Below are 125528 nucleotides of genomic sequence, written 5' to 3'. Positions count from 1 at the left end.
TTTCTATAAACTTTCTTGTTTTTTTCTGCTTCTTTTAAAAGCCTCAGAAGGATCTTCTCAAAGAGTCGGAAGACATTTTTCAACAGGCTCGAAAGCCTTCTTTTAAAACGCTCGGAACCACACTCCCTTAAAGCGGTTTGGACTTCTTCTTTCAAGAGGCTTGGAAGTGTCAATTTAAGATACTCCGAAGACTCTTTTAAATGGCGTGGAAGCCTTCTTTTAAACACTCAGAAGACTCCTTAACAGCACAAATCTTACTACTTTGGTTGCAGCAGCCTCTTTTCCATAAGCTTGGAAGCCTTCTTTTAAAATACTCGGAACTCTTTTTAAAAGTCTCGGAAGTCTCCTTTCAAGAGGCTCGGAAGCCCCCTTTCGAGTGGTTCGGAAGCCTCCTTTCAAAAGGCTTGGCCTCCCGTTAGGAGGCTCGGATGTATTCCTTCAAGAGGCTTGGAAGCGTCCATTCAAAATTCTCCTTCTTTTAAGTGGCTAAAAAGCCGCCATTCAATAGGCTCGGAAGACTCTTTTCACGAGGCTTGGAAGCCTCCTTTCAAGAGCTTGAAAACCTCCTATCAAGATTCTCAAATTCTTTTTAATAGGGTTGGTATTTTCAAAAGGGCTCGGAAGTGTCCTTTCAAGATACTCAGAATCCTCCATTCAAGATACTCAGAAGCCTTCTTCCAAGTGACCTTTCGGAGGCTTTCCATTAAATGGATCGTAAGGTCTTTCAAGAGGCTCGGAAGCCTCCCTCGAGATGTTCAAAAACATTCTTTCAAGAGATTTGGAATACTTTCAAGCAGCTCATAGGCGTCCTTTCCAGATGCTCGGAAGCCTCCTCTAAAGAGGCTCGAAAACTGCCTTTCAAGAAACTCAGAAGCCTTTCTTCAAGAGGCTCGGAAGAGGCGCGGAATCCAACTTTCAAGAGGCTCGGAAGCCTCTTTTCAATGCGCTCGGATGCCTTCATTAGAAGGGGGCTCGATGTATGAACTTAATTTGAATTGAGGAATTTCAAAAAAAAAATGAAAATTTCAGATATTGTTTATGGAGAGCCATATATTCCGTTAGTTTTCGGGTCAATTTTTCTTATATCTTAAGAGTTACGATTATTTTCAGTTACAACGAAAAACATAGGGGGTACCTCAATTAATGTTCAAGTTCGAAGGGGTACCTCTCAAGAAAAAGGTTGAGAACCGCTGCACTAGAACATACGATTTTAAACGGTCAGCAGGACGCGAAAGCTTCGATGAGGAAACGGATGGTATGGAATGTCTCATGATATTGGCAGTTAAAAAAAATAATAAACCGTGTATGATTACCGCCAAGATAAAAAAAAATCGCCCTCAAGCATGGGGCAGCCGACGCAATAATGCAAGAGGATCCACCATCATCAGCCTAGCCAGCGAAATTTATTTAACTGTGCTGAACGATGGTCCTTCAATATTTTCCCGCGATCAATCCGACACGGCAATCGATGTCTCCCTGTGCCCGGCCCCTGTCACTAACCGTCTACTCTGGGAAGTCTATAGACCACACGGGAAGCGATCACACACCTATAGTGCTGGAGCTCGCAAATATAGTTGCACCGAAAACTAGCCGTCGCCCTCGGTGGCTGTATAATTAAGCCAACTGAACAAACGTTCGAGAGGAGTTGGACAAAAAACTGGAACATGGACCATCCATCCGCATAGAGGACTTCTCGAGCTTGATCCACCACGCAGCCGCTGCCACAATTCCAAGAACTACACCAAACTCGGACCATCCAGCCTTGTACTGGTGGAGCGACCGAACACGAATAGCGGTAGAAGCCCGAAGAAAAGCGCTTAGGGCTCATAAAAGAGCAAAAAAGAACTTCTCAAAAGAACATCCGGAGAGGATACGTGCAATGGAAGGAATTTTTGCAACAATTGTTGAAGGTAACTATTTTTTTGGATCATAAGGGCATAAACTTTTTTTTAAGTTAGAGACTTTTAGTTATGCGTATTATAGACCTTAAGTCGGAACATTTGCGAAAGGCAAAAAGGGCACAAAACCATTCTTAAGAGAAAAAAAAATCTTTTACTTATCCTTGTTGACTTTAAAAGACAAAGATTTTTTTTCCCTATTGGTATCAATTATTTTGAATTTCATGTCTTAGATTATGGCGTGTTTATCGTGAAAAATGCTTTGCCTTTCTTGTAAACCGTGGTGCATCGTAAATTTAAGCGCTTCATGGAACATGTAAATCAAATGGGAGGACCATTGTACGTATATGAACAAACTCGACATTGCGTATTATGGACCCGGAGATGGCCATAATAGGCATTCTAGCAACATCATTTTAAAATGCTTGCTTTAATAGTTGAAATGAATATTTTGGCTAGTTTTATGTCCGAAACACATTGTTGATACCTGTTGCTTGTCATCTGGTGCAGCAGAACTACAATTTATCAAAAAGCTCGCTCTAGCGGAGCGACTGAAGTAAATTTCAGTCGTTGAGGGGTCCATTACTAGCACTCACTCTACTTGGGATAAACTGGAATGGAACAATTGTTGAAGGCATATGTTCTTCTTCTTCTCCTTATTATTATTATTATTATTGGCATTACATCCCCACACTGGGATACAGCCGCAGCTTATTGTTCATTAAGCACTTCCACAGTTATTAACTGCGAGGTTTCTAAGCCAAGTTACCATTTTTACATTCGTATATTATGAGGCTAACACGATGATACCGTCGTGCGGGGCTTCTTTTGACGAATCGGGGGCTTCTTTGGACATTTTGAAACACGAATTATTACGTAAATTATTGTCAAATTGCCATTATCACCATTTGGGTGTCTTGTTGATAGTTGGATGGCAACTTTCTGTTACAAATTTGGTATGTTTTTCGTAAATATTTTTTTAGGAAATCAAAAATACAAAGTAGCCCCCGGAATCAAAAGAAGCCCCGCACGACGGTACGTTTATGCCCAGGGAAGTCGAGACAATCCGAAAATTGTCTAGACCGGCACCGGGAATCGAATCCAGCCACCCTCAGCATGGTCTTGCTTTGTAGCCGCGCGTGTTACCGCACGGCTAAGGAGGGAAGGCATATGTTAAAGAATCAAAATAAGTGCTTAGTTCTTTGGGTTTCCAAGAGATCTCTCTTATAGGTGAACTTTTCGATGTCATGCGGCGTAAAAAGAGACCGAAGAACGAAGTGACGTAATAAAGAAGTAGGTACCGAAAAAGAGGGTTGAGTGTAGTTACAGTCTTTGCATCGACTATTCTCGCAACATGTAACGAATACCGATAGGTATTTAATTTGCATTAATGGACATTTTCAGATTCAATTAACATCTTACCCATCTTTTAGTATGGAAATAAAAATATTTTATTTGTCACAAAATACCAATCTTATATGTACTGCAAATAAATTCATATCAGTCCCATGTTTGCTTGATTTCCTATCTAAATGGGACTGTTATACATTTATGGGCGGTGTAGTAAATAAACTTTCATCGAATCGTGTACCCCGTCAGAAGGTACCCGCTGTTGCCGGACATGACAACATCCGGATGCGTTCGGTTGGGTAAAATTTGCAGATTTCGCAACCAGTTGGACGTGATCCGCAAGTAGGTTACATTTGTGCTTGCCTTCAGATCCATGTAGCACTCCTGCAATATTTCCTTCGCCGTATTGAATACTACAACAGGGCGACTTGGCTTTACAAATGGAATCAACGCTTTTATGATGTTGAACGGATGTTCCTTGGCAATGACGACCAATGCATCGAATTTTTCCTTCATCAGTTCAACTGCGACCGCATTCTCAAGCTCCCAAGGTTGTTTCTTGACTTCTCCGTTTTCTTTTTCCAATTTAAATTGCTTAAGTTCAGGACCATCATTTTCTTCGTCATTTTTACGTTTCTGGCCTGGGACTTCATGCTGAGTAGTATTCTTGTCATTTCCTTCTTCTTCCTCCAACTTTGGCTCCGTAGTTTCCGCACAAGAATTGCTTTCTGTTTCTTTACCGTCTTGGTAGAAATGCCTCAACACGGAGTACAAATTAACCGAAAGACATCTGCTTAGCTGTTCCGGCATAAAATTCATCGCTTGGATTGCTTGCTTCTGAGCCACATTTCCCGGGTGCATGTGCACCAACTTCGCATCAGTCCCAGCTCCGATTGAATTGATGAAAGCCGCCGGTAGCAAACCATTTGTTCCCGATTCATATAACAGGAAACGTCCGACCCCACAAACGCCACTATACGAAATGATCTGCGATAGTGTATCGGAACGGACACCCATCACTTTGTCGGCGTCCAATCGCCAATAGATGTCTGCTATCAGCCTTATCGATGGACGTCTAATCTCAACGTACTCGAAATATTTTTTCTCCTTGCGTTTCAAATACTTCTCTTGGGAGTACTCGGTCTTGGCGGCAAAACTCTTCGAGTTCTCCACCAACTTTCCAATCACCTCTGACGAAGATTCACAATCTTCTCGTAACTTCAGAATCTCCTCCGTCGAGAGCCCCTGGGTGCTACCATCATCCACGATATTCCTATTGTCGGCGCCACTTTCCTTGATCAGCAATTGCTTAAGGTTTCTGATCTCAGATACGGTTTGCACCGGATCTAACGTGAATAGACGTTTGTTCCGGCCTTCCTTGGGAACCAGTTGAAACGTGGTGTGGTAGGATTGATTTTCGGCAAAGCGAAGTTCTATTTGATCTTTACCCAGGTGTACCACGGTGTCTAGGTTGGTGAATTTTTGTAATTTGGTGTATTTTTGGCGCTTTACCACGAGATAATCACCAACATTGATTTTATCCGACATGTTCACCAATTAAGCGATGTCCCTGAAATGTGTTTTTGATAATATTAGATCACAAAGAAAATAAGGGCATTATAATAAAAGCGAATGTTATTTAGCAAATAATTTGAATCAGATATCATAGGTACAGCAAAAATCGGAAGGGTTAGGTACAAGATACGGCCGCCCAACGTAAACTACGTAAATCAGGTGCATTGAGGAATTTAGTCATCATTTTTATTTCATTTATTTAGTTAACATCTAAACAGATAACACTGAATCAACAATTTGACGCCACAATACAAGGTTCGAGGCCGCATCTCTCCATCCTCGAATGCGCCCCACGCTCACCAAACCAACTCGTTTTGCACCTGGTCTGCCTACCTCGCTCGCTGTGCTCCACGCCGTCTCGTAGGTACCTGCCGGATCGGAAGCGAACATCATCTTTGCAGGGTTGCTATCCGGCATTCTTTCAACATGCCCTGCCCATCGTACCCTTCCGGCTTTAGCTATCTTATGGATATTTGGTTCGCTGTAGAGCTGAGCGAGCTCGTGGTTCATTCATCGCCGCCAGACTCCGTCGTCTTGTACACCGCCAAAGATGGTCCTGAGCACCAGTCTCTCGAATACTCCGAGTGCTTGCTAGTCCTCCTCAAGCATTGTTCATGTTTGATGTCCGTAGAGAACTACCTTTCTTATCAGCGTCATGACACATTTGGTGCGGTGGTGAATCTTTTTTGACCGTAGTTTCTTCTGGAGTCCGTAGTAGGCCCGACTTCCACAGATGATGCGCCTTGTTATTTCACGACTAACATTTTTATCAGCCGTTAGTAAGGATCCTAGGTAGACAAATTCCTCGACCACCTCGAAGGTATCTCCGTCTATCGTAACACTACTTCCCAGACGAGCCCTGTCGCGTTCGGTTCCGCCCATGTACTTTGTCTTCGATGCATTCACCACCAGTCCAACTTTTGTTGCCGACGATGTCCATGTCATCCATGACCGTCATCATCATGCATGAATACTTGAAGATAATTTATTCAACTACCTACTTATGTCAATGGTTTAAAATAAAATTTACGTAACTTAAAATATGAAAATTGTTGGATACCGTCGTCGGGGGTGACAATGGTTCAGCGACCCATTGTCTCCCGCGACGACGGGACGGTAATTTTTTTTTTAATTAATTGCATATTATTCGGCAACTCGCCCGTACGAAAATCAACGGTTGGGCAAATCAAACATCCGGGTAAATCAAACATGGCTTTTCCGCAAACGTGACCTTTAAGTGGTCTTGTTGTGTAGGGGTTTTCACGCCTATCTAAAGAGTAGAATGTTAAGGGTTCGAGTCCCTCCAAGATACGTGGATTCTTTTTCGCAAATTTCATATCAATTTGTCCATTTCGAAACATGTGCTGTGCATATGCACATAAAGGGTGTGTGTGTGTGTTATGTGCACTGCTCCTTTGCTTCCACTGGACACTCATCACCCATCGCTTGAAATTTCAATTCCAGTCGTAACCTAACAATGAATCGTTACATGTACCGCCGAATGTCTAATTAAACTTTCGTAAAATTGATTTCACGGCATTGCTGATTTTTTTACTGGACGCAAAGTCTCTCATCAAATAATGTGGACGAAATGGCGGAGAGGTTTTGTGCAGAAATCGTGTCGTGGCTGCATTCTAATGTGCCGCATAAACGACCTGCAGCGTCACCTGCTTGGAGCACCCGTGAAAACTGAAACGCACACGTATGCACAGCAACGTGAGCTTCGTAACTTACGTACCCCGGAGACAGTACCTTGCTTTCATCGAGCTAATCCTTGAATTTAACTCTGCTTCTGAAAACGAAGTAGGCGGCGACTTGTTTAAATCGATCGCCTCGCTATGTGATAGTTTTGATTTGAAATCGCAGTAGGCGACATTTGACATTTGCCAAAAAGTCCGTGGCGAGTCAGACTCTCTTGCGCAAGCAGCTGGCCAGATTAAGGATGAAGGAAGGCACGCCGATGAGAAGCCATTTTGTGGTGTTCGACGAGCTGGTGCGACAGCTTAAGTCTGCGGGTGCAAAACTGGAGGAAAACGATTTAGTTTCCCAGTTGTTCCTAACGCTACCAGACAGTTACGATCCCCTTGTAACTGCTCTGGAGAATATCGACGAGGCTGAGCTCAACATGGACATTGTTAAGCAACGATTGTTAGGAGAGGAGTCAAAACGTGCAGATCGAGCGGACTGCTTGATGGAAGAAAAATCATCAGCTTTTTTTGGGGGTCGTGGCAAGAAGCAGAAAAAGTTCAACGGAAAATGTCACCGTTGTGGAAAAACGGGTCAAATGAAGAAGGATTGTCGGGTCAAGAAAGTGAAAGCCGACGCAAACACTGTTGTGGGAGGTAAAGATGTTACCTTCATGGTCAATCAAGCTAATGCGGCGGAGAAAAAGCACAGCGCTGTTTTCATTATCGATTCCGGATGCAGCGATCACCTAGTGAATAACAGGAGCTTTTTACAGGACGTGCGCAAGCTGAAACAGTTATTTGTTGTCGACGTTGCCAAAGACGGAGTTTCACTAATCGGTGAGTACGAAGGCGTTGTGAGGGAGTGGTACCCCTGGTAGAAGGTGTTGCGGAACGCTTCAATCGAACATTGATTGAAAAGGTGCGAACGATGCTGATTGACTCCAACATGCCAAAAAGCTTGTGGTCAGAGGCAGCATTGATGGGGACGTATCTGATGAATCGCAGTTCAACTACAGCTCTAGAAGCACGTGTTACTCCCGCCGAATGTTGGCTGAAAGCAAAACCAGATTTCGATAAGCTTCGCATCTTTGATTGCAAAGCTTTTGCATGGGTACCTGCTCAAAAACGGAAGAAGTTGGACAGAAAAAGCCGAGAAGGTGTGATGATTGGGTACGCCCCGAATGGCTACCGCCTATGGGATCGGGATATCAGGAGGGTTTTCATAGCACGTGACGTAAAATTTGATGAGAACAGCTTTCCGTTCCGCGAAATCGAGACAAACGTCGAGAGCAATGTTCCTTTGGTTATTCCCTTACGTTATCAGCAAGAGGGGGAGCCTGAAAGTTGCGATGCTGTGAACGTGCTGGAATCCGAATCCAGTGATGAAGAGTTCCATGGAATTGATGATGCAAGCGACAATGAGTTCGATTATGCACCACCCGGTGCACACACTCCTGGCGCGCTCCCTTCGCAATCAAAAAGTGGAGACTGTGAGGAGTCAGCCACGAAGCAAAGCGAACGGGAGCGCAATCTTCCAGGTAAGTTTATGGATTTCTTTACTGGATTCAGTTTCAGAGCAACGTCTGCTGGTAATATTTCCCCTTTAACAGAACCACCATGCACGTATAGCGAGATTTCTGGTCGAGACGATCGTGATTCCTGGTTACAAGCGGTCGAGGATGAATTGGTATCCTTGAAAACCAACAATGTGTAGCAGTTGGTAAAGCGTCCACCGTCATCAAAGCCACTCAGATCCAAGTGAGTTTTCCGTGCGAAGGAGGACGAAAATGGCAACGCTGTCAAATGCAAGGCACGGCTTGTCGTGAAGGGCTATCTGCAAAAGCCTGGTATGGACTACCAGGAAACATACGCTCCGGTGGCAAAGTTGACAACTATACGTACTGTGTTGGCCATCGGCGTACAACGAAATTGCTTTTTCCACCAGATGGACGTCAAAACGGCATTTCTTCATGGCGAGCTTCGTGAGGAAATTTATATGGAAATTCCCGATGGAGTACACGCTCCTCCTGGAATGGTGTGCCGTTTACGAAAGTCGTTATATGGGCTTAAGCAGTCACCCCGCTGCTGGAACGACAAATTCAATGATGTGTTGCTGAAACTTGGGTTTGTGCGTTCGACCCACGACTATTGCCTTTACGTATGGTTCAGCGAAGACGGTAAAGATGCGGTGTTCCTCGTGCTGTACGTTGATGATTTATTAATTGTTGGCACAAATCTCAAAACAATTCAAGCGTTGAAAAAGAGGTTGGCTCAAGCTTTCAAAATGAAATTAGAAACAGTCGGAAAAGAGCCTTTTTCGGGGCCCTACCGTGAACTTCTAGGAAGTCTCATGTATGTCATGATGTCCACTCGTCCGGATATCTGCTACCCGGTTGGCTATCTTGGCCGATTCCAACAGCAACCCGATCAGCATCACTGGATCGCACTGAAGCGAGTAGTGCGGTACCTGCGAGGCTCGAAGGATTTGGTACTGGAACTGAAGAGAAACGAACAAGCAAAACCACTTGTCGGCTATGCAGATGCGGATTGGGCAACTGACACCACCGATCGAAAATCGGTTAGTGGTTATATGTTCCAGGTGTACGGATGTACAGTTTCGTGGTCCAGTAAAAAGCAGACAACGGTGGCCACCTCTTCCAGCGAAGCGGAATACGTGGCATTGAGTGCTGCAGCTGCTGAAGCAATTTGGCTTGCAGGACTTATGCGTGACCTCGAGTGCAAGCGAGTCAAGCATATCGATATTAGATACCATTTTGTGCGAGATCACGTTGCTGCAGGAAGGCTAGTAGTAGAGCCAATTTCAACATTCGATCAACCGGCGGACATTTTCACCAAAGCATTGGAAGGCGGTAGATTCGTAACACTAAGGAAAATGTTAGGAGTAGACGATCGAGAGGGGGTGAAAACGAAGTAGACGGCGACTTGTTTAAATCGATCGCCTCGCTATGTGATAGTTTTGAATTTGAAATCGCAGTAGGCGACGACTTTCATTGAACGCCTGAAACACGTGTTGAGAAAAACTTTAGTATTAAGCAACTGCTTGACGTGAACGGTCACCTTGTTAACAACTAGTTAAATACAGTCAACTTTCGCTCGTTGGGCTAAACTCGTAGCCCATCTAATGAAAGACTTTCGTTAGTTGGGCTGAGATTTCAGCTGTCAAATCAGCCAATACAATAGAAATTCAGAGCTGCCAACTGCGAAAAAGAAAAAAAACTGCCGTTTATGTCATAATTTGACGTCCACCTTCGTTTTATGTGGGCTACAGCCCAACTAACGGGCGCCCAACTAAATCGTAGCCCATCTAAAGATAGCCCAACGAGTGAAATTTGACTGTAAATCAAAGTTTAGTTTAGCTCCGTGACCATTTTCAAGTTCCGGCTGAAAGAAATCTTTCAGCTTCATTGTCATCAATGGGACCCACTGTTGGCCTGTACATAAATGGATTTCTTTTAGACCACTTTCATCCTGTGTTGAACTTAATTTTGAATTAAAAAAATGTTTTTGAGTAATTCCACTCTTTACAAAAGATGAGTCAGACTTCCGTGAGAAAAAAAGAGACGAATAAAATTTCAGTCATTCTCTGAGTGGTTTGAACCGTGCTTACAGGTCCAAATTGAAATTCCCTGACTTTCCAGTTTTTTTCAGGTAGTCGACACCCTGTGAATAAACGAACACTATAAGCTGCGAGGCGGCAATGTCCCAGGGGGATGTAATGTCAATAAGAAAAAGAAGAAATCAAGACTATGCTGAGAAGGTCTAAGAAACTTTTCTGTATCTCCAACGAATAAAAAGGCTTCACACTTGAAACTTCAAAATCAAACTCCTCACCAGAACTCGGTAGCAACTGAATTTCAAAAACTTGGGAAATCTGCAAACAAGTGGATTCCAGCATTAAACCTCATCAGAGGTTTACAGCGGCGTAGCTTCCATAAAGAAAAAAAATAGGTACAGTAACCATTCGCTAACTGGGCTAGAACATCAGTCCAGTTAACGAGCGCCGCTTTTCAACTGGGCTGACGAGGGGATTTACGATGTATTGTTATGATCGGTATTTTACTTGGAAAGAGAATAATTTACCATTTCGACTCCCCTCGCAGCCTAGTCTTTGTTTTTGTTTTTTGACGGATAACCGCTTTTTAACTGGGCTTTGGCCCAGTTAGCGGACGCCCAGTTAAAAAGCAGTCCAGTTAAAAAGCGCCCAGTTAGCGAACTGTTGCTGTAGTTATTAATGTTGTCCAGAGTGTATGTAATTTAGAGTGGCGACACTGTCAAAATTGGAACAAAATTCGTCTGTCATTCCCATACTAAATCGTGTTCCAAACGAGCAGGAGACCTGTCAAATGCGGCACATGTCGCCACTCTTAATTACATACACTCTGATGTTGTCCAATGATCAGCTCGAAGTTATTCCCATTTTAAGGCCAATGTTGTTTTTAGAAATGATTCATTGAAAACTCTTTCAACACGGCAGACTACGGTGGGCTGGTCACGTTGTTCGTATGCCGGAAGAACGTCAAGCGAAGATAATATTTAGTAAGGAACCCGGAATAGGCTGCAGGCTTCGTGGAATGCCGCGTACACGATGGCTTTTTGCAGTTGAAGTGGACCTGAGGGCGCTCAATGTTCAGGGCGACTGGAAGCGATTGGCCCAGGATCGAGGCAAGTGGAGAAGGATACTCCATTCGGCGTAAGTTCATCGAAGAGCTGTAGCCCATCAAGTATCATTGAAAACTAATAGAAATCGATCAAAGTCTAACCTGGTATGGCAGTAGAGGAAATTCGCCCAAAAGATTTCGTTTTTTATGTCTTTGTTAGAGAGGTTCACAACCCTGGGCTTAAAATATTATTCGTGTCGGCTCCTTTAATTTCGAGCGGAGGAGGGGAGCGCAGAACCCGCCGCAAAGCTCTATTGTTTACAGGAAGCTTATTAGATCAAAAAACTTGCTATAGGCTAGGCGAGATGAGTCAATCTTGGATTCAGCCTGCCATAAGGAGGATATTCGGAAGGGAAGCCTGCTACCTATGTATCAGAACGTTGGATCCCCACGTGTTACAGGGAACTGAGATGTATTTAAAGCTGAGCAGTATTTTTCTGGTTTGATTTTGTCTGATTTTAACTTACCATCCTAAACTTATATAAAACACACTTACCCGAAATAAGTTCTTATGTTCTTTTAAGTCACTATAGAACGTTAAAGATCACAAATTTAAAAGGCAGGATAAACAATTACTGCAAAATTTGATTTTGTTGTGAGAGTTGAAATTCTCACATTCGAAAATACGAAGTGCGGGCCAAGATTCTTTTATGTACAGGTTATCCGACTTCGTCAGTAGATCCAGTAGATGGGAATAACCAGCGCGGGGGGGAAACATACATTTTCAGTGCAAAAAGTAAACAAACGAGCATAAATTCCATACACAGAGAAACGAAACAACTCAAATTTGAGTCTTTTTCACTCAACTTGACAGCAAAGTGCAACTACTCAAAATTGAGTTATTCGCTAAGTACTCAATTTTCAGTAATCTTTGAGTACATTGCTTTGAGTTAAATCAAACTGTTTAGTTAAAAGTCGTCTTTGGGTTAAAATTACTTAAATTAAGGTGTCCCGCTATAGAAAATTTTGGAGAAAATATTTTTTTTTTTGGGTTTTCGATATTTAAAATGTTCAGTGTGGAATAGTTTTTGGGGTTTTATTTACTCATATAATTCAGTAATTTTAATTACAGTTTTCTTGAAAGGTAAACAAAATAATTCTGAACAAAAAGTTTTGCTCATTGAGAGTAATTAATCGCATCGAATCGCACTCATAAATTCCTTTAAACGTAGAGTCAGCTGCGATACTTTGGTGCTAGTGGAACATTGTTTGATTTCCCAAAGGTTTATGGCAATCAGGTCATACAGCTTTTTGAGCAGGACCGGCACGTCGATTCCCAGAACTGGAAAAAGCTTCATCAAAACGTCAATGGCCACGTCACCTGAGTTACCACAAGGGATAATGTGATCCGCAAAAACAACAGAATCGTCGCCTGTTTTGAAGGTTCCAGCGCAGAACACAATGTGAGGAGGCAAATCAGGATGAGTATGCACATGATTACGTGTAGCGATCAGGTTCGTTGTGTTTTCAACCTGAAAGCAAACAAAATAGACGTGTAAGTAAATTCAAATAAACTTTTACAATTTACTACTTTCAGACCAACTAAACAACAAAAAGGAAAATCAAATACTCACTTTCACCCACCGAATCAGCGGTGTGGCTAAGAATTCTTCGATGGTCATATCTTCTTCCATTTTCCGCTTGATGCCACAATGTGTCAACTTCTTCAAAAATCGAAGGGCACCTCGGATGTTAAGGCCAGTATCGACTTAAAAAGTAGAGAGGTTACGGAATTTTGTTCAATATTACCGAGAGGAATTTTGACAACTGATCTGCATGGAGCAAATTGTCACTTTTACTTACGGAATAATCGAGCAGAATATTTTTCCGAAAGTAAAGTGACAGCTCCCATTGCTTTGCGTGGGAACCTTACAAATGCCAATTTTATTTTTTTGTTCTTTTAAAGTGGATACTGTTGTGAGAATTTTGTTTTGATTCTTTACTTTTCCGATTCAGTGAACGGAATTTAACATGTGATTGAGATAGAAAAAGAAATTTCTTTTGAACACGATACCAACCTTTAACTGGAAATAACAGACAAAATATTAACAGACAACATGGACTCAAAAATATGAAACATACCGTCTTCTACCACGTTCCATTCGTTTTTTTCCATAAGAATTCCAAGCTGCATAAATGAATCCATACTACAATCACAGACAAACAGACGTAACACTAAAGAAATTTTCATCGACCATGACTTCAACGATCAATTTGAATTTGATCGATTGCGCGTTTCACAACTAGAGGCGCTAGCGTCGTAATCCTTCGAGTTTGACATTTCACTCCAGCGCCTTCTGGTGACAATGTCATACGAAACATTGTTTTGTGCAACATGCTCGCAAGATGGTGGTAGAGGAGATGGGCGATGGATTTTTCTGAAAAATGTTCAAACTGTTACGTCTGTTTGTCTGTGCTACAATCCTTGATTGCATTTGGATGAAGCCGTTCGAAGGCTTGTTGGACCTGGAAAGTAATATTTTCGTTATTAGAGGAAGTCAACATACATTTTGAGAACAGTGAACTTACCATGAGTCCATTATATGCAAGAAAGTGTGGAAAGGTTTTTATCAAGGAGTTAGTGACATCTGTTTCTCTAAGTAGCCATTGGTGCAAGATCGTGCATTGTGACATTTTTTCAGATATCTCCCTGACGTTCTGCAAAGACGGAGTCAATGTTGCCACGTAGGATGCAAGCTCCTGAATTCCGTCCGGCAACACTATGATCGTTTGCTTTGGCCTTTGGAAAAGTCGTTCTTCCGAGGGTAAATCTTTACGCATATTGCTCACGCGTGTTTCAATGATTCCGGAATGTGGCCCTTTTCCAAGGCCTTTGTTTCGCCAGAAGAAATACGACTAAAAAGCAATATTGGTTTAAACATAAGCACTGGGAATATGTATGGAAATTTACCTCTCTTGGAGCATTAGCACTCACTCGTGTTTTTTCCAGCTGTGGAAAGGCTTCGATAATCTTGATTGCCAATTCTTGCTTCTCACCCCATGACGGATATCTAGAACATAATATAATCAATATTAATATGAAACGAATGACTTTAATATTAAAAATATTACCTTTTCTCTTCCAGAATCATCCGCTCGAAATAGAATTTTGTGAGAACTCTATTCATTTTCAACAGCTCGTTAGTGGCAGGAATGGAACCAGCGGTGAGAAGCTTTAGCATTCTTTGGAGTTTTGGTTCGTCGGCCAGAATAGATTGTATGGTCTGCAAAAAAATGTTACATGCAGTTTTTATTATTGAAATAATAAATTATTATTCACAAGGAACTTGAAACAGTGCATTTCAAAAGATAATTTACCTTTTCATGTTCCGAATTTTCGTTCTCTTTTGGGATCTCACGCTCTTGTTGTGCTGTTATTTTAGAAATAACATTGAGGATGATCTTACGAGGGCCCATCTCCAATATGCCTAATTCTGTCAAGTCACCGCCATCAAGGTATTTAAGAATTTCATCCGTGATAAGGTTAGCTGTGAATGTAAATAGTATAAATGTAAATAGAACAGTGACAGAATTCTGCGAGGAGTTTTGATTTTAATATTTAAAATGATTGGAAACGAGACTACTTGTGTTCTTTAAGAGTTTACTTTAAAATCAAAGGGAATGATTGAGAAAAAGATACTTACTTGAAATATCGTTATAATATAAATTTGAAAGTTATGAGGAAAAAGATTGGTTTTATTCAATGATGATTTTTACAAATCCTTTTTTTATTCATCAAAAATTTACGTAAATCTAATCGTCGTAATATTTCAAGCTCAAGCAAGTCATTATCGTTATCTTTCAGTTTCCACATGTTATAACATTTGCGCGATAACAATTTATCTTTATTTACTCTGATAAGGTTCTGAGATAGCCTAACTTTAAAAGCAAATAGTGTAAGATCAAACTGAATTATGTCCAGTTCCTGAATAATTGTAATGATATCATTTCCGTGGCAAACCATCAATAGAATAATCCCATAAAAGCTACCAGTACCCTTAAGATATTTGACCACATAACCCGGTCGGAAATCGATTCTATTTATCTGCATATGTTGAATTACATCTATTTCTTGTGAAAGATCGAAAAGTAAGCCTGATGAGTCTATTGTGTTTTTATCGATTAAAGTTGATGAAATTATGGATGGATGATTTGTGACATATGTATGATTTAAAATTGAACAGGTTTGCTTGAACGCCAGTCTTTTGGTTAAACTTAAAGTCAGATTTATGAAATTTCCGCAAGTTTTTCCCTGGCCTTTTGACTCTTTGAATTTGGCCTCGAATAACAAACAGCTAGCATGGTAGAGAGGCCCGTTTTCAATACATGACTGTGCATAATGGGAAATATGATGGATTTTGTTTATAGCAATTGATGATGGAAAACATTCAAGGAACATTTTATGGAATTCTAGAGTAGCGTTCTGAAGGTCGTTGATCATTTCTTTAGTTAATCTGTGAGAAAAACAATTATAGCCAATAAGAAGCAATGACGAAATAAGTTGTCCTAATTTAGGATTTTGCTCAAGTACTTCATTGAAAATAAAAGGAAATGCACGCATGAGCAGCCATGTCTGTGACGCAGTTTGGCTCAAGGTATTGGTTTTTGAATGCAATATTTGGTATGTGAAATTTGGGATCGGTTTGACTGAGTCCTCGCATTCTCCAAAGTCGAATGTGTTGATGAGATGATTGATTTTTTGATCTGTAATGATTTTTGACTCCACAGCTTGTTTTAAGATTAGCTTAATTATCATGGGAAAAATCCCTTCGAGGAGATCGTGCATGGGATCAAAGCACATCGTATTAGGCCATCTAAAAAACGCAGTTTATGTAAAGAACAATCAGCGCGTATTCCACATTCCTTTGAAGTTTTTTCCTGATTCAAAATAGCAGCTACATTCTGTTGAACATTTTCTACCGTTCGATGAGTAAACGAATCACCTAGTACACCAGATTTCAAATCTTTTCGTGAAATATAGCATGATCTACAAAATAGATTGGCCGAGGGTCCAAGAAGCCCATAGATTTCGTGAATGGCCAATGTGTCACCCAAAATATTTACAAGTGCAGCGCGTAATACCCAGCTTTCTGATGAAGTGTTAATGGTGATACCCTGAGGCGATTCAAGTACAAGAAGGTCGTTGATCATGTCTTTTAGAACGACTTCGAAGCCATAGTTTTTCAGCACACTTGTTTTGACCATAAGGGCCACATAAATCCTATCCAAAGATGAATTTACCCGTGAATCGAAATTTTGGATCTTGAATGAAAAAGACGGTCAATTTATTTTTCCCTTTACGTGACCCGAGAGGATTTGAATATTCGACATCATCGACGTGAAGTGATAATCGCAATGCATGAGGATGGTCTTGGAAAAATGGGTGGTTTGCATATTGTTTGCTGTCCTTGTACGATACTATTGAACCATCGGTACTTGCTTCCTCTGCATTAAGCATGGTTCGAGCTTCAGGATTTGTCAAAACAAGGCGTAATGTGTCAATAATGGAAATATAGTGAACCACGTCTTTCTTCATTTTTATCGATGGTGTGACATTTGGGCACCTGATTCTTTTCTGAAATTTTTTCCTCTAGCTCTCCCTAACAAAGTTGAGGTTTTGACTTTGGTTTTCCTAACACTTTTTCGACCGGCTCAGGAATCGTACAATCGGCTTTCGATATCAAAAGTTTATATTGTTTTGAGGTGTTGAAACGTTTGAAGTTATGTCCGGGATGAACAAAGAATTTATCAAACTGATTGAAGATTCACGTTCAAGTGAATTTTCACTGTTCATGTATCTTTTTACATGAGTCATAGCATGTCGTTGACACCAAGAAATAATCCTTGAAAATCCGGAAAGAAATTGCTGTATCTACTTTCTTTTCAGGAAGAGAAATATCGCACCGCAATTCCGTAACCATCTCTGTGAATTCCGTCGTGATTTCTTGCAACGAAACATCGTTGTCGTAGTAGAATGGATTTCTAATTAAGGGTGTTGGTGATTTCAACTCATGCTCAGGGATCGGTATTGGGGGAGGCAAGGGAACTTCCGGCATGGCAGTGTCCTCTTCAACATCTTCTGACGAGTGACATGACTGAAAATGCTTTTGAAAACTCACGAAAAAGCTGAAAAGCGAGGCACATAGTGGGCATCTCAGTGGGATTGCTGACTTTTTACTGGTGGTCACTTTATGCACCATTGAAAGGTGCTTCTTAACATTCTCCAGGTCACCCGTGATAAAATCGTTGCAACCGGCAATGCAGCATTTCATCCCTCAAAATTCAAATACAAATTTTCAAACGGAGGATTTTTAAATATTAAGCAGATAGCACTTACCAGTGAGCTTACGGTAACTTTTGTCGTCAAGTTTAGCTTTTAGTTGGTCCATTTTAATTTTCTCACAATTTCCGCTTTCTTATTCAGAGACTGATGTTTAAACACTCACTGTCGTGGCAACATAAGACTACAAATGAATGACGTGAATTGTTTTTTCATCCAAAATACAGTACAGCTAAAGTACTTGGCTTTGGGTACTTTCAAAGAAAGAAAAGGAGAACAACTCAAAATCAAGATAAATCGTCATCCAAAACAAAAACATTCATTGAACTCAAAATGAAGTTTTTTCACTTAACCGCAAATTTGTGTTAAATAAACCTACCGACAAGTACAAGATTGTATCCAAATCAGAAGTGTCGAGCAAGTACTTAATTTTGAGTTCTTTTTATCTTGATTTTGAGTTGTTTCGTTTCTCCGTGTACAAAAATCCAAGATGGCTGAGTTGGGGATATTGACAAGTCGGATAACCTGTATACATAAAAAAAATCTTGGTGCGGGCGATAAAAGTAAACAAATTCACTTTAATTGGGAAATCCCCCAAAGCTAGTGTAAAAAGAAGTAAATTTTCATACAATTTTTTACCCTTCTTCAATAAGCGTGATGAGAATAGAAAACATCAGCAAACGTCACTTTTCCAGCGTTATCAACACTGTAAACCTGGCATTACTCATTAAAGAGTAAAAAACATTCATTATTTAACAACATATGAAACTGTCAAAATAATGGGTATTTTATTTTTTCTGATAATGAGTGTTTTGTGCCCATTTCTATGTTCCGAGAGACTTATTCCTTAGTCTGCCACTATCAAATTTGAAAAATCTTAAGATCTAGCTTTCTTCTGAGATGAAAATTGCAAGAAAATTGGTTAAATAAAAGTATCGCGTAAGTATTTTTCTTTTGAAATCTTTTAAAATACCTTCTGACAGTTCTTTTTTTTTAGTCAACAGCTATTGCTAATGAAGTCGGAAGCTGGAAGTGGCTTTGTTTGGCGATCCTAGCTATTTGCTCCAAGCTGACCGGCATTTACGCAGAACATTCTGATTCTTGGTGGAAACAATGAGGTGCCGCCGGAACTCAAATTAATGACCCCTACCTCTGCTGCATGTCGACACACACGAAAGAAGATTTCTGTGGTAAGAACATCTCCTTGGTCCACTTGCGTAACAATGTTAAAATCTTGTACTTCCGTCTTTCACTAACTATAGAAAGCCATTTCGCGGTGTGCACTTTGCAGCGCTGCATATGAGAACAAAAATTGGCATCTCGCAAGGTCAAGCCATTCCGGGACAGGTCAACTGCGAATCGATAATATTCTCCAAATGGTTCTCCTGGCGTTAGACATGTAAATATGATGCCCATACGGAGTGGTTTAAGTAGGGAGTGGTGGATCCTCAACAGCTGCTGTAGGAAAATAGGAGAAACTTTGAAAGCGAGCACCGAGACGAGAACATTGAATTTGAGGCTCATATATGGATAATGCTTCCAAAGAGAGAATAAACAAATTCAATCTATATGTGTCCACCTTATATGTGTATATAATAAAGATTATATAGATGATTTTTTTGTGTTTAGTATGTAACTGCATGCTTATAGAATAAATTTCAAAATTACAAATTATTTCTTAAAGTAATAAAGTGTAAAATTCACCCATCACTGAAAAAAAAAATTTTGAATAATGAGTAAAAACTACACTTCAAACTGACGTACAGCTCGTTTACCCATTAATGAGTAAACGGTGTTTACTCTTTTAATGAGTTGAACTAGTTAACTTCATAATGGGTACTTTTTCACCCATTAAAGAGTACTTTGGTGGCGCAGTGAACGTTATTCTTCGATTTATGGCCAAGATTTTTTTTATGTATACAGGTTATCCGACTTGTCAATATCCCCAACTCAGCCATCTTGGATTTTTGTATGGAATTTATGCTCGTTTGTTTACTTTTTGCACTGAAAATGTATGTTTCCCCCCCGCGCTGGTTATTCCCATCTACTGACGAAGTCGGATAACCTGTACATAAAAGAATCTTGTTTATGGCTTCGTTTGAGATGTAAATCAAGATTCTTTTATGTACAGGTTATCCGACTTCGTCAGTAGATGGGAATAACCAGCGCGGGGGGGAAACATACATTTCAAGCATAATTTTTCATAACGACGTATGTAACAAATATGAGGATTCGAGAAATCCTTTGCTGAAAGTTGGCAAAACTTTTTCTAAAACTGTTTTAAAACTAAATCTTTTTTCAATACTTTTTTCCGCTGGCATGCATCATTACAAGACACGTAATAAGCGTGCTTCACAGTAAAGCTCAGTTCATTCAAATTCATTGTGAAAAACGATAAAATTATACATACACCGGTATGCTACACGTACGTCGGTGTACATTGGTCGGTTTTCCATAGTGCACGATTGACGCAACTGCAGTTTTGTTTTGTTTTGATTTTTTTGTTACATAGGTCGCTCTTAGTTCCCATATGTTAAAGCGACGTATGTAACAGTGAGACTTCAAAATAGAAATTTTACATACGTCGATTCGCAAAAGACTGAATTAAAGAATTTTAAGATCTGAAATCAGTAAAATCGATGCGTATTATATAAAGCCGCGTGTGATTGTCACGTTGTATTAAAAACCCCGTTTTGTTTACTTTTGTTACATACGTCGTTATGAAAAATTATGCTTGATTTTCAGTGCAAAAAGTAAACAAACGAGCATAAATTCCATACAAAAATCCAAGATGGCTGAGTTGGGGATATTGACAAGTCGGATAACCTGTATACATAAAAAAAATCTTGATGTAAATACCAAGATTCTTTTATGTACAGGTTATCCGACTTCGTCAGTAGATGGGAATAACCAGCGCGGGGGGGAAACATACATTTTCAGTGCAAAAAGTAAACAAACGAGCATAAATTCCATACAAAAATCCAAGATGGCTGAGTTGGGGATATTGACAAGTCGGATAACCTGTATACATAAAAAAATCTTGGTAAATACCAGGGGTCTGATGTTTTGGTTGTGTTTTCGTAGTGTAGATGCAGTCTCGTTTCTTCTGTTTGTCGTTTATGGAACTGTCAGGGTGGAACGCACCTATCTCTTTTTTTCCCATGATTCTTCTTATGGCTGTCAGCAAGATTCTTTTATGTACAGGTTATCCGACTTCGTCAGTAGATGGGAATAACCAGCGCGGGGGGAAACATACATTTTCAGTGCAAAAAGTAAACAAACGAGCATAAATTCCATACAAAAATCCAAGATGGCTGAGTTGGGGATATTGACAAGTCGGATAACCTGTATACATAAAAAAAATCTTGGCTGTCAGTGCGGAATTTTCTATGTTGGCTACGAAATGAACTGTGGTGGAGGTATACAAGTGTCAGTCCCGTGGTAAATATAAACAAAAATCATCTGGTGCAGCTCGTCCTCTATGTATGTAGTACCTATATTTATACTTGTATATACGGATTATACCCTCGATGCTCATTGGTAGACGTCTCAACTCAATGAATCAGGATTGTTTTGTGTCGAAAGTTCTGAAGAGGTTGAATATTATTTTGCGTAAGCGCGCACAACGCGGATGCATTTTATTCCGTTTCCTGTTTGCTTTTGATTGTTATAAATGAATCGTTATCTAATTAATCTATCCTACATTGGTACTCACTTCAGGTAGGATGTGAAAGTTTCGATGGGATGTATTTATTTATTGCTGACTGTTTCATACTTGCAGAGGTATTCAGAAGAACCTTTTGAAAGATTCGGGCCATGTGGAAGATCCGCATTCGGTTGAAGGAGTACTAGAAATTGCGCTAAAAAAGTTTGCCCCAGTTAACGAATTTAAAATTAAGGTATCTAGTCGGTAAGTATCTTAAATAGGTATTTAGTATTTGGAACATTCAAGGAACCAACTTTTCAAACAAAATTTAGGTATTATTTTTTTTAAGTCAGCAGGTTTGAAATATTTACATTATATGGGATGGGTCCATTAAATCCTCGTCCTATATAATCTAGAATTGATCACAACTCTCACTTTACGAATTCTAAAGTATTTTTGAAATCTTATTTGTCTTTCAACTTGGTTATTGAATCAACTGAAGGTGACAATCACTATGATGTGCCAATGACCCAAGAATGAAAAAAATCTCGGTCAAATCGATCTATAACAGCATCCTCTTATTTGCAAGGTTAACTTTGTAACTTATAATAAAATCTTAATATAAATAATATCTATTATATCGTTTCACTTCCCAGGACCGATGCCGGTGTACATGCTCTACACAACACCGTTCATGTGGACCTGGAAAGACCATATGGGGGACCATACAAAACACACAAGCTGACCCAACGGCTGAATAGGGCGTTTGGAGCTCAAGGTTTACCGTTGAGGATACTCGACACAAAACTGGTGCCGATGACTTGCCACGCGCGGCTTTGTGCCAAATCTCGCACATATATGTACCGTTTGGGTGTGTTGAGGCCTCAGTTTTGTGTGAATCCTAATATGCACCCCTTTAGTCGGTTCGTGCCAATTGATGAACACGATCGGTGCTATTTTATAGCGTAAGAACTCGTTTTGTAAAGTACGAAAACATTCCTTAAGATGAACTTTTCATTTCAGTCATGAAAAATTTGATATAGAACGACTGAAGCGGGTTGCCAGTATGTTTCAAGGATATCACGATTTTCGGACGTTCATGTCAGTTGCTCGTGGCAATAATCGACAAGAGGACCCGACTTATACGCTTAGAAATATTGACTATATTTCAATAGACAGAGGCATTTCGATGGCGTCGGCATTCAACAGAGACATAGCTGAGAAATATTACGAGTACTGGGACATTCGGATAAAGGCTAGGTCGTTCCTCTACAAGCAGGTATCAATAAGGATTTAGGAATTTTAATCCAAATTTCATTCAAATCTTAAATAGGTTAATGTAGAGACTTCCTGCGCATATCAGTCCTATCTTTATTGGATTTTCTATCCATATGGAATAAACATGTGATTATGGGCAGTATACCAAAAAGGGCCTTACATATAAGAAAGATAATATCAAAAATAATCATAATACATAAATATCTGACATAACAGCAAACCCTAATTTTGAAATTTAAAAGGGTTGTGGCTTCTATGTCATATTTTTGACTATTTTGATATCCAATCCACTCAGCGATGAAGGTGCGATTTGAATCAAAGCTAGCGGGTTAAGAACCATTTTCCCCATTATTCCATTAAAAAAACAAGTATTACTGTTCTTCGACGTTCCGGAACTATAGTTTAATTTATTCATCTCTTTCATCTGTTTGTTTATAAACTTTTGTCATTGATTATTTTGAGAATTATTACTTACATATTCTAATAATGTTATTATTTAATTATTGAGAAATCATCCATCCATGTATAGTTTTACTTACTTTAATCAATTATGACTTATTCGATAAAACAAATAACTCAGATAATCATCCTACAGGTACGACGCATGGTAGGAGCCTGGATCGCTGCCGCAGAAAACCGTATTAGCGAGCGTGACATCTACCGCATGTTGACAGTGCCCTCGCAGCGCTCGTGGTGCAATCAAGTAACCGTGGCTCCAGCCTACGGGCTATACCTGTGCCAAGTCGAGTACGATCCCGAAGATTTGCAGTTCCCTCAAGATGAGTTTTCTGGACCAGCTGAGGAAAAGCAAACAATCGTTGCAGCCAACTGAAACGACGGTTACCTATATGGATGGCAGTAGGAAGATTTTTCGTGGTGAGATGGAACGCAATGCTCCAGCTCGTTTAGGATTCATAGTGGACACCAGCCCTGATCAAGTGCCGGCGTGTATTCTTAGTAATTTTCTTTATCTAGGCTCCCAAGATTGTGTGAGAAAGGAAGTGCTGGAAAAATATAAAATAACTCATGTGCTAAGTGCAGGCATCGAAACCCCATCTTTCGAGCAATGTAATCACAACGTTAAGACCATCTTTGTCGAATGTCTTGACTTACCGGAAACCGATCTGCGAGACATTCTAAAACAGACTAATGAATTCATAGAAAGATGTCGCTTTGACGAGGGCAAAGTCTTAGTCCACTGTAACGCCGGAGTGTCGCGATCTACATCAGTTGTAATCGGATATTTGATAACCCATTGTAATTTTACGTTCCTACAAGCTTTGGGATTAGTCAAGAGTAAAAGACCTTGTGTGCAACCAAATGTAGGCTTCATGAACCAGTTGAAAAAGCTACAATAAACACAATTAGAAAATAATAAAATAAATGTAAACATATGTACTAACATACTTGCAAAAATAAAATCAATCAAAAAATAAAAACAGCTGATTTTATGGCAATATTGAATATTTCGTCATCAGGCTTGTCATTCGTTGGGACATAGGTGATGATCAGGCGGTAGTTTAAGAATTTACCCTCCATTCTCAACACGTAAATGCTGTCGCTTATCGGCTTCCACCAGATAACACGCTTCATCTGCTTCCTGATCACCATGAATCCAACTCCACGTTCTGCTCTGTCACCGCCGCTATAGTAGGTGTGGTACTTGAATGAAGTGTTTTCGATGCGATCTACCGGAATCCACGTTCTTCAGTTTTAGCTAACCGTATTTCTTGGATTGCTGCCATGCTCACGCCAACCTGCTTCTCCGACTTTCCAATCGTTGTCCTTAATTCGTTGCCGGGTCTGTTGCTGTTGAATCCATCCGTTTGCTCTGCTTTGGCTCGCTTGGTAACTGTAAAAGCACAGACAAACAGACGTAACACTTCTCATTTCAACATCGTTCACGTGTTCAACAGTTGATTTGAAATACATCTGTGCTACGCGATTGTGCCAAGAGGGGCGCTAGTGTTCAATCGCTTTGACATTTGATTAGTGTATATGCTGCTGAATGTTTTCTGTGTTGATGACGATGATGATGATGATTGATATAGATGTATGCGTTAGGAGCAAACGTCAAATGGGAAATAATCATTAGGGTCTCGCCGACATTTCTCACCAACACGAACGCAGGTTCGTGGTTGCAAACAATCCCATTTGATTTTGCCGTGACAGCTGCTCGTGGTTGCAAACAAACCGAGTAAAAGTGTGAGTGAAACGTGCGTGTACGTACACGATCGCTGAAAGCCTAATGGTCGACTGTGTTTCTCGCGATTCTGATAACAGATGGCAGTAGTGTTTTCTGAAAAGCGAATGACGATAATTTTTCGAACAGTTTGTATGAAGAGTTACGTCTGTTTGTCTGTGTTCTAGCCTTTGGCTGTATAATATTTGAATAAAAGCAGCCAATGCTGAATAAAAGAAAAGCCTCCGCAAATAATCCATTAAACTTCAACTCGACTATTACCCAAATATCTATCAGCTAGTCAGTTTGTACCGAATATATTTCATTTTATTATTTATTCAGACTAAGGCCGAAGTGGCCTGTGCGGTATATAAGAGTCTTCTCCATTCGGCTCGGTCCATGGCTACACGTCGCCAACCACGCAGTCTACGGAGGGTCCGCAAGTCATCTTCCACCTGATCGATCCACCTTGCCCGCTGCGCACCTCGCCTTCTTGTGCCCGTCGGATCGTTGTCGAGAACCATTTTCACCGGGTTACTGTCCGACATTCTGGCTACGTGCCCGGCCCATCGCAGTCGTCCGATTTTCGCGGTGTGAACGATGGATGGTTCTCCCAACAGCTGATGCAATTCGTGGTTCATTCGCCTCCTCCACGTACCGTCCGCCATCTGCACCCCACCATAGATGGTTGTTACACCCTATCATTATAATCACCTTGATCTCTTCATTAATAACCTCTAGAATGAGCCTTTTCTATTCTCCGTGTAAAAACGTCAGAAAGTAAAAAGTTACCGAACGAACGTAAGAAAAAACATGTCCGCGGTCGCGTGCTTGAACGAATGTATATTTAGTGAATAAAGATAATTTGTTAGTTAGCTGTTGTGTGTTAATTTCTCTCGGCCGTCACAACAGTTCTGGCGACGAGGATGTCGGGTTCGGATGGAGAAAATGGTGCTTCTAGTCGTGCTCAGACTGGGCGCGTTGCTGCTACTAATCGTACCCGTGCTGGACGTGCTGCTGCTGGTGCTGGCGTTCCGCCACCAAGCTTTGCGATAGACCCCTTTGATCGGCGGAAGCTCAAATGGGGGCGGTGGGTGGAAAGACTGGAAAATGCGTTCACTATTTATGCAGTCGTCGACGAAGAAATGCGGAAAAGTTTGCTACTTCATCATATGGGTCCGGATTGTTACGACATTATTTGTGACAAAATCGCACCGGAACTTCCCCGTGCGAAAACATATCAACAGATTGTTGACACCCTGGAAATGTTTTTCAATCCCCGTCCACTGGAAATAAGTGAAAATTTCCGGTTTAAGTGCCGTCGCCAAGGCGACAAAGATGCAGCATCGCCGGAGGAGTCCATCGATGAATATTTGGTTGCACTTCGGCGGATTGCAATCACTTGCAACTTCGGTCAGTACTTGGACACTGCACTGTGTTTGGCATCAAGAGGAACGACATCCGTAGTCGGCTGCTGGAAAAAAGTCAGCTCACATTGCAGGACGCTCGTGATATCGCTGTGAGTATGGAGTTGTCCAAAAAGGGTGGAGCTGAAATCGAAGGCAGTCAAGGAAAGCAGGAGGTAAACAAACTGCAACATCAACCAGGTAAGCGGAACCATTCGAAGTTTCAAATAAACGAAGGGGAAAAGCGTTTCACACAAAAAGCAAACAGTGGGGGTGGCATTAGTTGCTACCGTTGTGGTGAGAAGTCTCACCTTGCAAATGCTTGTAAGCACAAGCAAACGGAATGCCGGTTCTGCGGGATGAAAGGGCACCTGGAAAGAGTGTGCATGAAGAAATCCGGCTCAAAGCCAAGTGGTGCGCGATCGGGCGGCAAGCAAAACAAGGTGCAAACAAATTTCGTAGACAATTCCGATAATAACGATAATGCTTGCTACGATGTTCGTGAAGTGTGTTCGGTAAATAACATTTCGGACAATGACAAGTTTTGGATGAAAGTGCGGGTAGACGGAGTGGAGCTCCGGTTCGAAATAGATACGGGATCACCGGTAACTATCATGAGTGCGAACTGCTGGAAGAAACTTTTGCCGGGCGCGATCTTGCGGAAATGCGATACCAATCTCGTGAGCTATTGCAACACAAACATTGAAGTGCTCGGGATAACTGACACCTGTGTCGAATACGATGGACAAAGCACTCGTTTACCGTTGTACGTCGTGAAATCGGAAAAGCATCCACTAATCGGGCGCGAGTGGTTGAATCGTATGTCGGTCGATTGGAATGCGCTGCTGCGGAACAGAAGTGCGGTCAATGTAATACAAAACGGTATTTCGCGATCGGATCGAGCTAGTATGAACGATACGGGTACTTCTACTGCTGCGTTGAAGGAATTGCTGCAAATGTTTCCGAAGGTTTTCGATGAATCTATTGGAAAAATCTCGCTGGTACAAGCTCACCTGCCATTGAAGGACGGTGCCCGTCCTGTCTTCCTGAAGGCACGCAAAATTCCGTTCAATATGCAGAGTGTGGTTGAAGCAGAGCTTGACAAACTCGAGGCGGAAGGAGTTTTGACAAAGGTCAATCATAGTGATTGGGCGACACCGATAGTGCCTGTTAAGAAGTCCCACAATCGTGTGCGTATCTGCGGGGATTACAAGCAAACTGTCAACCCGAATCTCGTCGTGGATAAGCATCCGCTTCCAACGGTGGATGAGTTATTCGCCTCTCTTGCTGGTGGGAAGAAGTTTAGTAAAATTGACCTGGTACAAGCGTACTTGCAAATGGAGGTCGCTCCGGAAGACCGCGAAGTTCTCACCCTGAGCACTCATCGAGGTCTGTATCGTCCGAATCGTCTTATGTACGGGATAGCATCTGCACCGGCTATCTGGCAACGTCAAATGGAGGCGCTGCTCCAAGGCATCGAGGGTGTCAGTGTATTTTTGGACGACATCAAAGTTACAGGACCCGACGACGAGACTCATTTACGCCGATTGGAAGAAGTATTGCGTCGTCTGGAAGAGCACAATATACGAGTCAACAAAAGCAAGTGCGAATTTTTCGTCGACGAGATAGACTACTGCGGCTATCAAATTGATAGCGAAGGGATTCATAAAATCCAAGATAAGGTGGAAGCCATCCAAGAAATGCGGAGGCCAGCCAACAAAGATGAGGTGCGTTCCTTTGTGGGGCTGATAAACTACTACGGTAGATTTTTTCGAGATCTAAGCACGGTACTGTATCCTCTAAACAATCTTTTGAAGAACGATGTGCCGTTCAAGTGGAGCGAACAATGCGAGAAGTCATTTCGGGCGGTGAAGGAGCAGATGCAAGCGGAGACCTGCTTGGTCCACTATTCACCGGAGCTGCCTCTTTTGTTGGCTACCGATGCTTCACCATACGGAGTTGGCGCTGTGCTGAGCCACATTTTTCCTGACGGATCGGAGCGACCAATTCAGTTTGCGTCGCAAACGCTGAATCGTACCCAACAAGCATACCTGCACGTGGACAAAGAGGCGTACGCGATTATTTTCGGCGTCAAGAAATTCTTTCAATACTTGTACGGCCGAAGATTTGTTTTGGTTACGGACAACCAAGCGGTGACTAAAATATTTGGGGAACACAAAGGATTACCAGTTATGTCCGCTCTGAGGATGCAGCATTACGCAACGTATTTGCAGTCGTTCGATTACGAAATAAGGTTCCGGAAGTCAGCGGACAATGCCAATGCCGATGCTTTCTCTCGAATACCCCTTAAAACAAGTGATGCAGAAAATGTGATCGAAGAGTCAGACTTAGTGGAAGTGCACCAGATCGAAACACTCCCGCTCACAGTTGCGGAGCTGGCACAAGCAACTGCTGAGGATACAACCGTGAAGAATCTGATCCAAGGAGTTAAATACGGCGTCCAGGTCGAAGGCAAAGATCGTTTTGGAATTGACCAGAGTGAGTTTGCAATGCAAAAAGGGTGTCTGCTGCGAGGAATACGAGTGTATATACCACCCTCCCTACGGCAGCGAGTTCTGGCAGAGCTACATTCTACGCACTTCGGCACAACAAGGACGAAATCACTGGCAAGAGGATATTGCTGGTGGAACGGTTTGGACAAAGCAATAGAGGAGATGATCGCGAACTGTGTGGATTGCCAGTCGGTGAGACCAGAGCCGGCGAAGATGTCATTACATTGCTGGGAGACCCTACTGCACCGTTTCAAAGGGTCCATGTGGATTTTGCGGGACCTTTCATGGATACATATTTCTTTATTTTGGTCGATGCGTATACAAAATGGATGGAGGTACGAGTGTGTAGTTCTATCACTGCTGACAGTACAATTCGGATGTGTCGTGAGATTTTTAGTACTTTTGGGATTCCGTCTGTACTTGTCAGTGACCATGGTGTACAGTTTACTGCTGAACAATTTCAGCAGTTCTTTCGAATGAATGGAGTGGTACACAAAATGGGTGCACCATACCACCCCGCCACTAACGGCCAAGCAGAACGGTATGTGCAAACGATCAAGCAGAAACTCAAGGCGATGAAGTGTACGAAGGCACAGCTGAACGTGGAACTCTGCAACATTTTGTTGACGTACCGCAAAATGATACATCCTGCGACTGGACAGTCTCCTGCGATGATGATGTTCGGCCGGCAGATAAGATCGAGGATTGATCTGATGCTACCTAAGAACGAAGTCGTTGATACGAAGTTCCATGTAGTGCGAGAATTCAAAACCGGTGATCGTGTACGTGTTCGAGATTTTCTATCTGCTGATAAATGGAAGTTCGGGAAAATAGCTGAGAAGGTTGGAAAGCTTCGGTATGCTGTCCGCTTGGATGACGGGCGGTGTTGGGAGCGTCACATTGACCACATTGTTAATGTAGGCGCTGAACTTCCGAACACTTCAACCAACATTGTAAGAGCGGAAGACCTGGAACACTACACACAAGGTATGGCTGCGTCTACATCGGGAGCGGTGACTCCGGTACGTGCTAAGGTGCCATCAACGAGTACAGTTGTTCATACTCCGAAGATACGAAGTGATCAACTACCAGTTCAGCCAGATCCTGATCCTGAATCATCGACAGTTCCTTCCGTGATTAGAACTGTACCAGCTTCTACGACAGAAACTGAACAACCTTTGAGGCGTTCTACTAGGGCAGTGAAAGCTCCAATTAGATTGGACTTATGATTTTTTTTGCAAAATACTCAAAGAACTTTCGTTTTACAAAGGGGAGAGATGTTACACCCTATCATTATAATCACCTTGATCTCTTTATTAATAACCTCTAGAATGAGCCTTTTCTATTCTCCGTGTAAAAACGTCAGAAAGTAAAAAGTTACCGAACGAACGTAAGGAAAAAACATGTCCGCGGTCGCGTGCTTGAACGAATGTATATTTAGTGAATAAAGATAATTTGTTAGTTAGCTGTTGTGTGTTAATTTCTCTCGGCCGTCACAACAATGGTACGCAGCACTTTCCTTTCGAAAACTCCAAGTGCGCGTTGGTCCTCCACGAGCATCGTCCAGGTCTCTGTAGTGGCAAGCGTAGATTACGCTATTCGGTAAAATAGCAGAACCCACCTTGAGGTTCTCTGAGCATACAGATATGTTTCAATAAACAGTTGTTACCAGATTGACCACGAACTCAGACGTTTTATTTTAAAACTAAAGAAGACTCTTTTCGATAGCAGTAAGCTATTACAGTGCGGCGACGAGGAGATAATTTTACCATTTTACCGTTTTTCACAGCCGCCGGTGAGATTTGTGAGCATTTTTGGCGTGATTTTTCGGCGTGAGTTGGTTTTTATAAAAGTGTGGCGATATTGATAATTTTATCGTCATTGTGAAAAAACGCGTGGAGTCGTCTCGTAGTCTGAAAGTGGTGTTGAATTGTGTATTTTCTTCCATTTTGTCGTTCAGAGTTGCGTGATAAAGAATCGCTTTTGCCTGTATGTTGCTGAACATTATTTGGATGATTGGTGTACTTTTTTTCTTGTAGTGCATTATTTCTTAAGAACAAACAATTGTAAAGCCTTTTGTTGGCTTTTATTCCAAACCATTTAGTTTCTTTTGAGTTTGGTATTGTTCTCATATTTTATTTTCTTTGTCATCGACAGCACAATAAAGAGGCCCGATACCAGCAGCAACACCAGCAATTTTGATGAATTTTCCGGAAGTGCCGGTCAAAGTAGGAAACGTAAAAGAAGTGAAGATGAGAGCGAAGACCTGATTCGGACTTTTATGGCTTCGCGGCCGAATCTCTTTTGTTCGATGAGGAAGAGCTCGCCGGTACGACTTCCGTTCCTGCCTCAAATGTGGTCGAAGTCGATTGCCGCAGTATCGATGAGAGGCGAGCATCAAGTCGGATTGACGAAATGGAAAATATTCCGGAAGAGAATGTTCGAATATTCCGCGAAGAAGAACGGCCTCGACGTAGCAAAAGACAGACAGAAAAAAGAAGAAAAAGAGACTATGTATATTATTGAAATAAGTGATATGATCGAATTCTGTTTTAGTTTTGAAATTACGGTAGTTTAAAATGAAGACTCGAATATGCAAACACAGAATGAAAAGTTTGCTTTCTGAATTGTTACACTTAAGTTTTTTTCAAGTAAAAAAAAAATCTGAATTATAGTTTTAAGCATTGCTATCCTCTACTAGACTATTAACTTAAGGGGAAAAGAGTTGTAGTGGCAAGCGTAGATTACGCTATTCGGTAAAATAGCAGAACCCACCTTGAGGTTCTCTGAGCATACAGATATGTTTCAATAAACAGTTGTTACCAGATTGACCACGAACTCAGACGTTTTATTTTAAAACTAAAGAAGACTCTTTTCGATAGCAGTAAGCTATTACAGTCTCGTGTCCGTAGAGGACTACCGGTCTAATGAGCGTTTTGTAGATTGTCAGTTTGGTACGGCGATGAAATCTATTCGATCGGGGCGCTTGCGGAGTCCAAAGTACGTACGATTTCCAGCCACTATGCGTCTCCGAATTTCTCTGCTGGTGTCATTTTCGGCAGTCACCAGTGAGCCCAAGTACACAAATTCTTCTACCACCTCGATTTCGTCACCACCGATGCAAACTCGCTGTGGGTGGCTCACATTGTCTTCTCTTGAACCTCTTCCTATCATGTACTTCGTCTTCGACGTGTTGATGACTAGTCCAATCCGCATAGCTTCAGTCTAATGTGGGCTTCCTCCATCCTCTCAAAGCTACGTGCCATAATATCTATGTCGTCGGCGAAACCAAATAGCTGGACGGTTGTAACGGTCATATCAAATGTACATCACAAGCACCAGTGTATACTCCCTCGGATGGCGTGATCATACCCACGCATGTGTGCGTTCGTACACATGGCTTATTGGTGCATGGTGCATTGGGTCAGTTGAGTTATAGACATCACGCAAGGCAGACGTGTTCAAGCAAGCGGCTGCACGAAGGACGCGACTATTCGGCTGGTCATTCGGCGGGTCTTTACAATGGCGACGAGGAGAAAGATTCGATTTGATTTTATTTTTTTAGATGAGAGATGAAAGAGTTCGAGAAATTTGGTTTGTCGTTGAAGAAGAAAGAATGCACAGCAGAAGAAGGGACCGCAAAATGGAGTAATGTGAATTTTGTGTTTGAATTTATATTGTTTTGCTGAGTTTTAATTCGTTTAGCGAAGCACCATTATTGTATTTATGTCTGGATGAACGTATATGTTTCGACGCTGATGTTTCAAGTTCCGCAGTAGATGACACTAAATAATCATGACGAAATGTAGAATACATGTGTTTACTTTAGATTGTGTGTACTATCGGTTGTTGCTTCGTGCATTATAGAATTGCTTCGTAAAATTAGAAAATGTCTTGCGCTGTGTTGGAAAAGATGTACGAAATATAGATGCTTTGTGCATTGTAGCTGAACACTTTATGAGAGGTTCAAATACTTTAGAGCGGTATCAAAAGGCTTTGTGCAAGAAGGAGATGCTTCGTGCTTGAGATATTAGAGATGCTTCGTGCAATAAAGAGAGGCTTGATGCAGTTATGATAAGCTTTGCACAATAAATAGCGAGCTTCGTGCAATGAGGAGATGCTTTGGAAAAAACAGAAATGCTTCGTACTATTATGAAAGGTGATTGATGAAATTTAGGATGCTTCGTGCAATGAGAGGATCTTTGTGCAATAGGAGGATGTATTGTGCAATGGAGAGGTGCCTCATGCAATGATAAGAAGCTTCGTGCTATTTTAAGAAAAGATTTATAAAATTTTAGATGCTTCGTGCGTCCAGGTCGAAGGCAAAGATCGTTTTGGAATTGACCAGAGTGAGTTTGCAATGCAAAAAGGGTGTCTGCTGCGAGGAATACGAGTGTATATACCACCCTCCCTATGGCAGCGAGTTCTGGCGGAGCTGCATTCTACGCACTTCGGCACAACAAGGACGAAATCACTGGCAAGAGGATATTGCTGGTGGAACGGTTTGGACAGAGCAATAGAGGAGATGATCGCGAACTGTATGGATTGCCAGTCGGTGAGACCAGAGCCGGAGATGATGTCATTACATTGCTGGGAAACCCCTACTGCACCGTTTCAAAGGGTCCATGTGGATTTTGCGGGATCTTTCATGGATACATATTTCTTTATTTTAGTCGATGCGTATACAAAATGGATGGAGGTACGAGTAGGGTAAGTGTAGTTCTATCACTGCTGACAGTACAATTCGGATGTCGTAAGATTTTTAGTACTTTTGGGATTCCGTCTGTACTTGGCAGTAACCATGATGTACGGTTTACTGCTGAACAATTTCAGCAGTTCTTTCGAATGAATGGAGTGGTACACAAAATGGGTGCACCATACCACCCCGCCACTAACGGCCAAGCAGAACGGTATGTGCAAACGATCAAGCAGAAACTCAAGGCGATGAAGTGTACGAAGGCACAGCTGAACGTGGAACTCTGCAACATTTTGTTGACGTACCGCAAAATGATACATCCTGCGACTGGACAGTCTCCTGCGATGATGATGTTCGGCCGGCAGATAAGATCGAGGATTGATCTGATGCTACCTAAGAACGAAGTCGTTGATACGAAGTTCCATGTAGTGCGAGAATTCAAAACCGGTGATCGTGTACGTGTTCGAGATTTTCTATCTGCTGATAAATGGAAGTTCGGGAAAATAGCTGAGAAGGTTGGAAAGCTTCGGTATGCTGTCCGCTTGGATGACGGGCGGTGTTGGGAGCGTCACATTGACCACATTGTTAATGTAGGCGCTGAACTTCCGAACACTTCAACCAACATTGTAAGAGCGGAAGACCTGGAACACTACACACAAGGTATGGCTGCGTCTACATCGGGAGCGGTGACTCCGGTACGTGATAAGGTGCCATCAACGAGTACAGTTGTTCATACTCCGAAGATACGAAGTGATCAACTACCAGTTCAGCCAGATCCTGATCCTGAATCATCGACAGTTCCTTCCGTGATTAGAACTGTACCAGCTTCTACGACAGAAGCTGAACAACCTTTGAGGCGTTCTACTAGGGCAGTGAAAGCTCCAATTAGATTGGACTTATGATTTTTTTTGCAAAATACTCAAAGAACTTTCGTTTTACAAAGGGGAGAGATGTTACACCCTATCATTATAATCACCTTGATCTCTTTATTAATAACCTCTAGAATGAGCCTTTTCTATTCTCCGTGTAAAAACGTCAGAAAGTAAAAAGTTACCGAACGAACGTAAGGAAAAAACATGTCCGCGGTCGCGTGCTTGAACGAATGTATATTTAGTGAATAAAGATAATTTGTTAGTTAGCTGTTGTGTGTTAATTTCTCTCGGCCGTCACAACAATGGTACGCAGCACTTTCCTTTCGAAAACTCCAAGTGCGCGTTGGTCCTCCACGAGCATCGTCCAGGTCTCTGTAGTGGCAAGCGTAGATTACGCTATTCGGTAAAATAGCAGAACCCACCTTGAGGTTCTCTGAGCATACAGATATGTTTCAATAAACAGTTGTTACCAGATTGACCACGAACTCAGACGTTTTATTTTAAAACTAAAGAAGACTCTTTTCGATAGCAGTAAGCTATTACAGCGGCGACGAGGAGATAATTTTACCATTTTACCGTTTTTCACAGCCGCCGGTGAGATTTGTGAGCATTTTTGGCGTGATTTTTCGGCGTGAGTTGGTTTTTATAAAAGTGTGGCGATATTGATAATTTTATCGTCATTGTGAAAAAACGCGTGGAGTCGTCTCGTAGTCTGAAAGTGGTGTTGAATTGTGTATTTTCTTCCATTTTGTCGTTCAGAGTTGCGTGATAAAGAATCGCTTTTGCCTGTATGTTGCTGAACATTATTTGGATGATTGGTGTACTTTTTTTCTTGTAGTGCATTATTTCTTAAGAACAAACAATTGTAAAGCCTTTTGTTGGCTTTTATTCCAAACCATTTAGTTTCTTTTGAGTTTGGTATTGTTCTCATATTTTATTTTCTTTGTCATCGACAGCACAATAAAGAGGCCCGATACCAGCAGCAACACCAGCAATTTTGATGAATTTTCCGGAAGTGCCGGTCAAAGTAGGAAACGTAAAAGAAGTGAAGATGAGAGCGAAGACTCCGATTCGGACTTTTATGGCTTCGCGGCCGAATCTCTTTTGTTCGATGAGGAAGAGCTCGCCGGTACGACTTCCGTTCCTGCCTCAAATGTGGTCGAAGTCGATTGCCGCAGTATCGATGAGAGGCGAGCATCAAGTCGGATTGACGAAATGGAAAATATTCCGGAAGAGAATGTTCGAATATTCCGCGAAGAAGAACGGCCTCGACGTAGCAAAAGACAGACAGAAAAAAGAAGAAAAAGAGACTATGTATATTATTGAAATAAGTGATATGATCGAATTCTGTTTTAGTTTTGAAATTACGGTAGTTTAAAATGAAGACTCGAATATGCAAACACAGAATGAAAAGTTTGCTTTCTGAATTGTTACACTTGAGTTTTTTTCAAGTAAAAAAAAAATCTGAATTATAGTTTTAAGCATTGCTATCCTCTACTAGACTATTAACTTAAGGGGAAAAGAGTTGTAGTGGCAAGCGTAGATTACGCTATTCGGTAAAATAGCAGAACCCACCTTGAGGTTCTCTGAGCATACAGATATGTTTCAATAAACAGTTGTTACCAGATTGACCACGAACTCAGACGTTTTATTTTAAAACTAAAGAAGACTCTTTTCGATAGCAGTAAGCTATTACAGTCTCGTGTCCGTAGAGGACTACCGGTCTAATGAGCGTTTTGTAGATTGTCAGTTTGGTACGGCGATGAAATCTATTCGATCGGGGCGCTTGCGGAGTCCAAAGTACGTACGATTTCCAGCCACTATGCGTCTCCGAATTTCTCTGCTGGTGTCATTTTCGGCAGTCACCAGTGAGCCCAAGTACACAAATTCTTCTACCACCTCGATTTCGTCACCACCGATGCAAACTCGCTGTGGGTGGCTCACATTGTCTTCTCTTGAACCTCTTCCTATCATGTACTTCGTCTTCGACGTGTTGATGACTAGTCCAATCCGCTTAGCTTCCCTCTTCAGTCTGATGCAGGCTTCCTCCATCTTCTCAAAGTTACGTGCCATAATATCTATGTCGTCGGCGAAACCAAATAGCTGGACGGATGTAACGGTCATATCAAATGTACATCACAAGCACCAGTGTGTACTCCCTCGGATGGCGTGATCATACCCACGCATGTGTGCGTTCGTACACATGGCTTATTGGTGCATGGTGCATTGGGTCAGTTGAGTTATAGACATCACGCAAGGCAGACGTGTTCAAGCAAGCGGCTGCACGAAGGACGCGACTATTCGGCTGGTCATTCGGCGGGTCTTTACAATGGCGACGAGGAGAAAGATTCGATTTGATTTTATTTTTTTAGATGAGAGATGAAAGAGTTCGAGAAATTTGGTTTGTCGTTGAAGAAGAAAGAATGCACAGCAGAAGAAGGGACCGCAAAATGGAGTAATGTGAATTTTGTGTTTGAATTTATATTGTTTTGCTGAGTTTTAATTCGTTTAGCGAAGCACCATTATTGTATTTATGTCTGGATGAACGTATATGTTTCGACGCTGATGTTTCAAGTTCCGCAGTAGATGACACTAAATAATCATGACGAAATGTAGAATACATGTGTTTACTTTAGATTATGTGTACTATCGGTTGTTGCTTCGTGCATTATAGCATTGCTTCGTATAATTAGAAAATGTCTTGCGCTGTGTTGGAAAAGATGTACGAAATATAGATGCTTTGTGCATTGTAGCTTAACACTTTATGAGAGGTTCAAATACTTTAGAGCGGTATCAAAAGGCTTTGTGCAAGAAGGAGATGCTTCGTGCTTGAGATATTAGAGATGCTTCGTGCAATAAAGAGAGGCTTGATGCAGTAATGATAAGCTTTGCACAATAAATAGCGAGCTTCGTGCAATGAGGAGATGCTTTGGAAAAAAACAGAAATGCTTCGTACTATTATGAAAGGTGATTGATGAAATTTAGTATGCTTCGTGCAATGAGAGGATCTTTGTGCAATAGGAGGATGTATTGTGCAATGGAGAGGTGCCTCATGCAATGATAAGACGCTTCGTGCTATTTTAGGAAAAGATTTATAAAATTTTAGATGCTTCGTGCAATGAGCGGATCTTTATGTAGTGCGACGTTTCATGCAGTAGAGCGATGCATCATGGAATGAGAAGATGCTTCGTGCAATAAGAGGGTGATGCGTGGAACAGTCAGAGGCTCCGTATGTAAATGGATGTTTCTAGTAATGAGGAGATTCTTCGTGCAATTTTGATGAATGATTGGTAAAAATTGAGATATTTCGTGCGATGTACAGGTATAATTTTGAAAAAAGATGTGCAGAAGATGTGCATTTTGAAAAAAGATGTGCTTTACGAAATTTTAATAAATGAATCGTAGAAGTGGAAATGCTTCATGTAGTATTGAGAGGCTTAGGGTAAGGCAGAGACATGCGTGCATAATGTGTACACTTCGTTAATTTGGGATGCTTTGTGGAACATGAATGATGTCTCGAGCAATTTGAGAGGTTTTATGGAAAGTAGTAGTGCAATTCGCGTGCAGACTAGTCTACGTAGGTTGACGAAGTGGATAAATAACAGCGAGAATATGGATGTGTTCCGTGTTTCCACAGTGATGTGAGTATGCTTCGTTAGTACTGGGATATTGCAGAAGATTTGGATTGATCGCGTGCAGTACTGCTTCGCGCAGTGTTTGTGATTTGTTTCAAAGGTAATCTTTCCTTTGTGAGGATGTAATAGTATTTTCCAAATTGTAGGAGTGACAATGAGAAGAGTTCAATTCAGTGTTGATTTATGCGTATTAGAAGTTATGTGAAAATCGGGAGTACTTGCATTTTGTGTGGTATACCACGGGAGTCCTTCCACAAACATGCAACATGATTCAATACGTTGTGTTTTGTGAAATTATGGTACTATAGATGTTGATGTTTCGTTTAGGAGTTGATGGTTCAACATTTTGGATCGTTGAGCGGATGATTTGATCTTCATTGTTTGGATTCCGGGATTGTGATTGGCTGCTGTTGTAATGGGTGTTTTGCTCAGGCGGGAAGGGAAATTACCCTTCATAGTTGAGCCAATGTTTGGCGTTCGCAAGTTTGATTATAAATCGTGTCTGGCTTGGGAATCGGTTTTTGTGCGCAGTTGTGGCACGGTTCAGTTGCGGCCGGGAACAGGCTCAATGAGTGTATGTGTGGATTTGACTGAATTTGTGTACTGCTGAGCTCTGCTGGGCGTCGTGGGGGAAAAGTTGTGACATCGCTGAGAGAATGGTGGATGCCAGGGGAAGTGTGGTTGATCGTATGGTGAGAGTAACATCGGTATAACTTGTTTTATGATTGTGATTTATGATGTTTGGAGTTTTTGTAGGATTGATTCCATAGGCCTCGATAGGCTCGTCCACGGTTTGTTTGCCAAGTGCATGCTTCTTGTGAAATTAGCTGTTAAACTGTTTGTTAAAGGGATCTACCCACGAACAAGGTGTTAGAGAGTTATTTTCTGAATGATGAGTCATTTTTATTTTGAGAGGGTTTTGAATTGTTCTAGTGTTCCATTATGAAGTGTATTTGATTTCATCAGCTATGAGTTGTGCTGTTTCCTAATCCCCACTCAGGAATTGAACATGGTTTAAATGTATGAGTGGCCAACTATAGGAGTTGGGCGGCAGGGAATGGTTGATCCTAGGGATGGTTATGTTTGGCATGGGTGGGAGGCTGGCTGGAACAACCTATTGTGTCCATGTTGTTAGAGAACCGGACTTGGTCTGGGCAACAAATCACTATAGAATGTGTTAGATTGAACGATACTCGTTTGATATGGTGGGGTGTTATACACAGACCTTTTGGGTGGTCAGTTCATCATATAAGAATCATCGGTTAATCTGTCAGCAATGGCGAAATATATCTAATCCGGAAAGATCAACTTCATATTTCGATCCGGCCATGGATATTGTGGGTTTATTCAATGACAGGTAAACGAGGCAAAATAAATTTAAGCGAATTCCGTGATGAACTTATACCCTAAATTAAAAATCACGAAAATAAAGTTGAAAAAATATAAGTAAATCACATCTGAATGGAATTATAATCATCGCGTCTTAGTTCTATATGACAACTTCGTCGTTAGGTATCCTGCTGAAGTTATTCGTTTTCTTTTGGTGTTTAAGCCTTCTTTAGCCTGTGCGGCTTCAAAGCAAGATCATGTTAAAGATGACTTTGTTCGTTGCCTGGTGCTTGTTGAGGAAATTCTTGGATGGGACACTTTGTTGAACTCCTCAGATACGGAATACCATGGCGCTAGCCACGTGATACACAAATGCAAACAAATAGTTCCAGTGGGGGATGCAGTTGCAAAGAGAGAAGAAGACCTGAAGTATTTGATACAGGGTGATAGTTGCAGGATGAACCAGGACTTGAAGGGAATGATATTGAATATCGAGTAGTACAGTGGATTACAATGTACCTGTAGCAGTAACTTTGCATTAGAGGGTTTATGCTGGTACCGTTTGAGAATCAGAAGTGTTATCTGGGTTACCTCAAATAATGGTGAAGGATAGATCAGGAAACCTGAGGAGAATCGATGCCTACTATGTCGATGATTTGGAACCATTGAGTTGTTGGAGGAAATAAGTGTATACATGTTCAGCGCTTATGAACAGTGTTCAACTGCTCTTTGGAGTTCTTTAAATAAAAAGAATTGCACGTGGTGCTGATGCGTTTCTCTTGTAGTGCTATTTCATTTGGTTATTTGTTATGTGTTGTACAATGAGTTGGCAAAAAATAATTGTGCATCTAATAAACTAAATTAAGATATATTTGTGTAAGATTGTTGTTAGGCACTTTTTACGAATCATTCGGTGTGAAATCGAATTGTCGTGTGTATTGTATATTCTGATTGGGTATGTGACTGGATGCTTTGAATGACGAAAAACATTGATGGCCGAGGAAGGAAAGCTGAGCAAAGAAAAAGTGTTCGAATTTACCCATGCAGATTACATGTTTAGTAGAAAGACTTTCGCGAGGTTCTTTATATGACTGTGAACATTTGGTGAGTCACCTGATATATGTATGCATCGCAATTGTCACAACACATTCTGAGATGTTATGTGGTGATTTAAGGTTTTGTATGATATGTGTATTATGTATTTTGAACTATAGACATAAGGATCCATGTAATGTACATGTAATTGTACAATGGCACAAGGTTCTAAAAAAAGGGAGAGATGTAACGGTCATATCAAATGTACATCACAAGCACCAGTGTATACTCCCTCGGATGGCGTGATCATACCCACGCATGTGTGCGTTCGTACACATGGCTTATTGGTGCATGGTGCATCGGGTCAGTTGAGTTATAGACATCACGCAAGGCAGACGTGTTCAAGCAAGCGGCTGCACGAAGGACGCGACTATTCGGCTGGTCATTCGGCGGGTCTTTACAACGGACTTATTGAAAATTGTACCACTCGTGTTAATCCCTGCTCTTCGTATTACCCCTTCCAAAGCGATGTTGAATAGCAAACACGAAAGACCATCACCTTGCCGTAACCCTCTGCGCGTTTCGAAGGGACTCGAGAATGCCCCTGAAACTCGAACTACGCACATCACCCGATCCATCGTCGCTTTGATCAACCGTGTCAGTTTATCCGGAAAACCGTGTTCGTGCATTAGCTGCCATAGCTGGTCCCGATCGATTGTATCATATGCGGCTTTGAAGTCGATGAATAGATGATGTGTGGGCACGTTGTATTCGCGGCATTTCTGCAGTACTTGGCGAATGGCGAACACCTGGTCCGCGGTGGAGCGTTCGCCCATAAAACCCGCCTGGTACTGCCCCACGAACTCCCTTGCAGTTGGTGCTAGTCGACGGCATAAAATTTGGGAGAGTACCTTGTAGGCGGCGTTCAGCAATGTGATTGCGCGGTAGTTGCTACAATCCAGCTTATCGCCCTTTTTGTAGATGGGACACACGACACCTTCCATCCACTCCTGCGGCAAAACTTCCTCCTCCCAAATCTTGGTAATGACCCAGTGCAGCGCTCTAGCCAGTGCCTCACCACCGTGTTTAAATAGCTCTCCTGGTAGTTGGTCAACCCCAGGGGCTTTGTTGTTCTGCAGCCGGCCAATCTCCTCCTAAATTTCCTGGAGATCCGGAGCCGGTAGAATTATGTCCTGTGCGCGTTCTCCCAGGTCCATCACCATACCGCCATCTTCGTCTGCCATAGCGCCATTCAGGTGTTCTTCGTAGTGCTGCCGCCACCTTTGGATCACCTCACGCTCGTTCGTAAGAAGGTTCCCGTTTATGTCCTTACACATATCAGGCTGTGGCACGTGGCCCTTACGTGAACGGTTTAACTTCTCATAGAACTTTCGTGTGTTATTAGCGCGGTACAGATGCTCCGTCTCTTCACGGTCTCGATCTTCCTGCTGGCGCTTTTTCCTCCGGAAAATCGAGTTTTGTCTGTTCCGCGCCTGTTTATATCGTGCCTCGTTCGCCCTCGTGCGGTGTTGCAGCAATGCTGCATTCTTCTCTTCCACTAACTGCTCACATTCGCCGTCATACCAGTCGTTTCTCTGATCCGGGGGCACCGTGGCAAGTGCAGCGGTTGCGGTGCTACCAATGGCGGATCGAATATCTCTCCAGCCATCTTCAAGAGACGCTGCGCCTAGCTGCTCTTCCGTTGGAAGTGCCACTTCCAGCTGCTGCGCGTATTCTTGGGCTAGTCTACCATCTTGTAGCCGCCCAATGTTAAGCCGCGGCGTCCGACTTCGACGCGTGTTGTACACCGTCGAGAGTTTTGAGCGCAGGCATACTGCAACGAGGTAGTGGTCGGATTCAATATTCGCACTGCGGTAAGTGCGGACGTTCGTGATGTCGGAGAAGAATTTACCGTCGATTAGAACGTGGTCGATTTGGTTTTCCGTTTCTTGGTTAGGTGATCTCCATGTGGCCTTGTGGATATTTTTGCGGGGAAAGAAGGTGCTTCGGACTACCATTCCGCGGGAGGCTGCGAAGTTTATGCATCGTTGGCCGTTGTCATTCGATACGGTGTGCAGACTATCCGGTCCGATGACCGGTCTATACATTTCCTCCCTTCCTACCTGTGCGTTCATGTCACCGATGACGATTTTAACGTCCCGCAGTGGGCATCCATCGTATGTCTGCTCCAGCTGTGCGTAGAACGCTTCTTTCTCGTCGTCGGGTCTCCCTTCGTGTGGGCAGTGCACGTTGATGATGCTATAGTTGAAGAAACGGCCTTTAATCCTCAGCTTGCACATCCTTGCGTTGATTGGCTGCCACCCAATCACGCGTTGGCGCATCTTACCCAGCACTATGAAGCCGGTTCCCAGCTCGTTGGTGGTGCCACAGCTTTGGTAGAAGGTAGCCGCTCGATGCCCGCTTTTCCACACTTTCTGTCCTGTCCAGCAAATCTCCTGCAGTGCCACGACGTCGAAGTTGAGGGGATGTAATTCATCGTAGATCATCCTGTCGCAACCTGCGAAACCTAGCGACTTGCAATTCCATGTTCCAAGCTTCCAATCGTGATCCTGTATTCGTCGCCTAGGTCTTTGCCGATTATATCGAGTCGCATTATCTCTTATATTGTTCGTAATGATTGGTTTTCTAGGCGGCTTATTGGGCCTGCGCAAACCTCCTGTCTCGTTGGAGGGCCGTCGTGTCAGGGCTGTTTAGCGTCCCACCTAACACCAGGACTTGGGCTTGTGCGCTTTGAGCGGCACACGGTCGCTTTGGTGGGGCCTACTTGCGGATACATGCAGCTTTTTATAGAGGTTTAACAGGGCCCACTGTCAAACCCCACCACATCCTAGGCAAGCCCCACAACTCGCAGATGGCCTGGGGAGGGATCGTCAAGCCCTTGGACATAGTCCCTGCTGCCCCATATATATTTCATCTTATATCGTTTATGCAGCTTTCATATATTCATAAAACAGCTCTGTCTGAATTAGCAACAAAGCTCATCGGTTAAGAGCTCATGTATGTAATTGAGTTGCTTGTTAGCAACTTCCCATATTACGGTGAGTAGCATTCACAATGAAAACATTTTCGCTGTTGTTATAGCACTAACAATATAGCGTAATGGCGCTACAAATGAACTAACGAAGCTTTTAGGCAACTTCTGTATTTTGAAGATTACACAACGTTTAAGTAAACCTTATACTGCTTCTTTTAATAGCTTATCAGTATGGAACGTCAAAACCGCAATGTTTACATTTGATTTTTGTTGCCGGAGCTGTGTATGAGCTATTGATTTTTGTAATGCAGCTACAAAGGTTTTCACCTGCTTTTATAGCAACTGACAAAGCGCTGTAATTAATACTAGCAGATAGTGTAAGAAAACAAGCCATTTAGAAGCGATATTTCTGTTGACGGCTGCAGCAGAGTAGCATCTATATATAGATAGTAGAATCTATAGATGAGCGAAAGCACGGCTATATTCCACTATCTATACATCTATACAGATCGAGAAAATGTTGCCTAAAAACAATTTCAACGATTGATGATGCATTAAAGTTACCCAAAAGAACATGCTGATAAAGGTTTGAATCCAGCTTTCCACTTTCGCCATTATGGCGGCTGCCATAAATAATCTGACAGTAACTGCTTCCGACGCTGAACTACTTTCGACGCTTCCGACGGTGGTCGTATCATAGCAACTATTTTCACATTGTTTACGTGAACATAGCATGGCATAGCATGAAAAAATGGTGTATATTCAATTCACGTAACAAACTTCCAACAATTAGAAAAATAATGTATTGATATGACGAATATATATTTATCTTTTTATATTTTAGGTGGAAGAAGGACTTGGCATTCAAATGCAAAATTTATTCAACGCAACATTCTTTTTATTGAGCTTGCAACGCCACCAGATTGAGCTTAGAACACGGATCCAAGTTCTTCCAAGGGGATTTTATTGAAGATACGTGGACATATGCACCCGACTTAATGCTCTGGACTCTACGAAACTAATTTTGTGACATTCTATCCTCGATGCAAGTAAAGGATGGAGTAAAATATGGAGTATGCTCAAGAATAAAATCGCTTGCACTTAACACGGAAACGCAGTGTCTCCATGTCTGCATAGATCAATAGCATTCCGTTATATTAGATGCATTCACTTAACGGCGTATAAAGCCAATGAACTGATCAGATAAGCAAATGATTACGTCGTTCAGTGATAAAAAAACAATTATTCTGTTATGTCAAAAGGTAAGGGTAACGTAATTCAATCGCGTCACTCCACTTGCCAGATTTGGTTCCATTTGTTTGATTAGTTCTAGAGTTATGAAGAAATTTGTGTTTCATTTGTATGTGACGCCTTCTTTCCAAAGGGTGGAGGGGTCTCGCACCATCTTAAGAACTTCTCCCGGCCCAAAAAACCTCTTCATACAAATTTTCACGCCGATGGGCTCAGTAGTTTCCCAGTCTATAAGGGTCAGACAGACAGAAAATCATTTTTATGTATATAGTTATCCACAGCCCAAGACTTCGATCATAGGTAGGAATAAAATATACGGTGCTAAGCATTCTGCTCGTACTAGTTTTATTTTGCGTTATGATAAAAGGTTGATATTATAAAGACAAGATCATCATCTTGGACCAGAGGTCGACCGCACAGACTGAACAGTTAACATCTAGCATCAGTTCTACAGAGAAGTATGAATTTCTTTAACACGGTCCAGTGCACTCAACTGCACATTCTGGCTTTTGCGAGCATGAATTAGGGTAAAACGTCCTATCGTTGTGGTATGCCCTAATGTTGCGGTAGTGTTAAAGTAGTCCATTCTGGATATAATATCATTGAAAACAATTGTGAGTACGCTAAAACTCTTCGGATTAACGACTAGAACAGCTTTTGTTTGACAAAATTCCGTTCAAAATGATGAAAAACCAACATTTTTCGTTAAAAATTTGAATCCTTTGAGCCTATTATTGCGGTAGTGCAAAGGTCCTTTTGTTGCGGTATCGCTCCCCATAAGAATTACATGCAATACCGCAACAATAGGACTGACCTTCAAAAAATATCGCAATGATAGGCAACTGCGTCCTATTATTGCGGTAGCTTGTTTTTATTGTGATAAAAACAAAACAACATAAGTACAGCACAATTGACGTAATATTTACGAAACTATAGTTAACGAGCATCCTATTCAAATACTACAATATGGAAATCGACCAACAGGTAATTTTTGAAGAATTTTTGTAATCAATTCTGTTTTGACACGGTGCTTAACCCCTCCATAATAGGTCGTTTTACCCTAGGTATTTAATAAAATACTTCGCATTCGTTTTCACTCATCAACTAAGTGCAGTGCAGTTGCATGGAAAACAGATCGCCAGGATATTCGTCACGTAGAAGCCAGAACATTAAGTCACGTTCCCTTTATCAGACCTCCTAGGAAAAACTTGGATCCGAGTGCTAAAACTAAACTAAAATTAGTTATGTTGCAAACTAAAACAGAACTGGTACTTTGTATGAATGTAGCACTTGAATGCCAATTTGCTCTTCTTCCACCTAAAATACAAAAAAAGATGAATATATATTTGTCAAACGAATAATTTGTTTATAATTGTTGTAATCTTGTTACGAGAATTGAAAATCCTCCAGTTTTTTCCATGTTGTGCCTGCTAACGTGAAAATAAATAAACAGTGTAAAAATAGTTGCTATGAAACGACCACCGGTGGAAGCGTCGAAAATAATTTAGCGGCGTCGGAAGCAGCTACTGTCAAATTTATTTATGGCAGCCGCCATTATGGCGAACGTGGAAAGCTGGATAATGGTTGAAATAATGCTGAAAACATAATTTTTAAGCTTATGTGCTAAAAGCAGCATGTAGACCTCTTTCCAACGTTTATACAGCATGAATCCAAAAATAGCGTTAGCAAAATAACCTATAGAATATGCGAAGAAGCACATCCATAATTTTCTTTGTTATTTACATATGTCAAAGTGACGGTGATGACAGAGCAGCGGCCATTGAATCAGGAGATCAGGAGTTCGAATCTAGGTAGCAACAAAATTGATATTGCAGTTTTCACAAAAAATAAAACATTAAATAAACTCCGAAATTTACTTTCCTCTCAAATAATATTTAATCAAATTGAATTCAGTGGCTGTATAAAACTTATTTCAAGGATGTTAACGATCATTCAGTAATTTGCGTTCGATCATTTAGTAGTTTGTCAATAACACATTCCAGAAGCTGAATTTCAAAATGTGTTGTATGGTGGACTTCTAGTGCGAAGGTTTTTCTACAACTTTGCCTAATGGTTCGTTATTAGAATTCAACTAATAAAGGAGTTAGAGCGCTAGTTGCAGTAACTCAAACTAAATGATTGGAATTTTGTTATCATTTAGTCTAAGTTACTGAAACTATAGCTATAACTCCGTTACTAGTAGAATTCAAACAACGAACCATTAGGCAGAGTTGTAGAAAAACCTTCGCACTAGAAGTCCACCATACAACACATTTTGAAATTCAGCTTCTGGAATGTGTTATTGACAAACTACTAAATGATCGAACGCAAATTACTGAATGATCGTTAACATCCTTGTTTAACAGATTCAAAAAATCTGAATAAGCGCAAGTGAAGCGAATTATATTACTAAATGGTTTAGTAAAGATTGAGAAAAAATTGTGTAACATGCTGTAAAGTAGTTGTGCCGGCCCTTCAAAAATAGCTGAATAGATTCGCCAGATTTGCTGGTAAAGGAATTGAATAGACGAATCCAAGTAAAAATAAGAAGAAGACACACGACGGTGTTAACTTTGACAGATCCTACAGCACAGCATAGGAAGATCATTTTAAAATGCTTATAATAAATTCTAGACAAATTGTAATTTAAAACTGATTAATGTAGGGTACGGAAAAAGTTCTGAATTACATATTCGGAAGCTTATCTCAATTTTTTGAATATTTTCTATATCATACAGTTCGGAACTTTTTCCGTATCATACTTCAATCAGATTTTAATTACATTTTGTCTAGAATTTATTATAAGCATTTTAAAATGATCTTCCTATGCTGTGCTGTAGGATCTGTCAAAGTTAACACCGTCGTGTGTCTTCTTCTTATTTTTACTTGGATTCGTCTATAGAAGTTATTGATCATATGTATAGCACACATATTCAGCTTGAAGCCGTATAAACGAGTTGAAATAACATTTACATTGACATTAAATGTTAGTTGGGTAACTACACGAAGTTGACCCACTTTGGAAGTCATTATGCGAATAATTTAAAAAATGCTAAACATTAATTCAATTCCCTCTACTTTTAAATATAGTTTTCGCTCATATAATAGCCCAACATTCTACGTCAGTTCGGTAGGCAAGTCCTATCGCCATAGGAAGGAATAAGAATTACGAGCTATGTGGATCGATAGGAGCGAAAGAAAGATGAACTCAAGACAAAATTTTCAAAAGGACTTATCTGCTTTTGTAAACAAAGATTCAAACGACGATTTGACGAATCTGATAGCTCTCCCACGCTAACTAACACCATCAATAGGTAGATGAAGGCTTCCGCTACCTGTTGGTGGCGTTGGTTTGCGTGGGAGAGCTATCAGATTCGTCAAATCGTCGTTTGAATCTTTGTTTACGAAAGCAGATAAGTCGTTTTGAAAATTTTGTCTTGAACTAGTGACACTGTCTCTTAAATGTGTGTTTGGGGCTTTGTTTTAACTTTGGAGGTTAAAAAGGTTATTGGGTAGAATAATCTTAAAATAATTATGTTGTAAAAATGCATACGGGTTAGAGTTATTTCAATGCAGTCAATTCCAACGATGTATTTGCAATACATCGGCAACCCTCATGCTGGATTACAAGCTTTGCTTTGCTGGATGCAATGCTTTTCGAACTTCACACCAAACCTCCTAGGAACAACAATATGCTCAACTGCAGAAAAATCAAACCAAACTTGTCAATCATGTATTTTCAAAACAAGAATTGAAATCAACGCATACTTTGTTACACTTCCTCATTGCAGGGATTGCTCATTGCGCGTTATTTCCGCGGAGCTATCCAAATTTTCTTTTTCTCCGTAATATACGCACAGCAATTCGAAAATTGCGCGCATTTTGAAGGAAAAATATTTAAAAAATCTGAGGGCACCTTTCTAATTCGATCAAAGCAAGTTCTTGGAGAGGGATCAATTACCCCCGAATATTTTAAAAGTGAATTTTTGACAGTACTCTAAAAAAATGATTGTGTATCAATAACAACAATAATTTAAGAACTGCCATACATCAGTAAAGTTAAATACTATATTCCTTATAAGAGTCTGTGTGGAAATTGCGTATGTTTATTTATTTTTGGCTGTGATACATCGGAAATCAGGAAAGGGGATCAAGTCTACCCAGTCTCCCCTACCGCCAAGTGGCTTCCCGGATAAACAATTTGTTTTCTAACTTCTACCCGCTGCCTTCATCAAAGTTTTCTTTGGAAAATTAGAATACCTACATGCGACTTCCTGTAAGTTTCTTGTAGTTTCGCGGCATGATAAAGGAATTCTGTAACATAAAATCAATGCTAGTTTGGAAAAAAAGGTTTAAAAACTGAATCAGCAGTTTTTGAAAAATAAACTATCGTGTATCAGCTGTTGCAAGTCACCCCGCAGGAGGACAAATTTCAAAAAAGTTGATTTTTCAAAAAACAAACGATTTTATTATTTTATAGTTTTTGCGGAATTACACACCTAATTAGGTACTGTAACTGGGGAGGGGATCGATTTTGGTGAAATTATTTTCAATTTGCTACACGAACTTACGATTTTCGAAGTTCGACTTGCAATTAACGAAACAGTTTCACAAAATAATACAAAAAAACAACAGTGAGTTATATTTTCACCTAAATACCAACTAGGCGCTTGGTGCGTTTTGGCTGAACCCCGACCATATAGTCGAAGAATACCCCCGCTTTTTAAAATGCTGTTGATGTTCTCTACAGCATTTTCGTATGATTACTACTTAAACCCGACACAGAGTTCTCATTGCCTATATCGATTCAACGACAATTTATGATTTGCTCGTTTCGAGACCAGATGCGCAACGGTGGTCAAGTTTTCCATTTCATCATTTTTGTGAATGCATTTTTTCTTTGTCTAAGTTCATTATCTAGCAAGGCATAAAATCGTATACAACAAAATGTTGACTTTATTAATCATTATAAAAAGTTTCAATAACAAAAATGTCCAGCGATTATTTCGGTGTAGAAAGGAATACATACTTAAACAAATAGCTATTCAATTAAATAATTATGTGAGAGCACAGTTCCTCGCGTATATTTGTATTGATCGTAGGCTTAAAAACTAGAAGTTCGAATATAAACAATTATAGTGTAGGCAATTGGAAGAAATAATCCTTTGATCATTACTACTTGTGATGTAATTTTTGAGGATATAACAGCAACAGCACTATCCGAAAGCTTTTATCGAACAAAATCTATTGCACATACAAAAATTAATGTAACGGAATCCGATCATTGAGTAAACTTGACAAAAATGCTCTTAATAATACGAAAATATGACGAAATTTGAGCTTAAGGATAGCCGTGCCTAGAAATGCTTGAATGTGACACTACGGTTTTCTACGCAGCTACAAATTCTAATTTTAAACTTCTGCCTAAATCTACAGGATAATATGATTGTTATCCTCGTTATCGTCATCGCTGTCGCTCAACGCGAGGAGATCGGTTACAATGCGCCGCCTAATCGTGATAGGTTCTCTTACTACCTCGTTCGAGCGTTGCTGTTCTCGCAGCGACAGCGCATTCAAATTGTTAATAGCTTCGGTCAATTCCGTATCGCCATTCTGTGCATTTCCACTGGCAGAATTCCCCGGTATAGGATCCCCATCGCCGAATGAATCGTTTGCGCTATTATTGGTATCACTACTGAAGCTCCCATCCATGTTGATGCGACGAACAACCTCCTCCAGTTCTTCCTCTTCCGCCTCTTCGACCACAATATTGCGGTGCATCTGCAGTAGATTCGTTTCCGCTTGCAGATCGTCTGAGCTCAATGAACCATCCGAATTGGAACTGGGTGTCGCTCCCGCAGTCAAGTCATTGGTTTCTAACCTCAGACCTGCGACACCTTTTTTGGGAATTGTCGCCAAATCACGCTTCACCCGTCGAATTCTGGACGGATCATTCTGTCGAATCTGGCACTTGTGCTCAAAATCCACGATGTACAAAAAGCCAGCGACCAAAATTTTGCAAAAACGTTCCTTTTTCTGAAAGGATTCCTCTAGTTCCTGGCTGGTGCGTTCGTCGTACTGCCACCAGCCATTGCGACCTTCGTAGTACCATTGATATTCAGCACCATCGTTGGCCTTGGCGGCCTTCTCTACTTCTCGCAGTCCGTTGACTAATTGTGGATGTTCTAGATAGCTGGGTGGAATATCACGGCGGCACATCGCACACCGGCGGTTTTTGAAAGCAACGCCCTGGAAAAAAAAATGTTCAAATTACGATAGGTATTCTTCTCATAACTTTTCTTAAGAAATGAGCAGAAAATTGTGTTTGAACTTATCCAGCAATAAGACGAAGTACTATTCCATCCAAACTCACGACTTGATTGTAAGTAAATATCTGCTTATAATACTGACACACTGGTGGTACAAGTACCATGGTACAAGAATTGAAATGAGTACTATACCAATTATTGTCTTTATCAAAGATAGTATTGGAATAATTTTCTCATCCTCTTGTACAATGGTACAAGTAGACCACAGATGTGTCCTTAATATAAGACATCTCACTACTTCAAATTTACCTTGACACACAGGAAACAAAAAACATGACCACAGGGCAGCCTTGCAGGATGGATACACGTTTGAAGGCAGACGGGACACTCCATTTTAACTGTTTTTGACAAAATAGAAATTGAATGTTAGTAAATCCCCGAGTAATAAGTATATGATCCATCTTACCAATTTCGGCGTCCGATTTATCGCCCAACTCCTCGGCCTGAGATTGTTTATTTTCGTCGCCATCATTACTTTGGGGTGCAATTTCAGCAGCGTTCACCAAAGCAGAAGACGAGGAAGCGATCGGAGTGGCACTATTTTCTCGCGACTCCGCCATTATCCGATCCGGGCTGCTGTTCACAAAAAAATGTATTTTCACTGCTTCAATCACCGAAAAATGAAGGAAGGGAGGAAAATGCGCAGCTTTTCCCAATAAACAAAAATTGATTACGTTGGGTGGGTTTCGTTTTGCAGGAGGAATAAGAATAAGAGAAATTTCAGAAGACATCAGTGCGATGAAAAAGCGATGAAAATATGACAATCATTTGGGGCCGTTCGCAAATTACTTATTGATTACACTGCGCTAAAAAAGTTTCACACAAAAGACTTTGAGCAGGAACTAATAATTATTAGTTAAATATAGAAATACTAGAATAAGAGATCGGCAAAGACGCCATCTTGTTTCCAATCGAACCGTCAAAAGCGGTTTCATTTCGACTTGTTTACTTTTTGCACCCATAAGAAGCAAGCAAAAAGTTCAAGTGCTGCCATTATCATTTTCGCGATTTCATGCATTTTCATACGTTGCCATTCCGACGGTTTTTCACTCCGCCGGTCTCTGGTTATAGGGTTGCTAGTTAAATATAGTTATTATTAGTTATTAGTTCCTGCTTTGAGTACACTCCAAATAATCTAAACGTTGTTTCCACCTGAATTTTCAGGTACATTTTACGTGCACACGTAGCTGCAAATGCTTCAGAAAATTCAGGTGAAACTTACGTGTCCGGTGAATTCTATCCAAAACTCAGGTAGAACTTACCTGATTTTCACGTAGAATGAGAATTCTATCAAAAAATCATGAATTTCAGGTGGAAAAAAATCTACGTACTTTTTCAGGTGGAAACAACGTGCAGATTTTTTTGGGTGTATGTATTCCGTGTACACTCAGAAATACAAAAAACCTATAATAGTATAAAAACAAATCTATTTAAATTTTTGCAAAGTTTATTCTAGGCATAGTTTAAAAAGTAATCTATTCAAAATTATAATCTACACACTTACCTCATTTCACCGTATTCGGTAAATTTTACCGAAATCTCAACAGCAGAACTGTTCGGTAATTTATTTTACAGATTTTTTGTAATTTTTTCCATTGCTCAACTGTCAAAATCACCGAAAATCAGTTAAATTATTTACCGAACAGTTCTGCTGTTGAGATTTCGATAAAATTTTACCGAATTCGGCGATTTATTTTAAGTGTGTAACCCAGCTAACCATTAGGCACTGTAATAAGCCTTATTTAAACCGTAATAGTACACACTTAAAATAAATCGCAGATTTCTGTGAAATTTCACCGAAATCTCAACAGCAGAACTGTTCGGTGAATAATTTTACAGATTTTCGGTGGTTTTGACAGTTGAACAAAGGAAAAATCGCCGAAAATTTGGTGAAATAATTACCGAACAGTTCTGCTGTTGAGATTTCGGTGAATTGAAGCAAAATTCACCGAAATCTGTGAAATGATTTAAGTGTGTACGTTCAGATTATGAGCTATATCACTTGATATAGAGCATCTTGACATCAGTGTTTGTACATCTAGTTTTCACTGGAAATAATGCATATGGCATCTCATGTCAAGATTCGCTACACGCTTAGTTCAGTTCACCTAAATATGGGTGAACAATACCCATAATCTCGAAAAAGTGCACATACCTATTTATAGGTGAAGTGTCGTTTACCCATATTTGAGTACATGTGGTTAATGGAAATAATGGTAATATTTACTTATTTATGGGTACTCTATTATAGGTAGAATTTACTTAAATTTGGGTGATATTTTTTTGTTTTTAAAATCGTATTGGATAAAATTTTTATTTTTATTTATGAATAAATAAATAATATTTTATTCGTACCAGGTAATATACATATAAAGCAAAATAGTCTATTTATCTATGTATATAAATTTACATTTTCATGAAATAGTTTGAACCAACTTTTCATCTTCCGTGATGCTGGATGCTATTACCAGCAGCAGAACCTGAAGGCAGTAACCCGGATGCACCGAAACATCCCTGTCCAGAAACTTCCTATCAGCATGGTGAAGTCGAGGGTGAGTTGTGTCAATCGCAGCAAATGCCGGAAGACAAAATAAAAGCATCAACTACTGATGAGGACGTTTGACGGCATGCCATTCTGAACTGGTGGTAGCTTGCTAGATGGTAACTGTGCCAGATGAGCAGATACGATATTGTATCAATCAAATAAATGGTTGCCACTGATTGCAGTCAAATCTGGAAAATATTGGTCCCGTTTAAATCCTAAATAGTTCCATCAAACTTTACAGTTTTTATTAATGATTGAACCAACCTAATCGAATCAAAAATCTGCAATCCGGAGATTATTTTAGTAGCAGTAGCTGCTACCACACTGCATTGGATATCAACAAAACAAATTTGTTCCTGGTACAAATCAGCATCCCCTTCCGTGCTCACATTCCGTTTCCCTATTGGCGCTCCTCTATTTTAAACGGAATCCATCTAGATTTTTCATCTTACCGTCCAGTAAATAAATTCAATTGGAGCTTTCAGCAACTGCCGGCCTCGGGGCAGCTGTTTGGTGTCGTTATTTTCACTCGTACAACAGTGGTCATCCGAATTATATTTCGTGAAACATCGAATTTGGGACATGTCGAATGAGATCTCCAGCTTTTCTATTGCTCGGGGCATGCCGAGAACTCCCAATAGCAAAACCGAGTCGGTTGCTGGAGGATTGATAAATTCCGACTGGTTACCTCTTATGTACATATTGAGCTGTTTTGGGTCAGCGTCTCGCAGCGGTGAGCAGAAGTTCTGCACCTGTGGTTCAGGAATCAGCTTAGATTTGTGGTGTGAAATCGTCGATCGTCACCTGCGAGGAGGTCGATATGGTGCTGCTGATCGGAGCTGGAAAAGAAAGTTGCAACCTAAAAGTTGTGTATATGGCAAATCAATATTTATTACCAGAATATAGCAAAATAGTTACCTCACTGGACCCGGAACTTAAATGGTTATCGACGTGGACATCATTAAGGATAAAAAATGGGAAAACTTTTAAAACTTCCAATAACCGCGACATTGATACGGAGACAAACAGTTTGAATTTGTTTATGATTATTTTTTCACCCATATATGGGTAAATGAAATTACTCAAATATGGGTAAAGTCGGTTTCTTTGGAACATCAGTAAATTTTACTGATTTTTTAGGTAAGTTTTACTAATAATATTGGTATAATTGAATTTACCCATATTTGAGTGAATGAAGTACCCATAAATAGGTAAACCAATCTAAGCGTGTATATCAAGTGATATAGCTCATAATCTGAACGTACTATAAAGCAGCTTTTCAGTGCTTATAAGCTGTATACACTGAGCAAAAAATCCATATCAAGTTTATGTGTGAGCGATATAGATTTTTGCAATAGCTTCCATCTAATGGATTTTATGTGTAAGCCTTATAGAAAATGTATAAGTGAGCACACATATAATTTATTTATGCTTACCAATTAGCTTTATTGTTTTTTGTTGATAAAATTGAATGGATTTGATTAATTAAATTCATTTCTTAATTCATTTGAAATCACAATATAAATATACTGGTATTCGTAACATGAAAAAATAATAAAACGAACTTTTGTATTTGATTATATTTATTTCTTCATTATGAGTAGCAATTGGAGCATGATGCAATCGGAATGGTGAAGATCTTCGTTTTTCACAATGTCTATACGCTTTTCACTATCAGTAATCCAGAGACGACTGTGAAATCCATCTAATGGTTAAAACATAACTAACGGCTGCCGCACACAAAATTGCCAATAACGTCCCTAATGTTTGCCTCATCGTGTTTAGCAGCAGACTTTCGGTATCATTGTTGAGCATCCCGATCTTTATTCAGCACCTTCTTTCTAGTGTCCGCATCGCCAACAGGCGGCTCAGCAGCATTATCCTCAACATCCGCACACAGAGAGAAAAAAAATTGTGCTTTTGAGAATATTGCACTTTTGTTTTGAAAGTTGCTCATTTCTAGTAATTTTGAGTAGCGAATCATTTACTGTGAATACAAAACTTTCAATTTCAAAGTTTTTTTGTCGATGAATCATTGTACCTTTGAGTGCGAAAATTTTTGAACTGAGGGATAGAAAATTTTTAAATGAAATTTTCATTTCCTTGTTTCGGCAACTCTGGCGGTAAATAAGAACCACTCTGGCAACCAAACGAGCTGTCAACTTCTTGGCTCGAGAAAATTACTCCCGGCGTTTCCGAAAACAGTCAAGTGATCCTCAAGGTTTCAATAAATTGCTTCGACGGAATGAATGGAACCACAGGTAAAAATCTCTCTTTGCCATGAAAACTCCATGACTCCATGATATTTTATTCATCGATCGTCACAGGATCGTCGTAGATACCTCGGAAAAGATCATCAAGCACTTGACCTCGCACCTAACTCGCATCTAATCGGTCATCCGGCTGTCTACGAACGATACACACAAAAAAAAATCGTTGGTAGAAATCAAAGAAACGTTGGTAAAGTTAAGAAAATTCGTTAGTGATTTTCAGTAGAAAGTATACGATTGTTAAATCTACAATTTCAAAAATGTCATATCGGTGAGAGCTTTGACAAGTGCTGACTTTTCAAAATAACATTTTCCTCTCAAATCTAAATGTGGTCAACTTGTCAATATAACATACTACTATTTAAACTCAATGTTTATTTTACATTTGAAATCACAGTGATACTTTCAAAACAACAATAATTGTGCGCTTTCAATTTAAATCAAACACCAAAATAATTTTTTCCATATTTATTTATTGAAAATTATTTTTTCTTATGATGATAATTATCTCGTTTCGACGTTCTTTTTTTGGTGTAATAACATTCGCTGGAAATCCACGGCTTTGGATAGCAAAGTTGTGTACCGTGTTGATGTTGGGTCCTCGGCTAAATCCCCAAAATGTATGTGACTCGTTTTCTTCGACGCGACTGCCATTGCATCAGCCAACATTGCCACAGTCAACTTAGAGTTTCCCGCTGCTGGACTTTCTCATGATTGTCCCAATGTTATGATAATTTTTGTGCTATTAGTGATTCGGTTCGTTTTCGTTGTGGTTTTTGGCATGCGTCAATTGGCAGGGACATGGAGGCCCTTCCCCTCGTTGCTCCTGTGATCAACGATACCGTAATCATTCAACGATAATGATACGTAAGTGATATCAGCTCTGGTTGCGGTATAGAAAGTTTAAAATCCTGGGGAACGAAAAGCAAAATAATAATCGATCACATTTGCAATCAAAAGACCAATCAAATTTAAATTTACCTTCGCATCATTCCTGATCCGCTTTATACTTCTTCGTTCGGAAATCCTTCTCTTCGCCCGGCTCGTCGCTGTCATTCGCATGAATGTTTTGTTGTATACACTTCCTGGAAATGCTCCATTCACAGCATCGACCAGTTCACCTTCTATGGCAGCTTCTTCTCCATCCATATTTCGTTTTCAACCGATCGGAACTGTTAGAAACTTCCATCTCGGATAAAATCTGTTACTCAAGCTGAACTCGCTCAGATTCGACGACCCAGGGCACTCCTTTGAGCTGCGAAACTACAAACTACTCGTATTATTCCTCGAGTCCATGGTGCCAATAGATGAAGGAATGCGGAAGTGACGGATCAACAGGGGACTCATTATCAGGCCTTGTTTCTGCCGATCAGCGATGTGCAATCTTAGTGGTATTCCAACCATAGCTTCGAGAACAAGGGCGGATAGAAGGTGGAAGTTACTTCTATACGGAACCCGAGACGGAACCTGGTACAAAAAACACCGGATTAATCACTGTAAATTTTCCGATTCACGAATTTTCTTCGAATTCTTTTCGCGGTAAATACAACTTTCTGACAGATCGACGTGGGCTGCCAGTTATTGTATTTATGGTTGTCAGAGTTGCCAGAAACAGGGATTATTGAAATTTAGTTAATAATTTAACAAATTTTGTTTTGACTGCTCTCACTGTAAAAATCACAATTTTACACTGAGAAAAAAACATTCAGATCAAACATTTTGCATTCAATTTAAACATTTCAGCATTCAAGATTACCAAATTTCCCTCACTTTTAAAATAAGATTAGAAAATATTGAAATCACAACTTTTTTTGGTTCTGTGTATACGTTTCTGCTTTCTTTACGTGAGTATTTTCATTATATCGGTAGTGATTAGTGAGAAAAATCAGGGTGCTGATATTAAATTTTGCTCCAGGTTGAAGCTGTTATAAGATTCCGTCCAACAGAGGATACAAGATTCGTGACGAATTCCCGCCGCACCTCGAAACGCGTCGCTGATGAGGCACAGATTTAAAGAAAAGTAGCAGAAAAGAATGTTGCTTGGTTTTTGATTTGAAAAGGATAATAAAATAGAAGCGCAAAATAACTCGTTCTTCTTGCCATTCTCAATGTTTTTATTTTAAATTGGAAAACATAAATTTATAATTCACATGTGAAATTGAGAGTGAATACAACTAGTTGTTTTGAAAGTATCACTAGTTGATTCTAATGTAAAATACACCTTTCGATTTGAGAGGAGAATGTTATTTTAAAAATATTCTTCCTGTCAAAGTTCTTGCAGAGGTGACATTTTTCGCATTGGTAGATTTAACAATTCTATACTTTCTACTGAAAATCACTAACTAATTTTCTTAATTTTACCAACGTTTCTTTTAATTTTACCAACGATTTTTTTTTGTGTGCAACAACCGTCTCCAACAACATCCGCAACAACCGCAACAACCGTCTCCGCCATCAAATCAAAATTAATCAAAGAGAGAAGACATTCCTTCCGGAGAAGGAAACATGCATTCGGCCCGAATTCACTCAGCGGGCTATCAATCACAATTCACAACACTATTTTTTAGCTTGTTCCACTCCTGTTGGCTTGTTCCCATTCGCACAGCATCTGAATTCATTGAACAAAGAACCATAAAATGCATTAAGCACAGACAAACAGACGTAACTCTTCATACAAACTGTTCGAAAAATTATCGTCATTCGCTTTTCAGAAAACACTACTGCCATCTGTTATCAGAATCGCGAGAAACACAGTCGACCATGATTATTTCCCATTTGACGTTTGCTCCTAACGCATACATCTATATCAATCATCATCATCATCGTCATCAACACAGAAAACATTCAGCAGCATATACACTAATCAAATGTCAAAGCGATTGAACACTAGCGCCCCTCTTGGCACAATCGCGTAGCACAGATGTATTTCAAATCAACTGTTGAACACGTGAACGATGTTGAAATGAGAAGTGTTACGTCTGTTTGTCTGTGCTGTTCGGCTGTTCGGCCACATTGAGAGTTGACGTAAAGTCAATGTCAACTTCTCTCCACGAACAGCCTAGATAGCCGTGTGGTGTCGGCAGCCGGTAGTCTGGCTAAGAATAACGCTACGGATTGCCTGTTCCAGTGGTAAAAGTCCACCATACAGGTGACCCCTAATTCTTGGTGTGATGCGGCTTTATGCTTACCGTGCCTATGAATGAATGGTTAGGGGGGTCTAAAATGAACCTAACCGCTAACGGAGCCTGTGAAGCACCAGGGCACCCTTCACAGTATTGAGCCCTTATTGCGCCAACCGGAGCTATGGCGTAGTTGACTTATTGCTTCTCCGGAATAATCGGCTACTCTTATTCAATCTCAACTTGAGGTTAAATAAGGGTGGGATTATGAGTATGTTTTATTTAGTTTTTTATCTAATTGTCACCTATATGGATTCGCTTTATGCGTTTTTCACAGTGTACTCTGTGTTTCGTCTTTGACGTTCTTGATACGATACCGACTTGGTTTCATCGTTGCTGTTCACATAAATGTTGAAGTTGTGGAGTGTATTATCGTAATTCGCAATGGCTACAGTTAGGATAGCTCAAATCAATCTTCAGCACAAAAGAACAGCAACGATTAATCTTTGTAGACTTATGCAAAATGGCAAATCCCAAGTGGCTTTGGTGCAGGAACCCTATTTTCGCAAGGGTAGCTTTTACCTAGGTAACTTAGTGAGCCCGCTTTTTGCTGCTTTCAGTAATGAAATGGCAAACAATCGGCCAATGCCGCGTGCATGTGTGCTTGTTAAAACCGCTATCATTGCTACATTCATCTCTGAACTAACAGCCAGAGATGTATGTGCTGTCACAATTGACATAACTGGTGAAACGCCAGAACATACGTCTATTGTTCGGTTTATTTACCACATGATGAACCATCCCCTACGGATGCTTTCAAACAAGTGGTCAGTTATTGCACGTCAAAAGGCCTTCCGCTAATTGTCGGTAGTGATGCTAATGCTCATCACATCATCTGGGGTAGCTCGGATATCAATCTGAGAGGCTCCAGCTTGATGGAATATTTAAGTAGTACCGAACTTGGTTTACTTAACATAGGCAATCGCCCAACCTTTATGGTATCTAATAGAGCAGAAGTATTAGACATAACTCTCTGCTCCAATAGAATCAGTCACGAGTTGACGAATTGGCATGTGTCAGATGAGGAATCCATATCTGACCATCGCTACATCTATTTTGATCAGTTGAATGTTTCTTCGCAGACCTTGCGTTTTAGAAATCCCCGTTCAACCAACTGGGATCTCTATACAGAGTTGCTCTCGACAAAATTTCATGGATATCTACCATCCATTGAAACTCCTACCGACTTGGATGATGCCGTTGATACTACAACGTTGCATATCGTGGAAGCTTTTGAAGAAGCTTGCCCCTTGCGTTCTGTGAAAACCTCAAGAGGAACCCCGTGGTGGAATTCCGATTTGGCTAAGCTCAGGAAGCAGTGTAGAAGGAGTTGGAACAGACGCCATTCAGCAGGGACGGATTCTTTCAAGTTGGCTCGCAAAGCTTACAAGAAGGCTCTACGATCTGCTGAACGATTCGGCTGGAAAAACCTTTGTGCAAATGTTTCCAATTTGAGTGAAGCCACTCGATTGAACAAAATTCTTGCGAGATCCAAGGATTTCCAAGTTGGCGAAATTCGCAAGTCAAATGGCGACTACACTTCTTCTGACGAAGAAGCGTTAGAGCACTTATTTGATACACACTTCCCTGGATGTGTAGATATTGCATCTTCGGATGTATGTCTTTTCATGTAGCTACGGGTCTTGGGCTCAGGCATAGAATCATAACTACTGAATCGATTCAATGGGCTCTTATCAGTTTTGCTCCTTACAAATCTCCAGGAGAAGATGGGATCTATCCCGTTTTTCTTCAGAGGGGTTTTGAGCATATCAAACATGTTTTGAAAAAAACTTAACTTTTAGTACGCAGTTTTGCTACTGGGTATATTCCCATATCCTGGCGGGATGTGAAGTTTATCCCAAAAGGAGGACGTGCTTCGTATGAAGAAGCAAAGAGTTTTAGACCCATCAGTCTGACCTCATTTCTTCTGAAATGCTTAGAACGCATTATCGATCATCACATTCGTGATGACTGTTTGGCAAACATGCCTCTTCATGTTAATCAACATGCTTACCAATCTGGAAAGTCCACCGTGACTCTTCTACACAAGGTTGTCTACGACATCGAAAAAGCATTTGCTCAAAAGCAATCATGCTTGGGTGCGTTCTTACACAGAACCAAAAAAAGTTGTGATTTCAATATTTTCTAATCTTATTTTAAAAGTGAGGGAAATTTGGTAATCTTGAGTGCTGAAATGTTTAAATTGAATGCAAAATGTTTGATCTGAATGTTTTTTTCTCAGTGTAAAATTGTGATTTTTGACGGACAATCACGGTAGCACAGTGGAAAAACCAGCGAAGGGATTCGGGAGTAAAAGTAATAAGAAAGCACTCGCGATTACTTTAACGTGAACTTTTATTTATAGAAGAATTACAGAGGTAATTAATAAACACTTTGTTGCTCTACGGTTCGCTCTTCGAGAATGACGATGGCGTCGAGTCGGTGTCTGTCAGTTGCGCTACTCGGGGGATTGGCAACATACAGACAAAGGTCACATATGGGTGCGGCGACCAATGTTGCTAGTGACAAGGTGTGCATTGCACCTCTCCACAATTTTTACAGTGAGAGCAGTCAAAACAAAATTTGTTAAATTATTAACTAAATTTCAATAATCCCTGTTTCTGCACAGAAAGAAAAATCATTAATAAAATTAAGAAAACCGTTGGTTAAAATAAAAAGTTGCGTTGGTTCTTTTTCGTAGAGAGTTGGGTATGTTTAAAATAAAAGTATGCCAACTTTTACAACTACCATCGTTTGAAAGCTACGTATTGCTCTGAAATTAAAAGTTTGAATATTCAAGCTAAAACTGTAGAACTGTCAAATCCAAATAATCACACTGTTGAAAATGAGAGTGGTTTATTTTTATTCCCAAACTCGTTGCAAAATGAAATATTATTGAACCAAAAAAGAACCTCCCAAAACATTTCTTCAATTCACCCTTTCCTTTCAAATAAATTCTTTTTATTTCATTGTTATAATCAATTATTTTAAATAATTTGCATTTTTGTTGTGGCAGAACGTTGTTTCGGAGACTTTTTCAACGCTGCTGCGGGAAATCCGTTAGGGATCGAGAGGTCACTATCAGCAGCAAAACATCAAACGTGCGCTTTTCCGTTTACTGCGCCCAACAGCAGCTCCTGACGATCGTATGCATTTTCTTCACAGGCGTTCCGACGATGTCTTGATTTGTGTTTCCAGGTTGAATCATATGCCCGCAGCTATCGAAATGAATGGTAAACAAATCATAATTATTCGATTATTCAGATCTTCTCGACGAAGGTACTTACCATGTGCAGGTAAAAACAAGAAATGGGAACCATTTCTGGCCTTTAAATAGATTCTTATGTAATCCGAATATGGCGTTAAACGCGTTAAACTGAAGAGAATCAAGTATTTATTTTCGGATCTTTGAAAAGTAAACTTGCGCGGTAACTATCGTAGTTGGCAAAAATTGAGGACAACAGAAAGAGATAAAAAGAATCAGTTGTCAGTCCAAGTGATTTTTAAAAGCTCGTGTTGTCAAATTTAATGAAAGCAGTTAACCAATTCAAATTGAAAAGAAAACTTTTAAAATTACACTCAGAAAAGATGGAAAATACTTTTAAATAAAACGCATTACTTTCGTTCAAAGTGATTAAACTTTTATTTTATAGTCGGGCCGCCACCAAACCGGACCGCGCGATTGAGCACTCGCGCTGCGACGCGAGTCGCGACAATTTGAAATATGTCATTAGTAGTGCGCATGATCCACGCATGGATGTACTATCCTGCGCACTAATCAGAAATGAGTTGCGACGTCTGATAACTGCAGATATTTCATTTTATTGAAATCAAATTTTCGATTTTCTACCATAGACGGAATAACGAAAATTAGCTACTTTTCCGATTGAAAGTGCATAATTTTTGATAGCACTATTTTATTTTTTTCTGTGTGGCAACTCTGACAACCATAAATACAATAACTGGCAGCCCACGTCGATCTGTCAGAAAGTTGTATTTACCGCGAAAAGAATTCGAAGAAAATTCGTGAATCGGAAAATTTACAGTGATTAATCCGGTGTTTTTTGTACCAGGTTCCGTCTCGGGTTCCGTATACTATATATATATATAGAAGTAACTTCCACCTTCTATCCGCCTTTGTTCTCGAAGCTATGGTTGGAATACCACTAAGATTGCACATCGCTGATCGGCAGAAACAAGGCCTGATAATGAGTCCCCTGTTGATCCGTCACTTCCGCATTCCTTCATCTATTGGCACCATGGACTCGAGGAATAATACGAGTAGTTTGTAGTTTCGCAGCTCAAAGGAGTGCCCTGGGTCGTCGAATCTGGAGCGAGTTCAGCTTGAGTAACAGATTTTATCCGAGATGGAAGTTTCTAACAGTTCCGATCGGTTGAAAACGAAATATGGATGGAGAAGAAGCTGCCATAGAAGGTGAACTGGTCGATGCTGTGAATGGAGCATTTCCAGGAAGTGTATACAACAAAACATTCATGCGAATGACAGCGACGAGCCGGGCGAAGAGAAGGATTTCCGAACGAAGAAGTATAAAGCGGATCAGGAATGATGCGAAGGTAAATTTAAATTTGATTGGTCTTTTGATTGCAAATGTGATCGATTATTATTTTGCTTTTCGTTCCCCAGGATTTTAAACTTTCTATACCGCAACCAGAGCTGATATCACTTACGTATCATTATCGTTGAATGATTACGGTATCGTTGATCACGGGAGCAACGAGGGGAAGGGCCTCCATGTCCCTGCCAATTGACGCATGCCAAAAACCACAACGAAAACGAACCGAATCACTAATAGCACAAAAATTATCATAACATTGGGACAATCATGAGAAAGTCCAGCAGCGGGAAACTCTAAGTTGACTGTGGCAATGTTGGCTGATGCAATGGCAGTCGCGTCGAAGAAAACGAGTCACATACATTTTGGGGATTTAGCCGAGGACCCAACATCAACACGGTACACAACTTTGCTATCCAAAGCCGTGGATTTCCAGCGAATGTTATTACACCAAAAAAAGAACGTCGAAACGAGATAATTATCATCATAAGAAAAAATAATTTTCAATAAATAAATATGGAAAAAATTATTTTGGTGTTTGATTTAAATTGAAAGCGCACAATTATTGTTGTTTTGAAAGTATCACTGTGTTTTCAAATGTAAAATAAACATTGAGTTTAAATAGTAGTATGTTATATTGACAAGTTGACCACATTTAGATTTGAGAGGAAAATGTTATTTTGAAAAGTCAGCACTTGTCAAAGCTCTCACCGATATGACATTTTTGAAATTGTAGATTTAACAATGGTATACTTTCTACTGAAAATCACTAACGAATTTTCTTAACTTTACCAACGTTTCTTTGATTTCTACCAACGATTTTTTTTTGTGTGTACTTCACTTGTTTTGAATATCAATGCATTTTACACACTTTCAATTTTGAAAGAAAAATGTTATTTTGAGAAGTTTGATACACATTTAGTGTTGAGAGGAAAATGTTATTTTGAAAGTTTAATTACACATTTAGTTTTGAGAGGTAATTGTTATTTTGAAAAGTTGGCTCTTGTAAAAGTTCATTCTGAAGTGACACTTTTAGAATTGTAAATTCAACAATGTTATAGTACGTTCAGATTATGAGCTATATCACTTGATATAGAGCATCTTGACATCAGTGTTTGTACATCTAGTTTTCACTGGAAATAATGCATATGGCATCTCATGTCAAGATTCGCTATATCAAGTGATATAGCTCATAATCTGAACGTACTATTAAGTTAAACTAATAAGTATTACACACTTAAAATAAATCGCCGAATTCGGTAAAATTTTACCGAAATCTCAACAGCAGAACTGTTCGGTAAATAATTTAACTGATTTTCGGTGATTTTGACAGCTGAGCAATGGAAAAAATTACAAAAAATCTGTAAAATAAATTACCGAACAGTTCTGCTGTTGAGATTTCGGTAAAATTTACCGAATCCAGCATTTTACGAGCGCTAATGGCCGCCACAATCAAGCTCAGTTTTTGGTAGGGTGGAAACAGTTTGAAGTTTGGCTTGTGTCGTTTGACACAAAAACGATAAGTTTCCATCATCAAAATGATTTAATCACGATGATGATGATTGCTGCGATGTCAAACGACACAAGCCAAACGTCAAATCAATTGCACCCCACCAGAACATGAGATAAATTGTGGCGGCCATTAGCGCACGTAAAATGCTGGATACGGTGAAATGAGCTAAGTGTGTAGGAAACTCATTTCACTCAAAATTGGGTTATTGGTCCAAAGTACGGATTTGAGCTAAAACAACCCACTTTTGAGTAGTTTTGTATCATAATTCTCAGTGTTAAATCGGAACGAGAAATTTATTCTTAGTGCACAGTATTTCCACAGACAAACAGACATAGCACATTGAACATTTACTCATCAACTACAACGTCGTTGAAACACTAACGACATCTGTTGATTTCAGTTAGTTGGGCAAATCACGAACCAGGTGGCGGTAGTGAGCAAATGTCAAACTTGAGCAAATCCGATGCGCACGCCACGAGCGATCGATTGGCCAACTAATGATTATTTGAATCGACCAGTAAATCAGTGAACGATAGAAATTTGACGAGTGTTATGTCTGTTTGTCTGTGGTATTTCATTATATATGGTAATTTGAAGCAACTAGAATAATAGTTTCTTTCTCTGTTAAGTCGTTAAAAACAATAAAACGATGCATAATTACTTTGCACAGCTAAAATAATAAAATAAAAGCTACTTGTAAATTAAATTACAGCACCATTCATACTTGTAAACAAAACTACAAGCCAACGCTAATAATTTTTACTTGTATTTTCTTTATGCAACAGTTACTTGTAAATTCCACTAATATTATTATTGTGGTTTACTTGTAATATTAGTCTTGTAAATTCATTGTAGATTCATTATGCAACAGAAAAATACAAGTTACAAGCTACTCTATTAATATTATTAGTAAAATTTCGATTATGCTACAGGCCCCTGATCTACACCTGATATCTTCCCGGATAAAAATGTACTATTGGTTCAATAGTGTAAACAATTGAATTACCATAAAATGTACGGTATACAATAGGATACATTGTTTCTTGATGGTTGCACAAATTGTATCAACACTGAGGATACAATACATCAACATATTTCTCTAATGTAACTATACCTGCAATTGTTTTTGAAACGTTTTCGTACATAAGTTTCATACATTGATAACTTTTGAAACGTTTCTTTACATTGCATATAAACTATATAACAATATTTGCCTCATAGCGCCAAATATGCATTTTTTCCCTTTAAATTGCATTGTTGAACAGTAAAGCTGTCACAACTGAAAAATTAAAATCGTTATAATTGATCATATTATTACAGATTTAAAACGAACATAACCACAATCTTCAATGTTTGGCTCCGGCACAATAGAAAATTTTGGCTTCACTTTGACAACCAAATCGATTCTATAGACCTACACTCAGAATAATCTGCACGTAATACATATGTGTACACTAATAGAATGTGATCAGCTAACTTCACACTTGTGATTCATTTGTTTGGCTAATAAAAATCGTATTGCGCTAATAAAATGTATGTGCAGCTGCTCATGATATATATTACACTAATTTGTTTTAAGTGCGTCCTGGGATAGTGGATAGTTATGTGTGCACATATAAATCTTAAAATAAAAATTTATGGATTTTCGCCAATAAATATGTGCGGATTATCCTCAGTGTAATATTAATTGAATTTTACTCAATTTCAAGGATTTCAATTTTGGGTTCCCACACAACTCCCGATTTGAGTGAATAGTACCTAATATTAGGTATGTTTTTTATAGCCGCACTATAAAAAAAATACACGAGAGGGCCGTGTGTTTTACACATGAATTTGCGCATGTTGTCAAAGCAAATCAATTTCACGTGTAAAACAAATGACATCGCTCACCCGAAACTCATCATTTGTTTATAAACAAACCACAAGGTATTAACGTGTAAAGCAAATAGAATTCGGTTGCTTGACTTGACATTTTCACTTGTTTAATATATGACATCGAAGAATAATCGTGTTGAATTTCATTTGTATTAACGAATGAATTTAGTGTTTCTTCCATATTTAAATAATGATGATAATTGCGTAATCGTCCGGAGTCCGATTTCCGTCATCGGATCGAATTCCATTTCCAGAAACATATTTTTGCTATAACTTCAACGAATCAACAGTTGAAGTATAGGAAAGCATATTTCGTTGGTTTTCGAACCTCTGACGGAAATCGCATTCCGGACCTATAAAATAAAATGAGATCAAGTTGATAAAAATTGCAGCCGAAGCGGAGATTGTATTTATTATATTTAAAAGCTGAATTCCATAAAACACCATTACTAGCTGCGGTCGAAGAGTTTGTTCACGAGCAGGTAAGTGCTTTAATCTTCTGACATCTGCAATCGATGAATCAGGTTCTTATCCACACAGATAACCAACAAGTTCAAATTCCATTTAAAAGAATTGGTGTCAATGAACGTGATCGCTTCGGTGCTGATGCCTACCAGCGGGAAACCGTCACGAAGTACGTACATCGTAAAGGGTAGTCGGAAGAAGCTGGTATTGAGGATTCATCTTCGGCGTATATCAGTAAATATCACGTCATCCTCTTTATTGATACCCCGCAGAAGCAGGAAGGGAACATGCAATACATAAAAAAGTACCAAGTTAGTATTCTTCGAATCAACTAAACGTGAATGAGGAGTCACAGCGGGTCAGCCGGTTAGTCCAGAAAAAGAACATTAATTTAGAAATAATAAAACTTTAGAACTGTAGAGAAATATTTATACTTATATATTAAATTCATTAAGTTTTCTTTTGTGTTAGTATTAATTTCAAACCCAAAGGAAATCGCATTCCGGATGTATCAATTGAAATAAATTATTAATTGGAAAACCAAAAAATGGACTTTTTTCTCGTTCACTTACAACGCCAAACGATTTTAGACGGAAGTTAAATAAAGTAGATTTTGAGAAAATCTTTGTAGATTTGTAGGCATTCATAAATATATTGTTTAAATTAATTAAATCAAATATTGTACTTGTGTTTTCCTGAATTAGCAGTTTTGCTTTATTTTATTTATTTATTTGCCTCATCCACATCTTACGGAAGCTTTCAGTGCCTTCTGCCCTCCTGGTCACTGCTCGGGTTACTGAATAATAAATTGCCTCTTCCTTCCACTATCGTTTTACATTTGTGATTTAACATTTATATAGAAACACGAATAAATTGTTCATAATAAATAATCAAACATGGTATTTTTCTTCTTTATAGAAGTGAAATTTAATGTAAAGTTAGTTCACTACAGCTGCTAATTGCAACTCTTTCGAAACATACTTGAACATGTGCGATTTTATTGAAATAATGACACATTGTTCGTCTAAATGCATACTGAAATTCGTTTGAATGGATTCATAACATGTTTTAGATAAACATATGACATCGTGGTGTATCAAGTATGGAATTTTCTATTTACATTGATGTTTGAATTGTGTTTGCGAAGAACATCTCAGTTATGTGAAATACACCATACTTGATGGTGTAACATGGAATGAAATGTCCACATTTTGAAACACACGAGTCGAACGTGTATTTGTTATGAATATTCATGGATATGCATATCATAATGTAGTGTATCAGTAATGGATTCTGTCATAAACATTGACATTTGATCTGAGAGTGTGAAGAACTTCGTGTTGATGTGGATTGCACTAGACTTGATGGTGTAAGCGGATTGAAAATATCCATATTCCGAAAAACATGAATCGAACGTGTATTTTTTTATCAGTGCGTGATATATTGTAACGATAATAACGTCCATAACGTTATTTTGACAATCTTTTGTTTCTCGTGCTCGATCGTGCTGATGAATTTTGTCGGAAAGGAACGAAAGGAGTCGCTTCGCCTCGTTATACGTTTGTTTACCCGTTGCTTTTTTCGGAAATTAAATAGCCTTTTTCTTCTCTACTGAATACAAATATCTCGGAATGGCGAAGCATCACCCCGATCTTATATTCTGCCGTAAACAGCCAGGAGTGGGTAAGTTATTCTAGCTTAAACTTGTTAAAAGTGACCTCATAGTTGCTTGCTTTTAGCTATAGGACGCCTGTGCGAGAAGTGCGATGGAAAGTGTGTGATCTGCGATTCTTACGTGAGACCGTGCACTTTGGTGCGCATCTGTGACGAGTGCAATTACGGATCCTACCAGGGACGATGCGTAATTTGCGGTGGACCTGGAGTGTCTGATGCCTACTACTGCAAGGAATGTACGATTCAGGAAAAAGATGTAAGATAAGTTTATAATGTGGAGTCCCCAAAGATGAAACTCGATGCTAAACTATTTGAATTCTTGTAGAAACCAACTTGATTTGGTGGACCCCTATTTATATTTGATCAACATTTTCTTGATTACTGTACTATGTGCCGCTGGCTGCACATTCCGTCACTGGCTTCAAAAACTTGTTTTGCTTTTGTTTGATTAGTTTCTTTTAATCAAAAACAGATAATGAAACTTACTAGAAAATAGTAAGAAAGGGGCGCGACTACAAAGCAAGACCATGCTGAGGGTGGCTGGGTTCGATTCCCGGTGCCGGTCTAGACAATTTTCCGATTGGAAATTATCTCGACTTCCCTGGGCATAAAAGTATCATCGTGTTAGCCTCATGATATACGAATGCAAAAATGATAACCTGGCTTAGAAACCTCGCAGTTAATAACTGTGGAAGTGCTTAATGAACGCTAACCTGCGAGGCGGCTCTTTCCCAGTGTGGGGATGTAATGCCAATAAGAAGAAGACTAGAAAATAGTTCTTTCAAGAAGGCAGCGTAGGTATACAGGAAATACCAAAACGTACACATTAAGTTCACTTCGAACAGATATAGATTGATGATGTCTATAATGTATATGTACCGTAATCCGGGGGAACATTGATCATTTTTTTAAAATTATTTTGTGAATATTTCCTCCGTAAGTGAAATCATAGCTTTTTTCATATTTTTAAAACGAGTACTATAGTACATGTAGAACGTATAAGACTGTTGTTCTTGATCATTTGATAATTTTAAAAATGTTTTTTGTCGAGTTTTTTTGGTTTTTCAATTTGGGGTAACTTTAATCAATCATTTATCTGTAGAGAAAGCATATGCAAACCCCTTAAGGTAGGTTACTATAGTTGGTATCTCTTACGCTGAGTACAAGCTTAATTTTTTGTTGTTATACTTGTTTTATGTGCTGTGCGTTCAAAAATAATTGTTGATTTTATTGTTTAATAAAAAAAAATAAACGCAAATTCATCCGACGTATATTATTCAGCAGCAAATTTAGTCAAGATCAAGATAGGGGGAAATACGGCATTGGCTGGTTTTGTTCTATCATTGGCAGGGGGGTTTTTGTCGACTAAATTTTATGAAATTTGGCCACAATGTTCTTTGATATGCAAAGAATGTTTAGGCCAAATTTGAACATAGTCAGACATTAAAAAAAACCCTGCCAATAATAGAACCTGCCAAAGCCGTCATTCCCCCTACCTAACTCACAATAAGTAATTGTGATAACAAGAAATAATATTTTATTCATTTCTTGAAAGTGGTAAAACTGATCAATGTTCCCCCGGATTACGGTACTTATGGGGGTCTGTGTTGCTCGGGTGAAAATAAAGAAAACTTGCCTTATACAAAGCCATTTTGAGCGATTATTCCAACAAATTTTTGTTTCATAATAAAGACTGATTTGGTGTAGTTTTCGCTCGTACTTCCAGACATATGCGCTAATATTTGTAAGTACTTCGTCTAGGGGTCCAAAATCGCACTTATAAACAAAAAAAGGCCGATTTTATCTCAAATAAATCTTTTTTTTTGCAAGGCAGTTTGTGATAAAGTGTACGTGAATGTATCAACCAATTTTTATTTTATATACCTACATCATATACAGTGACTACAGTGCTCGTAAAACTGTGCTTTTGTATGGTAAAAAGACTATCATGGCGAGATGCATGATCATATTAACATCATAAACATAACTTAACTTGAACTGCTTTTCTACACTAAACCCACCAAACCAAAATGCAAATCCATTTTGATTCAAAACACATTCTTTTCAGAGGGATGGATGTCCAAAGATTGTAAACCTGGGAAGTTCTAAAACGGATCTTTTCTACGAGAGGAAAAAGTATGGCTTCAAACAGCGGTAGACGGAAGTCTCCCACACTACCATAATTTTAATAATATTGTATTCGAAATTCGACCCAAATTATTAACAAAAAAAAACACGCATTTCCCATAAATCGCTAACAATTTGAAAGTATTAGTCATTTAAAAAGAAAGCCCGTAAACGAAAACTGAAACAGATTGGTTTGCTTGAACTATAAAGCACTCCACTTCATCGCCCCAGCATTGTTCAGTTTCAGTCTCTTATCTATATCGTAAGAGCTATCGCTACTAGGAATCTAAATGGTATTTAATTGAGTAGAGGAAACAGTCCTCCCATTGCCAAAGCTAACGGTTGAAAATGACATTTAGTTTGCCTCAATGTGGGAAAATGTACGTTCTGAAATTGAGTTCTATGTGTTGATTTTTAAACACACTTCAAACATGCTGAGTGGGGCAGGATTTATTCTATCTTCAGCAGGAATTTTAAAAGTAATCTCTCTGGTAAGAACTCAAGAACCACAATTGCATGACCAATTCATGGACTTCAGCTTTCACACAGTTATGCTTCATAATCGGAGGATTGATTTTCGTCACTTCCGGGGATTGCAATGAGTCGCGTTTCTGGTAAGTAGCATGCCATAATAATGGATGTGCAAAGTAGCATACTTATAGAAAAGTGTATCACGTTGTGTAACAAAATACACGGTAGATGTGAGTAATTAAGACAAAAATGCTTTAAGGTTGATGTTAATAGAAATTGATCATAACTTCACTGTTATAAGGTACAGTTGTATAATTCACAGTGAGTATATCGTAATTGAAAACGTTAGCAGAGTACAAATTGAGTTAGTGACTTTCGACTCTATAATAAATGTTATGGCGACGAATCTAAGCATTTCAATTTCATATTACAGGGCGGTCACCTACATCATAACCACGACTGTAAGTGCCATTCTAGCAATGCTGTCATACACATTATATGCGCTCGATCTGATAAAGTCAAGCACAGCGCTCAAAATACAATACATCGCTGAGATAACGGTGGCCTATATCGTGTTTGTTCTGCTACTGATTGTTTCCATCATTATGATGACACAATGCACCAGCAAAAAGTATACCCTAGACTATATTCCAGAGGTGAGATATGCGAGGCAAGTTAATTACACCAAGTCAAAGAGAAGTAATGTCTTTATCTCGTAAATGTGTTTCAGCCTCTGACGATAATTGGAGCAGTTCTAATGGCTATCGGTGGAACGCTTTTATTTCTCGACTGGCGCTCGAAGGAACGCATCGATGATATTCAGATGAATATCCCACGCTCATCACAATCGCAACGCACCAACCCTCATCTCTCAAGAAAATCAATACTAGTTTAGCACTCTCATGTTAGAACCAGTTTATTAAACATCATCAAAAGCGAATTCAACTTCCATCATTGTAAACAGCCATTGTTCATTTGGCTGTTTCTAGACCCAAATCCTTGGAAACGGTGTAAGCACAAACGGACATCATTTGGTCCTTGATTTTGTTATAGTTGTCAATAGCGATCGGCCTCGCTTCAGGCCAGCCCGCCAACTCCTTATAAACCGGTCTGACAAATTTCATGCGGAAATTGCTGTTTGCGAAGGCAAGAATTTCATCCATTTTATCCATCATCCTTGCGCGAATGTAGAGACGGACGAAGCGGAAACGAATTTCCGCGTTCTTCGTAGCATGGATATGATACGTTTGATCCAGCAGGGCTACTTTTTCCGAAGTTAGCTCTTGAATCGTTTTTTTCTCCAGGAGCTGGGCCAGAAACTCGATCAGTTGAATGCTAGTCAATGTCTCAGACAACAATGGTGACGCTCTTATCGACTCCAGATCATTTTCTGCCCACAGTTTTGCATGTTGTTGGCAAGCATCCAATAGCGAACGATCATAGCTGGAAATATAAAATTGTTGCATGGTAAATAACGGCGAACCGAATTATGAAGCAAGGAATTTCAATTTAGGGACCTACTTGGGAATAACTGGTGGCATTCCCTCGCCGAACAACCATCGATCCCAGTCAATACGTTCCAAAAACTCCTCGTTTTTGGGATCTTCCCGGAACCAATCATATAAAGCCTTCTTGAAATCGTTTGTCAGCACGGACTTGAACTTGAATGTGTTCAGATAGGAGCGGAAGAATGGTTCAAACTTCTCGGGTCCCCCCAACAGGTCTTCTAGGAACCGTAGAAATGTGGAACCTTTAATGTACGGAACGGTTGAAAATGCATCATCTGGACTACATTCGGACAAGTCCACCACCAGCTTAGTTAGCTCAGGTGTATCAGCAAGCTGAGTCTTGATCTATAAAGTAAAACACATAAAATTAGCACTGGATGGGATCGTACGAATTTCAAACTTACGCAATCCGTGAGCTCACTCAACCCATGCAGAGCATGGAAATCACGCGAACCATTTCCGAACAACCTGCCTACAATTTTGCCCTCCACAAAAACCGTAAATCCTTCATTCAACCAAAAGTGCTCGAAATTTCGATTTGTCACCAAATTACCGGTCCAGCTGTGGGCGATTTCATGTGCCACGACGGTGGCCAGTGATTTATCGCCTGCCAGCAACGTGGGGGTCACAAAAGTCAAACATGGATTCTCCATCCCACCGAATGGGAAGCTCGGAGGCATGACCAGTAGATCGTACCGACCCCAAACATATGGGCCGCAAATCTCCTCCGCTTTGGCGATGAAATCAGCCGTTTGTGAAAACTCCTCTGCCGATTCATCGATCTGCTCCTGTTCTGCCCATACGCTTGAACTAAAATGATAAGAAAAAATATGAGAAACAATTATTCCACCTAAGGATGTTATCCTCACCTAGCAGCAGTTGAGGGAATTTTTATTAGCATTTGCATTGAGTAATTCACACAAATTCTTAGGTCGTACAAGCCTCGATTATTGAATGAGAGTTACAGAAATCGTAATTAAATAAATAAATCACTTCCCACAAGTTACCACAGATATTTATTTGGGGTTAATCTCTATTTATTAGATGGAAGCAAAGCAAATTTCAACAGTAGAGAGTCTGTTGGGCACGTCTTTACGCACGCTGAGAAAGGGGAAGAATGATTAGTTCGACACTTTCTTAAGAAAGATGCAGAGAACTCTGCGATTCGTCTCACAGCTTCGGAATTGCTAGTGTTAAAGGTATTACTGTGAGAATCGTTTTGTTAGAACGTGAAACACAGAAAGAAATTAGATTGAGATACAAATTCGAAAAGAGACCAGCCAGGAATTGAACTTACGACGTCTTACTTAGAATGCATGATTGTACATCATGAATCAGAGCATGTCTTTTGACAGACAGCTTAGAGTTAGTCTACAACACCCGTTAAATTGCAAAGGACGATGAAAGGATAAGTTGCAAAGGACGACGAAAGTCCTTCGTAGCTTAGTGTGAAAAGCACCTGTCTAGCGTACGAGGGTCGTGGGATAAAACCCCACCGATGGAAGATGGTTAACTCCAATACTTTTTTCGAATTTTTCACATGTTGTGCACATGCAGATCGAATTTTAAAACATATATCATACGAATATTTTTCGTTTCACATCGAGTCGAACATGTTTGGCATTACGGGTTTCGATTCGATCTCGAAAACGACTCATCGTTCGAGTATGCTTGAGGAGGTACCAGAATAACGAGATGTTTTGGCATTATGGAAACTCGATAGCACACTGAAAAACGACTCAAGTCGAATGAAAAACACTCGTCACCTTTATAGCTTTCGAATGTTGTTCGAGAATTATTTCTTGCTGAAAGTTTTTAATTATATTTGTTATTATTTCTCTACGGGAAGAGAATAAATGTTTTATTATTGTCTCTTGAGGAGAAAAATGTCTACTTTTATAGTTTCCAGACAATATGCAATCTCTAATTATTCCGAAATCCGCGTAGAAACACGGAGCAAAAACAATCTAGTTTGAAACAACCAAAACGTTGGTTGAATTTCAAACTGAAATTTTTGTTGTTGTTAAGTCAGAGATGTTTGTTTCAAAGTTCAATGAATAGGTGCACACAAAAATCTATTTTGAATTGTTTCTACCCCAAAATGCTTGGTTAATACAGCATTGTTTATGTTTGTTGCAAACTAATATTTTAGTTTGTTTCTACCATACTTGAGGTTGTTCATTATTGTGTTATTTTTAATATTCTAAACTTCAAACTTGACACAACCTATTCAACCAATTTAGCATGTTGACTCAACCAGAGGTTTTGTTTGGTTTGAAGGTAACCTAAAAATGGGTTTCAGATAAACTAAAAGTTTAGTTTGTTTTGTTTTACCAGGAAGACGGAGTACAATAACCAAACTACCAAATTTTCGAATCAAACAACCATAATCATGGTTGTTTTAAACAAATATATGTTAAACCTATCTAGCAGAGAAATAGCAACCTACGATATTAGTTTGTTTCAACCAGCGTTCACAGTTGATTCAAAGTTAATCATTGCTTGGGCCGAATTCAGCCTAAACTTTTGGTTGAAGCAACCTGAAATTTGTTTGTGTTTACTAAAATTTTCTCCGTGAACGACTTCAACTAAAATCGGTTTTTTGAAGTTTTCACGTATTTTTTAACGATTTCGATAAATCGCGTGAAAAATATATGAGGTAAATTTGCGTTAAAAAGTGTATATTCCAAAATCTACGTAAAAATAGATTAGTTAAATAAAAAAACGCACATGAGATGACCCAAATGCATTTAACTAAAACACATGGAAACATCAAAGTAATTTATTATTGAATCCTTCTTTAGCTTTAAATTATTTACTTTAAAATTGGATCTGTCGCATACACTCGATTAAACATAAAACTTATAATTTGTGTCGTAACAATATCTCAATTTACAAAACATGTCGTATCGGCATAATGTTTTAATCGGTTGCAACTGCTCAATAAATAATATTGCTTTTTAAAGTCATTGAGCACAATTTGCTTCTTTATAAATTAACTGCCAATTCATGCCCTGAAGGATGCCTTTCCAACACGCAACATGCTGCACGCAGATGAAATTACTCTTATTCTCTCTGTTTACTCACATTCGCCATGCGCTGAAGGTTGTCTCTCCAGCGGGCGGCATACTAAACACGGAGACAACTATCTCTTATTCTCTCTGTTTACATTTCGTTTGACAGAACATACTCGATTGAACTAGTACAGCACCATTCGAAGTCTTGTACTACGATTGAATGAAGTCGAACGAAATACATAATGCCGCATTTTTTTCGAAACGAGTCCAAAAACTTACGAATCGAGTGATTCGATTCGAGATGCACAATGTCACCCCAGGGGTGGCATTGTGCATCTCGATTCGAACGTAATTCTATCGAGTCGAACATGTTTGGCATTACGGGTTTCGATTCGATCTCGAAAATGACTCATCGTTCGAGTATGCTCGAGGAGGTACAAGAATAACGAGATGTTTTGGCATTATGGAAACTCGATAGCACACTGAAAAACGCCTCAAGTCGAATGAAAAACACTCGTCACCTTTATAGCTTTCGAATGTTGTTCGAGAGTTATTTCTTGCTGAAAGTTTTTAATTATATTTGTTACTATTTCTCTACGGGAGGAGAATAAATGTTTTATTATTGTCTCTTGAGGAAAAGAATGTCATAAGAATACCTACTTTCATAGTTTCCAGACAATATGCATTCTCTAATTATCCCGAAATCCGCGTAAAAACGACTTCAACTAAAATCGGGTTTTCGCGTACTTCTTGACGATTTCGATAAATCGCGTGAAAAATCTATGAGGAAAATCTGCGGAAATACGTATATATTCCAAAATCTACGTAAAAATAGATGAGTTAAATAAAAAAAAACGCGCATGAGATTACCCAAGTGCATTTAAATTTAACACAGGAAGCATCAAATTAATTTATTATCGAATACTTCTTTAGCTTTAAATTATTTAGCTCAAAATTGGATCTGTGGCATAAACTCGAATTAACATAAAATTAATAATTTGTGCCGTATAACAATATCTCAATTTACAAAACATGTCGTATCGGCATAATGTTTAAATCGGTTGCAACTGCTCCATAAATAATATTGCTCTTTATGGTCATTGAGTACAATTTGCTTGTTTATAAATTAACTGCCAATTCATGCCCTGAAGGATGCCTTTCCAACAGGTAACATGCTACACGCAGATGAAATTACTCTTGTTCTCTCTGTTTACTCACATTCGCTATGCGCTGAAGGTTGTCTCTTCAGCGGGCGGCATACTAATGGCCCGTTTACATATGAGCTAGTTCTAGCGGACAATGCACTATCCGACAATACTAGCACGAAATTAGCTTAATGACAGTGCATTATCCGCTAGAACTAGTTCATATGTAAACGGGCCATAAACACGAAGCCAGCTATCTCTTATTCTCTCTGTTTACATTTCGTTTGACAGAACATACTCGATTGAACTAGTACAGCACTATTCGAAATCTTGTACTGCGACTGAATGAAGTCGAACGAAATACATAATGCCGCAACTTTTTCGAAACGAACGAGGAAACGAATCCAAAAACATACGAATCGAGTGATTCGATTCGAGATGCACAATGTCACCCCTTGGATCACCCATTGGTTCAACCATTAGACAAAGTAGTACAAAAACCTTCGCACTAGAAGTCCACCATACAACATATTTTAAAATTCAGTTTCTGGAATGTGTTCTTTCCTCGCTACCTCTATCAATTGATGGTAGCCTCAACAAACCTCGGGGAAGTTTTCCGCCGGATTTTGGGCCCCGTGCATTTTGCTTTTTTAAGAATCTCCCGGAGGAATTGCTCAAAGTATACTTCCGGGGGAATTTATGTACGAAACTTGCGGAGCAATTCCTGAAGGAAACTTCGAATAAGTTCCTGTATTCCAGAAAACTTTCTTGAAGGAATTATTGTAGGAATTCCAAATTAATTCCTGGAGCAACTTCCAGAGAACATCCTGGAACAGTATTCAAAGATATTCCTAGAAGAATTTCCAAAGGAATTCATCTCGAAATGATCCATTGGAAAAAATATGGAGGAATGCCTGAAAGAAATCGCCAAAAATTCAAGAAAGAATTACTGGAAGAATTTCTGAAGTAATTTCTGGCAGAATTCCCGAAGGAAATTCTGAAACGCACGAAAGCGTTTTTGGAAGAATTTCAAAAGAAATTCGGCATAAGAAATAATTCTATTCGGTATTCCTAAAATATATTTTTCTGAGAATTCTTAGCAGATTTTGTGAACGGTTTTCAAGGGGAATTACCAAACTACATAAATCCATCCACCGACCTAATTTGCGATACAATCTGTGAGGAAAACCTGAATGAACTTATGAATACATAACTTCCCTAACAATTATTTTTAAAACTGAATCTAGACAACAGTACCGGATTAATTTCATTTAAAACTACAATAACAAATATCACAAAATTCCCGGAAAAAAGATTTTTAACGCGCATTTTATTTTAATAAACAGACAGTTTCGTTTCTCCCTTCTGCTTGTTTATTCCACCCAGTCCCTAGCACCCACGTGGTTTTAACAGTTGAAGTACAGTTGCATTGGTGAACCCGGTGCGAAACCGTGAAACAACACAGTGCGAACCCGACAGCTTTGGGGTTGGAACTAGTGCGAACCTAGTTCCAACCTGAGTGAATAAAAAAACACTTTGACAGCACTTAGGTTGGAAGGTTGGAACTGGTTCCAACCTAGGTTGGAACTCTTTAAAAACGAATTAGTTTTAGTTTTTATTTCTGTTTTTGTTTCTGCAGCTCGGCAAAACCCCAAACAGTCATATGTGTTCAGCAAAATAAAAATCTAATATCTCGGCTAAAATTACGATTCTTAGCTGATTTTCGGCAAATTATTTTCAGCAATTTTGACAGAAATCTCGGCAATAAACATGTTTACCGCAGAGTCCATTATATATACATACCTATCGAGCAAAGTAAACAAAAAATGCTTGTTGGGAACCTTGGCTATAGCGTTGCTTTCTGTATGCATACAAATTTGCTTTGGAAGACAAAAGGAAAGTGTATGTACTTACATTGGTCCAATGGATTTTTCTACAAGAGCTCCAACGACGATTGCTAGCAAATAACTTGGAATGGGAATCTTTTGTTCGAAGTATGAAACTCCCGGCTCTGTCTTCTTTTTGACGGCACTCATCAGTCCAGTTACCCCAGCGGGATGGCGAAGCTGAAATTACATTTTGTTAAGAAAGTAGATGAACAACTTGAACTTGTTGACGTAAGTTTGTCCATACCGTTGCATTGTAGGTAAATTTCACAGCCGGTGTGTCTTGACAGGGCACGAGGGATCGGGCATGAATAGCCTGACATTGACTAAACAGATATGGGTGCTTTTTTCCACAGGTTTGTTCTGCCGTTAGCCATTGGAGAGCGCTTGCCTTTGGGCTGGTTTCGTACTCAACAACCAGAGTAAAGTCTCCGGAAGTTTTCGTTGGTAAATAGATTGTCAACTTGGAGCCGATATTTTCCACTGGTACTGCAACGTCCCATGTTACCGGTACTTCGCCAGCCGAAGATTTAATGACAATTGAAGCGATGCTCAATTCGCTGGAATCTAAGAACTGGAAAATAAATTGTGAACCTATTTTGATGTCAACTATATTTTATAACATGGTAAGCTTACGATTTCCTCGACATCATCCTTTACGGTTTTAAAGTACAGAGTAGCACTTCCAGAAATAGTAGATTTTTCGAAGTTAATCGTCCAGTCAAGATCTACATGGCGAATGATAAGCTCCTCTGATGTTTTGATAAATATGATAATTTAAGCTTTTCAATTATGTATATTTAGATAATGTAAAAACTTACGTGCGTTGCTGTAGGAGCTAGGGTCGATTGGACTCAGACGCATTGTAATGCACCTACCTGTGGTGGCTGGAAAGAAACGAATTTGTAGAGTAAACCACAATAGATAATGGATGATTATGCCATCATACGTATCGATTGTTATGAGAATTTTCGAAGTGTTACCATTATGTGGATAACCGCAATCTATAAGATAACAAAGTCGAACAATTGTCACTGATAATGAAAAGTACTTATGAGGCACGGTAACAAAGAGTTATTCGTGAAGGATTGTATTTTGAGACGAGATTGAACAGAACCGAAGTAAAATTATCTCAGTAACACATTCCGGACTTATTTCAGCTATTTAATTAAATAGTTCAATGTTTTACTGAGATGATTATTAGTAGAGGTTTTTACCTGTTGCGTCTCTAGTTTTGTAACCGACGTGTAATCGATTGTGTGTAAGGTCCAATTTAAGGGAGATAGGCTGTAAGCTTTGCTTTCATTTCAAGTGACCAACATAGTTGGAAACAAGATTTTTTTTATGTATACAGGTTATCCGACTTGTCAATATCCCCAACTCAGCCATCTTGGATTTTTGTATGGAATTTATGCTCGTTTGTTTACTTTTTGCACTGAAAATGTATGTTTCCCCCCCGCGCTGGTTATTCCCATCTACTGACGAAGTCGGATAACCTGTACATAAAAGAATCTTGGTTGGAAAGTCTAGATGCGGTCTATTGGATAGATTAATTTATAAAATATACGTACATATCTGATACACTTCAATTTCTACTTAAGGAAAATTTCTAGACCTCCGTTCAGTGCACAAACCAGATGTTTAGGTACCGCTTAAAACAAGCGGAGGTGACAAATTGACACCAGTGTCTATTAAAGGCATTCATGAAGTCATCTTGTTTTGGTTGATGATCTCATGTTTCGATTATTGAATAAAGTTTATAAGTATGACTCGTAACATATAAGCATTATCATCTAGTGAATAATAATCAAAAAATCAGTTTATCAGATTTGGAAAACATAATCAATCTAAACAAAAAATGTATAGGTTATAATGCATTAACATACCAGAAAACGAATTCACACAATGTAAGCACACTGATTTTTATAAAGCAACTTGTTGCTTCTATCTTTTACTAGATACAAAAATCACCACTGACTGAATACTGTTACTTCTCAGCTGTTACTCCTTCTTTTACTATGCGGTGAGAACCGTCTAATGGATAGAGTGTATTCACTAATTACAAACACTCTGGATTGGATAGATAGTATAACACATAATGAGTATATAATAGTCTTTTGTCAGTTATATATCGCGTTGCAAAAACGGGAAATATTCCAATTGGAAAAAAAAGTGTCCGATATCAGGAGGGTGAAACGCCCAGGAGGGTGAAACGGCTGTCAAACTACATAGATAACCCATCTACCTCACATCGTTTTTGGTACTCTCGTTTTTGGTACCCAGTTTTTGGTTAGTTCACCCTAATAAATGGCATAATAGAGTAAACGAGTTCTCTGACGTAAGTGCCTATTTTCGATAATTATTGAATTATCCACCGTGATTTCGATAAAAACATGCAATTATGTTGATTTTTTGTACAGTAAACATTAGTATAGATGAAATGATGATGAAATATGAAGATCGATTCTATCAATAGAGATAATAAATCATCGAGGAAGATAGTCGGTGTTGACGGAATAGTCGGTGTTGGCGGAATACTTGTTATAGAAAAGACATGTTGGGTACTAAATTTCAACGCAAAACATGAACTGTTTGACAATTGAATGACTAAAATGTTTGCGAAGGAAATGAAAGGTCCACCCAGCAGTAAAAATACGGAATGAGTTCATTTTAACTATTGTTATTTGAAACGAAAGACAGTGACTGATGTTGCATATGGGATCACCAGCCGAATGGTAATAAAAGTACAGTTTTTTGACTTGTGCAATATCATTCGATAATTTATTCATTGATTTTGTTCGCATCAAAAATATATACATATAAAAAAACAATCATGATCTTCAATCTGGTCATTTTAGGTATTACAATATTCGTCGCCCGTTCGCAAGAGGCATTTGATTCAACCCGGCTTCCAAATTCGGTTGAAATATAACTGGATCATCGCCGGCACCTGCTAATAGGTCTTGCTCCAAGCGTGCTTGAATCACTCCTACAGTATTGTCAGAGCCGAAATCCGACCGAGTACAGATATTTTCGGAGGCATATTCGCGTCGTGTATCGTAATATGTGCTTCTCACATCCCGGAATGGCAACCGGCCGACTGCAGTGCATTTAGCTGTGATTGCATTTACAAGCTTGTTTTCATCAGCTTCACTAAGACACAAACTCGGTATCGCATCTTTTTTCAGTTCCCGTTTACCTTTCACTAGCAGGAAATCGTCACCTCTGAAGTGTCGAGAGCAAATTCTTGCATGCTCGCTGAAGAAGCAATCAGTCCTACACAATACTTCCATCCAGCAAACGTTTCTCTCGGGATTACTAGGGATTTCTGTTGAGACACAATTGCGATAAGGAATAGAAAATATCATAAAATATAATTCTACTCTTACCTGTAGGTAAAAGAACCACCCTCTTCAATGCGCAAATGCATGTCGTTGCAGCAAGAGGCTATTAAGCACCGCAATATTATTGAATTGGCCACTTTCCACCATATAACACCGGAACAAAGTAGGAACTGGGTGACTTTACGATTTGTTGTTGTTGAAAAAAACAAAAACAAAACAGATCAAAACAACAACAATCGACGCCATGTTGAATCGATGTGAGGTAGGCGATATTTTGACGTCTTCAGTCCCCTGGAAACGCCTGTCATCCGCGGTACAATGGCACGCTACCCATCGTTTTTGGTACACGGGTAGATCAAACAACCCAAATTTTGTGTTGCTTTCGATCTGGCATCGATTTCATTCCACCATTTGATGTCAAAAACAGAGAAAGGAAACCACCCAACGATAGCAGTTCGATGGGGAAGCCAGAATCTATTATATAGAGTTACGCAAAGAGGCTTCTTACACTTATTCTGAATGATGCTCTTGTTATTCTGTTGCCAACTTTCACTTTTGTTCAACCCTTCAAGTGACTTCACGGGAGCGTTCACTTCTAAAGCTTTTTGATTCAATAACCTAGTCAGTCACCCACAGAGTGCAAACACGTGATTTCTTGTTGCTTAGGGAATGTATTGATGTTTTTTGAAGCTGTTTCTAGATCAAATGTAATACATTTCAATCATGAAAATAATAATCATTAGACGATAACAATACTTTCGCCTCACCCACAAGCATTTGTTTACTTTGTTCGATAGGTAGACGGTTTGACAGTTCAATAGGTAGATTTGGCTTCACTCTTTGCGCAACTCTATATATAATAGACTCTGGGGGAAGCCAACGCTAGGTTGAAGGGATTGAACTCAAATTTAGGTTGTTTAAACCTATTTGAACTTAACATTAGGTGGAAACAACTTAATATTTAGGTACTTTTTCACACGGGATCAAACGGAAACTACTCAAATCCGAGTTGCACCGTCCAACTCAAAATTGGCTTCCCCCACCAACAGTCCAAATTAAGTGAAATGAACTTAATTTTGAGTTGTTTGAACTTCATTTTGGGTTGTCTGATCTAACCGTGTACTTCGGTGTTTGGTACCAGGCTACTGACATCCTATTGTTTAGCCCATCGCCAGATCGTAGCCAGGATGTCCTGGGCTATAATTTTTTTTCATACTGCGTTTCAATGATGACAGCGGTCTATGTCAATTGATGATGATGACACCGCGCTTGTCACCGGGTCGTTTGGTACCCAGTTTCTGGGCGGTATCCAGCTTTCCACGCTCGGTAATGGCGGCTTGCCGCTGTGTAAAAATCAATCGGTCACTGTACTGTTTGACCAAAGACTAATTAAGACGTTCATGTCCCATACAAGAGCGTACTTTTTTAGTGCTCATGAAGTACTAGAGAAGAATATTGAACAACCTCGTGATGATATCACCTTGATGCAAGTACAGAGTTGAGTAACTGGTACTTCTCATGGGTTGCTACGGCGACTTTCTAACTGTTATGTAGATCAAAACATTGAAGAAAATGTTCAGAATCAATCATGAAACACAAATATATATCGCTTTATATTTCCGATGCTGAGTGCTGAAATGGTTACGCGAAAAGTGTTCTCAATTGACCATTGGTTGTGCTTCCAAATAAACTCATTCTAGGTTGAGATGTCGCATTCTAGCTCAATAATTGGGGTGCAGGTGAACCGAACCGTGTAACGACAATAGTCTTCATTTTGGAAATGCAATGCTACTTATAGTCTGAACGATCGTCATTTGGGCATTGACCACCGTATTTCCATTCTAATGCAACAAGAGCAGTGGCTTCGGATGTGACAATAAGGTTTTCGAGGCCGAACAGCAACGTCATGTAAAGTTTAAATTAATTTATTTTTAAAATTATTAAAATTATTTTCATCGAATTTACAAATTTCCATTAATTTTCAAAAATTTCTAATTAAAAACGAGCAAGATTTAATGGAAATGTTCATGAATTATCTCACGTGGCAATAATTAGTATTCATATTAGTCTTTGATCGAATATAATTTGGACTTCATTCGATTGACCCAGTACAAACATTTTGTCTTATCCCCATTATTCACACCTAAAAGCAAATAAAACATCTTGCATGAGATAGGTAATTCTGCAAAAGAGATATTATATTTTTGAATTTTTTTTTCCTATCATATTTAACTAGTTACAACGTAAACTACCGTGCCGATTTGTATGCAGTTACGGAAGTTTGATTGCATTGCTGTGCACAATCGCTCAAACACACCCAAATTTCCCAGCACCCATCGGTATTTTCTTCGATTGTAAGCGGTGAACGTTCCGGTTCTAGACGCCATGTGGGTGCGTTTGCTTAAGTGTCCAGTTATGGTTCTGAGCTTGGCATTATCAGCACCATTCCTACCACTTGCAAGAAACCAGTAGTTAATTGGCCATATATTTTCGTCTGAAAATTATACCTTAGCGTCCCTCCTAGCGTCCAAAAAAAAGTGGCAGGACTATTTGTTTACATCTGTTCAGTGTTCACACAGATCATCAGCCTACTACATATTTTTAAGAGAAAATTTTAGTTCAATGGCAACTGCAAGGTTAAAAGAAAAGCAGATAAATAGTCAAGTGTCAAACTTGGGTACCGAGGGACCAAATGCAGTACTAGAAGTGGTCCCTAGAATGAGCTCTACAGTGACGTCTTAATTAGTCTTTGGTTTGACACTAGCTGGAGGAAAGCTCACTGGCGTTCCTGGGTGAGGGGAAGGGAAAAAGGCCTTTTCGCCAGTGAGTTTTCCTCCAGCTAGTGTCAAAAAGTACAGTGACTGATTGATTTTTACACACCGACAAGCCGCCATTACCGAGCGTGGAAAGCTGGATACCCGATTTCAGCTGCTTATTTTGGGTGATTGATTCGCGTAACGCAGTTAGTGCTAATTATCTACAATAAGCCATTTTAGGGTAAAGCCAGAGTGAACGCGACGTGCGATGCGACACGACGCGACAGTGCAATTTGACAGCCTGTTGATAATGATTGTTATTCTTTTACGTGAGTCGCGTCTCGTCGCATCGCACGTCGCGTTTACTCTGGCGGGCACCTTAGGGGCAAGCCAGAGTAAACGCGACGAGCGATGCGACGCGACGCGACTCACGTAAAAGAATAACAATCATTATCAACAAGCTGTCAAATTGCACTGTCGCGTCGCGTCGCATCGCACGTCGCGTTTACTCTGGCTTGTCCCTTAGGCTCGATGCCCACGTAGAGTGCACGTGGCGTCAAAAAGACGCAGGTGTGCACCGGAAAAAAGCGGTAACGCAGCGTCACCACGCCGATGCACACCAGCGTTATTTTAACGCTGCGTGCACGTGGCGTTGAAAAACCGCTACGTGGGCATCGGCCCTTATGAGACAGGTTCGATCAGCTGATCGAAATTTTGAGTGGACGGCTCGGTCTTTGTTTTGGTAGATTTGCATGCAAACCATCATCAATTCGTCATCATCATCATCATTTCATTCCATTTTCGCAAATCGACATAGTTGTTTCATAAGGGCCGAAGTCGCAAATGTAAACAAATCGAGTTTATGTCATAGATCGAACCTCCTGAAAATTTACTATATGTAGCATATTAAAAATAGTACAAAATGTTGTTTTTTTGCTGTAAAAACGAAGAAATACAGAAGGGCGATATTACATTTCCGTTGGCATTTTTTTCTTAGTGCGATTGCGCCCCGTTTTCTCCATGGCAGCAAAAGGGCTAAACTGTCTTTCATTTACGCATTATGATACTTCGTTCTTGCATCAAAAACACATGTGAGCAAAAGGGCTAAACGGTACTTTGAAAACACAACGGGGCGATGCAAACAGGCGATAATGACAAATAGGTTGACAGCCGGGCGTGGAATTTGGGCGAAAAGGATGTTGGGGAAAACATTATGGCGCATTTCTGAAGGGCGCAAGTGTACACTGTTATAAAAAAAGGACGACTAGTTCTTTAATCACATTTTCAAATCGAAATAAATCCGAAGTAAATTTTATTTACATGTGGCTTCTATGATTAGATATGGATGTATTTCATGCAAACTATTAGCATTTGAAATACCATCTACTTTTCGAATTATAATTGAAAACATGTCATGGAACATTCGAACCCATTTTTCTCCATTCGAGCTCATTGCGACATTGGCCCTTATGAAACAACTATGTCGAAATGTTGCTAGTAAAATGTAAATATTAGTGTTAGGTCTCCTGTCATTTGAGCTTTCTATAAAATCAAGCATAATTTTTCATAACGACGTATGTAACAATAATGAGGATTCGAGAAATCCTTTACAGAAAGTTGGCAAAACTTTTTCTAAAACTGTTTTAATACTAAATCTTTTTTCAATATTTTTTTCCGCTGGCAAGCATCAAAACTTAATAAGCGTGCTTCACGTCATAGCTCAGTTAATTCAAATTCCCTGTGAAAAACGATAAATTCATACATACACCGGTATGCTGTATACGTCGCTGGTACATTAGTCGGTTTTCCATTGAGATTCTCACGTCCGAATGTGTGAGTGGCGATAAAAGGAAAACAAACACTCCTAGATGGTGCAACTCAGCAAAGATTGGGTAAAAATGAGTATATTTCCATATATTTTTTGACTCTTTTGATATCATTGTGATGACCCGATCATTTTTGAGGTTATGAGCAGAAGGAAAACAAACATGTTTTTACACATGACGAATTGCACATTAGTGTGCGAGCGCTAAACGTTACTCATCTCTTCTGACGTGAGAATCTCAATTCACGGGCTTCCAGCGGTCACCACACGGACAGATAAATCAACTCAAACTTTGAGTTCAATATACACACTGATGAGAATATCGCAGGAAAAAATTACCCAAATTTGGGTAGTTTTCCCTTTCTTTCCCATGATTGCTATCAAAACTAGAGCAAGATGCAAACACCTCACCGAGGTTGCTCAGCCCTATAACCCAAATTTGAGTAAATTCAATATTCTCTATTTTGGGTTGATTAAGGTCCGCTTCGGATAAATTAAACTCAGCTTTGGGTAAATTGTTTACATGGAATTAAAGGCAAACTACCTACACACCCGTTTCAAATCACTCAGAGACTGAGTGAAATTGTATTGCCGTCTCTTTTTATCCCACGGAAAAGTTACTCAATTTTCGTAAAAAGTGGAACTACTCAAAATTTGAGTAGTTCAACTTTTTACACGGTAACCGCAAATTACACCTTTTATGAGTACAGTTCACACATTTTTCAGTTTATATTGTATACGTCACAAAATGAATTATTTTTACTCTACTACTCAATAAGGAGTAGAAAACATGCATTTTCATAGATTTACCATCATCTTAAAAATGCGTAAAAAATAGTACCAAACCATTATCCATTTGTGTGCTCGCTATTTTTTATTTGTTTGTTCCGTGAATGCACATAGTTTCGTGCTATCTTTTATAAAAGGTTGTAAAAGTGAAGGATTTGCCAATTCTTTTGGCCAAAGATAATTTTGAGAAGCTTTCGGGTAAGAATTATGATTTTGTAAATGAAATTCCAGTTGGTTTTGATCAATTATTATGACTTTCCAATATCAATCACCTCACATACCAGGTTACTTGGGAGAATTGAAGCACAAATTTCGGAAGCACATACTGAAATGTCACCCGCCGAAATTGCAGCCACAATCGGGCGTTGATGTTCCTTCACATCCGGATTAATCCAATGGCATTCGAAGGCAAACTAAGCACACCGAATGATGTCGAATGAACTCGATGATGAATCCTAACTATTCCAGCTTTTTTGAGGTAAACTATTTTCTAATAAAGAATATAATGTAAACTTGTTTTGTTCCCTTTTTACGTCTAAAACAGTTGGCCTGAAAGAAATTTAACATTTAATCATATTTTCGATGAACCAAGAAACTCACCCATATATTTGTTTACTAAAAATGCGTAAATTTCACTCATGAGCGAATTTCGTGGAGGGATAAAAAGTACGCAATTTTTGACATAGAGCCGGAATACGCATTAATGAGTAAAAGAGTTTTACGCATTTATTGGGTAGTCCCAGTTGGTCACCGAAATGCGTATTTTGTACTAATTATTGAGTATTTTGGGGTTATCGTGTACGAAAATTGAGTAACTTTTCCGTGGGATAAAAAGAGACGGCAATACAATTTCACTCAGTCTCTGAGTGATTTGAAACGGGCGTGTTGTGCCAGAAAAGTCATTTTACTCAAATTTGGGTTATTGGCCCAAACTATAGTTTTGATTGCAAAAAACTCACTTTTGGGTAGTTTTGGTTTTCAGAACACGCTCATTTTGATTTTACTCACCGGTGAGTAGTTTTGTATCGTCGTCTTTTTTAGAATTTTACTCACTTTTTGAAAAAAATGTGGAACTACTCAAATTTTGAGTGGTTCCACTTTTTTTCAAAAGTGAGTAAAATTTCTGTGGGAAAAAAGAGATGGCAATACAAAACTACTTACTATTGAGTAGAAAAAAATGAGCGTGATGCGGCGCTCAAACGTCATTGTGTTCATTCGATGCACGATCACAGTTGTACCCGGTAAAAATCGTTTACTCATTAATGGGTACTTTTTCTCTGCTATCTCTTTCTCTCTGCAGAAAAATTCACCCATTTGGAAGAATAAGTGGATTTACTCATTTAAATGAGTAGATCCACTTATTCTCCCAAAATGGGTAAATTTTTCAGCAGAGAGACAGAGATAGCAAAGAAAAAGTACCCATTAATGAGTAAACGTGTTTCTCCGTGTATAATAAACAGGGATATAGCGCAGCTGTCAACCCCACACAGATGCACCGTAGTAAACATGAATTTGACATTTTTGGAAATTTTGACAGTTTTGGGCATTCTGACATTCTCGGTTTGTGCACGCTTAATTCAGTTGACCTTTTTCCATGAGTTTCAACGGGGTTAACTGCTGTGAACGACTCGTTATTTTTGGCGTGTACGTGAGTGCACTACACGACTCAGAGGAATAAATCATTTTTAAGTCATAAATATGTGTAAGTCAACGAATAAAAGAGTAAACATATTTAGGTATGTATTTTATGTTTGCTTCGGTGATTTTGACTTTAGCAGACCTTACACGAGGCATATATTGACAATACTTTTTTCGTCAAACTTTTCATCAAACTTTTCTTCAATATTTTCACTGATTAGCCGGCATGGCCGTATAGCATGGCTATAGCATGGCTATAGCTGAAGAAAAACTCAATTTTTTCTTGAAATAATATGAATCAAATAGCGGTATAACGCACAAAACACGCACACATTCAATCGTCATCGACTCCTGTGGGCAAACTGCGGGGGGAGATGAGGGGAAATATTGAAAAGAATATCAAACTTTTCTGATTTCCCTCAATATTTACTTCAATATTTTGGGTTCGCACTCACACGATCAATCTTTTTCTTCAATAATCAAGAGTTTGTCAAACTTTTTCCGTCGTGTGGGGTCTGCTTTTTGCTATACCCCTGATAATAAACGATTGCACGAGCCAAAAACTCCATATAAAAAAAATGTAAACATTGCCCTCATGAAACTTCACTCGCCATTTGAACACGGGTAAAAAAAATTGCCGTGTGACGTCATGATGCAATCGTTCATGACAGTTTTGGATTTCCAATTGGAATATTTTCTGTCTTTGTTTATAAAGTCCGGGTATATTAGGCGTCGCGACGCTAAATATTTATTATGCCGGTTTGCGCTGTTCTGCTGACTGCTTCGCACTCGCACCCAAGATTTTTTTATGTACAGGTTATCCGACTTGTCAAAATCCCCAACTCAGCCATCTTGGATTTTTGTATGGAATTTTTGCTCGTTTATTTACGTTTTGCACTGAAAATTTATGTTTCCCCCCCGCGCTGGTTATTCCCATCTACTGACGAAGTCATATAACCTGTACATAAAAAAAATCTTGCTCGCACCCTCCGCACACCAGTCCTGTCACAAACAGGAAACGAGAAACAATCAAGTAAAATCGTGAAGCAGTTAGTCAGAGTTTGTAGGATAATATTTTCGATATTATATTAATTCCTCATTGTACCACGAATAATGGCTAGAACCAAGGTGTGTTGTGCTGTATTGTATATACGTAATAAAATGACCCGATTAAAGTAATTTCTCATTTTTACAGGAAGGCTGTATGATTATTTTGGATGTTGGAAAGGACACTCTCGTCAAAAGTGGCAACGATGGTCAAACTTTTTTCGAACGTGCTAAAAATTGTGTTTCCAAAATCGTTCAACGAAAGGTATGTCAATATGTAGGGTAAAATGATCAAAAGCAGACCATTGATGCATAATTGAGTTTTTAAAGCTTAGTACATAAACATTATCCTATGTCTTGTTCTTCTTATTGGCATTACATCCCCACACTGGGTCAGAGCCGCCTCGCAGCTTAGTGTTCATTAAACACTTCCAAAGTTATTAACTGCGAGGTTTCTAAGCCAAGTTACCATTTTTGCATTCGTATATCATGAGGCTAACACGATGATACTTTATGCCCTGGGAAGTCGAGACACTTTCCAATCCGAAAATTGTCTAGACCGGCACAGGGAATCGAACCCAGCCACCCACAGCATGGTCTTGCTTTGTAGCCACGCATCTTACCGCACGGCCAAGGAGGGCCTCATTCTTCTATAAAATTCCACCGGAAAATACACTGGATTTTGTTTTTACGCGATTTACATTTTCTCAATTTTCCACTCATCCTAAATGTTTAATGCATATTAATTATCATGTGATTTTTCTTCGATTTATTCTGGATTTTTTGAAACATGTTGCGAAGAGTTTGGTGGTAAATTAAAGTCACACGATCAAAAATACGAGCGTAAAAAAATCGTGTAAAAACAAAATCCTGTGTACTGATTTTGATTTTGATTTTCTTTCAGAAATAAGCCTAAAATGAAATCATCTTTATAAAAATCTGATAAAATAATTGTTCTAGAAATATGAAAATCAAAACCCACTTGTGTTGTCCCATCTTGCTATTTATTCGCATAATAGTCACACTCTAGATTTTGATATAATCTCGCACAAAAAATCAATGTAATTATGGTCCATTTAGTTCCATAGCAATGTATACAGATGAAGAATATTATGCCAAATTTCCAGAAAGATTGCTGGTTTTGTCGATTTATTAGAATTTTTTTAATTTCTCCCTGTAACACGAGTTTAAGAAATTTAACGGCATATTTCTCAAGTTGAAGAAAACTGACATGGGACGCTTATGCGAATAGGGGCAGATAAGGGGCCGTACACTAGAAATGTAATTATTTCTGGGGGGTGGTAGTCTATCATTTTCTTACTTTCCATATAAACAAAAAAATGTATGAGAAAAATCTTGCAAATGGGAGGTCGAAAAACCCAGAAAAAATGCTTACGTAATTTGTGTACGACCCCTAAACGGAAATCTGCAAACAGACACCTGAGGAGGTTAACCCAAGTAGTGTGGGATGAGTGTTATATAGAAGCTTACCCGACCCACTAAAACCAAAACCCGTTCGCTAGTCAAGCAATACTTCTGGGCAAGGAATGTAATTGTCGCTGAAAAATGCAAAAAACAAGCAACAAAAGAGAATAGCGATAACTCTTTGTCCTTATCTGCAGAGGATAAAGACATTGTTGCGTTCCATGTTATTTGCAACAAACATAGAGAGGTAATTGTTGTGAACTTTTCAAACTGCGATAACTTGTATATTTCAGAAGTAAAACACAAATCATGTCAACGGATGGTTAAGTTTATGTCTAAACATTGATAACTGATACTTATTTATCCAAAAACATCATCGAAAACCGACTACTTCTCAAAATGCGCGGCAAGCGATCATTGTCTTATTCTGTTGCAGTTTGGGACAAACGCTTATTGCGAGTTGAGTTTGTCCCAACATTTACAAGAGAGGACAATGTTGTTGTCATTGGCAATGTTGTTTTTTTACATTCCTAGCTTCTGGGAGATGCTCACACTTTTGCTAATTGCTAGACGCACTGGTACTGGTGCTACTAGGACCGTGGTATACCACGGTTATTGAATACGGATTGAATACCACCAGTGTGTCATTAGTATAACGTACAAGGCATTAAAACCACATCGACTTCATGTGGTAACCTCACCACTCTCAGCGATTGTATGACAAATTGCGGAATTCCATTTCGCGGAGTCTCACTATGCGGAACGGAAACCCATTTCGCGGAGTGTGACATTCCGCGGAAATTACCCATTTTCGCCCCATTTCGCGGAATGATATTTCCCGCAATAACCCATGTCGGAGAAAAATTAAATACACTATTTATTATTTTGATATTACTTTTTGAATATATAATCAAAGAAGTTTATTATTAGCATACTGATAAGGATAGAATCATCATCATGCAGGAAATACATCCTTCTTTGAATGTAACGTTTTGATATATTGCACAAAAAATCTAGTCAAAGGTTATTGTTTCCTTTGAAATAGAAGATTAGCATGTATGATACATTTGTACAAAGTTGTGTATCGTCGTGCGTGGCTTCTTTTGACTCCGGGGGCTACTTTGGATTTTTGATTTTTTGAAAAATTAAACGGAAAAACACCACATTTGAAACAGAAAGTTGCCATCCAACTATCAACAAGATATATAGATTTTATAGTAATTTTCGTTATAATTCTTGTTTTAAAATGTCCAAAGTAGCCCCTGATTTGTCAAAAGAAGCCCCGCACGACGGTAATACTTATTCTCATTCAATAATAATTGAAAGAATAACTAGCTTGAATTTGGATTAGCATGGATTTTCTTATCTTTATTAGGTTGTTCCTAAATCTTATTAGTAATGAAGTTCAGCACTGCTTAGTTTTGGATTGCATTTGGGTAAGATTTGAAAAGTTTTTGGAAGAAATTGGAACCTTATTGTACTTGCTAAAATCTCGCATAACAAAAGTAGGCCATTGGCTTCGTAAATTTGTTGTTCTCCATGCAAAAAAAAATCTGCATGTTGTTTCCACATGAAAATTCAGGTACATTTTACTTACGTGAACACGTAGTTGCAACTTCTTCAAAAAAAATCAGGTGAAACTTACGTTACCAGTGAATTTGATTTGAAAACTCACGTTAGGCTTACGTAATCTTTTTTTTTTGGTGTAATCATCCATACAATACTTAGATCCGCATTTTAAAGCTTGTATAGAATTGTGGCACGGAATAGGAACGAAAGTTTGAATCACGTTTTATCTTTCGCGACCCACAGTTTGGGAACATATGTTCTAAATCATTGTTCTGATATATAAACCATAATGTTGAGACAAGTTTATTTTGGTTTGCAGTTTTCATTGGAGTTAACCAGGTGTTGAACTTAATCTAGAATTAAAAAAAAACACCTTATAATAGCAGGCCATATATTATGATATTTCATTGAATTGATGGTTCATCTTCTCGGCATCACCGACCCGTAAGCTAGAGTTCCACTACCGGAGCGAGAGGTGGGGCACCAGTCGTCGCAAGCACGCTAACGTTCTCATAGACAACGTCCTTGCACCAAGTAGTGTCTCATCAAATATCAATGGCTGGGGCCGCCAGTTTTGAATTCTCTTTCTGTGAGCACTTTTACAGGTATTAACTGCTACCTTTAATTACCCATTTCTGCCGCCTCACCGCAGTGCCAACGAAGAATGTATTCCATTATTAGAAATTGTAAACATTTAGAATGGGTTTTATTTCATCCCTAAACAAAGTAAAGCCGTAGAGGCGAAAATCACTTCTAGTGTCCACGAACAATTCACTTCACTCTTCCAAAGTTATTCTAGCAATTTATTATTGATCCATGTAGGTCAGACGTTCCCAAACTGTCGCGAAAGACAAATCTTAATTCATAATTTTGTTACTATTTTGTCCCGCAAATCTATTCTCTACTCAAAAAAACAAAGCAACAGGTGCAGAGGCGTAGCGTGGACTCCCAGCGCCCTTGGCGAAACCTTTATTTGGCGCCCCTTACTCAGATGTTAAAAAAACGTGCTATGAGCAGGGAGATTTTTTTTTTGCTAGAAGGGTCTAATGAATTTTTGCTTTATGAATTCCTAAAGCCTCTATAACCTGCATATGTTCCAATAAGTAGAAAGTAAGGGTTATTGAAATACCAGAAAATTTCTAGAAATCCGCTTAAGTTTAACGATTTTCGAAAGATTTAGTAAACTAACGCAAGTAAAAAAAATAGATCCAGTAGGGTAAAGTGCCCAATAGTGGACCCCCAACCAATAGTGGACCCTCTAGCCATTTTTGCATTATTACAGCACAATGTAAACATTTTGCTATGAAATTCCATCGGGAGAACCTACCTTACAGTTCTATGAATTGATTACATGCATTGGAAATGCTATGGAAAGTAAAAATAGATGATTTTTTACAATTCTATAAAAAATAAACACGAAAGAGATGAGTGACGTTTAACGCTCGCACACTGATGTGCAATTCGGCTTGTGTAAAAATATGTTTGTTTTCCTTCTGTTCATAACCTCAAAATTGATCGAGTCATCACAATGGTTGCGAAGGAGTCAAAAAATATATGGAAATATACTCATTTTTACCCAAACTTTGCTGAGTAGTATCATCTAGGAGTGTTTGTTTTCCTTTTATCGCCACTCACACATTCGGACGTGAGAATCTCAATAGGAATATTTTGAGGGGTCCATAATAGGGAAGAAGAACGTCCCGAAACGGAACATAAAAATCAAATGAAGTGTCGACTATAGGGAAGCAATTTCCTATTATGGACCCCCAGGGGGTCTACTATAGGGTGAATTCAGTCAGACTTTTAAATGTTAATTTCAACGAATAACGTCGAGTATTTGCGTGTTTCATGTATGTATCGTGAAGAGGAGATGCAGAGCTTGATATTAGATATCACGCAGAATTAATATTTTGAAAATGTCCACTCCTTATGCCAGGAAGAGCAAAATTTCGCTACTAGGGGGTCCACTATTGGGCATTTTACCCTAGTGTGTGGATTCACGACAAAAAAGGATTTAATTAGGTAAATAAAATAGCTCTCAATTTTTGCTTGCTATTCAATTTTGATTGCTATCGAACCTAGCCACATCAAGAAGAACCCTTATATGAAGTGGATGACCATCGGAATAGCCATTAGCCCTTTCGATGACGAAAAATTCAATTTCGGAGTGGCTTGGTTTGCAAAAACTTCTGATCTTTCAATGAACTTCAACTTTGGAGTGAATTGGTTGATTGTGAGAATAGCGATCACCGTCATCATCATCTATATTTACCATAGATTGAATTACATATATAGTGTCCAAACACAATTTGCATCTGATCCTAAGAAATGAAATCAAATGCATTGATCAAGGACTTTAAATGTGAACAATACATCTGACTCTCTTTTGTCGTGGGTTTTTCCACACTGTCGTGTAGAAACTCCTAAATATAATTAAATAACAAATCCTACAATTATTCAAACGAATGATTTAACCCATTGATGATTTTTTGAAAGATGGGTTTTGTGAGTTTCAACTCATGCATGATTTGCAGTGGAGGCACCAGACAATATTCTCTAAGCACATTTTAACACGGTTTATATTATAAAGATCTTATTCAGCAGTCTCGCGATTTTATTCCATGTAGCATCAGATTTGAACGGTTACATGTTTTTCACCATTGTTCAAGTTATTGCCACTGCCCACCTCAATTCAAAAAATAGATTAATGGGGTACTTTATCTGGGTTTGTTTTTCTATACAAAAATGTAAGTCATAACTCTGAATGATAATGTGTCAAACTCAGTTCTACATATAGTTTTGCAAATCGTTCACCAAAACGATCCCTACATAATCCTGCCCTATTCCAAACTCCCAATGAATACTCGTGAAAGTGAAGAGGATTCCTCGGCTTTCATCCTACCGCGTTTCATATCATCAGTTTTCTTCCCAATCTCTAATTGACCTGCATTCGAACGCGGCCTGCGCCAATATAGCCAAACAAACTGAGATTGCACCCAAGATTCTTTTATGTACAGGTTATCCGACTTCGTCAGTAGATGGGAATAACCAGCGCGGGGGGGAAACATACATTTTCAGTGCAAAAAGTAAACAAACGAGCATAAATTCCATACAAAAATCCAAGATGGCTGAGTTGGGGATATTGACAAGTCGGATAACCTGTATACATAAAAAAATCTTGATTGCACCCAAGTATCATCTGTTCCTTATGTAACAACAGCTAATCCGGCAATAATGGAGTAGCAACCGCGAGCGGTCAATTATGCGCATGCTCAGAGATAATATTTGACAAATTGAACAATCAATTTAATAGAAGGTACTTCTTGCGCGCAGACGATTCAACGATCACCAAAATGTTTTGTTCTGCGTTGTGCGGATGAGTAAAGTAATAAAAAAATACAGCACGATCTTCGAAATATTTTGTTCTGTTTTGTGTGGGTGAATAAATTATTGCGATTCTTTTCTTAAATCCGCAACCTGGCGCGCCAGTTACGCGCTGGCTCCCGTGCGCCGAGTTGTGCGCCATGCAAAAAGTAAATAAAGCAATGTCAAACAGATATGATCTTTTGGCGCGGTTTTTCACATTAGCTTTTAAGGTATGCAACATATTATTGTCCCTTGATAGATAGTTATTCTTTGGTGGAATAAACGGTTTTTATTTTTTATTTTTTACATTCATTGCTACTGCGTTTGGATCAGTATACTGTAGTAATAATTCCCATTAGGTAATCGTGTGTAATATGTGATGCAATATTTTGCATTTCAGTAATCGAGGTACCACAATATGGCAAATACCTTAGCGGCGCACAATCGAGAGAGACAGCGATGAAATAGCAAAATGCTATAAAATCTCGAGAAGCATAATAATAAGCAAATGAAGTATTAGTGCGCGTCCGATCGTGTTTCCTCTAATAAGCAGAACAATCGCGCGATCATAGAAATATTTGGCTCTGCGTTGTGCGGGTAATTAAATTATTAACAAATAAAAATTTAGTGTGTTCTATCGTGTTTTTATTATTACGCAGAGAGATCGCGCGATCATCGAAATATTTTGTTCTGCTAAGTGCGGCCGATAAGTCGATTAATTAATGCGCGTTCGATTGTGTTTTTGTTTAAACTTCAAACTACACGCTACACACGGCAAACCGTTTACCAAAACGAACCCTGCTACACTTCCTACCCCATATATCCAACATCCCAGTGATTTCTCGTGGAAGTGCAGATGACTCGTCGGCTTCCATCAAAGCGAGTATCACGTCAACATTTCCTACCTATTCCCTAATTGACCTGCATTCGGACACGGCCGGCGCTGGTATTGCTTGATTTTGGGTCACCAGTTTTTACACATTGAAGATGATGTTAGTCCCAAACATCATCTGTTGGCTCTCTGTGTAATTCCAGCTGACCTGGCAATAACGGAGTAGCAACCGTGGGCGGTCAATCATGCTCATGCTCATGCTATTTTGTCCCGCAAATCTATTCCATATTTTGAATATTAAGGATCTAACTAATGATTGGATGATTAAAGAATAACAAACCTGACGAGGTCGACGGACTTTTTTTGTTATACGATATTTGGGCAAGTAGAAAGTCTTATACAATCCAAATGTAAGCCCCGAACCCAATCCAAAACTAATCCTAATCCAATTCGAATCCGATCCATATCAAATCCAAATCTATTTAACGAACGAACAAAAACGTGACAGCAAATTCAAAAGCAATTATCCGTGCACATGGCTTGCTGCGATAAGTGTCTAGTCTATTTTTTTTAGTCCCAAATAAATTACTAGTAGACGTGATATGTATTATATGGAATGAAAGTAAACTTTGATATCAAGATACTCTTTATCATGCCATTATAAGCTCATAATCTGAATAGACTACTAGAGGCAGAGGGGCTATCCACCAGCTGAAAAAAACTTGCCCAGTGCACCCCAAAACACCTTTGGAATTATGTGACCAATCGTATGATTCCGGAGATACTTCGTAATGTTCCTAAGGTTAGGAATATAAATAATTGATTTTATGGAGTCACAATCGGTCCATAAATGTAGGAGTTATATTTCTATAGGTAGTAGCCTATTCAAATTATGTCATTTATCATAATAAATATCATGTGATTTTTAATAAATATAGTGATTTACCGTGAAGTACCCTAATTTCGCGCACTTAAGATCTGACAAAGTTCAAACGTTCATTAAAAAGCATGTAGTGGCCATTTGGAAACATTTGCTACTGCATCACGTAGTAGAAGGATTCTAGGTTCTCAAAAAAATGTTACTTGCAAATTTTGCAGCTATTTAAAAAAATGGGGTATGAAACTGAGACTGTTGAATGCTCCTTATTTCGCGCAAGAAAATAGGATAGTTCCTAATTCCGCGCAAAAGTGTTCCTAACTTCGCTCATGTTTGGAATTGAATATTGTTATTGATTTGATGAAATATATTCAATTGACCAATAGAAGCATGCAACCATTGTTCAAAATATGCAGATAACGCTTTGCTTAGATTTTACTTCATAAATTTTAGTTGACACAAGTAATAATTCCTAAAATATCGTTTTCTTCTGAAATATAAGCCATATTTTAAGAAAAAAGGCATGGTATGAGCAATGTTTAGCGGGTGTATAAAATAAGTTTAAATTTTCGAGACGTCATGAAAGAAAGTCTTAAATTCCGCTATCTCTTACATAGGACATTATTAAATATGTGTTATATATAAGACATCTTCAATATTATATACATTATCGAAAAAGCTGCTGTAGTTTTATCTTAAGTTTAGCATCATTTTACACATCGCACACTTCAGCATCATTTTACACATAGGATTTAATAGCTCTTGCAGGCACTGATCTATAAGATTTAAGTCAACATTAGTCGATGCCGGTGGTTATCCGCCTGAAAATTTGATAAAAAGCATATGGGAATGAACTCTTCGGGTTCTATTCAGTGTAAAACTGTCCTGTGCATTATATTGCTTTTGTTTCATTAAAATGTTGCAAATGAAACTACCCAACAACAATAAACGAAGTTAGGCACCATAATTACTCTCATATACCTAATTTCGCGCACAAAGCGAAAGTCTAAATAAACACAAAATACATAAAATTTCACACTTTTTAATAGTAATGATGAATAAACATATCCAACAGAGCATAATGGATACCAATATTTCCAAAAAGTAGCCCGTTTTGTACAGTTAAATTATAGATAGGGGGCCGTCCACAAAGTACGTCACGCCTCTAGGGGGGAGAGGGGGTTCAGAGCAGCGTGACGATCCATACAAAAATTTTAGAGGTTTATTACAAAAAGTGTGACGAAGGGGGGAGGGGGGGTCGAAAATCGCCGATTTTTGTGTGACGTACTTTATGGATCTTCCCTAGTGGAATATATAGATGAGCGAAGATAAATCCACTGTCTCCAAACGAACTGTCAAACGTGTCTCCAAACGAGCATGACGTCATGATTTCAATGGAAACGTTAAGGGCTGTGACGTCATATGCGCGTGTGCACGGGCAAAAAAATCGACTCAGCCATGCTTTCGCTCATCTATAGATTCTACTATCTATACTATCTATAAGTTAAATCATTTGTTTACTTGGGTCATGTTCTTCGTCGCTGTGCTAAGCACAAGCAAATATGGCGGTCGATGGGAGGACCAAATTGAAATAATTTTATTTGGTGTACTAAACCAAGTTTGTTTTCCAAATTTTTTCGTGAAAAACATTCAACAACAATGATATTTTATAATACTCCCGATTTTTCAATTTTGACTGGCACCTAAAAATTGAAAAAAAATTAATATTAATATACTATATATAATAGCCCGCGGGCAGCAGGGACTATGTCCAAGGGCTTGACGATCCCTCCCCAGGCCATCTGCGAGTTGTGGCGCCTGCCTAGGATGTGGTGGGGTTTGACAGTGGGCCCTGTTAAACCTCTATAAAAGCTGCATGTATCCGCAAGTAGGCTCCGCCAAAGCGACCGTGTGCCGCTCAAAGCGCACAAGCCCAAGTCCTGGTGTTAGGTGGGACGCTAAACAGCCCTGACACGACGGCCCTCCGACGAGACAGGAGGTTTGCGCAGGCCCAATAAGCCGCCTTTAAAAACAACTATTACGAACGACATAGAAGATAATACGACTCGATACAATCGGCAACGACCTAGGCGACGAATAAAGGATCACGATTGGAAGCTTGGAACATGGAACTGCAAGTCGCTAGGCTTCGCCGGTTGCGATAGGATAATCTACGATGAATTACATCCCGCAACTTCGATGTCGTAGCGCTGCAGGAAATCTGCTGGACAGGACAGAAAGTGTGGAAAAGCGGGCATCGAGCGGCTACCTTCTACCAAAGCTGTGGCACCACCAACGAGCTGGGAACCGGCTTCATAGTGCTGGGAAAGATGCGCCAACGCGTGATTGGGTGGCAGCCAATCAACGCAAGGATGTGCAAGCTGAGGATAAAAGGCCGTTTCTTCAACTATAGCATCATCAACGTGCACTGCCCACACGAAGGGAGATCCGACGACGAGAAAGAAGCGTTCTATGCGCAGCTGGAGCAGACATACGATGGATGCCCACTGCGGGACGTCAAAATCGTCATCGGTGACATGAACGCTCAGGTAGGAAGGGAGGAAATGTATAGACCGGTCATCGGACCGGATAGTCTGCATACCGTATCGAACGACAACGGCCAACGATGCATAAACTTTGCAGCCTCCCGCGGAATGGTAGTCCGAAGCACTTTCTTCCCCCGTAAGAATATCCACAAGGCCACATGGAAATCACCTAATCAAGTAACGGAAAACCAAATCGACCACGTTCTAATCGACGGTAAATTCTTCTCCGACATCACGAACGTACGCACCTACCGCAGTGCGAATATTGAATCCGACCACTACCTCGTCGCAGTATGTCTGCGCTCAAAACTCTCGACGGTGATCAACACGCGTCGGAGTCGTCCGCCGCGGCTTAACATTGGGCGGCTACAAGACGGTAGACTAGCCCAAGACTACGCGCAGCAGCTGGAAGTGGCACTCCCAACGGAAGAGCAGCTAGGCGCAGCATCTCTTGAAGATGGCTGGAGAGATATTCGATCCGCCATTGGAAGCATCGCAACCGCTGCACTAGGCACGGTGGCTCCGGATCAGAGGAACGACTGGTATGACGGCGAATGTGAGCAGTTAGTTGAGGAGAAGAATGCAGCATGGGCGAGATTGCTGCAACACCGCACGAGGGCGAACGAGGCACGATACAAACGGGCGCGGAACAGACAAAACTCGATTTTCCGGAGGAAAAAGCGCCAGCAGGAAGATCGAGACCGTGAAGAGACGGAGGAACTGTACCGCGCTAATAACGCGCGAAAGTTCTATGAGAAGTTGAACCGTTCACGTAAGGGCCACGTGCCACAGCCCGATATGTGTAAGGACATAAACGGGAACCTTCTTACGAACGAGCGTGAGGTGATCCAAAGGTGGCAGCAGCACTACGAAGAGCACCTGAATGGCGATATGGCAGACAACGGTGGCGGTATGGTAATGAACCTAGGAGCACGCGCGCAGGACATGCGACTTCCGGCTCCGAATCTCCAGGAAATCCAGGAGGAGATCGGCCGGCTGAAAAACAACAAAGCCCCTGGAGTTGACCAACTACCAGGAGAGCTGTTTAAACACGGTGGTGAAGCACTGGCTAGAGCGCTGCATTGGGTGATTACCAAGGTTTGGGAGGATGAGGTTCTGCCGCAGGAGTGGATGGAAGGTGTCGTGTGTCCCATCTACAAAAAGGGCGATAAGCTGGATTGTAGCAACTACCGCGCAATCACATTGCTGAACGCCGCCTACAAGGTACTCTCCCAAATTTTATGCCGTCGACTAACACCAATTGCAAGAGAGTTCGTGGGGCAGTACCAACCAGGTTTTTTTTTGGGTGAACGCTCTACCACAGACCAGGTGTTCGCCATACGTCAGGTATTGCAGAAATGCCGCGAATACAACGTGCCCACACATCATCTATTTATCGACTTCAAAGCCGCATATGATACAATCGATCGGGACCAGCTATGGCAGCTAATGCACGAAAACGGATTTCCGGATAAACTGATACGGTTGATCAAGGCGACGATGGATCGGGTGATGTGCGTAGTTCGAGTTTCAGGGGCATTCTCGAGTCCCTTCGAAACCCGTAGAGGGTTACGGCAAGGTGATGGTCTTTCGTGTCTGCTATTCAACATCGCTTTGGAGGGAGTAATACGAAGGGCAGGGATTGACACGAGTGGTACGATTTTCATGAAGTCCGTCCAGTTATTTGGTTTCGCCGACGACATTGATATCATGGCACGTAACTTTGAGAGGATGGAGGAAGCCTACATCAGACTGAAAAGCGAAGCTAAACGGATTGGACTAGTCATCAACACGTCGAAGACGAAGTACATGATAGGAAGAGGCTCAAGAGAGGTCAATGTGAGCCACCCACCACGAGTTTCTATCGGTGGTGACGAAATCGAGGTGGTTGAAGAATTCGTGTACTTGGGCTCACTGGTGACCGCCGATAACGATACCAGCAGAGAAATTCGGAGACGCATAGTGGCTGGAAATCGTACGTACTTTGACTCCGCAAGACGCTTCGATCGAATAGAGTTCGCCGCCGTACCAAACTGACTATCTACAAAACGCTTATAAGACCGGTAGTTCTCTACGGACACGAGACCTGGACGATGCTCGTGGAGGACCAACGCGCACTGGGAGTTTTCGAAAGGAAAGTGTTGCGCACCATCTATGGTGGGTTGCAGATGGCGGACGGTACGTGGAGGAGGCGAATGAACCACGAGTTGCATCAGCTGTTGGGAGAACCATCCATCGTTCACACCGCGAAAATCGGAAGACTGCGGTGGGCCGGGCACGTAGCCAGAATGTCGGACAGTAATCCGGTGAAAATGGTTCTCGACAACGATCCGACGGGAACAAGAAGGCGAGGTGCACAGCGGGCAAGGTGGATCGATCAGGTGGAGGACGACTTGCGGACCCTCCGCAGACTGCGTGGTTGGCGAAGTGCAGCCATGAACCGAGCTGAATGGAGAAGTCTTTTATGTGCAGCACAGGCCACTCCGGCCTTAGTCTGATGATAAATAAATATATAATAGCCCTGTTTGTCTGTCCGGTGACTAGCCAACCAGACGCAGCACGCGGGGAAATTCTCACAAAAAAATAAAATATTTGACACTTCAATTCTTTTTTACTATCAGAGGCAAACAAGGGCCTCATACGCCTGTCACTGGCGAACAAAGCTCGTGTACTCTGCATCGAAGCTTAGAACCGGTGTTAAGGCGCAATCGTTAATGTGAACATTTTTATATTCGTTTAGTTACTGCAAATAAAATCTTTTTCGAGTCCCTATAATCAAGCAGGTATCTCAAGTATACCACATCGTTATATTGCTGCATGATTGAGTGTTTAATTTTGATAAAATATCGAAAACAAAAGTGTGCATAAAAATTGCCTCGCCATAACAAAAAGGTGGTAGAGAATTAACACTGTTGTTTACAGTTTAGAACCAAATCCAGATGTCGCACATGTTGGGGTAGGGATTCAGTGCTCCACCTTCTCCCCCTGGAGGCAAAGAACAAAACCAGTGACAACTTTAAACAACCAGACACAGTATCTGATGGATAAAATCACAGACAACAGACGTTGAAAATTTGATTTTTTTTAATGCTTGAAATAATGAACCGTTTATATCGAAAAAAAAAAACACTTGCCGTGTCCACAAATAAACTAGTGATTTTAAATATAATGCGCGAAGTTAGGGCGCGCGCGAAATTAGGGCACATCACGGTATATAGAGTGCCTGAATCGTCTCTTCAAACTATAAACTATATAACTATAAAGTATTTTCTCCAAATATTAGAAGTGTGTGCGATTTTTGATTGTCCGTATCTCGTAAATCGAAACAAAATTCGAACAAAATCGTTAAAGTTCTGATTGTTTAGGTCACACTACCTTTCTTTGTTTTAGATATTTAGTAAGCCTCAAGATGAGGTTGGATTGGTGCTTATGGGCACTGACGAAACAAATAATCAACTTAATCTGGATTACGGTGGATATCAATATATCTCAGAGGCTTTTGAATTGAATCCGAGTAACTGGCAGATGCTCCGAATCCTGGAAAAACAAGTCCATCCATCAACAGTTAATGGCGATTGGTTTGATGCGCTGATTGTTGCAATGAATTTTCTGAAAGTGAATGCGCAGTAAGTATGTTTATAGTTTTATTTCTCTGGTAGTCACGCTAAATAAAACCAAAAAATAAATAAAACAGCACAAGTAATGCTTGTAATTTCTACATATTATTTATCTAAAAATGTGTTCTGGTTGAAGAGCTGTAGGGGGACAAGGAAAAATATGAACATCCTAAAATTGTAATCAAAATTAACTAGTTCAAATTCAGTATATTTCGGAATTCGAGGAACTACACGATACTAATACTCATTTACTACCTGTTCTGTATTGAATCGTATTGAAAATAAGGAAATTTTAATCAAGTTGAACGATATTGAAATAGTTCATTTTTCACTTCCCTCGTGCAGGTATTTCCCATTTCCATCTCACTGAACATATATTGACCTCATTGTGAAACAAGAAAATTTAGCACCAATCTCGTCGGTTTTTTTTTGCTAACATGCGTGCTCAGTCTTGAAAAAAATCTCTAAAATTAGAAACAAACCAAAATCCTTTCCATTGCTCTATAGCAATATAAGCTAGGTATGAGATGAACTGCGAAGCAGTAATCCTAAGGCCATCGTAAAATATTTCATGGATCATCCAACAAAACCATTACCCAACTTCCATCTCCCTGTTATGTTTTTGTATCAGCCACCTAAAATTGCGTATGCATTATCGCATTGGATTAACAAGAATAATGTGGGTGTACAATCAGCCCCGGGTGTTTATATCGCTCCCTGCTCCCCCAGGTATAAGGTTATGCCACACTATTATTTTGTAATAAACATTACAATTTTGTTTTATTTTCAGAGCTAAAAAGTTTGCTTCATTGAAAATTATTCTCGTATCAGCCCTATCTGTCGCATCTCATCTCGACTCGGACCAGATGGACTCGGTGGTTGCAAAGCTGAAAGACATGCCATGTGAATTGAATGTTATCAACGATAGTGTGGAATTTTGCTCGGATTCTGATAAGCAAGATGGAGAGCACCTAACATTTGAAACATTTGGAATATTTAGTCAGAAGCACCAAAAAACCAACGAACAACGAAATAATGAGGAAATGCTGACCGATATAGTTTATAAATCAAATGGTGCTCTTTGTAATATTGATTTCGCTGAGTTACTTCTCGTGCATTTCGAGAAAAAGGTTACCAGGGCCGCGCCGTGGAACAGCATTCTATCAATTGGAAATAAGATACAAATCAGTATTTCTGCTTTCCTCCTAATCACAGAGGAAAAAGGTTTGGGATCGTTTAAAACCGAGTCCAGCTTTCCTAATGCTAGCGTTCAGCTGAAAACCGACTATTTCAAAAACGATCAGCCATTTGAACCGGACTATCAAAATGTAATCAATGGCTACATGTATGGTTCAACTGTTGTACCTTACGATAGTGAAATCGATATTGACTATAAATCTGGTGAACAACGGCTTTCCTGTTTAGGATTTACATTGGTCAGTAATATACTAGACGAATACTTAAGCGGAACCGGCACACATGTGGTTGTGCCGAGGAAAGAGTGCATTGCTTCGGAAGCCAAACTGGGCGCTCTTGTAAAAGCCATGATTGATTTGAACGTTGTGATGATCGTCACCAAAGTATATCGGCGCGATACAAGACCCAAGATTAACGTTCTTATGCCAACTTACAGAAAGCGTTACCCCTGTCTGATCATGCTGGAGCTATGTTTTCAAGGTAAGTTCTTATTTACATTTCATATAGTGTTATTCCAAACGTTCGCACTATCGGACTATGGGCTTTAAAGTTAGGACCAAAATACTATTTTTTAATAATGCACGAGAAAGGCAACACTACCGATAGGTGTATTAACACTGTACCTTGATGTACACTAATTTTGCGCGCTCTCTAACTTCCAGTCCAGCATCATACAATTATTTAATATTTTTATATTTATTAGCTACCGTGACTACTAAAAACATACAAAATATTATCGTTATTGAATCTTTTTCACGAATGACTTTGAAATACGAATATGGTTTAAAACACAAATCTGCTTATTCTGCGTCTTGTATGTCACAAGTCACAAGTCGATACCTCCCATTTGAGTTACACGGCCGTCTCACGCGAGAAAAGTCGATATCGATAATTCTCGAGTCACGCGAGACGTAGAGTAAGCACAAAAATAATAAAAAAAAAACAAATTTGACCTCCTATCAACCGCCATATTTGCTTTAATAACTGTGGAGATGCTAATAGAATAGTAAGCTAAAAAGCAGGCCAAGTTCCAGTTGGAATGTAGAGCCATAGAAGAAGAAAATTTTAGCAGTACATGGTTGCTTTGGCGCAGCCTGCTTGTGGATACATGCAGCTTTTTGTATAGAAGTTTAACAGAGCTCACTGTCAAACCCCATCACATCCTAGGCAGGCACCACAGCTCGAAGTTGGCCTAGGAGGGATTGTCAAGCTCTTGAACATAGTCCCTGCTGCCCCGTCATGTCTACTCAACCGTTTCTCTTCCTACAAACAACTCTCCTCTAAAAAATGGAACCTAGCAGTCGCTACTCGCTTATAGATTCGGAAGCGTACACCACTGGTCCAAATTATCCTCCTCTTTCCCACAAGTGTTATTACCCGGAAACATAACTGTGTCAACCCCTTATGAGTCAGAAGCAGAGGATGGGACGCTCGAACCTACCAGTGGATGGAAAGGTCCGTTGTGATAAAAGTACTACATATCACAAGGCCCGGACAACCTGGAATAAGTCTTCCATAAATCGAGTTCCCATAGATTTTATCAGTATATTTAAGCCAGTATAAAGTATAAACGTATTGTCTAGTGCTATTCAATCAGTTTGGCCACGGCCTACAGTGGCGGACTCCCATACAAATCCCGGACAAAACCTAATATGTATGTTGCTCGAATTTTCCACCAAAGAGTAATTTTGGAATTTATTTTGAGGTTAGAATTGTTATCCAACATATAAGCACAAATAAGGCCGTAAAAAATGAGATTACCTTCTTTTGTCATGTTGGTCTTTGAATAACGAAGGTGGTGGTAAATAAAAAATAAATGGATAGATTGATAAAATCGTAAAACTTATCAGTTTTTTAAAGAATTTTCTGGAGAAGCTCAATATTTTATTTATTTTCCAATCAAATTTTGAATTTCCCCCTAAAATAATAAAATAAAGCCACAAACCATCAAGGGGGCGGTGACAGAAGAAGAAAATAATATTTGTTCCGGCCTAATATGCAACTGGACTACTGGAGTACTTCTGGAGGCGCAAGCCCTAAGGTTTGGAGCATTAACAGCGTCCTCATTCTAACATTGAAACAGTCAATTTCCAGCTTTGAAGCAGCTAGGAGCAAACCACCACTCTGTCCACCCTAACCACCGGAAAGTAGACAAAAAATAGGTTTTGCCTTTCTCGTATACAAAGTATACGTAAAGGCTATATGTTCGCTCCAAAAATAAACTTTTGATCCGAGGACCGGAGACCCATAGTGTTATATACCAATCGATTCAGCTCGACGAATTGGAGTGATGTCTGTGTGTGTATGTGTGTGTGTGCGCAAAAAGTTTAGCTCACTTTTTAAGTACTTATCCTCAAGCGATTTGCTCTCAACAAGTTTCATTCGACGCAGAATCCTATCTCATTGTTTCCTATTGAAAATTGACCCAATCGGACTATGGGCTTAGAAGTTATGGCCAAAACACTTTTTTTTTCATATAAAAGCACATTAAGAAGTCTAGCTCACTTTTTGGGCACTTATCCTCAACCGATTTGCTCTCAACAAGTTTCATTCGACGCAGAATCCTATCCCATTGTTTCCTATTCAAAATTTACCCGATCGGACTATGGGCTTAGAAGTAATGGCCAAAATACTTTTTTTTCATATAAAAGCACATTAAAAAGTCTAGCTCACTTTTTGGGCACTTATCCTCAACCGATTTGCTCTCAACAAGTTTCATTCGACGCAGAACCCTATCTCATTGTTTCCTATTGAAAATTGACCCAATCGGACTATGGGCTTAGAAGTTATGGCCAAAATACTTTTTTTTTCATATAAAAGCACATTAAAAAGTCTAGCTCACTTTTTGGGCACTTATCCTCAACCGATTTGCTCTCAACAAGTTTCATTCGACGCAGAATCCTATCCCATTATTTCCTATTGAAAATTTACCCGATCGGACTATGGGCTTAGAAGTAATGGCCAAAATACTTTTTTTCATATAAAAGCACATTAAAAAGTCTAGCTCACTTTTTAAGTACTTATCCTCAACCGATTTGCTCTCAACAAGTTTCATTCGACGCAGAATCCTATCTCATTGTTTCCTATTGAAAATTGACCCAATCGGATTATGGGCTTAGAAGTTATGGCCAAAACACTTTTTTTTCATATAAAAGCACATTAAGAAGTCTAGCTCACTTTTGGGCACTTATCCTCAACCGATTTGCTCTCAACAAGTTTCATTCGACGCAGAATCCTATCCCATTGTTTCTTATTGAAAATTTACCCGATCGGACTATGGGCTTAGAAGTAATGGCCACAATATTTTTTTTTCATATAAAAGCACATTAAAAAGTCTAGCTCACTTTTTTGGGCACTTATCCTCAACCGATTTGCTCTCAACAAGTTTCATTCGACGCAGAACCCTATCTCATTGTTTCCAATTGAAAATTGACCCAATCGGACTATGGGCTTAGAAGTTATGGCCAAAATACTTTTTTTTTCATATAAAAGCACATTAAAAAGTCTAGCTCACTTTTTGGGCACTTATCCTCAACCGATTTGCTCGCAACAAGTTTCATTCGACGCAGAATCCTAGATCATTATTTCCTATTGAAAATTGACCCGATCGGACTATGGGCTTGGAAGTTATGGCCAAAATACTTTGTATCATATATAAGCACATAAAAAAGTCTAGCTCACTTCTTGGGCACTTAACCTCAACCGATTTGCTCTCAACAAGTTTCATTCGACGCAGAATCCTATCCCATTGTTTCCTATTGAAAATTGACTCGATCGGACTATGGGCTTAGAAGTAATGGCCAAAACACTTTTTTTTCATATAAAAGCACATTAAAAAGTCTAGCTCACTTTTTGGGCACTTATCCTCAACCGATTTGCTCTCAACAAGTTTCATTCGACGCAGAATCCTATCCCATTGTTTCCTATTGACCCGATCGGACTATGGGCTTAGAAGTAATGGCCAAAATACTTTTTTTTCATATAAAAGCACATTAAAAAGTCTACCTCACTTTTTGGGCACTTATCCTCAACCGATTTGCTCTCAACAAGTTTCATTCGACGCAGAACCCTATCTCATTGTTTCCTATTGAAAATTGACCCAATCGGACTATGGGCTTAGAAGCTATGGCCAAAATACTTTTTGCCTTTCTCGTATACAAAGTATACGTAAAGGCTATATGTTCGCTCCAAAAACGAACTTTTTATAGGAGGCCCGGAGACCCATAGTGTTATATACCGATCGACTCAGCTCGACAAATTGGAGTGATGTCTGTGTGTGTGTATGTGTGTGTGCGCAAAAAGTCTAGCTCACTTTTTGGGCACTTATGCTCAACCGATTTCCTTGTAACAAGTTGCATTCGATGCAGAATCCTGTTCCATTATTTCCTATTGAAAACTGACCCGATCGGACTATGGGCTTAGAAGTTATGGCCAAAATATTTTTTTCGTTAAAAAAGCGCATTAAAAAGTCTAGCTCACTTTTTGGGCACTTATGCTCAACCGATTTGCTTGCAACATGTTGCATTCGATGCAGAATCCTGTCCCATTGTTTCCAATTGAAAACTGACCCGATTGGACTATGGGCTTAGAAGTTATGGCCAAAATATTTTCTTTTCATAAAAAAGCATATTAAAAAGTCTAGCTCACTTTTTGGGCACTTATCCTCAACCGATTTGCATTCGACGCAGAATCCTGCCCCATTGTTTCTTATTGAAAATCGGCCCGATCGGACTATGGGCTTAGAAGCTATGGCCAAAATACAGGCAACAGGCTGCATTCAACGCAGAATCCTTTCTCATTGTTTCTTATTGAAAATTGACCCGATCGGACTATGGGCTTAGAAGTTATGGCCAAAATACTTTTTTTCATAAAAAAGCACATTAAAAAGTCTAGCTCACTTTTTGGGAATTTATTCTCAACCGATTTGCTCGCAACAAGTTGCATTCGACGCAGAATCCTGTCCCATTGTTTCCTATTGAAAATTGACCCGATCGGACTATGGGCAGTTATGACAAAAATTCTTTTTGCCTTTCTCCTATACAAAGTATAGGGGAGACTGGGTAGACTTGATCCCCTTTTCTGATTTCCGATGTATCACAGCTAAAAATAAATAAACATACGCGATTTCCACACTGACTCTCTAAGAAATATAGTACTTAACTTTACTGATGTATGACAGTTCTTAAAATATTGTTGTTATTGATACATAATCGATTTTTTAGAGTGCTGTCAAAAGTCTACTTTTAAAATATTCGGGGGAAATTGATCCCTCTTCAAGAGCTTGCTTTGTTAAAATTAGAAAGATGCCCTCAGATTTTTTAAATATTTTTCCTTAAAAAAACGCGCAATTTTCGAATTGCTGTGCGTATACATTAACTATTTTTGTTATTGAATTCGACAGCACATGTTATTTTTAAATTTGGGGAGACTTAGAGTAGAGTGGGGCAAGAGTACGCACTTAGTTTTCAATCGATCATGTGGCCCTTATGAAGCAAGCTTCTGTATATCAAATCAGTGTCGATGATTCATATACTTTTCCTTTATGTTACCCAGTGGAAAAAATATTGAAATTATTGAGATTCGTTTTAGTAGAACCCTTATCGCAAGACAAGTGAAAAACGTACTCTTACCCCACCGGTGGGGTAAAAGTGCGCATCGGGTGGGGTAAGAGTACGCATTTATCCAATCATGTGCTTTAAGTATATATTAACACAAATAAGAGTTAATAACATTTAATTGATGTTTAATGAGCATATATTAGGGAATGTTTAAAGATTACGTAACTCTTAAAGGGGGAGGGGGTCCTAAAAATTTGCACTTTCATACGAAAAAACATTGTTTTTATATATATATACAAAAAACTACAGAGGTAAAAATATATATCAGGTTTCGCGTGGCGTACACAAAGGCATTTTCCTTAAAGAAAGTCCACCAATCATGTAACGTAAAATTTGGCTATTTCATCACCCCTCCCCCTATCTTACACTATTTGTTTATCTATTTGTTTATCTTACACTATACACCTCTAAATATTATATGGATCGTCACACATCTTGCAGCCCCTCCCAGCTAAACGTTGCGTAATTTATGGATGTTTCTTTTGATTAAATGAAACTATCATTTAGATGAAATTGTGTTTTCGTACTATGTTTAGGTGTACAACAAGTCCTAATACAATTTCATTATTTCGCTTCAGTGCTTTGTTCGCTAAGTCCTTTCTAACACCGAATTATTTCAACTTATCCTTAAAACTTGTGATAATTTCGAATTTTGTCTCTTTTTTCTTAGTTGTGCATCTTTACGCTTTGCAAGAAGTCTCATTTCGGCCAAAGATACGGGTTTGACATCATAATTTGAAGATTCATATGCGTACTCTTGCCCCACCGGTTCCTGCGTACTTTTACCCCACAGTCCCAAAAATTATTCAAGTAATGGTTTTGACTTCTTGGAAAACCAACCGGATTGGTGTTCTGTACCATAAAGTACTCTATACAATAGGTTATCAAAATGGTATAATGTTCACCTGATTGAACGTATATATGGTAATGAAATACTAGTTGCGGAAACCCAATTATTTTTAGCAAAATGACCAAAAAGCTATCTAACTCCATATCTCCCTTGTTGTTTATTCAAATCGTTTACAATTACACATAATAATAGTTGGCCAGAATACCTGCCAAACTGATGCAGTGCTGCTAGTTTATCTTTTTTTATTACTTCAAAAAATCGAAAACGTACTCTTACCCCACGCGCACTCTTGCCCCACTCTACTCTAATCCTCTTTCTATGATATCTACCCAATAAATAATGTTTCCTGTCAACCCTTCATCAAATCTGTCAAATCTACAAAAAAATCAGAAGCCTGAGAACAGATTTATATTTTTTTAATTTTTTTCGCCAAATTTTTGTTAGGATGACTAATGGGGGATCAAATGTCCCCATATTGAGGCAATCACTTCAAATCAAAATATCCTAAAACTTTGATGGAATGTTGACATTTCCACCAGTACAAATCATTAAGCACATTTATGGCTTTGTGCTGTGAAAAAAACGAAAGCATTTGGTCATTGTTATGAAAAGTTATTCAAATTTTGCGTGGCCAATAAAAAAATCTTTAGGAAGGTCAAAACATACAAACCGCCCTGCAGAATAAATAAGGTTGTCAACCCAAAAAATAACTCACCACATAAAGGTCATTTGTCTAGAGGATCTATACTAAAAAATACGCTAGAACAAAACTACTTCAGTTCTCGATAAAACAGGGGGTGATCAAGTCTCCCCGGGGATCAAGTCTACCCACCTTCCCCTACTTAAAGGCTTACATAGTGTTATATACCGATCGACTCAGCTCGACGAATTAAAGTGATGTCTGTGTGTGTATGTGTGTGCGCAAAATAATCTCACTGATTTTTCGGGCAATTATCCTTAACCATTTGATTTCTTAGTCATTTATCCTCAACCGATTTGCTCATTGTTTCGTATCGAAAACCGGCCCAGTCGGACTATGGGCTTCGGAGTTATGGCCAGTTTTTACAAGAAAAAATCTTTTTCTCTATTTAGGCACTTACTCTCGGCCGATTTACTCGCAACATTCGACGCAGAATCATGTCCCATTGTTTCCTATTAAAAATTGGCCGGATCGGACTATGGGCTCAGAAGTTATGGCCAAGATACTTTTTTTTTATACCAAAAGTGCGAAGAAATTACTCACTCACAAGAAACGAGAAAGGCACTATCACCGCTAGGTGGATTAATCTGGGGTTTTTATACATGATACTAGATCGTTCCCGAAAAAAGTTTAGTCAAATCATCTATTTCCATACAAATTTGTTCGGGACGTGCTTTACAGCATAAACTTCATTAAGTCACCAAAAATTAAGCTTACAAGCGACAATAATCAAATTTTGGAATTAGTTCATTTAATAAATATATGTGTGAAATTTAAAAAAAAATACGAGCTACGCGAAACGAATGAAAAAAATGAGATTTTGTCCGGGCTTCAATTGTGCGGCCCGAGGATACGTTAAGTATAACAAGAATAACAATAACATTTGAATAACGGTTTTTGGAAAGCTAGAACCTGTAAAGGGAAAAGTGGTCGGTTGTCGGGACCATTTTGTTTTTGGTTCATAGCCAGGGCTGACAATAGTCAAACCGCCGTAAACACATTAACCCCTAAGCGTGAATGGCGTTAAGATCATTTTAGTAGCTCGGAAAAAGTTCGAAGATTAGCGAAGGAGAGAGGAATAGATGTAGAATGGTATAGAGGAAACGAAAGCATTTAAAGGCAAGAATACCAAAGCTAAGTAAAGGAACACAACGAGAAGGAAATATTTGATTTCTATAACAATCTTAAGGACTACGAAGTAGGGGAGCGAATAAATCGATCGAACCGATTTCTTAAAAAATATGTGAGAAGGAAAAAAGCAGCTAGGTAAATTATACCTATGAAAAACTTGGCACAGGAGTTGAGAACATCAGAAGGAGAACCGATGACCATTGAAGAGGATGATGACGAACTCACCCCTGCTCCCACAAAAGAGGTAATTCGTAGTATAATTAATTGCTTGGCTAACGGGAAAGCTGCAGGAGAAGATAAAGTGAGAAATGAGTTCATCAAATACGCAGATGAAGACACAATCAACGAACTGCATAGGATAATCAAGGAAGCATGGATTACCAATAAAATTCCACAGCAATGGAAAGATTCGCTTCAGATTCCGATCCCAAAAAAAAGTAGGGCGACAATCAGAAATGATTACAGGAGAATATCGTTAACAAATATGTGAAAATAGGTCTACAGATGATCATATGTTTTGTGCAAGGCGATACATGGAAGCATATTGGAACACAGGCAAGACACTGATTGTTGGTTCATTGGACATTAAAAAAGTCTTTGATTGTGTGGACATCAGATCTATTAGGAAAATATTAATTGAATTAACAGTATCAAAACATATAGTTAACCTTCTGTCTGTGCTCAAAAAAACTTACGTCACAGACAAACAGACATAACACTCGCCAAATTTACATCGTTCACTGATTTACTGGTCGATTCAAAAAATCATTAGTTGGCCAATCGATCACTCGTGGCGAGCACATCGGATTTGCTCAAGTTTGACGTTTGCTCACTACCGCCATCTGGTTCGTGATTTGCCCAACTAACTGAAATCAACAGATGTCGTTAGTGTTTTAACGACGATGAATTTGATGAGTGAATGTTCAATGTGTTATGTCTGTTTGTCTGTGCTTACGTTGTCTGTGCTCTGGGGTCAAATTGACCCCAAATTGAAATTGTTATAACTTTTTTATTGTTTGGGGGATTTTGAACTTTTGGGGTGATTTCGAAAGATAATTTAATCATTTTTGACTATTGATGGGTGGGTACATCGCGGGGAGGGGTTTTAGTGAACAAGAGTACAAAAACAGTGATTTTTCATGATTATTTCACTTATATCTGAAAATCCTACACATTTTGAACTGCACCTTTTCAAAAAGGTTGTGCAGGAAGACGTGTGCTTTGGCATGAGGCATTGATTAGTTTAGAACTTGGCCGCTAGGTGGTGGTATATTTGAATTCATTATTTTAGACTACTCAAGATATTCCGATATACAGAATTCTCATAAATTTTTTTTTTAGGAACTATTTGATATTTAGGAACTTTTCTCTTCGAAACATTAGATCGACCACAAACTACGAGAAAGAGATGCAAACAGGCAATTGGAGGTTCGAAACTAATCATAGAATATTTAAAAAAGTACAAACCCCCTTTTAGCATTAGCATTAGCATTGTTACGGTGTAATTCGTAGATTGGACACTAGTGATACTCATGTTTTACTTTTGAGATCCTTATCTAGAATGCTATCAGAAATCAAGAAGGGGAGTGGTCCTTGATTCCAGTCTTAAACAAAAATAACAAAAGCATGAGGATTACTACTCCTGGCCACGCCCATCTTCACCGTAACTAGGGAGAGGAAGGAAGTGTTGATGTAGTACTTACTTAACGAGAGGCCACCGACTTAGCGACACCCTCATAAGTACCACGGACTTGGATTTTTTTTTTTTTTGTTGGGGCGTAGAACCACTGCGTCCATTGAGTTGAACTTTTGTGGTATACCCCTGATTACTATTAACTATTCGCATCTTCTGGGTTGATCACCATTTGTCAAGTAAACAACCTAAGACGCGTATTTTCCCAGTCCGGTATAATTGAGTTAATAAAACCCACTACCTTTCCAGGATTTGCAGTCCAAATATCTCCTGGTTGCATAAAGCCACTATTTAGAAATTTAGATCTACTCTTGTACAATGCATCACAACTGCAAAGCAGATGTTCCGAGGTTTCACGTTCCATGTTACAGAAACGACAGATATCATTCTGAATCTGGCCAATATTTTCCAAGTGATATCTGCTCGGGCAGTGTCCGGTTATTAGGCCAGTGAAGGTGCAAAGAGCTCTCTTGCTGAGCTCTAAGAGCTTTTCGGTTACTTTAACATTGGGAATTATAAATCTCTTTGATTGAGCACACTTTTCGGCAACCAACCAATTGGTCATCAACCTTTGTGCTTCCCAGGATTTTAATTCCATTTTTATGGTACAGTATGATATACCGCAGAAAGATTCTGGGCCAATAAACTGTGTATTTGAACCTCGTTTCGCAAGCTCGTCTGCCTTTTCATTACCTCCAATGCCACAGTGCCCTGGAACCCAGTACAGATTTACGGAGTTCTCTTGGCACACCTTTCGCAATGAAAGAATGCAGTCCCAGACAAGTTTTGACGTACATTTAAAGCTACTCAACGCTTTGAGTGCCGCTTGACTATCTGTGAAAATACAAATATTTGCATATCTATATTTCCTTTCCACACAGATATTAGCACATTTCATTATAGCAAAAATCTCCGCTTGGAACACCGTTCCCATTCCCACTGAGATCGCTATCCCAGGTCCGAAGATTCCTGCATTTGAGCCATCTGTGTAGAATTTTATGGAACCGTCTCGAACAGTGGGACCTCCGACATCCCAAACCATACGTGATGGTTCATATATGTTGTAAGGAATGTCATAGTTCTCCACAGGTTTCATCCAGTCTCCATTCATATTCATCACTAGCCCATATTGAAAATTTTGTGAAATACTCAAGTGGCCCACTAAATCGCCTGACTTGAATAACTTCAATTGTTTAAGTTTTTGCATATTCTTTTCCGCTTCTAACTGCACGAATTCATACAATGGTAGCAGATTAAGAATTGCATCTAAAGATTTTGAAGGGGTGCTGCGCATCGCTCCCGTGATAGCAATGGACACTAACCTTTGTAGTTTTGTCAGCTTCTTCTGTGCAGTAGCCTCTTTTGTTTTTGGCCACCAGACAAGAGCAGCATATGTCAGTTTTGGACGAATAATGGAAGTATAGATCCACGGACTTGGATAATGAGGAAGGTAATCGTTGGGTCAGGATTTGCCTGTAGCTGACAATGTAACCGTGGTAGATCTTACCCCGTAACACACCACGTAAAGGTGTCTACCCAGCATTACGGGTTTTAAAAAAGTACAAACCCCCTTGGTCGTTAACTAAGCTTATGTACAAAACGGTAATTTCTCCAGCAATTACGTATGGTCTCAGATTCAGATTCTAAAAGTCAGATTCTAAAAGAAATGCTAACATATTCTAGGGAAGCCCCAAAAGGCAGATTTAGAATTTCAACCATTGTGGATGGTAAAACTGCAGTAAAAAAAGTAAGAGTAAGGCGAATAAGTTACTGGGGACATATACAAAGAAGGAATACAGGTCATCCGTTTAAAATGGCAGAAAAAAACTGGACATATCACACTATGGGAAAATTATGTTAAAAGTTATACCAAAATACGATTTTTCACATGCACGAGAAAGGCACCAACACCGCTAGGTGGATTAAACTGTTTTTTTTTAATCAAGCCGTACTTCTCTTTTTTTTCGAACTGTGCTCCTATGGCGATCTTGGAAAGGCGTTGGTAAAGCATTTCTGCTTTGTCAAAGAAGAGGTTCCGCCTTGAGTAAAGACGTCGGCACAAAAACGCTTGTGATATTTGATATAAAATGAGATTTTGGCCCGTTTACAAACACGGTTATTATATTGGACAATGAAGTATACGACAGAATGAACGTGATGTAAACAGGCATTTTCTACTTCTGATGAACGTCTATATTAGCACAAAATTGGCGAATATGTAACTGGTCAACAATTTTGTTATAGAAAAAACCCAGAATAATCCAGCTAGCGGTGATGGTGCCTTTCTCGTGTAATTATAAAACAAGAAAACACATAGAGTAGAGTGGGGCAAGAGTGCGCGTGGGGTAAGAGTACGTTTTCGATTTTTTGAAGTAATAAAAAAAGATAAACTAGCAGCACTGCATCAGTTTGACAGGTATTCTGGCCAACTATTATCATGTGTAATTATAAACGATTTGAATAAACAACAAGGGAGATATGGAGTTAGATAACTTTTTGGTCATTTTGCTAAAAATAATTTGATTTCCGCAACTAGTATTTCATTACCATATATACATTCAATCAGGTGAACATTATACCATTTCAATAACCTATTGTATAGAGTACTTTATGGTACAGAACACCAATCCGGTTGGTTTTCCAAGAAGTCAAAACCATTACTTGAATAATTTTTGGGACTGTGGGGTAAAAGTACGTAGGAACCGGTGGGGCAAGAGTACGCATATGAATCTTCAAGTTATGATATCAAACCCGTATCTCCGGCCGAAATAAGACTTCTTCCAAAGCGTAAAGATCCACAACTAAGAAAAAAGGGACAGAATTCGAAATTATCACAAGTTTTTTGGATAAGTTAAAGTAATTCGGTGTATTAGCGGTGAATTCGCGAACAAAGCACTGAAGCGAAATAATGAAATTGTATTAGGACTTGTTGTACACCTAAACATAGTACGAAAACACAATTTCATCTAAATGATAATTTCATTTAATCAAAAGAAACATTCATAAATTACGCAACGTTTAGCTGGGAGGGGTTGCGAGATGTGTGACGATCCATATAATTTTTAGAGGATTCATACAAATAGTGTAAGATTGAGAGGGGGGGTGGGTCTGCTGATGACATGGCCAAATTTTACGTTACGTGATTGGTGGACTTTCTTTAAGGAAAATGCTTTTGTATACGCCACGCGAAACCTGATATATATTTTTACCTCTGTAGTTTTTTGTATATAAAAGAACAATGGTTTTTCGTATGAAAGTGCACATTTTTAGGACCCCCTCCCCCTTTAAGTGTTACGTAATCTTTAAACATTCCGTAATATATGCCCATTAAACATCAATTAAATGTTATTAACTCTTATTTGTGTTAATATATACTTAAAGCACATGATTGGATAAATGCGTACTCTTACCCCACCCGATGCGCACTTTTACCCCACCGGTGGGGTAAGAGTGCGTTTTTCACTTGTCTTGCAATAAGGGTTCTACTAAACCGAATCTCAATAATTTCAATATTTTTTCCACTGGGTAACATAAAGGAAGAGTATATGAATCATCGACACTGATTTGATATGCAGAAGCTTGCTTCATAAGGGCCACATGATCGATTGAAAACTAAGTGCGTACTCTTGCCCCACTCTACTCTAAGTGCAACAAGAAAAGCACATAAGAGAGGTCAAAATTGCACTTTATGGAGATAGATTCAGTTATTTCCATCAATTCGCTTTTATTTGAATGCATTGCAACAGTTTTTGAAAAGAAAAAAATTTCGGTTTTGATTTTTTTTCCCCTGGGAAAAATGGAGAAAAAAACAATGTTTTTTTTAACTCCGGAACGCAATGGCCGATAAGGCCAATTTTCAATTGCGAAAAATAAGGCGTCGAATGCAACCTGTTGCAAGGAAATCGGATAAGGCTAACTACAAAAAAGTGTGTCTCACATTTTTTTGTACACACACATACATACATACATACATCACCTCAATTCGTCGAGCTGAGTCGATTAGTATTTAACAATATGGGTATCCGAGCCTTCTATCGAAAGTTCGGTTTTGGAGTGATCCTATAGCCTTTACGTATACTTAGTATACGGGGATAATAAATACATCCGTTTCATTCGAAATTTCTGTAATATGTTGATTTTCAATGCATATTAATACCAAATTTGGATCAATCGCAGCCAAAAATTCCACATGTCTTCACTTTTTTTTTCTTCCCGATATCAAAATTTCAGCTGCCGCCATCTGCCCGCGTTTTTTTCTTACTTAATTTCAAGAAATCCACTACTTCTTATTGGCATTACATCCCCCACTGGGACATTGCCGCCTCGCAGCATAGTGTGCACTAAGCACTTCCACAGTTATTAACTGCAAGGTTTCTAAGCCAGTTACCATTTTTGCATTCGTATATCGTGAGGCTAACACGATGATATTTTATGACCAGGGTAGTCGAGACAATTTCCAAACCGAATATTGCCTAGACCGGCACCGGAAATCGAACCCAGCCACACTCAGCATGGTCTTGCTTTGTAGCCGCGCATCTTACCGTTAGGCTAAGGAGGGCCCCTAAGAAATCCACTAATAAAGCTTTTAAAAACCTTGGTAACACCTCACGATAAGCTTTATTTTCATTCTCCTTTGAAAGCATACATCAAAAAACTTTTACCGGAGGTTTTACGCGAAAAAATAGAAGAAAACCATGTTATCAGTGTTCTCAAGGAAACAACGTACAGCGCCATCTACAAAGGTTATAGAGCATAGGTGTCTTTGAAGCATAAGTCCAAAATATCAAAACAAACAACTTTGTAGAAAAACAGTGTAGTTGTGGAAGAAAGTGCTCTATCTAGTTTCTATCAAAAGATAACATTTATCTAGGAAAGTTTCAACTTGTCTAGATAAACCAATAATTCATCATAATGAAGCTTAGAATCACCTGCGATAGCGTGCCGAAGACACCAAAACTAAGATCCGCTGGCTTCGGTGTTTTCAATGAACATTCAACCACCTTCCGAAAACTTCAGGAACCGTGTTCGGTTTATGTTGTTAGCTGGCAGCAATTAACTTCGCTTTGGGGATAATTTCCGATCAGCTCGTAGACCATTATTTCATCTTCTCGGATAGTCTTAGTTCTATCGAGGCACTCCGGTCGATGAAACCTGTTAAGCACGCATCTTACTTCCTTACACACATAAGAGAGCAGATGCGTGATTTGGTCGAAAGATCATTCAAGATTATCTTTATATGGGTCCTATCCCATTGCCTAATCTATGGCAATGAGAAGGCGGACTCGCTAACAAAGGTGGGCGCACAGGAAGGTGAAGTTTATGATAGACAAATCTCGAACAGCGATTTTCTCCCATTAGTCCGTCAGAGTACCGTCGTTCGGGGTGACATTGGGCCTAAGGGGTAAGATTGGGCCAAAAACGAAAAATGTTTGAACTCCTTATATCTCAGAAACTGAAACGATGAATGAATGATGATGACGCCCACCTTTGTTAGCGAGTCCGCCTTCTCATTGCCATAGATTAGGCAATGGGATGGGACCCATAGACGTCAAATACCCGGATGAACAGCTGAAATACCTCAAACCAAAATCCCAACCCTGTCCATCCTGAAATTACGAAATCTTACCTTGAGTCGCCACGAGTATCTTGGTCAATGTCCCTTCCCCTTTACTAACTGTTAATAATAATAATATAGTTTGTAAATATCATAAAGAGTCTCGGCTCCGTTAAGTGTTATCCACGCCTGAGCCTGTCAAATAAATGCAATAGATAAAAAAAGAGACACCAAAACTCTAGAACGTATACAGAGAGTGCTAGAGGTTTTGTCCAACGAATACAGCGTTCTGGCCCAGTGTGCCCCGTAAGTTGAGGGACTATGACGAATGTCCATTGTTCACATAAATATGTATTTTTTTTTATAGAGGGATGAAGGCAAATCTGCATACAGACACCTGAAATTATCACTCAGGGAGTGGGGTTGGCGCGGAAGGCAGAAGGCCAGCCCGCCGGAACCACTAAACCCACCCAAGCAACAGAAAGTTACTTGAGTTACCCTCTCTACTAATACCCTGGTTCCCCCAGGAACTGCCTCTCAGCATTACTTCTGGGGGATAGGCAGTACTTAATGTACTCGCTCATTCACACTCACACAGGTACTCATCCCGTATGAGTCTTACTTGGGTGCTCTCTCTAACACACCCTGACACTCTTTCTGACGCACCATATGAGCCTTACTTGGATGCTCACCACTGACATACCATGTGAGTCTAACTTGGGTGCTCACCCTTTACGCACCATGTCCGTCTAACTCGGATGCTCACCCTACCACCTGATTCACGCTCTAGCACACAAATCTGAGCCTTATTTGGGTGCTCACTCTAGCACACCCTGTCACTCCTCCTGACACATGCTCTGACACACCTTGTGGGACTTACTTAGGTTCTCACTTCTGACATGCCATGCGAGTCTGACTTGGATGCTCGCCCTTAACATACCATGTGAGTCTGACTTGGGTGCTCACCTCTAACATGCCACGCGATTCTGACTTGGATGCTCACTCTACTCATCTCTGCCATGCCTCGAGGTGTCGATAGCGATAGGTACCAACATTTCTACGCTACGACCCTCCTACCTCGGCATATGCAGTTCATACTAACACCTATGCGGTCACTCTTCTGCCATGCCTCGTGGTGGCGACTGCGGTTGCCACCCGCAGCGACACTCTTACCGCGACATTTGCAAACCTCTCATTCACTTCCCCGCGCTCAGCTTGTTTTCGCTCTAACTAACCAATCACAAATTAGTCATGCTTGTCGAGTGCTGCTCGGCGCGCCAGATTATCTGCAAGCTACAGGCAATCTGAGTGGTTGCAGTCGAAACTGCGTTCCACTTCTCCACCGCTTGGCACATCCTCTGGATAAGGGTATCCGGGGTTGTGTCCCGACCGCAAACGTCTAGCATAGCACTTCTTTCGACGTCGAAAAGAGGACTCAGACGAGCCTCTTGATATACGAATACAAAAATGGTAACTTGGCTTAGAAACCTCGCGGTTAATAACTGTGGAAGTGCTGAATGAACACTAAGCAGCGAGGCGGCAATGTCCCAGTGGAGGATGTAATGCCAATAAGAAGAAGATAAATAATAAATTGCGACCCGATTGATTTTGAGCGCTTTTTAGAGCGAATTAATTCGTAGCTTTCTTAATTGATTCGACTAAGATGGCGACGTTTGAGGTTTTGGCTTTCAGTCTTTTGGGATCAAAAACGGGGTTTTATGTTTTCATCCGACGTTTCGGACACATGTATTGTGCCTTTTTCAAGGAGTTAACTATGATCCGTTTTATTGTCACATTAGCCCATTAGTAAAAGTGGCGCCAAACAGAAAAGTGCACCAAAAAGTTTCTGCGAGCCGGGTCAATTCAAATTTTCCGCCCTACCTCACACAAGACAGGGCAAACGAATTGTGGTGACAAATAGGTCCTATGCTGAGGGCTAATGTGACAATAAAACGGATCATAGTTAACTCCTTGAAAAAGGCACAATACATGTGTCCGAAACGTCGGATGAAAACATAAAACCCCGTTTTTGATCCCAAAAGACTGAAAGCCAAAACCTTAATTCGTAGCATGTTTGTATAAAATACTCAAGCGTGATGCTTTCTTTTGAAACGACAAACGAGAGTGCGTAAGGCTGAGATCTCGAAGATTAACATTTGAGAATTCAGCTTTGTGCGACATTCTGAATACATACCCAGCCCACCGATTTTTACGGAGCAAAAGATGGATGGTTCCATCAGCAGATAATGCAGTTGATGGTCTATGCATCTCCAGTATTAACAATAGGTAATAAACATGTTTTTTCCTTTCTCGTATACCAAGTATACGTAAATGCTATATGATCACTCCAAAACCAACCTTTTTATAGAAGGCTCGGAGACCCATAGTGTTATATACCAATCGACTTACCTCGACGAATTGAGGTGATGTCTGTTTGTGTGCATGTATGTACACTCAGGTTTTTTTTTACACGGTTTGGTTTTAGTCGTTTAAGACCTTCAGCGTCAATGAAACAACGAGTTAACCCCACGAAAAAATTCACAAAAAATCAAAGAAAATTCAGGTGGTATTTAAAAAGCTGTGAAAGTTCGGGTTAACCGAGAAATTAATGAATTCCAACCGTGTAAAAAAAAACCTGGGTGTATGTGTACAAAATTTTGTAGACACACTTTTTGGAACTTAGCATTGGCCGAATTACTCGCAACAAGTTCCTTTCGACTGAGAATCCTGTCCCATTGTTTGCTATTGGAAATTGGCTAGATTGGACTATGGGATCAGAGGATATGGCCAAAATAGTATTTTCTGTGCGCCAAACACGCTAAAAACCATTCACTCATATTTTTTAGTATTTTTCTTTTGCACGAGAAAGGCACCAACACCGTTGGTTAGGTAAATTAATCGGGGTTTTTTCTTTCATCATTGCAGAAGAAGTGGCTCTACTTAAGTTTCCTCCACTCCTATCGAACAAAAACATCCCAACCGATGCACAGTACGAGTCCATAGACAAGCTGATCGATTCCATGGATCTCATGGACGCTTTGGACGATGACACTGGCTCCAAAGAAGCTTTTGCTCTGCACAAAACGTTGAATCCCATACATCAGCACATGTACAGAACGGTGGCCTATCGAGCACTTCATCCGAAAGCTCACCTTCCGGCTATGGATGAAGAGCTAAAAAAGCTAGTCGATGTGCCTTCCAAAATTCGAGAAAGATGTAAACCTGTGATGGAAGAAGTGAAAAACCTGTTTCCACTGAAAGAGGTCAAGGTCAATGCTCGACTAAAGTGGCTGCAAAAGGCAAATAAAATAACCGCTGATGGTGATGCAACTGTCGTCGGTACATCCCAACAAAATGCGACTGACGCCGAAGAGGATTTAGATGACCAGAGAACGATCGTGGAAGTAGGTACTGTTTCACCCGCTGAAGACTTCGCTTTGCTACTGAAGCGTGGAGAAAAGTTTGTAATCCTTTGCGGCCAGATCCAGAACGTTATTTCGGATTTGGTGTTCAAATCGATGACTATACAATACGAAAAAGTGGCTATGGCCATGATGATGTACCGCGAGGAAGCGAAACTCATGGGCCCTTATCGGTACAATGAATGGATAGCAGAATTTAAGAAAAGCCTTCTCAGTCGAAACAAGCAGGAATTCTGGGAAAAAGTAGTATTGCGTGAACGCTTCGGACTAATTGGTACAAGTGAAAGCGATATGAGCACTATTACTACAGATGAAGTTGAGGAATTTTACAACGTAAACATTGCACCGAAAGCCAGCAGCGCTGATGATAATGCTGACTACGTAGATGCAGATGATTTATTCGCAAACATGTGAATTATTAAAAAGTATTTTAATCATCATTTTTAAATAACTGTTGAAAATTCTGTTAACAAATAAAAACGTGTTTCATGAACTTATATTCATAGCACTCCATAGCTTGTAAATACTGACAGCGAACATTCAATATCACATGTCCTTCTTGTAATCTGCAGAGAATGTTGCGAGAAATAATCGAATTTGCCTTTTATGTCATTTGAGCTTATACTACGAATAGAATAAGTATTCGTGGATCACGATCGATGATCAACAAGCGAACATCCACTACAAGGGCCAAATAGTTTCCTGACAACACACAGCTCGTTGTAGTGGTCAATGTGAACATACCCACAAAGCACCGATTCGGCTCAGGTGGATGTATACAGAAATCCTACAAGTAGTGAACGAAGCCTCTCCTCTGGTTAAGACCGCATTGTGCAAAATTGACTC

At 39.6% G+C, this 125528-nt stretch overlaps 8 protein-coding genes and 3 long non-coding RNA genes across 14 annotated transcripts; 5 read left to right on the top strand and 6 right to left on the bottom strand.

Annotated features, from left to right (window-relative positions):
• Positions 1 to 3325: 3325 nt before the first annotated feature.
• LOC134212625 (tRNA (adenine(58)-N(1))-methyltransferase non-catalytic subunit TRM6) lies at positions 3326 to 11845 on the bottom strand. The gene is made up of 2 exons (XM_062690638.1): positions 11687 to 11845; positions 3326 to 4818 (listed from the first exon to the last, which is right to left on the bottom strand). The coding sequence occupies exon 2, from the start codon at positions 4794 to 4796 to the stop codon at positions 3474 to 3476; it is 1323 nt and encodes a 440-aa protein (XP_062546622.1). The 5' UTR covers positions 4797 to 4818; positions 11687 to 11845; the 3' UTR covers positions 3326 to 3473.
• A 367-nt stretch (positions 11846 to 12212) lies between these two features.
• Positions 12213 to 16395, bottom strand: LOC134209869 (uncharacterized). Its single transcript, XM_062685888.1, has 9 exons — positions 16273 to 16395; positions 14509 to 14724; positions 14263 to 14414; positions 14102 to 14201; positions 13720 to 14046; positions 13592 to 13656; positions 13273 to 13337; positions 12765 to 12898; positions 12213 to 12662 (listed from the first exon to the last, which is right to left on the bottom strand). The coding sequence occupies exons 1-9, from the start codon at positions 16393 to 16395 to the stop codon at positions 12321 to 12323; spliced, it is 1524 nt and encodes a 507-aa protein (XP_062541872.1). The 3' UTR covers positions 12213 to 12320.
• Positions 16396 to 20980: 4585 nt separating this feature from the next.
• LOC134212627 (tRNA pseudouridine synthase-like 1) lies at positions 20981 to 23362 on the top strand. The gene is made up of 5 exons (XM_062690640.1): positions 20981 to 21190; positions 21252 to 21380; positions 21773 to 22081; positions 22140 to 22395; positions 22990 to 23362. The coding sequence occupies exons 1-5, from the start codon at positions 21144 to 21146 to the stop codon at positions 23224 to 23226; spliced, it is 978 nt and encodes a 325-aa protein (XP_062546624.1). The 5' UTR covers positions 20981 to 21143; the 3' UTR covers positions 23227 to 23362.
• Positions 23363 to 49236: 25874 nt separating this feature from the next.
• Positions 49237 to 51447, bottom strand: LOC134216756 (E3 ubiquitin-protein ligase rnf146). Its single transcript, XM_062695569.1, has 3 exons — positions 51044 to 51447; positions 50887 to 50975; positions 49237 to 50557 (listed from the first exon to the last, which is right to left on the bottom strand). Exons 1-3 carry the CDS (start codon positions 51366 to 51368, stop codon positions 49739 to 49741), a joined length of 1233 nt encoding a protein of 410 aa, XP_062551553.1. The 5' UTR covers positions 51369 to 51447; the 3' UTR covers positions 49237 to 49738.
• Positions 51448 to 52947: 1500 nt separating this feature from the next.
• On the bottom strand, positions 52948 to 54348 carry LOC134216755 (uncharacterized). Its single transcript, XR_009980813.1, has 3 exons — positions 54101 to 54348; positions 53447 to 54041; positions 52948 to 53370 (listed from the first exon to the last, which is right to left on the bottom strand). It is a non-coding gene; the product is annotated as an uncharacterized LOC134216755 (long non-coding RNA).
• A 1557-nt stretch (positions 54349 to 55905) lies between these two features.
• Positions 55906 to 56985, bottom strand: LOC134216754 (uncharacterized). Its single transcript, XR_009980812.1, has 2 exons — positions 56434 to 56985; positions 55906 to 56363 (listed from the first exon to the last, which is right to left on the bottom strand). It is a non-coding gene; the product is annotated as an uncharacterized LOC134216754 (long non-coding RNA).
• A 5984-nt stretch (positions 56986 to 62969) lies between these two features.
• On the top strand, positions 62970 to 63734 carry LOC134216753 (uncharacterized). Its single transcript, XR_009980811.1, has 2 exons — positions 62970 to 63206; positions 63277 to 63734. It is a non-coding gene; the product is annotated as an uncharacterized LOC134216753 (long non-coding RNA).
• A 4826-nt stretch (positions 63735 to 68560) lies between these two features.
• LOC134212622 (PHD finger-like domain-containing protein 5A) lies at positions 68561 to 70993 on the top strand. Its single transcript, XM_062690635.1, has 3 exons — positions 68561 to 68741; positions 68798 to 68988; positions 70801 to 70993. Exons 1-3 carry the CDS (start codon positions 68690 to 68692, stop codon positions 70888 to 70890), a joined length of 333 nt encoding a protein of 110 aa, XP_062546619.1. The 5' UTR covers positions 68561 to 68689; the 3' UTR covers positions 70891 to 70993.
• Positions 70994 to 71095: 102 nt separating this feature from the next.
• LOC134212620 (uncharacterized) lies at positions 71096 to 72270 on the top strand. Its single transcript, XM_062690634.1, has 4 exons — positions 71096 to 71350; positions 71409 to 71473; positions 71764 to 71986; positions 72061 to 72270. Exons 1-4 carry the CDS (start codon positions 71228 to 71230, stop codon positions 72223 to 72225), a joined length of 576 nt encoding a protein of 191 aa, XP_062546618.1. The 5' UTR covers positions 71096 to 71227; the 3' UTR covers positions 72226 to 72270.
• On the bottom strand, positions 72229 to 80908 carry LOC134212611 (leukotriene A-4 hydrolase). 4 transcript variants are annotated; one of them, XM_062690620.1, is made up of 8 exons: positions 80773 to 80908; positions 79708 to 79773; positions 79523 to 79638; positions 79134 to 79460; positions 78915 to 79066; positions 73243 to 73648; positions 72852 to 73183; positions 72229 to 72773 (listed from the first exon to the last, which is right to left on the bottom strand). In XM_062690620.1, the coding sequence occupies exons 2-8, from the start codon at positions 79748 to 79750 to the stop codon at positions 72302 to 72304; spliced, it is 1848 nt and encodes a 615-aa protein (XP_062546604.1). In that variant the 5' UTR covers positions 79751 to 79773; positions 80773 to 80908; the 3' UTR covers positions 72229 to 72301. The 4 variants fall into 4 exon arrangements, with proteins under 4 accessions (XP_062546604.1, XP_062546607.1, XP_062546606.1 ...); XM_062690623.1 differs by lacking the exon at positions 80773 to 80908 and adding an exon at positions 80458 to 80482; XM_062690622.1 differs by lacking the exon at positions 80773 to 80908 and adding an exon at positions 80104 to 80157.
• Positions 80909 to 90135: 9227 nt separating this feature from the next.
• Positions 90136 to 125179, top strand: LOC134212610 (X-ray repair cross-complementing protein 5). Its single transcript, XM_062690619.1, has 5 exons — positions 90136 to 90366; positions 90434 to 90550; positions 104291 to 104526; positions 105308 to 106194; positions 124186 to 125179. Exons 1-5 carry the CDS (start codon positions 90352 to 90354, stop codon positions 125094 to 125096), a joined length of 2166 nt encoding a protein of 721 aa, XP_062546603.1. The 5' UTR covers positions 90136 to 90351; the 3' UTR covers positions 125097 to 125179.
• Positions 125180 to 125528: the final 349 nt, after the last annotated feature.

The sequence above is a fragment of the Armigeres subalbatus genome, chromosome 2 (assembly GCF_024139115.2).
Source record: "Armigeres subalbatus isolate Guangzhou_Male chromosome 2, GZ_Asu_2, whole genome shotgun sequence".
NCBI lineage: Eukaryota > Metazoa > Arthropoda > Insecta > Diptera > Culicidae > Armigeres > Armigeres subalbatus.
This window is presented reverse-complemented; position numbering and strand designations above follow the sequence as displayed.

Coding starts and splice junctions, on each gene's coding strand:
- LOC134212610 (XM_062690619.1), top strand. Junction 90,551..104,290: donor CCAAAATCGTTCAACGAAAG/GTATGTCAATAT, acceptor TCTTTGTTTTAG/ATATTTAGTAAGCCTCAAGA. Junction 104,527..105,307: donor TTTCTGAAAGTGAATGCGCA/GTAAGTATGTTT, acceptor TTTTATTTTCAG/AGCTAAAAAGTTTGCTTCAT.
- LOC134212627 (XM_062690640.1), top strand. CDS start 21,144: ATGAATCGTTATCTAATTAATCTATCCTACATTGGTACTCACTTCAG. Junction 21,381..21,772: donor AAAATTAAGGTATCTAGTCG/GTAAGTATCTTA, acceptor TTCACTTCCCAG/GACCGATGCCGGTGTACATG. Junction 22,396..22,989: donor GGTCGTTCCTCTACAAGCAG/GTATCAATAAGG, acceptor ATCATCCTACAG/GTACGACGCATGGTAGGAGC.
- LOC134212622 (XM_062690635.1), top strand. CDS start 68,690: ATGGCGAAGCATCACCCCGATCTTATATTCTGCCGTAAACAGCCAGGA. Junction 68,742..68,797: donor CCGTAAACAGCCAGGAGTGG/GTAAGTTATTCT, acceptor GCTTGCTTTTAG/CTATAGGACGCCTGTGCGAG. Junction 68,989..70,800: donor GTACGATTCAGGAAAAAGAT/GTAAGATAAGTT, acceptor CATTCTTTTCAG/AGGGATGGATGTCCAAAGAT.
- LOC134209869 (XM_062685888.1), bottom strand. CDS start 16,395: ATGGTCAAAACAAGTGTGCTGAAAAACTATGGCTTCGAAGTCGTTCTA. Junction 14,415..14,508: donor AAAATTCGGAACATGAAAAG/GTAAATTATCTT, acceptor ATTTTTTTGCAG/ACCATACAATCTATTCTGGC. Junction 14,047..14,101: donor GTGCTAATGCTCCAAGAGAG/GTAAATTTCCAT, acceptor ATTGCTTTTTAG/TCGTATTTCTTCTGGCGAAA.
- LOC134212620 (XM_062690634.1), top strand. CDS start 71,228: ATGTGGGAAAATGTACGTTCTGAAATTGAGTTCTATGTGTTGATTTTT. Junction 71,351..71,408: donor TTTTAAAAGTAATCTCTCTG/GTAAGAACTCAA, acceptor GCTTTCACACAG/TTATGCTTCATAATCGGAGG. Junction 71,474..71,763: donor TGCAATGAGTCGCGTTTCTG/GTAAGTAGCATG, acceptor TTCATATTACAG/GGCGGTCACCTACATCATAA.
- LOC134212625 (XM_062690638.1), bottom strand. CDS start 4,796: ATGTCGGATAAAATCAATGTTGGTGATTATCTCGTGGTAAAGCGCCAA.
- LOC134212611 (XM_062690620.1), bottom strand. CDS start 79,750: ATGCGTCTGAGTCCAATCGACCCTAGCTCCTACAGCAACGCAC. Junction 79,461..79,522: donor AGGATGATGTCGAGGAAATC/GTAAGCTTACCA, acceptor TTTATTTTCCAG/TTCTTAGATTCCAGCGAATT. Junction 73,649..78,914: donor GAAAAATCCATTGGACCAAT/GTAAGTACATAC, acceptor TTATCATTTTAG/TTCAAGCGTATGGGCAGAAC.
- LOC134216756 (XM_062695569.1), bottom strand. CDS start 51,368: ATGTCTTCTGAAATTTCTCTTATTCTTATTCCTCCTGCAAAACGAAAC. Junction 50,976..51,043: donor TAAATCGGACGCCGAAATTG/GTAAGATGGATC, acceptor TGTCAAAAACAG/TTAAAATGGAGTGTCCCGTC. Junction 50,558..50,886: donor TTTGTTTCCTGTGTGTCAAG/GTAAATTTGAAG, acceptor TTTTTTTTCCAG/GGCGTTGCTTTCAAAAACCG.